Below are 121,896 nucleotides of genomic sequence, written 5' to 3'. Positions count from 1 at the left end.
ATACACCACAAGTTCGTCCCACAAGGGCAGACGGTGAATCAGGAGTTTTATATCCGCGCGCTCCAACGCATGCGTGATGCACTGCGACGCCGTCGCCCTGACCTATGGGCTTCTGGACAATGGAGCCTTCTCCACGATAACGCAAGGCAGCACACTGCTCTCAGCGCGACAAAATTTCTCGCCAAACACAGTATTACTGTACTTCCCCATCCGCCATACTCAAATGATCTCTCCCCATGCGATTTTTTCCTGTTTCCTCAAGTGAAGAGAGCCCTAAAAGGTCGCTGGATGGGGAGCGTGGAGGCCATTCAAGACGCAGTGACAAAGAAGCTGACAGCCCTGCCAAAAGAAGTGTTTTCCAACAGTTTCCAAGACCTCAAGAAGCGTTGGAAGCTGTATATAGACTGCAAGGGAGACTATTTCGAAGGGGTGCTGCACAAATTATTTCAATGTAAAAATGCATTTTTTTTAATGGACTCAAGTCTCTGAACTTTACGGACAATGGTTGTAGTGCACAGGCATCTATTACGCAGTTTTAAGGATATATCTGGCAGGAAGTAGATGTAAAAACACTTTATTCATTTACCGTTCACCTTCACGCAACAAAATATATGTCCCACTGGTCACACAGTGCCGTCTTTGGCCTTCACTTTCTTAAGGAATGCCATGCCGTGACTCCGTGTATGGCTTTTGAGTTCTCGTTCCGTGTCAAATGTCGCCAAACACACAGAGCAGCAAAGGCCGCTGACAGCGGTGCCATTGGGTCCAGGAGCCACGGCACCGCCCTTGACTTCGGGCTCCTCTACCCTGTGCACTCCACGGAGGTGTTTCCTGAGAGATGGCTCCACCACATAACACAGACCACACTCGGGGCACTGGAATGTTTCCTGGTTGGGCGGCCTGTGCTGCTTGATGTGGTCACCAAACAGAGATGAGTCACTGCTCTGGAAGCCACACTTGGCACACACATGGAGGCTGTTGGCTGGCTTCTCCTCCTGCTTGATTGAAGCAGCCTGCCAATTGCAACCAGAAGGCAGGGGGTCACAAGTCAACAAATTTGGCACCAGATCACCGGCATGTTCAGAAGTGAAACGCTCTTGGCGAAATATTTGGCATGAAATGTAAACCAGAACTGATACAGTCTGAAACACAGAAGTTCCAGCCAAACAGCATTCGTAGCAGAGCACACTTGAAGTTTTTCAAGCAGCCGAGCTATGACCTCAGGCGGCGAAATTAACATTCAGTTCAGATACATGTCTCTGCAAAAAAAGTGTATTAACATGATTTACTTTGCAACTGCATATAGTGTATAAATATGTATGCAGGAAAGTGCATTTAAATGAACTATTATGCAACTGCATCACTGTTCAGCATGGATACAGGCATCCATGGGAAAGTGCATTTAGACTGCCTATTATGAAACTGCATCAATACAAATAGCAAGGCAAGGATTAATTATTAATGCGACAGCATTTAGGATGTTGTCTTAAAAAAACCACACGGTTTCTCCATAGCGAAATTCCCGATTGGTCAACTGGGAGACCTCCCACAGTGGCTCAGTGGTTAGGGCGCTCGGCTACTGATCTGGAGTACGAACGCGACCGCGGTGGCAGTGTTTCCATGGAGACGAAACACAAAGGCGCCTGTATGCTGACCAGCCTCTGTGATGTGTGCCGATACCCACGTGGTCGTGTGTGATACCCAGGTGGTCAAAATTATTACGGCACCTCTTTCTTCCTTTCTACTTTCACTCCCTCCTTTATCTATTCTCTTACCACAGGGTTCAGGTGTCCACCGAGATGTGAGACACATACTGCGCTATTTCCTTTCCCCAAAAACCAATTTTCATTTTCAACTGAGGGACGACCTCATCAGGGTGACCTCATGAGGGTTCTCGCGTCACATGAATCCACAGAAATCAGAGAGCACCGTCAAATTTGAAATTCCAAAGGACCTCCAAAATTTGGCAGTTGGCCCACCCATAAAATCTGGCACTTATGGGTGGGTCACCGAAGCCATGAAATGCAGGCGCCGGCATGCATTCTACAAAAACACAACTTCTGTGTGGCTCACAAAACCATTTAAACGACAAGCCACTTTCTACTAATACCCAAAAAAACCACATCCCCAGAGAAAAACAACTGGGCGTCACAAAAATTACATGCTCCATTTCAATGGAGCATGGTGTTAAAATTCCATGGACTACATCATCTGTTAACAAAGGGAAAGCGAACGCCACTCCCTGCTGCTGCTGGCCCGCATTTCAGACACCCCTGAAGAAGGATGTTGAATCGAAAATAAATTATTGGTTGGTGTCAGTATTTCTGAACTTTTGTTTCAAACCCAACCAAGCGGACTTCCATCGAAGATGTTCTCATTCAAATCTGAGAACTACAAAGGTGCACTTACAGAACAGTGGGCCAGGTCTGAAGAATGCAACATGAAGAGCAAGAACACTGCACCATTCAGCCACCATGGCAGCTTCCCCACAAAGCATTATTCCAAAAGCAATGCAAAAGAGATTCCGGCTACTATTGCCACTGTCATCGGCGGGTTGGATGTGTTGCGAAGTTTGCTTCATGCCAAGGGCAGCGCAAATGCAGACTGAATTCTGCAAGCGCCAGTAAAGGAACTGCCAAGATCTTGTGCCAAGAAATTCTAATCAACATTTTTATTAAGTTCATGAAGATTTAGGTGATACGCCTTCCCTGATATGTTTTTCTCCTGAGCTTTTTAAAAATACATGGACGAGGTCAACTGTATTTGGGCTCACAGATGCTACCACTTACCTATTCCCTTGCCATCCATCACGGACACTGGCACTACACTTGATTTCATACATAGCAGGCAATGCAGCCAAAGCTAGCATGCCTGTTCAGGCAGGCTATGTCTGCACCCAAAAAGTAGTTCACCCTACAATGAAAGTGAATGTTTTGCGAAGTTTGCTCCGTGCTAAGGACAGCGCAAACTTAGACTGAATTCTGCCAGCGCTAGAAAACGAACTGCCCAGATATTGTGCGAAGAAATTCTAATCCGCATTTTATTAAGTTTATGAAGGTTCAGTTCAGGTGATATGCTTTCCCTGATAATACATTTTTCTCCTTAATCTTGAGTGCCGTGAATGGTAATCTTTTGGAATTCGTTTTAGCTCTTGCCACATTTTCGTGCTCCAACTCATCGATAAATCGAGAAAAATGACTGGCGGTCTGGCGCATAAAAAGTCGTTCGCACTCAATGAAAATTATAGCCAGATGCTCCGAGCACTGAGCACCTAACATCTTCGACTGTAGTTTTCAATGCTACCACTTCGCTTTATACCGCTCTTTGTTTTCACCCAAACACTCACCGAGGCTTCGAGATGGACGACTGATACGTGGCAAAGTAATATGGTTTCGAGGCTGCACTACTTTCGGAGCGTTGCCTGCTATGTATGAAACAGAGTATACAACTGCGTGGTTATAGGACACCAAGGAAAAATGAAGTAGACCTGTGTTGATAGGTTGCCATGCGCTAATGACAGAGGCTATTTTCACTTATAAGAGAGGTGTTATGAACTAGAAAAGGTAAAAAATTATATATACGGGTACTGCCACAACCAGCCATTTTCACAACCAAACTGCAGGGCATCAAGACAGTCTATCCTTTTTCCAACCAGATGCTTGAGGCTAGGCTACAGCACCATTCACTTCTTGGTGGCAATCCCGGAGATACTTTCTGTCTTGACGTCACGGCTTTAAATTGAAAGGTGGGAAAGTTTTTTAATTAAATTTTCCCGGCAATAAATGCCTTTTTTGTTGCCGGACAAGCATCAACATAGCCAGAAAGAACCACAGAATTGATCTTAACCAACAACCTAAACTGAATGGAGTTGTCCTCAGTGTTCGTTTCAGTCCAACATTTTAGAAACGGACAAGAGGCTACCCATCTTCGTGCCATATCCTTAGTCACTTTACAGTATTTTCACCATCGCCCGGCTCATCAGCTCAGGGGCGTCTTCACCAAAGTTTTGGCGTTTGATGCGCAGTGCTGCTGCCCCATAGCTTTTCTAGGATGTGAAAGGTGTTCCTAAGGTTTAGAAAGGAGACATATAAGCTTGGCATATGCTCTTATTACATTGCGGCTTTGCAGTAAGTAATAATGCAAGAACAGTAAAAATGCTACTTAAATTGTATTGACGCAAAGAAACTCAACCAATCAATTAATCACTTATCAACCGAAAAACTGAGATTAAGATCTTGCTCAATGCCCACTTTACAGGTAGTACCTACCTTGCCATCCCTATGCATTCTTGTGCAGCAGACAAATGGCTTGACAACATTTACAGCCAACCTTTAACCACTTAAGAGATAGTATCTTCAGTATCCCTAATCAACAGGGAAGGCCCGACCAATCTAACCGTAAACCCTACCAGGCGCAAGTGGGTGCCACACCCTACCTGGACTCCTTAAGTGCATGGCCATCAACACCTGCTCCTGCACATTAACCTCCATGCAAAAGGATAAGCACAGTATCGAGCTCGTCATTTGTATGTCTTTGCTGTTTTTATTTGCACTGCCAACATGAATTCCCCACAAGGCTGACCAACTAGCCTCCATTCAGATACTCCAGATGAAGTACTAGGTTTTCCGTAGATCTAATATTGGTTTAGCTGCCGCGGTGGATAAGTGGTTATGGTGCTCGGCTGCTGACCCAAAAGACTCAGATATGGTCCCCAGCCGCGGCAGTCGCATTTCAATGAAAGCGAAATGCTAGAGGCCAGTGTACTGTGCAACGTCAGTGCACGTTAAAGAACCCCAGGTGGTCAAAATTATCAGGAGCTTTACACTACAGGGTCCCTCATAGCCTGCGCCGCTTTGGGATGTTAAACCCAATAAACCAAACAACTAACATTGGTTTAGCATGCATCCCACTGTCCCCCTTTCCAGAAGGAAACCCAAGTAACACTAATGTTTGCTTAAAGAATACTGTTGAACACTGGCACACCACCACTGATTTTCCAGCTGATACTGTACCTTTCCGCTGTTGACAGTGGAGGGCTGATCTGTGGTCTGGTTAGCAGTCCCCTGCTTGCCCTTTTCTTCAGGGCCGCAGGGCATAACTGATGGTTTGGCTGGCTTTTCTTCTTCCTCCTTCTTTACCTTTGCAGCAGAACTGTTGACAGTCTTCGTGCTGGAACCAGGGTCGGGTGTTTCATCGTCATCCAGGTTGATAACTTCTGAAACTTCCGTCTGCAAGGAAAAGGCCGAGTGAGACAGGAATGACAGAGCTCCTGCAGCAGCACTCTCAGCTATACATTCTTAATGTGTAGTGAGAACGCACACTTCTAAAATGCCCAGCGAGGCGAGAGTGCCTGCTGCATTCATTTTGCAACCACAGTAAAAGTGAACGAAGGAGTGCGAAAAGTAAAAGGAAAGGAGGATGTGCACAACAATAGCACTGTGTCCAGAGGGTTGTGTGGGTGGAGCGAAGAAGTGCAAGAGGGTGAAGTGGAGGCATGCTGCAACAGCACACCTAGCAGGAGCACAAGGAGCAAGCGCACACGTCAAAGCCGCTGCCGTCGTAGTGAACGGAGGAATGCGAGAGAGAGAAAGGGAGAGAAGGCAGGCAGCAAGGTACCCCTAGCAGAGCATGAAATCTTTAAGACACAATTAAAAGACAAATATTAAAAGATGAAGATTAAAATCATATTGCTGACACAGAAATGCTATATCAATTTTTTTATTCTTTGTACTCATAGCATGAAACATGGTGATGCCTTTATGCTCAAAAAGACTGCCAAAATCATTGGGTATTTCTATTATTTTACTCCGCTCCAGTGATGCTCATTTTCGACCCATGGCGTCGAAATGCAGTAGCGATTTTTGGCGGCGGATATGAGGTCGCAGTGAGATTCAGCACTGTTCTTCTCCCTGGTTGGGCGTATAGCCTGAATTTGATTCCATTACATTTGGGAAATGGATCCAAAATATGTCTCTAAGTGCTGCAAGCTTTTTGCATGAAAAAAGAAGAGTGAGAAGAAGCAGTAAAATATAGAATAAAAATTGGCAACAGTGACGCTAGGGGCAAGACTTTCCATTCTGCATCAAACAAGCATGGAGGCGAGCTCTACAGTTCAAAGTGATGATACCGAGAAGGTAGGAAAAGAAGAGCTGATAGACACACCGTGACCAAAAATGTAAAGGGAAAAACAGGACGGGACAGGAATAGGGGCTCTGGTCGTAACTTTCAAATCTCATTAATTACAAAGGAATTACAAGGAAGCATCCGGTAGCTATGCCTGCTGTATTAGTTGCTCCTGCCATTTGTGACATGTGTGGAACGATGATACCTTCAAAATGTATGACTGTGGGCTGTGCTGGCAAGAGAACTTTTACATGCAAGCTTCCACTGTGTGCAAGGTGTGGTTCTGATTGGAAGTGCCCCAATCTTCGCATTGGGACAGTTACCGTATTTAAGTGCATAACAGGCGCACTTTCTTCTCAGAAAATCCAGCTCGAAGTTCGGGGTGTGCCTATTACACGGGGTAAAATTTCTGAAAATTTTTTGACTCGTATTCTCGCGCTTTAAATTTGAACATATGTTAAGAACATGGCTACTTTCACATCATTTACTAATAAATGCAGCATAAAAGTAAAACTGACAGCTACCTACTTTCATTGAACAGGCGAGAGACGTTGACTGCAGACACGTAAAATTTATTTACAGACATGTCATTGATGCTCCTCTCCTTCCGCTATTGGAGTCCGAGAGCACACTCTCATCACCGCTGAGTGGCGACTCACTCTCGCTTTCTTTATCCGAATGGCACAGCGTCTCGTCTTCGCTCGCATCCAGTGCATTGGAGATCCCAGTCTTCTTAAAGCTCTTCCTGATGACGTCACCGGAGATCTCTTGCCAGGCTTCCACGATCCATCCGCACAACATTTCCACAGTTGGCCTCTTAATTTTGCCACCTGGAGTTAGTTGATGCTGCTCCCAGCCATCCAGTTAATGTACAGACTTCGAACGTTGTCCTTGAAAGGCTTATTTAAGGCCATGTCCAAAGGCTGCAGTACCGACGTGAGGCCGCCCGGAATCACGGCAATATCCGTGCGTAGCTCCTTCAACTTCTCTCGTACACCTTCCACAAGGTGCCCGCGAAAACTGTCCAAAATGAGCATGGCCGGATACAACAGAGCGCTTGGCCACCGGCCCTAAACTGTCTTAAACCAATCCACCATCAATTCTTCATTCATCCAGCCTTTCTCCTGGACCCTGACATAGATTTTTCCACCGAAATTTCCTTTTGGCAAAGTCTTACGTTTGAAAATAACGTAAGGCGATAGTTTGCGCCTATCCGCAGTCACTGCCAACATTACAGTACATCTTAGCTTTTCTGTGACAGATGTTCTAATAAGCACACTTCGTGCACCTTTCTCCTCCACAGTCGTGTTTCTCGGCATGTCGAAAAAGAGTGGGGCCTGGTCTGCATTCCCAATCTGAGATAAAATGAAGTTCTTTTGCTGCTGGGAGCCGTATAACAATACGGTGAAACTCCACTACCTTGTCCTCGTATGCCGAAGGCAAGCACTGGCACAACGATGTCCGCCTTCTGAGGGCGAGTCCATGGTGCAGCAAGAAGCGCGTTGTCCACCTGGAGTTTGCCTTGAAATCCTTGGCCTCGATGCCCGCGCTCGGGCAATTCTGCGCACCTTGCTCTGCACTATTTCGAGGGACACAGCACAACAGTCCTCTCACAGTTCCCGTATGTGCTGAACGAGTTGCTGCTCCTCTTGAGGATACTTTCCGGATTTTGCAGCGCGGAAGGCCCGTCATGACTTGTTGGTGGCCTGAAGTTTTTCCACTGATCTCGCCAGTAGCGCATGCTGGTTTCCCCCGACACTGAAATGTCTGCTTGCAGCACGGTTTCCATTTTCAAGTGCATACTGCGCAGCGTTCAGTTTGAATGCAGCCATGTAGCTCGCATACTTCTCCATTGTGAAGAACACAACCACACCAACAGCACGCCACTTGCAAAATGGCGGAATGTGGTGTTTATTTATGGTGGCTTCTTTCCGTGATAGTGACAGTGATCAACGGCCTGTTGATGGCGATGGCACTGTCGCTTGTGTCAATTCGCCTCCGACCTTGTACCTATACAGGGCCTCTGAGAGTCTCGCCACTTTCCGAGCTGCCACAGTGAAGGTAGCGAAAAGCGTGCATTTTCAGCGCGGCAGTTCGGGGGGAGGGTATCGGTAGTTGATGGAAGATGTGTTTGTCGCCCGTTGATGCGCTTTTTTTTTTCCAACTGCTGTGTGTTGCACTATAAATACGGTATTGATCACACCGACAAGTTCGAGGTGCGCCTCTTTTGTGCCAAAATAAAAAAAAAATCTGATTTTTTGCGACCGAACTGGGGGTGCGCCTATTACGCAGGTGCACTTATTATGCGAGTAAATACAGCAAATGAAATTTTGCATGATCTTTCTATGTGGAATAACTTTCTTTTGCATGCTCAGACTTCAATAATTCTTACTGTAATGGAACCTCTTTAATGAGAATAATCAGCAGTGAAAAAAAAACGCTGCAGTAACCCTGAATACGAGCAGAGAAACGAGACTACACCACAGCGCACAATATGTGAAACAAAAATTTGGAAGCGTAACTAACAAAAACTGACAGTGAGGTAAAAATGAGGCTTCTTTAGCAAGGCTACCAGAGCGGCTTGTTATTTTCTACTCGAGTCACCAAATTTGTCACCTAGTATCATTACCCAATCTATTTTACACACCATGCAAAACACTGGGCTGAACGAATAAAAAAGTCCAGACTGGCGGAAGGCACATCAACTTCGGATAAGCAAATGGTACGACCTCGAAACCAAAAAGGAGGATTTTGTACAAGTCTCCTAAGCAAGCACAAGCTGACATGAAACTCAACATTACTCATTTCAGGTGCCGTTTATCTTGTTTCAGAGCAATTATTTTTCCGCCAAAATAGTATATCCAGGCCTCAGAAAAGCCAACTGTTTCCAGTGGAACAAAAAAATTATAGATTCCTTAACATGCACAGTGATGCTAATGGTACGATGCAATTTGGAGCAATTTTTGGAACACTAAAATTTCCAATTTGAAATAATCGCTTTAGGAGCAGTTTGGAGCACTAAAATTCCTCTGGAGCACATTGGAGCAAGAAAACCTTGACTTAGAAGCACTCTGTAGCACGTAGCTGTTAGTTCCGAATCTCTTAAAGGCGCACTAAACAGGAATCTGAACTTGTCTTTTTACAGCGGGAGCTCGATCTACACGTTTTGAGCATTCTCAGAAACTTGAAATTATTGTCCTGTGATGAGGCCTTTTATGCTGGAAATCACTCTTTCTAACGCAGTGACTGCTATATATTTAATTTTTTTTTTGTTGTTAACTTGATTTTTAAGGCTCCGAGTGCACTGAAGGTTCCCAGCTGGGTAGCTGTGCATCTCTCTTATCTTGCTCCTTCGCAAGTCATATCCTAAAGCTGAAGTTCCGATACTTTAGCAACATAATTAGAGGGCAGGATGTGTTAGAAAAAGGCTCCGAAGCAGGGGAAGATGGAAGGCAAGAGGAGACGGGGAAGACAGATGATATGGTGGACTGAGCATCATAGAAGCAACAAACATGAGATTGAGCAAGCTTCGAGCATGAGATTGGAAAGTGTTGGACATGTTTGCGTGACTGAACTGGGTAGTAAAAATGTGATAAAAATAATTTCACCTGCATACGCTAGCAGCTCAATGAGCATTTTTCCAGCTTCGTACACCGCATGTACTCATTTAATAAACCCATCTGAATAATTAACCTTTATCTTGTCGCTTTATCCTGCTGCCACTCCCACTTTCGTCATAAAAGAGTTTACATTGATTTTTTTAATTTCGCATTAAAAAATGCACCTTACGTTCAGGGCCAGTGTTCAGAGCGTTCGCTTTAAATCGCTGCAACTGGAATTCACCACCGACTATCACAAAATTGTCGGATGTGCCGTGATACAACTATAACACCTTTTGAAGCAAACAATGCTAAACAGTGGGGACACGAATGCAGGTGACGATGATGAACGGACAGACTGACAAACAGCTAGGCAGACACATGCACTGGCGGACGGATACATGATATGAAATATTGACTAACAAAAAAATTTGACAAATGTGTTTTTTTTTCCCTCGCGTAATAAACCCTTCTCTCAAATTGATGTCAACTTTTCTGGGGAAAAAAAGTGAGTTTATTATGCAAGTAAATGCAGTATTCCCCACTCAGAGTGTCAACCTTCTTTACAGTAATAGCTCTATGAGAGCCATGCTATGGAGCTTACAGCAGTTGTCATTAGGCAAGCTTAGCACAGTAAGCCAAGGCACTAACAGAATGGTGGAGTGGGTACATTCATGAGAGCACTGCCAAAAAGCAGGCAGAATAGAAATAGTGGTCTATTGCTCACATTTCTTTCTATTGACAGCACACATCAAGAAATGACATGGCACCGAAAACGAAACGCTGAAATGTGGAGTCATCAGTACCTGCTTTGCACTCAGGCCGGGCAGAAGCGGCTCCTCTTCCTTGCCCCAAGTTGTCACCTGGTGCTTGTCATGGTGTAGCTTGCACACATGGGCGACCAGGTCAGCGCGCGTGGGCTGTAGAGAGTCGCACGAGGCGCACTTGAATAGGGAGCGTCCGCATTGGTCCAGGTGGACAGTGGCGTGCTGGGCCAACAGCTCAGCCGAGGCAAAAACGGCCTCACACAGCGGGCACTTGAGGATGACCCACCACTGGGTACGCAGGTGCTTGGGGTGGGCCGTCTGGCGATGAGTCTGGAAGCTCTCTAGGCTCACAAAGGCCATTGGGCAGATCTGGCACTTGTGCAGTGGATTGCTGTGCGTGTCCACGATGTGGCCAGCCAGTTCAGCTGCAATGTACAAGAGGAAGCAACACAGTAACCCACCAAACTCATTTACTCTGCAGTCATCCATGGATTGTTATAGAGTAAAAGCTCGCTAATTCACAATGTTAGAATGATCTGAAAATTCAAATTACCGAATGAACCTAAAAAAACTGTCAAGAACTGCTTGTGTCTTGGTAAATTTAGTGGGTGATAAACTGGGCGACAGGTGCCTGATTTTGATATGAGAATAGCAGGGCAATGACTGTTTTTCATGTTTCCATCAATGTTTTATTGCGTGCATACTGTCGGCAGTATAGGAGCAGAACTGTTCCAGAATTAAGTGCTCAGGAGTAGCAGCAAACCTGAAAGACGAGATCTGGACTTCCAGAAAAAGCATGTGTTCCAGGACTTGTTTTCGACATGGCTGCAATAGCTCCAATTTGCTGGTGTGCCTGTGGTGCGTAAATTATAGGCACCAGCATTTCAACATCACAGGGCACCTATATACTGGAGATCCAATTCAGATCCAATTTCAAGCCTTACTGTTTCGTGTACCCACTACTTCACAAGCTCCACAACAAGCCCGCTGCGGTGCGCACGTGGCGTTTTGAGAACATCAACTCCTGCTATGCTTGCTTGTCTGACTTCTGTGAAAACCTTAACAGAGATAATTAACCTTGAGAGGTGACGTTTGCAAGCCAGGGTAAAGCTAAGCCTTAACCTCACCGATTCAATTATGTGCAACTATGCAATGATCACATTATAACCGTAACAAAATATTTGTTTTCATTTCCTAGAGGCCTCAAACTCTCTCCTTGCTTTATATTAGTTGTCATGTTATATATACATATGTAAGTACCGTATATCTTTACAAGCAAACAACTTTTCCTCCCCAATTTTGCCTCAGTCTTCTGAATTGTGCAAAAAGCTAAGAGTGCACACACTTTGGCAGCAAAGGCTAACACATAACTGCACTGAGCAAACATGCAAGAAAGTTTTCATTTTGAAACTTGCTCGAACTTCAAAGCCCAAGCGCACATCAGTCACCAGATAAAGGTATGTGGAACAAAGAGCTCACCTTTATCGAGCAACAGGGCTGGGCATAGCTGACAGTGGTAGCCCACAATCCGCTCGAAGTGGTGGCAATGCTTGGTGACGTGCTGATGAAACACGGACCATTCATCCTGTCACAAAAGAATGAAAACAATCACCAATGTATGTGGCAAGTGTCCCAGCACGGCCAAATGAAGAGTGCATTTGTTTCACAGCTGCTACGAAAAAATGCTGTCACTACAGTAAACACCCAAGAAACATACTATACAGACCTTGTTTAAAGAGTGCATGCACATTACTTCATGCAATGTGCAAGCCATCAACAACCAGTGCTATAGAGGTCTTGTTATGCTGTTCAAGCTCCAAGACTGGGCAATTCTTGTTATTTGTTAGTTTTCTAATGTGAGCAAAGAGCATAGTGCAAGTTCCAGTGAAAAGCACAAAGCACTCTCAAATGCGATGGACGAAGCCCATGCAAATAGCTGGAATACCCAGAAATTTCTAATAGCTGCTGCACTCACAAGAAAAAACACCACAGTGGCTTTCATACTGATGACTTCTCGAAAGACTTTATATCGAACAGTTTGCTAAGCAATTTATCCGAAATCTTCAAAGCACCTGTAGTGCACAGAAAGCATCAATATAGGGAAAGGTAGAGAGATAACTTGGAGGAACACATCCCTGGCCTGCTACTCCATAATGGCAAAGAGAAAAGGGAGGATTGAATTGCACATAATTTAATGTGGCAGTGAGCATCACCCTTTGATTCAAAATAACATGGGGACAGGCAGCTACGCACGGGGGCTATGTCAACATGTCGATAACTCATGTTCCTGATGTAGCCAAAAATTTATGTGGAAAATATTTTCCTTCACAAGTATAGTCAGAAGAGTAAAAAAAAGGTAAAGAAAGGACACATCCTCCTTAATTTGGGAAAGTTTTCTGAGCCACTGACACCAGCCATGGCAGCACACCTGACCCAAGTAAGGACACTCGGTGAATGGACGACAAGCTTAGAATATTAGACCCAAAGTTCCAAAGGTTTCAGAAAGCATATTTAATATATGTCACAGAAAGTTCGCGACAAACTAAAAGATATGCTGGCCTTCATCACCACCCTAATATAGGGCACTGAAGAAGAAGCTCAGTATACCAGAGGGGCCCTGCAGCACTACTTTTGCACCTCAGCTGCACATGAAAGGGTTTCTCAAGCATTCTCAAGCTCAGTGCAGTAACGCCTCTGCTGCATGAGCATTTCGAATGCCTTTTACCCGAACGCCATTCGACTCGACTGCCGAACTTGCACTGCTACACGAAGGTTATTGACAGCATTCGGTTCAGATGACATTCAAATCGATGGAGGTGCATGGAGACATTCAAGATTTTGGAATGCCTTCGAAATGCGAATTCTCCCCGCACCAACCAATAGTAGTTGCCATCGCTTCGCCCCGTCCACAGCTCTGCTGCGCGACTGCTTCAGCTCTCTGGCTACTGATTTTTTTTTCTGTTGCTTGTTTAGCAAATAGATCAAGTACTTGCTTGATAAGCACTTGAAGATCGTAGTACAGCACTGAGCATTTACTGCATGATCACGATTTTCCCAGTAATGCACCAATTAGAACGACTGCACTCCAGTACTCTTGTTTACATCACTAGGTACAAATAGAGAGTACTAGTTTGCATGGCATAAAACACAAGCTGCCAATTACTTATATTAAATAATCTCTTCTCTTTTGTGCTGGTTGTACCGTTGCTTGTTTGTGCAGTGCGAAAACTCTGCAGGAAGCGCTGATGTGATCGCCTGCCTGGGAAACAGCTGATAACCGGGTCACTAACTTCGCGTAGGACCGACGCTTCTTGTTAATTGTCCCTGCTTTCTCTAATGCGACCAATACTTGAATTTAAATAACTTTATCCAGAACCATGTTTGTTGACCATTCAAATTAACTGAAACGGCCTAGTTTGTTGCTCACAAGTGATAGCAATGACTGCTGCTGGCCGCCTAAAGCATTACTCAGTAGTCTGGGTCACACTGGCGCTTACCACTCATTGTATGCACATCCTGCTATGTATGCAATAGCCGATTACAGGTCACTGTTGCCAAAACTATAGTCGATGGCGATTTGCATTCGCTAAAACTTGTGAATCCGCTCGCCACAACAGCCAAAATGGCGCACACAAACCCTGCAGGCTCGCTTGGCCTACTCGTCGTGGAAGGGGGCCATGATCGATGAAAATTTAAGAACGTGGCAAGAGTTTATCGCTGGTGAGCACTGAAGCTTGCACATGTGAAATGTAGCCTCTCATTTCGCTTATTTCTAAATACAGATAAGGTCAAGACCAGACCAGATATATGCACGCAGTCATTTTATCAGCGTGAATTTTTCACTCAGCCACCGACCTGCTGAGGACATGAAAGGCAACCGAATGCCGATCGAATTTGTTGGTGTCATTGGCCTGAAAAACGCATCAACACTACAATGATATGCAGCTGTTGGTTGGGCTGGTGTCATTGTCGGCCTAGTGTGACCATGGCGACCACTAACGTCTTCGTTACATCATTGTACACACTAACAACGAGCGAACAGGCAAAAGCGAAACTCGATGCTAGCTGCATGCAATATGGCGAATGAATGCTGAAGGTTTAGAATGCTTTTGTAAATTGTCGTGTAGCACCGTGGCAGTCCGTCAAGTCTGAATGCCATTTGACTCAGATGCCATTCAAACGTAACCGTGTCGCACGGGTACAAGACCTTTAGAAATCAGTGAACACAAACAAAAGTCATTCCACTCATGGAAACGAGAAACACATGAAGAAGAGCAACGGTGCGCTTGATCGCGGAGGCGACGCATGTGCACAGGAGCTTCCAGGTACAGCCCACGAATGGCACCAGAAGCCACGGCTCATGATCATCATCGTCAACTTTTCCCTCCGCTGCGAGCTCTCGCAAGCTCCTGCTATCCATATCGGCATCAGTATCACCAGCTCCAGCGTTTTGTGGCTGTCAAAGGCACGGGAGTTGTGGTTCACCGTAGTTGTGGCTTTTGCGTGCTGCCACCGAGCGTTGTAGTTATAGCAGTTTTAGCGCGATGGGCAAGCACCTTAATAGCTACACAGTTGGGAGTTTGCTGTCGAACATGGCAAGCGTGCGGCATGCAGGAAATTCGACGTGGCTAAGAAGTGTGTCCGACGATGGTGCAACCGAAAGGATGAATTGAGGAACACAAGCTGCTAAAATCGCACTTTCCGAGGCAAGTCGTGCAAGTTTCCCAAACTGGAAGAGCAGCTCTGCTAAGTGACGGAAGTGCAGAATAACGGCTACGCGTTGACAGCGGACGTGCTGCGCGACTTCTTGTGAGATGAGCGTACACCGGAGCGCATTATCAGCTCGGAGTCGGAATACACTACGAGTGGCGATTGAACGTAGAATAAGTGCCGCTGATTTCCTGATTGGTGTGTCTTTACTTAAAAAAAGTTTTTTTTTTTTTGCAAATCGCTTGTATGGGCCACACCCCAAAAATTGGCCCTCAAATCTGAAAAAAAAAAGTGCGGCCCTTATACGCGTTTATACAGTATATTCCGTATGCCAATTTCTATCGACCACCAAATCAAAAACAATGACTAGAAACCAACAAGAGGAGATGGTGGAGAAGTGCTGAAATGCCGATGCAAGACAACAGTTTGAGCACAACGTAGCCTCTCCTGTTGCGTCTACCAGACAGTACATGCAAATGCTGACTGGCTTGTATGTGGGCGTGGCTGTCATGTAGGTGGCAAGTTCATCAGTCTCAACATTTGCTGGCATTGCAGCTCACAATGCAGCAAAGCTTTAAGAACCAATTCACTGTGCCAGTGAAAACAAACTGCAAAACTACTCACACAGTGATCTGCACCAACTTCAGGAGCAAATTACAACATAATGTGAACAGACGGGGCAGTATTTTTTGGCCAGAGCTGTGGCAATTTGTATATAGAGGTTGGTTCGCATGTTTCTGTCTTACTGTATGCAATTGTGCAAGGGCAGCATTTTTTCCTATGACTTTGAAGCGCTGCGGCCCTTACATGAGACCAGCGTGTTTTTTTTGTTAATTTTTTTTACTACAGCGGAGCCCCGATTAGGTGTCCCCCCGGTTTAGGCAGGGGCACAGATTTTCGTCACGAATTAGCATAGCCTCGGCAAACCTTACAAAGTACAGATGATACGACGCACGATTATACATGCAACTGCCTGACAATCAGCATGAACTGCCTGCTAAAAGCCAGCTGGCAGACCACTTTATTGGCAGACGTCAAGTCACTTTCAGAGTCACGGGACTCAGCTGCTCAACTGCATTCAACAGCACTCAGCTGATCATAATGAGGGTTTTGTTGAAGGTTCAGGACGGCGATCTGCACATATGTGACACGTAGAGTCATGGGAAAAAAAGCGACTCGCAGCTATTGGTGCTATGCGGCTCTCACATGACTTGCTTTCCAGCTCACTTTGCTGCTGAATGCTTTGCGGAAATCAATTGTACCTTCACTTTGTAATAATAACCTGGTAACAAGGTTAGACCTTTTATAGTAAGCAGTGACTACTTCCAAATCACATCTGCTGTGACTGATGTGACGCACACCAGGCCTAGTGACACCGGGCGAGCGGCTCTGCAAATAATCGCAAGGAGCGCGCCTCTAGCGTGGATGCACTCCACTGCAGCTTTTGCATAGCAAGGGATCTTTTCAATAACATTTGATCCTCTGAGATGCGAACAACTTAGACGAGTTAACAGTGCTAAGGTAGTGCTGTGTAGAGGTGAGACACACAGAGGTGAGTAAAGGCACACACAGAAACCCAGTTCTTTAAACTGATTATTATTTTTTAATTTTCGGCAGCCAAGTTGGGAGGTGTGGCCTTTATACGAGCATATACAAAATTTCATAACAGAGTAATATATTAAGAAATATAATACCTGTGCTACACGGGCACGTTCGAATGACATCTGAGTTGAATGGCACTCGAGACTTGAAATGACATTCGGACTCCTCGGACTCCCGCGGTGCTACATGACACTTTCCGAACGCATTTCAAATTTGCTCAGCTCGTTTTCAGTGTACAACGACGATGACGATTGCAGTGGTTACTGCGGTCACACTGGTGCGACAACGACACTGTCACGTTCAACAGCAGCATATGATTGTAGTGGGACAAGTTTTCTAGGCCAACGACACCGACGAATCCGATCGGCAGACGGTCAGCCTTCATGTCCTCGGCAGGCCGTCGGCTGAGCAAGAACACGCTGATGAGCAGAACGGTGTGAATATATTCGCGCTTCTACCTTATCCGCATTGAAAATAAGTGAAACGAGCGGGTATATATCACATGTGCACACTTTAACACTCACCAGCGATAAGCGCTTGCCAAATTGATTTTAATCGACGGCGACTCCCCTCCCTTTCGCGACGACTAGGCCTAGCGAGTCCGCAGGGTTACGTCTGTGAATTCGGCGGTTGTGAACAGCGAATTCACAAGTTTAAGCGAATGCAAATGATCAACGAGTGTGGTTTTGACAACAGTGATCTCAAATCAACTACTATTGCTCACATCAGAGGGCGCGCATACGATGAACAGGAAGCGCCGGTGTTACCCAGACCACCGAGCACTGCTTTACGGCCAGCAGCAGTCGTCGCCGTTGCTATTTTGTGGATAAGAAGTTATGCGTTTCAAATAGCACGAATGGTGCCCAATCATACTTCTGGATAAAGTAGGTTAAAATAAAGTACTGGTCACGCCGGAAGAAGCTGGGACAATTAGCGACAAGCGCTGGTCGTATGCGATGTCAGCAGCCCGGCTGTCAGGTGTTTCTCAGGCGAGCGATCGTATCGGCGCTTCCCACAGATTGTCGCACTGCGTAAACAAGCACGGGCACGACCGGTACAAATGAAAAGAGATTATTTAATAGAACTAAATCGCAGAATGCATTTTATGTCATGCAAATGAGTGCTAGCTGTTTGTACGCAGCGATGTAAACAACAGTATGGGCGCAACCAACCATCCTCGTCGGCGCACTCTTGGGGAAATTTCGTGCTCACGCAGTAAATGTTCATTGGTGTACTATTATCTGCAAGAACTCACTTAGACAGAAGAGGGGCAATTTGCTAAACAAAGAGCAAGAAAAAGCGGGCAGCGGGTATCGAGATGAGCAGCCACAGAGCCAAAAGCAGTTGCGTGGCTGTGGGCGGGGCAAAGCGATGATGGCGGCGACGCCTATTGGTCGGTTCGGGCTGTGTTCGCGGTTCGAAGGCATCCCAAATTCTGGAATGTCTCCACGGAGCTCCTTCGACTCGAATGTCATCTGAACCGAATGCCGTTGAAAAACATCGTGTAGCAGCGGAAGTTCGGCAGTCGAGCCGAATGACATTCGGTTTGAAGGCATTCGGAACGCCCGTGTAGCAGGGGTATAACACTATCAAGGGAAACTTTCATGCTAATTTTCGCAAGACTTTTACTTCTGGTGTTGACTATAAGATGCTAACTGGCCAGGAGCCCGTGAAAATGTATGAAGTGGCATTACAAGCTTGATGTGCTGGGAGCCGCAATTTTGAAAAATTTGTAAACTGTGGGCTTTATACAGAGCACTTCAAAAGGTTGAAACCTTTACTCAAATGACCACAAGGGTGTTCTGTACTGATTCTGCGCATCAGAATATGGCAACTAAATTGTAAGGGCTTTTCCTTTTCTTATTTTTCCTCTGAATAACAAAGAGTATGACCTCGTGCAATAGGTGTAGTCATTGTGTTATTAGCACTGTGGAAAATGCAATGCTCACATCTACAGGAGTGCCAAGGATGAGTGGCTTCTCTGTAATTTTACAGACTACCACAGCATTCGCAGATCTCATTCACTTCGGATGTTGATGAAACAACCAAATGAGGTTTTTTACCTCACAGCGAAGGCCACACTCTGGGCAGACAAAGGGGCGTCGCTGGGAGTGTAGCCGCCTATGTGCCCGCAAGGCACATTCGGAAGTGCACAACATCGGACAGTTGGGACAGCGAATGAGGTTTCCTCGCGATGGGTGGAAGTGGTCCTCTCGGCTGGCCTCATCATCTAGGTTGACATAGCACTCCGAGCAGACCACACTTTGCAGTACCTGCAGTGACACAGGAAGGGAAGAAAAAAATTAGGCAGTGGCTTAGCTCTGGTTAAGCCTGGATATACAAGCGAAAAGCTTCAGTTATGCTTGGTTATGCGCCCGATGCGGACGCATGTGCGCGCTGCTCCCAGCCCATTCGTAGTAGGCAGCAGTTTTTGCCGTGCGCGTCTTGCAGTCAGCGTTTTCACTGCAAATGCATCAACATACAGGCCGAGGAATACAACATCCTCATGGAATCCGGTGCCAGCAAGTACAAATGTGTTCATTGCGTGAAGCGGCGTGATCCTTCGGCGGCAGAGCTTATCGGCGGAGCCGGCGACACGGAAACGCCCCCCGAAGTGCAGCGCTCTTCCCTGGATTTTCAAGACTCAGATTCCATCAGTGCTTCCCCGAGTGTTGTTTTAATGCTACAAGAAATGGCTAGTCGAATGGATGCGTTAACTGATGAGGTGCGACAGCTCCGTGCGGAAAACGCGCTCCTGCGTGAGGCTTTGAATGGCCTGAGTGCGTCTGTTCGTACCGTCACCCAGAGTGAGTGCTCGCATTTTGACTGCTCGGAATCTCCCAGCTACGCTTCAGCCGTGGCGGCAAATCCGCCTGCTGGAATGTCGGCCCCTCCATCGAAGCCTCCTGCTCAGGACCAGAGTACTCATCTGCAACGCCCATCGAAAGCGGTGAGCCAACCACCTCGGCCTCGAGCAACATTTGGCACAGCTAAGCAGTCCATGCTTAAAGTAGCGCCCAGACTACCGGCGAAGAAAAGCTTATTTGTTTCTCGTCTGGACCCGACAACAACGGCGTCGGACATACAGGAACTTTTGGCGGACACAGTAGGTGACAAGGTTGTTACTTGCACAAAACTGAAAACTAAGTACGATACATATTGCTCCTTTCACGTTTCTATGGATGAGCATTTATTTGAACTTGTGAGCAAACCGGAAGTGTGGCCTGATGGTTGCGTATTTCGCCCTTTTTATGGAAAGCTGTGGTCTTCACGGCGCTTTGATGACCCAAATGGTGCTCTAACTACATCCGAAAATGGCTCAGGAAATTAAGCTGTATTACCAAAACACGAGAGGGCTGCGAACTAAAAGGGAAGCTCTCTTCGCGAATGCATACGAATGTGAGTATGACATTATGTGCCTGACGGAAACGTGGCTAAACTCATCATGTTCAAGTGCGTGTTATTTCTCAGATGAATACACTGTTTTCAGGGCCGATAGGGTGTACTCTGACAAGATTAAATACGGGGGCGGAGTTCTGATAGCCTGCCGTTCTGTGCTAAATGCATTTAGGAGACCAGACCTAGAGACATACGAAGAATGTGTGTGGTTGGAAATTCCAACGTGTGACAAATCGCACTATCTAGTCGGCTGTTACTACTTTCCACCAAATTCTGCTCCTAACGTTTTTACCGATCATTTTTTGGATATTGGGGAAAAAATTGATTTTTTGAAGTACAAGGTTCACATCTACGTGGACTTTAATCTTCCTAAGGTCGATTGGTCCACTGGTTTGGTCACTAGTGACTGCACAGCAACTCGAGAAAAAGCCGAATGTTTAATTGATTTTAGTAATTTTCATGGTTTATATCAATTTAATACAATGAAGAACTGTGCTGGAAACATTTTAGACCTAATTTTATCTAATGTGCCTCTTTTTGGCGTGCAAGCGGTGCGCGATCCTCTTGTTCTAGTAGACAAATATCATTGCCCGTTTACCTTGTCGTTCTTCTTGTCGCTTCGTGCAGTGCGTGAGATAGTGCCAGAAAAATTTAGATACGCGTATGGCAATTACCTTAGGCTGTACAATGATCTTCTGGCCTACGACTGGTCAGAATTGCTTGAGACTGAGGATGTAAACACAGGCGTTGAGCTACTTACATCAACTGTACAAGGTATAATGAAAAAATGTATACCTCACCGTAGATCGAAGAAGTGTAGATTTCCATGCTGGTTTTCGCACGATTTGAGACATTACAGTTGAACCTCTATGTAACGAACCTCTATGTAACGAATTCCTGGATTTTACGAAATTTTTCAATTCCCCAGCACATCCCCCATTGAAGCCCATGTATAGGCGACCTCCATGTAACGAACTCGTTGCGGCAGTTGACCTTGATGTAACGAATCCGTGGCTCTGATCATCGAGCTGTATCTTGTAATGTTTTGCCCGAAATTTGACCGGGCAGTGCGCAACTTTAATGAATATTGTTTAAGTAAGTTTTTATATTAAAAGGTAAAGTAGACCGCGAGCAGAACGCTTGCAATCGCAGCAAACAAGCAGACCTCAGTGATGATGATGATGTTGAGCGCCGCTATCGCCGCTCCGTGGCAAGCGTAGCAACTTTTAAGCTTTCATTTTGTAGCTTGACACTAGGTGGCACTACTATGACAAATTTTTCGTGGTGTTGCGGCGCAGTTATGGTAAGCCTTCTTCGTCAGCGTGTTGACGTGTGTGTGTTGGTGTGTGTTTACGGTGTCGGTTCGTTACGATGAGTTCTGCTGTGAGGAAACGCAAAGTTTTGTTGCTTGAAGATAAGCTCTCGATTTTGAATGCGGTTACCGCCGGCGAAAAAAAGAAGGATGTCGCTGCCCGCTTCAATATACCAGCCAGCTCCCTGTCAACCATTCTTGCTGCAGAACAAAGCATCCGCAGTGCGATGGAGTCGGGCACAAGCGCCCAGTAGAAAAGACTGAAGACGTCGACGTATGCTGATGTGGACAACGCCGTGTTTGCATGGTTTTTGGACAGACGAGCACAAAACGTGCCCATAAGTGGCGCGATTTTGCAGCAGAAAGCCATAGATTTTGCTTGTATCCTGGGCCACGACGACTTCAAAGCGAGTAACAGCTGGCTACAAGGATTTAAAAGCCGGCACGGTGTCGTCGGAAAAGTGGTATCTGGCGAGTCTGCCTCCGCAGACAGCGATGCTGCTGCCTCGTGGGTGGCCAAGAAGCTTCCCGGCATTTTCAGCCACTATGAAGCTGCCGACATTTATAATGCTGATGAGACGGCCCTGTTTTTTTAAATGTTACCGAGCCGCACGTTCTCACTGAAAGGAGAAGACTGCCGCGGTGGAAAGCAAATTAAACTCCGCGTGACGGTTTTGCTTTGCGCCAACACTGATGCCAGCGACAAGCGAATCCTGTTTGTTATTTTCCGCAATGCCCGATCCGGATGTTTTAAAGGAACAGGGCGGATGCCAGTAAAATATGTGGCAAACTCCAAAGCTTGGATGTCGCGGGCAATTTTTTACGACTGGCTGAAGGAGCTCAACCAAGATGTCAAGCGACAAGTTCGCAGCATTTGTTTGCTGCTTGACAACTGCTCCGCGCACCATGTGGAAGGCCTACAGCTTTCTAAGGTCGAGCTGCAGCATTTGCCACCTAACTGCACTTCTCTGGTACAGCCCTTAGACAAATGGGTTATTAACAGCTTTAAATGCTGTTACCGGCGTCGATTGATACAGAAGATGCTCCTGGACATCCGCCTTGAATGGCCAACAAAAGTGGATATCTACCAAGCAATCGAAATGCTTGCTGCGTCGTGGCAAGAGGTCGGATCACAAGTGATCACCAATTGCTTCGCCAAGGCTCAGGTAAATAAGGCCATTCAAGCTACAGTCACTGAAGACGAACCTTCAAGCCCACCCGAGGTCGCAGAAGCGTGGGATGAACTACGCATGAACGGTGGGGTGCCCGACGGTGTCGAGCTGTGCAACTTTTTGTTCGTGGACAACGGCGCCGTGGCTACGGAAGAGATGACTGATGCGGCACTTGTCGAAACCGTTAAAGATAGCCTTGAAGGTGACGGTTCGTCAGAGCCTGATACGTTTTGTGCTGTTCCCACCGCGAGGGAACTGATGGACGCGGTGGACGTTCTGCGCCATTTCGTCGGCTCGCAGGACGATGAAGCAGCCATGGATGCCTTAGTTTCCTTGGAGCGCCGAGTAGTGGCTTCGATCGGGCAAAAACAGCAAGCGAAAATTACGCAGTTTTTCTCTATTAAATAAATTCTTTGAATGGCGAGTTCACTTGAATTGATATCTGTCGAATTTTTATTTCGTTTTGGCATAATCCTTACCAGTCTTAACCCAAAACTGCATGTAACGAAAACCTGGATATAACGAAAAATTGCGAACTTTTTTCAATTTCGTTATATCCAGGTTTGACTGTACTTGAAGAAAAAACAGAAGTATCACAAACTCTACGTGAAATCAGAAAGTGAATATTGGTAGCAAAGATATTCATTGTGCAGAAAAATTGTGAAAAAACTGATTGCACGTGATGAAGCCGACTACCACGGACTTCTCGAACAGAACTTTAAAAAGGAATCAAGCAGTTTTTGGGATTTTGTGCGCAAGCAAAGAAATGATAAGGTTAGTGCTGCTGTGATAAAGATGCGCGATGGCATCTGTTTTAAACATCAAGATGTGTGCCAAGCTTTTGCTGATCACTTCAGCTCTTGTTTTGTGCGCCATGATAACACAACTGCTGTTATCACTCTTGAAGACAGCGCTGACTGTTTAGCTCATGATATTGTCACTGAGCATGAGGTTCTTTCGGCGATTCAGAAACTTAAGCCAAAACTTTCAACAGGAATTGATGAAATTCCCAGCTTCATAATCAAAGGATGCGCTGACATTTTCGGCCCTGTTTTGGCACATTTGTTCAACTTATCGTTGCGAACTGGTGTTTTCCCTCGTCATTGGAAGTTGTCAGTAGTTGTTCCTGTATTCAAGTCTGGCGATGCTTGTGATGTAAACAACTTTCGTCCTGTGTCACTAATTTGTTCTTTTGCGGAAGTTTTTGAAATGATTATGTGCGAACGCATGGGCTCATACTTCAAACAGAAGATCTCGATTCTGCAGCACGGTTTTTTGAAAGGTCGCTCTGTGGAAACGAATTTATGCAGCTTTCTTGATTATACTGGGCCACATGTATTTAATCGTGGTCAGGTAGATGCAGTCTACTTTGACATGACTAAAGCTTTCGATATGGTTTCCCATGAGGTACTTCTGATGAAGATGGAAAGATACGGACTTTGCCCCATATACTGCAGGTGGCTCAAAAGCTACCTTGGCAGCCGCCGTAACATGGTACAATTTTCCGGCTGTGTGTCCAACGAATTTCTGTCATCTTCGGGAGTGCCTCAGGGCTCCAACTTAGGACCGCTGTTGTTTTTAGTGTTTATTAATGATTTGCCGTTACATGTCAAGAACTCGAGAATTTTGCTCTTCGCAGATGATTTCAAATTATTCCGTAATATTGGAGATATTGAGGACTGCCGCCAATTGCAAGCTGACATTAACAACGTTGAGAATTGGTGTTTGATGAATCGCTTAAAACTGAATATTAAGAAGAATTCCGTCCTGTCTCTAACTAGGAAACGCGACACAGTTACGTTTGATTACACACTTTTGGTGGGTGAGATTTCTCGCGTGGCCCATGTACGAGACCTTGGTGTTGTTGTTGATTCAAAGCTTGATTTTAGACTGCATGTAAATTCAATTGTGTTACGCGCATTGAGGCATATTGGTCTTATCTCTAGATTAACAAAAAAATTTCGACGGCACGAATGTCTACGCACTCTATACTGTGCCCTTGTGAGACCGCGTCTTGAGTTCGCGTCAGTAGCCTGGAATAGCGTATCTGTCGCCTATTGCACGAAAATTGAAAATGTCCAGCGTAAGTTCATACGCATCTATTATGATAGATATATTAGTCGCCGTCGTTTCTACGACTATGATTCTCTCTTGGCAGACCTCAATATGTCTACCCTTGGCGACAGGCGACGCATACGTGACATGCAGTTTCTGCAAAACGTCGTGCGCGGTTACATTAACTGTGGGACCTTACTGATGTCGCTGAATTTTCGTGTGCCGCATGCAAAAGCTGCAAAATGTTTCGACACATTTTATACCGATTTGCACGCCATCTGTCCAATGACTCGTTTACAAATCTTATATAACAAAACGTTTAATGACATGGACATATTTGCCTAATTGTTGTTTTCGTGCCTGCTTTTAAATCTTTTGAAGTGGTGTTTTTGATGTATCTGACCTAGTGTGCGCTCGTTTAGGCCACTTGGCTGTTGAGGCACACTCAAATAAACATATCTATCTATCTATCTATCTATCTATCTATCTATCTATCTATCTATCTATCTATCTATCTATCTATGGTTATGCTTCGTAGCTTAGCTGGTATTGTATACATAGGAAGACGTCGAGAGTGGAACACCCTAGTCGCACTCGCACTTTCACTAAGTCATACCACGTGGTCGTTGTAACGGCGAGTCTTGAGATCTTCCTCTTCTGACTCTTTTGTTTCCTCTTCCTCACTCGCTTGGCTGCTGCTGGCTGAAGATGCAGCCAAGACACGCTTTTCGGCTTCTTTCCAACGTCGTTTAGCAAGGCGTATTTCCCGTTGTTCAGGTGTTTCGGCTGCACATTTAGCTTTGGCTTTATCATTTTTTAGCTGTTGTGCAGCCAACTCCCAAGCGAGTACTTCTGGATCGGACGAATTTAGTTTCTCAGCTTTTCTGCGTAGTCTAGCAGCAGCCGCACTCTCCTTCCCTTCCATGTCGAGTGCGCACGCCTATTCTCTGGCAAGCGCATTATATAGACTCCTTGCGCATGCGCATGACGCACATGTGCAATAGCGCGTGGCTGCGCCGAAAGGTCAGGGGCGAGGAGCGACCACCTGCGTGGCGCGTGACATCACTTGTTTTTGCGCATAACTCACCAGTTCGGCTCACGCGAAGCTCGGCTCTGACCCGCGTAGTGAAGCTTTTTGCTTCAAAAAAGGAAGGAATAACCCTCTGTGGCCATAGTGGTGCGCGAACCAGCCAGCCATTGTGGTTAAGAACTATTTTGCAAAGTTGAGACATTCTGAAAATACAGCACAGAAAATGCAGCATAGACAAGGTCCCTCTCTCATACCACTCTTCACAAGAGAAGTCATCTAGGCATACTTGGCTTGGTTTCATCATGCTGGCTTAACTCTTTTGCAATCCAACCATTCCACACGGTAAAGAAGATGGCATAAGGACTAACAAAAAAAACAAATTTTGTGTGTTTTAAAATAAAAATTACTTCTTGAAGAGGTGCTAAATGCACTGCACATTGTAATACATCAAGCTATAGCTTACTGGTTATACTTCTGGGCGAAAAAAAAAAAATGCCAGAATTTTGTGTGCAAAACTTTTCAAACATTTATTGGTTAAATATACTGGTACCACAAAAAAAGACTACAATGAAAACAAGAATAAGCTGCTGCACTGAGTCAGAAGTTGATTACAAAAGAAAAATTGAAATATCAAAATGTTGCACATGTTCTTAGCTACCATTCTTGTGATATCCAGCTGCATGCACAATATGTTGCACTTTATGTGGCTTTTCAAGTTATGGAATACGACTGCTGCGCCAATAGAGAAAGCAGTCGCGCGAGGACATGAAGTGGATGTAGCTATGAGATGTGCTGCACACTGCATGTTCCGAGTTCTGGTCTTGTTCTTTTATACAAAAGCTTGCAATTCCTCCTTTTCTCCATTTCTTTTTTCAATGGGTAGCGAAAGGGTTCTATGGGTGAAAAGAGGGCGTAGCCTTCCCCGACATCATCATAATAAAAATCTGCTGGCACATTTGGCAGTCTCTGCAGTATATTGTGAACACTCTAAAGCAGCAAATAAAAACACTCTCATTGTTTATAAATCAAGCACACTACATAAAATACAACATGAACGGTAAAACGAAACATGCGCGAACACGTGTCCATGTCTAAGGCCTCTGAGGCAAAGTCTCGCAATCGGAACTGAAATCTGACTATTCCACATGGTTGTCTAACTCACCACTGCTGCTCTAAAGAGAAAGAACAGACACTATAAGAACTGACAAAAGTGCTTAGTGTAGCCTCTTGCCTTCAAGGAGCGCGCGGCACAACAGGCGCCATGATCGCTAACAGGCGGACTATGTCCGGTTTTATTTTTATTTATTTAGTTTTATTTTTCACGTCACCTCCTCACATTAGGAAATGAAAAGAAAAAATGAACTGAAACCAAGAAGATGGTGTTATAGAAGCAAACTAGATGGCACAGCTTGTTCAGCAGAGCCAATCTGAATTTTTGGCAGCAGGTTCAAAATGTTAGTCTTATACAGTAGTGCGTCATTAATGCTACCCCCGTTAATATGGACGATTCGAATTATGGACAGTTTTTTCTCGGGACCAAGCTTTCTCAGTGTATTTCCTGTATTTTTGTCGGTGTAATATCGACAGAGATGAGAACAAAATCTCTACTGCCCCGACAAGGTGTTTCGATTTCTGCATTTTTGAGCATAGGATATGAGAGGAGTGCAATGTAAAAGTGCGAATTGCTGAGGGATGGCCCTTTTCTTTGGTGGTTTCATACTTTACAGTACATAGTTGCCCAATTGACGCGCCTGACTATTTTCCCTATTGCAAGAATGACTGCGATGAAAACCGTCTCTCTCCAGCCTGTGCCATGTAGAAAGCTGCATTCAGCAGTCGTCGGCCGAATGTGTACTGATATATAGTAGCGGTTCGTGGGATGTGAGCAGTCATAGTAGTAGTCAGCCACGAGACAACTTCAAGCGTATCGTAGACCACTAGGCACGTACGTAAAGCTGCATGTCATTATTTCAAGCACAATGGCGACTAGGATAATGGGTCTGCAGCTTCGAAAATCATAGTCTAGGTTCAATTTTGCTGGACACCAGTATGCACAGAAGCAGGCCTTAATCATAACATGTTTTTTTTTTCTTCATGATTCATTATTACGGATGACTCACTTTATGGATAGTTTTGCTCATGAACCAAACAGTCCATATTAACGAGGCACGACTATGACCAATAGCCTAAGGCGCGGCAGCGAAAGAGTTAAAGGGACAATGCAATAAACTAATTGAGATGACATAAAGCATACGAGAGACAGGCATTAGCTCTGGGACTGGGCCCCACCCATGGATACGTCATCCGCTGACGTTTCTTTTGCAACTTCCGGTTGTCGCTCCTAGCACCCCAGCAGCAGCATTGGCAGTGTGGCGGCATCTCTCCGGTCTCTCTTCGCCTTCCTGGATTGCAGCGTGCATTTGGTTTCTTTGCTTGTTGTCTGTCGTAGTTAGCAGTAATGGACCCGGACCTCAAGGCGCGACTGCTTGCTCTTATGGCCGCGATGGGCAACGAGCCCTATGCGTGCGCATGAAGAGCTGTGCGAGTGGCTCCGGAATTCCCGACAGAAGGAGGCGGCAGAGGAAAATTGAAAGCATATGTGCGAAGGCAATGCCCTCGCTCGCGCTTGCCCGAGAGGGTCGCGCGGCGGCATGAGCAGACGATTTTCACGGCTGCCGGAAGTGTGCCCGTGATGTCGTGGCTGCCGTGGCTCCCGCGAATGGCAGGGTGTGGTGGCCTGCTGACGTCAAGGGTATAGTGACGTCTATTTTCACGATTTTAGTATCAAAATCGGTCACTACAAGCACACCAATTGGCCTGCGAAATTTAAAAAACACGGTTATTAAGAATTCATAATAAATTGCCGGCTCAGTTCCGAAGACTCATACTTGGTGTGAATACTTCTTAGCATAATTTCTAAGCATTGAAAACATTTACAAGCGACATTTTATTCGTTGCATAGTCCCTTTAAGGGGGACGCAGCTTTCAAATGGCAAGAAATGGCAAAAAAAAAAATCAGTTCTCTAAAATTATTTTAACCGCTCATATGCCTCATTTTCTATGCTGTCCCTAAGTTTTACTGCTGCATCCCACAGGGAAGTACTCTAAAATATTTATGTGAGCCATAGTGGCACTGCATATCGGGGCAGCAGAACTGCACAGTGGGGAAACGCTCGAAAAATCATTTTTCTATGTTTCGGTTTTCTGACTAGTACAGTATGCCCACCTCCCGGAGCAGATTTCTTCACAACTGTTTTGTGCATTTTGACACCATCTGTTTTGTTGCACTCACAGAACTGCACTATAAGCAATCAGAATCTTGGCTTTCATTTTAATGAATTGTTGTTTGGTGTGGCATCTTGTTTATAGTTTATACATGTCTATGCCAACTGCTTTGTAAAGAATGAAAAACAAAATTGAGTTGTCAAAAAAAAAAACAGATTGTCATTATGCATAGCATACATCAAAAATGCAGTGAACGTTGAATCAGTTTTCTATCGCATTTTGTCGAGTCTGCAGGCTTTTCTCAAGGTGTAGAAGAGAAAAATCATATATACTGTGGAGAACCTGTTTCCCCCCTCCATTTAGATGCGGCCCATCTTCATCGTCGGCCGTCGGGACGGACAGCCCCCGGCTGGGCGAGGAGGGAAGTCTCCCTCATGGGGGAGAGGGAACGGCTACGGGAGCACCACCTCGTAGGTTACGCGGAATTCTGCGGAACCAAAGAGAGGCTCTTCGGAATCCGGCCAGCGTTGTGAGTGGTTGCAGCCGCACGCTCTCGTCACCTTCCATGGCAGGCGCACGGGGATCCGTTGTGCCTTGCCGCTGGACTTCTGGTTCCAGGCAGCGAAGCGAACGCAGCAAACGCGCGCTCTGGTCGCCTTCCCCAGCAAATGCTAGGGAATGGCTTTGCCCCAAGAATGCGGCGCGCACGGGAAAACCCGGCCGCCATTATCGGCGCATACAAATGTTCGCCGCCTACCTCCGAAGTCGCGCCCCTGCCCCAGCCGGTAAGCCGGAAGCCCTTCTTACGTAGCCTTCAATTTCCGAGGAATGCCTCGTTGATGTTTTGTAGCTAGCTGGCCCGCTCTGTGTATTGATTGCAACTGTAATAAATAGAATACGAGTGTTAACGCTACTGTCGTCCCTTCCCTTTGTCCCTCGAGCACGAACCCCATCTGCGGTTAGTGAGCGGGAACGCTGCATCCGCGGAGTGGGAGTGCGGGCGGGCGGGGCGGAAGGCTTTGTCTCCCCCAATATCCCAATTTCACTGAAATGAATCAAGAAATGAAGTTGGTGTTCAAAGCGGCATCCCCCTTTTAACTACTAATTGGAATGGGCACATTCATGTGCAATGTATTTATGACAATGGTATGCTTTATTATTGAATCAAACATAGCAGTTCAAACTAGCACCAACAAAGTCCACAAGGTATTTTTCTGCTGATTTCTGGTTTTTATATGCAAATAAATAAGAAATGAAACATCTATAATTATCTCATACAATACAAACAAATGTGCACTAATCAGTTGGATGCCTGTGGGTGAAACAAATCAGCTCTGGCTACACAAGCATGACTGCTTTTGAGATAACTGTACCCAGCCAACTGAGAAATCTGCTTAGAACCATTGTTTGAGGTGCTAAAACTTTGGTTCCAAACTCAGTGGTTCCAAACTCAGTGGGTGTCGAAAAGATGCAACAGTAACCATTTTTAAGATGAAAACCATTAGGATGACTCATACTATATGGCAATGATGCTGCATATCATGTAATGCTCCGACACCCTGTCATGTACCTGCAGCTGTAAGCCTCATGTGGTGCAATTTGGGGCTCATGCAAAATATGATCTACAACCCAGAGCTACGACTCATCCAGATTTTCCATTACACAAACTGCATCTCTGCAGATAATTTGTTACATATCACGGTTTCCAAATGCTATGATGTGCTTGAATGTGCCAAGAAATTTCTGCTGTCAACAGAAAAGAAGGAAAAGAAGCAACAATGAATGTGCCTCGAAAAATCCAACTAGGCTTTCCAAGAATAGTCAGTCGTGGCATGCAACTTGCCTTTTCGAGAACGGTCATGGGCACATCAGTCTGTGATTCTCCACCCTCGACTTCCTCGGACAGTTCAACAGGAACCAGCGTTTCACCAGCCGGCAGGGCAGACACAGTGGCATTACTGGCAGCAATGTGGCAGCCCTGCGGAAAGAGATCCTTGGGTCATTAAATGTGACAACAGCCGTGTTTAAAGGAGTATAGACACCTAACTTTTGGGTGCGTTTCATCTTGCTTGTAACAGTGCATAGGGCATTATTATACATGGATTACCACGTGGCATCCTCCTATGACCGCTAAATAATTTATAACCGAATTCCTTTCTCGCTCTGTTTCGTTTTCAACAGCTGAACGATGACTGTGACGTCAAAGTGTGATTATAGGGCACATGAGGCTGCTTCTACATTCGTTGTCATTCCGGCTCTTGAGGAAGGCTAGCTTTAGCACTGTAGTGAGTTAAAACAATGAAGCAGTGATTATATCACCGTTTTTCTATGCCTAATGTGACATATGACCCCACTTTGATATCTCAGCCCTTTTTGAGTTGTTGATACCAAAAACGAAACAGCCCGACAGAAAAATTTGGTTATAAATTATTTAGCAGTCGTAGGCGAATACCACATGGTGATTCATGCATAGTGTCTTCAACATCATTGTAGAGAAGAAAGCATGCCACCAAAATTAGATGTCTATACTCCTTTAATGCACAATATGTTATTGTGGAAACGAAAACATTACATTTTACTGGCGATTTTTACGAACTATAGGCGGTGCTGCAGTCAGGCCAAGATGGCAACCATAAAGAGGACTCTATGATCAGCCTCGGCGCATTAACAAGTTTCCTTGATTACAACGACTAAGTCGCGCTTTTTCATGGAAAGCGAGAGCCTAGTTTTAGTCAAACACTTTGTATTAGTTGGTGTACAGCAAAGAAGCGATCACAGACTGAATATCATCAACCTGTACATGCAAACATTTGCTGTGCAAACGGAATCACACACGATCGTTGTCCACTTTGAGGACGTTCACAGCAAGGTCAAGTGTGCCAGCGCAGGGTTCCTAAACAGCGGGAAGGTCAGAAAAATGCACGCACGTTTCGGTTTTACTGCTATACTGTTCTAGGTAAGTAAGGGTTTGCGAAATTTCTGCACAGTGCTGAAAGCTAAAACTGTTTGCGATAATTTCATTTTCGATTGTGGTGTGCTTGGATTTTTTTTTTTTGATGGGGTTGAACGTCCCAAAGCAACTCTGGCGATAAGGCACACCACAGTGGAGGGCTCCAGATATTTTCGACCAGCTGGGGTTTTTTAATGTGCACTGACATCACACAGTACATGGTCCTCTAGTATTTCGCCTCCATCGAAATGCGACCGCCACAGCCGGGTTCGAAACAGCGTCTTTTGGGTCAGCAGCCGAGCACCACAACCACTGAGCCATTGCAGCATTTTATATCAATACTCAGATAAACAATTTCATGACGAAAAGTCTGAAGTGGAATCCTGTCACTGAATATGCACTTGTACCAACACATTGGTCCACATGACTTAGCTATTATCAAATGCCATGCTTTTTCTTTAAATTAATGATTATTTGACATATTTATACACGTTTTTGGGCACTACAGAGTTTTTTATGAAAGGGAAGTTTGTGCTAAGGTGCAGCACTAGTAAAAAGCAGACCGATGGAATGGTGGAGGTCAGATGCAGGATGCAATAATGGTTTTGTTAGCATGCAAGTCCGCATATAATGCATTACTGACAAAGGGCTATGAAGCAGGGTCATATTATCAAAACTGGTGCAGCAGGGAAGTGTACATAAAAGCACATTTGTCAGTGTGACAATCACACTGCTCAGGTTAAAAAAAAAAAGTTGATCTTGCAGTTCACACATATTCCCCATTAGCTGCCCACTTTACGAGCACACAACTGTCACAACTTTTAATAATCAGTGCTAATAGCATTGTTGCTGATAAACGACAGAAAATATAAGTATTGAAAAGTTATTGTTTAAAATTTTTTTCTACAAATCGATTGCCTATTAAAAAATTAAAGGACATGATAATTAAAGAGGTCTGCCAGTGTATTTAGCCTGGTACAGCGCAGATGGTGAAAACAAAAATTTCTTGCTATAATCTTAATAAGTACTGTGCCTTTTAGTGGTACAGACATTACCAGTGCAGCCTCAATGAACAAGCTCCAGCCCACCTGCAAACAAGCCATTAACATTAAAAATGTGCGACTTAGCAGAAGCAGCAGCATTCTTTTCAATAATGCCTGGCATTTTAAATAACTTGCAAAGACGAATAGCCTGTTAATCAAGAGCCTCGCAGCTAAAGCCGGGTTTTGTAAGCAGTAACGATGAACCAGGCTGATGCCTCACATGTAGCATTTTTCATATTATCTTGCTCCAAGGCAGCTATGGTAAGCATTCAAAGCATCATGGAAATTGTAAATCACTACCTAGACAATGTTCTTAGAAAATGGTTCTTTATATCTAAGATTATGAGCCTGAACAAGACCACGTGCCAGCTTAATAATTAAGCCCAAATGATACCATCATTGTTTCCGACTGTTCTGTGGGAAACTTGGCCACAGCTACGTCACCGGCCCCACAAGATAATCATGATATTGACATTATTAAGATCAATCTAGTTGCCTTACACTTCATGGACTCCACTTCAGAAAACCAGAAATGCCTTTGTGGCAAAAGAATGTTTTTGTTTTTGCCTGTACCACACTGTTCAAAGAGTCACCAACTGATTGTTTTCTTTTCATGCCACAGGAGCCTGCATAGCTCAAATCTGAGGAAAGAGTGCTAAAAATATATAAATGTTGCAGAGGCTTTCCACCTATCTTAGCTGGTCCGTGATAACGAGGCATGTGCATTCAAGAAAATCATTGCAAATTGCCCAACATGAGTTACTGCATATATTGAATTTCATAAATTTGTCTTCTGCTTTAAAATTGCATATGCTTGAGATATCTCCAATGAAAATCCATGGCAATGAGCAGATTGCATTAACTTAGGCCGCCTATGTTCTCCTGTACACTGCAACTATTGAGGCTACACTGATGCTGGAACTCTAGGCCTGAAATGTGGCACCTGAATGTGTGAAATGAGTGCTACAAAAAGGGCAGTTGGTCAAGCTTTGCCAGCCTTTTTCTTCCACCTAGGTTTGACAACATACTGAAATCCTCTGCCTCTTATCTTCAAGCAAACATTGTGACGCACCTGTGCTCGCAGGATGAGGGTGCAACGGTTGAACGCCAAGTGACAGGAACCACACTTTCGGCATGGTAACCGTGCCAGGAATGAACGACGAGACAGGTGGCGCCGAAGGCTCCGTGAGGAAGAATAGCAGTCAGCACAGATGGGACATTCGAAGCTGGGCCCTTCAAACCCTTGTGATGGATCCTTGCACACCCTCTTCGCAGCAGGCTCTGCCAGCTCAGCATCTTCAGATTTTGGAGCAACATACCTCGGATATGGGTCGGCAGACCACTCGCGCAGGAAATCATCCAATGTGATATGAATTCCATTTTCCAGGGAACAGTCTCCATCAACCACAGAAGCCAGGTGCACTCCTCTCTGGGGAAAAACCATCACCATCATCATCATCATCATTTCTTACACCCTTAAAGACCCAAAGGACATTACATAAGGGGAACACAAAACACAGGAGGTCGGCACAAAACGTCACACAAAGTAGTTTTTCGCAAAACAGCAAGTTATGATTTAACAAGGAAGCTCGACAGAGCACGCAAAGACTAAATGCAAGTGATCCTTAGAACAAGGCAATTTACACAAATAAAAAAAATTACACACAAGGTTGGCAGTCATGTTTTATATGCCAAAAGACTGCAACTAAGAAGGCCACCAAATGAAAAGACACAAAAAGATGCAAAAGAAAGTAAGCAAACAAGGAGCCAAGAATAACAAAATGAAATGACCCAGTAGTTACTCTACACAATACAAGGCAATTGTTTCGTGAACACCCTACTTCATTTCTAAGATACCACACTAAGACACCAAGGTTAAGAGAGGTACTGACCACTATCCATATGCAGTGATTTTTAATGTTTTAACTACAAGTTTACCTCAGCACATTTAGATGTCTAGATATGTAACACATCATGATTCCATTATGTTGTCACAGGATGCTGCATATCATGTATGCCAGCGCTATTTTGATGTTCACCTTACCAACACGCCTATCCACTATTGTCAAAAAATCATAAATATGGCCACTGAAAATATTTTTCTTTACTGCGCTCGTGAGAACACATGCCTTCTTTTCCTTGGTGGCCTGGGACTTGGCGCAAACACTAAGCTGCTGTGCATCTAACAAAATGTGTCATCACCATTGTCATTTTCTCAGAATCTACACTATTACCCTAAAGGGTCACCATTACCTCCTTTAATCACAGAATCACCATAAGCGCAAATAACTTCAGTCAGTCTTGGCTCTGCTAGAGTACAGTGTACTGAAAATGGCTGCAGCTTATGTTCAAAACCCTTTGAGGCAAGCCAGGTTGAACCACCTCATTTTACAGCATGTGAAATGAATGCAGAGAAACGTTACGTCACATGTCTCCCAGCATTGTAGGTGATCTTGTATGGACACAATGAGTATGCGTTTCGATCTGCTCATTTTGCAAGTATGGGCACTTTATATATCTTAAAATATGCTTACATAATGACTTTTTATGGCAGGAATGAGTCTAAAGCAATGCAACTGAGATACTCAAACCAGTGTTGGGTCATGATGTGGACATATGAGGTCCTGACAAAAATTGCATAATTAATCACCTGGGAAGCTAAAATTTTTTTTGTACAATCATTGCATGTTCCTAACAAAAATCTGCAGTTCTGACTGTTTTCCACCCAAAGGTTATACTCGCTATACAGACCTCTCCTTGTCTGCAAGAGAGGCGATGTCAGTAAGGTGTGGCCTAGTGACCAAAAATGCCTTCTTTGACCTCATTAGCCTCGGAGGTGCCCTCACACGTTTCTCCATTGTCTCACCTTTTTGTGACCCTGGCTGTCTCGGCACCTGTGTCCCATGTTACAGGTGGCCAGATGTTTTACCCACCAGACCAGCCACATGTGCACCAGTGAGAGCCCAGAAGAGGCGGCCAATTACATCTCCTGTCCCATTGCATTTCCTCTTCTTGATTTCAGTTATGATACAGCTAGCACGAGTTAGTTCCCTAATCCTCTCTGACCTCTTTCTGTCACATAGCTTTACCTATATTAGTTTCCTCACCAAAGCTCGCTGCACTATCAACTTATTAATGCAAAAACATTAGAAGGCTATGTTAATGCCCAAGTGTCTGCAAAATTTGTCCCCATATCATGGGTCATATGGGTCATAAGACATTAGAATAAAAAAAAATTCTGAGGGAACTTAAGTCTGCTTAGTGGAGTAATGCAAAAGCATGTGTTTTGAAGAAAGGAAAGGATGCAGTAGCTCTTAGATCACCTCAGCCTTAAAGCATGCAATTGAAGGTGTATGTGTCATTGGTTCGAACCCCTGTCCCAAGCTAGTTTCTAACTTGACTAAAACATGTAAGCTATATATGCAAAAAGAAATGCTATTACACCACCCAGAATGCTGTAAGATGAATGGTTGCTCAAAATTTTGGTTAATGCATTTGGGAATACTGCCACCATATTGAGGTCAACCAGTAATGACATCATGGGATTTTAGCTTCCTCTCTCCTGTCTGCTCATGATAGCACATACACCATTGCATTAATTTATTCAACAACACTAAACTCTTACACATTCATCCATATAAATGTGACGTTATATGTGAACATGTTTTGCAGGCACAACTGAACCATATAATGCTTTTTCATTAATAAGAAAACAAAAGTTCGGGTCTAGGTGGGAATCAGCCCAGGCTGTCACGTCCAAGCAGTTACAATCGCTGCCACGTGCAGACAAGAGGAATGATGGAAAGAGATGCGCAGCGAGCAAAACCGCGTCCGCCGAAGCGACAATGCCGGAGTGAAACAGGTACTGCAGCTCCCGCAGTGCAGACGGAATCCCAGCGATGTTATTCACTGGGTGACCCCAATGTGGTGGCAGTACTCCCAAATGCATTCACCAAAATTGTGAGCAACCGTTCGTTGTAAAGCATTCCGGACGGTGTCATAGCATTTCCCTTTGCATATAGCGCAGTACATGTTTTAGTCAAGTAGAAGGCTAGCTTGCGACAGGGGTTCGGGCCAATGACATGTGCACCTTCAATTGCATGCCTTCTGAAGCTACATTTTCTCTAAGGGTGTGGCTGGGGTGTCCACCGAGATGTTGTGATGTGAAACCAGAGGCTAGCTTGTGACAGGGGTTTGGATCGATGACATATGCACCTTCAGTTGCATGCTTTAAGGCAAGGTTGAGGTGTCCAACGAGATGTCGAGATTTGAGAGATACTGCGCCCTTTCCTTTCCTCAAAACACATGCTTTCGCATTCCTCCAGCGCCCTAAGAATTTTTTAATGTTGCTTCATCAGCCTTCACGTTCCAGCACTACTAGCGAGTACTGGCAGTATGCAACTGCTACGTATTTCTTCATTGAATAGTGATATGTTCCTGTTGATAATCTGGTAATGCCTGCGAAATGCACAATGCCCCATTCTTATGTTCTGGCTGTTTTCGTTTTTTTCGCGTGCTGTACATTACTTTCTTCACATTAATTTTTACGCCTAGCGTTGTACTTTGCAGGTTTAGGTACTCATTCGAGCGTTACAACTCCTCATTTGAAATGCTTACCATGTCAATGTCATCGGAAAATCATCAATTGCTAAAGCTCTGTCCGTTAATTTACCTTGTCCGACAGCCTTTTTGATTAGTATTAATATGCAGCTGCCAAATGACAGCGTGACATGGTACGATACTGAAGGGGGGCAAAAGGAGCAACAGGTAAAGTTTTTCATTCGTGACTAACCTTGCGCCCGAAGGTACTCAATCGGAGACTCGGCCTTGAGGCACTTGCAACTTTCGCAGTGCTGTTGCCCGCCTTGGCTGCAGCCGAACCACTCATGCTTCTTCCACAGTAACGGGTTACGCACGCAGTCACATGCGTTAAGACGAGTGCTTGCTCGACTACAGATTATGTACAGAACGCAGCAGTCAGATGCGGGGCACAGCAGAGTACCAGCCGCGTCAGCAACAGGTCGTGCAGCGAGCGTGGCAAAAATTAACGAGCCGAGAGATATCGAGAAGACGCCAACATGGTACCGATGGTACTACGTTTGCAGCAGGGTAGCTGCTGCCAGACGTAATGTAAGCTTGAAGCGATCATCCGCACTGAGTAAATTGAGAAATTGCCACGCCGCATTGCACTCTAGCGGTTCCGAACCTGACGACTAAAATGTGCGTCACCGCAAACTTTGAACGCGCTTCAAAACACGACCACAACACTTTAACGCGCGAGCCACTGAACGCGCACCGCCACTGAAAGGCTGAGCCTGACTGTGTGGTTGTTCACTTGCCTACAAGCTAGATGACGCCACTAGCCAATCGCCTGCGCACGTGGGCGTATGTTTGTACAAGAAAAGAAAGATTAAGCTGAATAATTACAGAAAAGCAAGACTTCTCTTTTTTTAGAATAGCATGTGCATGTATTCGCACTTTCCCTTTGCAATAAAGAACTGGGAACCTTTTTTTTCTCTTTTTTACTTTCACAGTGCGAAGCAAACCAAGCAAACGCGAATGCGAAAGCAGTGAAAGTGGCCACTCCTCCAACACCGACAGCACATGCGCACTGAGCGCATCTTTTCACGATCCGTCGTCGCAACTGTGCAAACTGTGCGTTATTATGTGCTACTCTGCCTAGCTAGTCGAGCATTCTACCGGTGCTGACTGCTGATCCTGCTGCTCCCACCGTCCTACCTCGAGGGCAGATTTTGCCAAGGGCTAGCGCTAGGCCGGCGAAATTCTATTCAAAGGAGACCAGCCTTTTCGCCACCCTTGTTGTGATTTGCATCGCAAAAGATGCCAAAAATTTTCGCCGTTTAGAGCACTTATACGTCGTCGTTAAAAAGGTTAGAAATAAACACGTCACCAAAAACGAGCGAACCTGTCCTTCCATTGTAGCTCCACCGGCGAGTTCCGCAGTGGCTGCGTTGGAGGACGGTAAGGGATGCTTCGCTACCCCACCAAGTGAAGGTGTTTCACTTGCCTCTGTGAGCTAAATGACAAAATTTAATTAATTTAGTTATTTAATGGACAGCTGGAGCCAGTGTTTTTGTTCCATTGGCTTGACGCTCACCTTTTGCTGGGATTGTTTCGCTCGCTGCCTCGCCGCGAGATGCCTGCATTACCGTGAAAGGAAAGGTGCAGTCAATGAATTAGCGAAACAAAACAGTCAACAAGCTAGCAGAACATGACATTACATGTTATACTTTTGTGCCGTCTCTTTTTTCACGAAAGGGAAGATCGTGGGTGCGTAGTTTTCCGTCCTCGGATCTTCTCCTTTGGTATTTCCAACGAAGTGTCTAGAGCATACCTTGGAGTATTTTGTAGGCGACCAAACCCCGTCGGTATCTCCCCTGCAGAAAGAGATGCCATTATCTGAGTGCTGCGTCCGCGCACTGCATTCAGCGCACGACGTTCGTGATCCATATTCCCGCCCGTGTCTCGGGAACAGCGTTTAGGTCGCTCAAAACCCAAAGCTCTCTTACCTAGCTTTCCGGATATTGTCAATCCACATATATTTGCGTTGAACTTCGTGAGGTCGTGACGGAAAGTTGAAGAAGCGCACTCTTTCGCCATGTTGATCAGTGCTGTCGTAAGTTGCCGAGCATCCAAGAACGGAGCATCTCACGCCGCACGCTGGTTGCATCGGTACTGCAACCGTGGCCAGAAAAAAATTACGAAGGCTCAGCAAACGTTCTATGCGCTCACGCGCCCGGTCACATCACAGCACCGTGATGCCCTAGGAAAGTATTCAGCTTTGCCGCTAGCCGGCGTGACCGTCGCTCCGCGCCCGTGATCTCGAGAGCCTGCTTGAGCAAGGAAATGTTAAAGCAAGCGGCTTTCGTTTTCCGTTAGCTCCCTTGAGCGTGAAAGCACGTTGCGAGCGATCCCTGTGTTACCCTTTGTTCGTAGGCTGGCGCGCATAAGCAGTTGTTTCGTTTTTATCTCATTGCTCGCGAAAAATAAACTAAGTCCCCACTCCCACGCATGTTTGCTGATTTAATGCAGGTAATGTCGACAGCCACCAAGGATGCAGACATGCCCGAGCTCACAGAGGAACAAAAAAAGAAAATTGCTGAAAAACGCGAGCGCGCCATCCAAATAAGGAAGGCCAAGTTGGCATTGAGAAGTATTACTGAAAGGTAAGGACTCGACTTATCAACTCGTTAGTTCAATTCTTGTTTCCTCCAGATACGCGTAAAACTGCTTTGGCTGCAATTTTTCAAGCCAACCCTACGTGCATGCTTGATGAACAATTTAATTTTCCCTTTTGGCATAGTCTGCTTTGCTGTGTGCAAACATTGCAAAGAAACCACTTGCATGCGTGTTATGAAAGCAGAGTTCTGGACTTGTGAACTGGTTCCTTGTTTCACACCTCATTGTTGGCCTACGTCCGTGCAGTGGTGGACTGTTGTACTGTTAGTCTAGTGAAGTTGCTGGAATAATCATCTAACAGTGCTGCAATCTATTTATCTATTGATTATAAGCTGATTATCTGTTCTTGGTGCATATTCATTAAATTTACAGCGCTGCAAGTTCTCATGCAGCCTTTGTTCCTGTGCACAACTTTTTGAAGGTTTTTCTTTGCTTTTTCATCACTAACTGTATTACTTTATTCTCCACATTTTCTTCACAGATCTCCACTGATGCCTGCTTGTTGTCATTTTTTTGGTGTTTTGTTCCCCCGCTTTTTTTTCTACAATGTTCACTTAGTGCACTGCTTAGACGACATGGTTAATTACCAATCACTTTGAGTCACCCGATCATTGTGCTTACCTTCCAGACACTCAGCCTCATCAAGAGTCAGTGCTTTATAAATTATGGTCATTGTGAATTTTTTTCTGTGAACTATGTTGAGTAGTCTGCACCTTACCTTGCGTAATAAGGGCACCACCCAAATCAGTTTCCATTTTTTTTACACAAGTATGTTAATGTGTAAGTAAATACGGTATTTATGACTTTACCATTTGATCTTTTTTGTTTATATAACCCTAATGCACATGATGGTGGTGATAGTTATATACACAAGAAATGCTGCCACTGTCATCCTCTCAGTCCACAACATCTATGTTGTACCTCTTCTGTGAGCAATATTCTCCCAGAACTGATCTTTCTAGCCATCTTGTGTTGAAGATTGCTCAGTTTTTCTCCCTGTCACACATGCACACTGTTGCTGACACTACTTGTATCTTCCTACTTGCAGCAGTGGTGGCTCTCCGACCAAGCAGCAGCGGGTCATCGACACGGGTGGCGGCTTTCTACTCGATGATGATGCCACACCTAGTTCACAGACGGCAACGCCCACAACAGTGGAGATGCCATCTGAGCATTCCACATGCACCACCTGTGGCAAGCAATTCCTGCTCTCCTTCCTGCTGGAGAAATTTGCCTTGGAAATTTGTGACAAATGCAGGTAACCCCTGCTGGGTTGGGCTTGGTGCTTCTTTTTGTGAACAGTTGAGGTTGCTGCTGGCTAGTAGCTGGACTGACCTTGCAAGTTACAGCTGGCAACTGCTCTACAGTAGCGGCCGTTTAGATTAGAACAAAAGATCAAAAAAGCAACATCGTATGTGGCACAGTTCTGTGCCCATCATGTGTCGTGTGTAAGTGCAGAGGAATATAAATGTTCTCAGCTGTAATTTTCATCATTTGTTGCTCAGTTTCGTGTCAGTGCATTGTACTGTGGGTTTGCCTATGGCAGTTAATTTCTCTGGAAGTTGCATTCCGATTGGTCGTGGACGTGGTGCCACAGTGTGAAGTTTATGCATACAGTGGTGAGAAAGGTTCTTTCAGTGTACTGACGCCATCCCGGCAGCCTATTTTAGCCTTAAAACATCTATTTACAATTGTGCTTTGTCATTAAAAAGTGGACAGTTTTGCTTACCGGAGTAGTAGGTAGTAACAGTAGGAGTAACGAAGTGAGAATGCAGTTCTGAAGTTGTTCAGGCTGCTTTCTGCAACTGCATAAAAAAAATTTCCGCAATATCGTAGTTTCCAATTTATGTAGTGCGGAATGCACCAGAGTGCAGCATCAGGCATCTTTGGAAACTTGATAACTTGCGCTGTTTTAGGTTCTATACACTAAATTTGCTTGTTGAGTTTTATTTTAGAACTCAAAGACAGTTATGTGTATTACGTTGTTCAAATGCCAACTTTCAAGCCCGCTTTTATATTGAAGTGCTTTAAAGCTTTGCATTGATGACATATATACACAACAACAATTCGGCCAGAAGTTCTGAGTTTCTTTTGCTTCAGGATGCTCAAAGGTTGAGGCAAACCCACTGATGGAGTTTGTAATTCTGGTAGTTATCTTAATTATTTATATGTTACGCTTGCTATATAGCACTGGGTCAGAAGTGTAGCATTGCAGTATTTTTGCTCTGCTCTTTTTTTTGAGGTCTAGTTTCTATGGCATATACTTCATATCAACTGATGCCTACTAAACCTTCATTCTGCCTTTCAAAATGTGAGCTCAGTAATGCTGAGAGCCAGGTTAGTTAGTACCGATGAATTATGGTTCAGACAGCACCAAGCAAGCAAAGAAACGGAGAATACGCAGACGACAGACACATTGACTTCAGCTTGCTTATTTACTTCTTTATTTAATTTTACTAATTTTCTTGTATTTTAACTTTGCTGTAATGTCTGGTATATATATCTGATACTACAGCAAAAAGGTGATAGCTTCACTTATTATAAAGAAAAACTGTTTGCTAGATTGCTTATAGGGGACCACAGCTTCACGAAGGGGCGCTGCAGGCGCCAGTGAAAAGCGCCCTCTCTGTCCAGCTCCTTATTATTGACGGGCCAGGCTAGTCACCCCTCCCATTGAGTAGCTTTGCGAGTAGCTCTCGCTACCTCTTCGAAGGGGCCAATTCTGCAGATGCTTTGCACGTGTTGGCCTGCCTGCAAATCTATTTGCACTGTTGCGTGTTTTTTTCTCTAGTGCTTGAACGCTGACGAGCTTCAGAGAATTAGGAAAACGTACACTCTGAGATATGGGTTCAAAGAAATAGTGGACAGTGAAATTTTTTTCTTAGCGCAAACTTGAAAGAGGGATAACTGCTAGTGGATTATGTTCACTTTGTGGAGCAGATCGCTGATGAAAACGCTGTTACCGTAACGGTGAAATATGTGTTGCAAGTAAATGATAAGGTCATTTACGACATGGAATTCGAGGAAAGTACTTTTTTTTTTTTTTTGCATGATCATTTTTGCAAAATACTTAATTTTGTTGGATGGCTGAGCAGATCGGTGCACACAATTTTGTTGGTCAAAAAGTTTGGATTTCGTTACGTTTTTCGCTGAATAATAAAGAAAATAATGTTTATTTAAACAAAAATAAAGTGCCCTTAAAGCGATATGCGAGGCTGGAGAGAAAAACAAAACATGCACGAAATGTGCCTACCAGCTGCTAGCTTATGGTTAATAGAAAAAAATGCTCTAGTTTGGTTAATCACTACCATGAGATAAGCGGATGCTGATTACAGCGCATGCTTCATCTCCAAAACAATTTATTTGCAGAGCTATCGCTCACACGCTAATTCATGTGCAAACGAACATTTTAACTACTTTTAAAGACATGTTTCACATGCAGTAAAGTAACTTCGGAAAATGAGCCAGGCGTCACACGTCAGAACACTGAGGCAATCACTGACCTTGCCTCACACACGTCTGCATTACACAGCCGTTGATGTCAGTCTCCTAATCAATGATTTGCATTACCTGATTGGCGGAGGGCTTTACTGGCAAAGAAAAAATTAGACTCTTTAGAGCAAACTCTACTACTAAACATTGCATGCTCAGTGAATTAGAACGAAGACTGGTCAGAAACAATATTGGACGTGCAACATACCCAACATATTTAGCAAGAGAAAAAAGCTTACTTGACCCTGTGCACAGCAATTATCCAGTCTTGCAGTGTCTTGTTCTCAACCATTTCATACCATTTTTGAACGGGAAAAAGTATGAACGCAAATTTTTCATATATTATAAGATTTCATTATAACAACCAATATATTCGCAAATCTCCTGTCGACAAGCTTGCATTTTTTTGCTATTAACATTTTCCTGTGTTCCCTGTTGTTTTCTATAGCAGTCTTAACTGCTCGATGCGAGAATGGAAAAATTTTTAAAGATTTTGCTACACGTCGAAAGGATGTGTAGCAATACTTCAATATTTCCATAATACAGCCAGTATACCTGCACGAGTGTGTCTGTACAAGTAATACTACTAGTGCTGTGTGTTTGTGAAGTGCAGTAACGTTTGATATTTCTGAAGTGCACTGTTTTCTACCCTCTCTTGGGTTGTAAGAGTCCAACTTTTCATGAAGTGACCTCCTTTTGCAGTTCTCTACGATGTGGCAAAGTAGTGACACGCAGCTGAGATGGGTGCAACTTTTTTCAATGTTTTGTGCGCTGATGCTTCTTGATACTATTTTTCACCATCTAGCCCATTTATCTTTCTTTATTCAGTGCTTGCAGTGAACTTGTAAGTTGCACAAAATGTATTTGCGGTTGCTGTTGGCAATGCATGCTATTTGCGTCACATTTTTGTTGTTGTTGAAAATTGACCTTCGGACTTGGCCAATTCGACTGCAGTAGATCCCAGGAGCTATGAGGAACTATGAAAGGAGCGATGCACCTCACACCTTTGTCCTTGCAACCTTGTGCAGGGACAAGGAAGACAAGCACAAGCTCATTACCCGAACAGACTGCAAGAACGAATACTTACTCAAGGACTGTGACCTTGACCTGAGAGAGCCACCACTGCCATTCATTCTGAAGCCAAATCCACACCATGCTCACGGCAACATGAAGCTTTACCTCAAGTGCCAGGTAATAGACGCTGTTTATACTGTGCATTACAAACAAATGTAAACATGCACCATTATATTTCTGTCCTTTGACAGGTCAGAGACATGGCATTCTTGCTCATAAAATATGCACAGGCTATAACTTTTAGGCAGTTTTGCAGGAACTGTGCGAAGGATCTTAGCAAAACACTAAGGCACCTTAAATGCAAAGCAGTAGTCTTACAAGGGTGATCTTTCACCTCTAATCACAAGTCGTGGTGTAAACATGCGTTTTTGTTTTCTTTAAGTAGTTAAATTTTTCTACACAAAGCTGATAGCTTGCTTTCAACTTGGATAACAGACTGGTTTTGGCTGGTTCGTGTCTAAAAGTGTACACATATGAAGCAGTGAAGGATGCTACTCTTTGGGGAACACATGTAGAGCAAAATGGTTTCCAGTTCTCATGCTGCTTAGTGTTGTATGTTGTTATCATTCCTAATGCTTAGAAAGTTCGAGACTCTGCTTTTGAGAAAAAAAATTAATATAAATGTTGTTCCTAGCTATGGCATATAATGTCGCATTCTTAGACTCGGCCAAGGGATTTTTTTTTAAAACTTACTCGTGTATTTACTGAGTGTCAGTTACTGGGCCATTTTAGGATTGTGTTGAAATACACACGAGCCTGGAAATACATGTCAACAAGTGTGCATCGCTACAGACACAAGCAGTATTCAGAAAGTTTTTCATATAATACGGACGCTTACATGGCGCAGGTGCAAAACGCTGTGCTAGTGCAGCCGGAAAGCCTAGTGAATTAGTACGAATGCTGTTGCAGTCACATATAGTGCAAACCGAGACAAAATCTAAGTAGCAGGATGAGAAATAATGAGAGGAAAAAGGTCTCTCAGCGAATTGATTTATGATTGATATATGATTTAGGAACCACTCAACTTGAGATCACTCTCGTGCTCAGAAATGAAGGTCCTGAAAAACAGAAAATAGGGAGGCATTTAGACTAAAGAAATGTGCTTAATAAGTGCTTTGAAAAAAAAATGAATTAAAATAATACCTTTTATTGTTCAGCAGCAAATGAAATAGCATTTGTAACCCAAATTTCACTAAAGTCGACGTGTTCATACTGCTAAAACGAAAGAGCAGTGCAGTATACCTGCACTGTATGCAGGTATACTGCACTGCAGCGGGCACATTAGTCAGGCATGGAGAGCGCAGTCTCCTGGATGCCCGCTGATGTAAATGAGACTTTTAGGTTCTAAAACTTGGCACTTCTTTTGCTCTCCACAACAGTAGCCTTGCATGCTGAAAAACTTCCTTGCATGTCACACTAAATCAATGTTGCCAACTTGAAACAAGATAGTTGAGGGAGGTAGGGCTTGTCATTTGACACAACCATATTCTCTTCCCCTAGCACATCCGATGTGTGAAACAGTTGCAAGTTCTCTCTCTCTCTCTTTTTTTCGACTAACTCCTCTACTCCCGGACTGTCGTGCCATTCTCCTCACTGCAGTGCCTGCATAGTTTGCACTTTGATATGCAAAGGTGCCTTTATGGCATGCTGCCTACGTGCAATGCAGTACTGACTTGCTGTTCTAAGTCTGCTGCTCACTCGCCACCTGTTGGTGTTGCAGTCACTTGGTCATACCTGCTCGTCCTCTTTACCGCTTTTTTCAAAGCATGGGGAGGAGGGAAGACATGTGCACAAAATGGTAGTATTCTACGTAGAACCAGCAAAAAGGCGGGTATGTTCTGGAATGACGCTTTAGGCAGTTCCGGGTCCTAATCGTGACGTATGATATAGAATGTGTATGAGCGCGGTGGCAGCCGGGCTGTTATAAATGCGCCTGTAAAACTGATATATGGCCCAACGCACCACTATGGCTATGGCATTATGTTACCTAGCACAGGATTGTGGGTTTGATCCAGGCCACAGGGGTAGAAGAAAACAAAATGCAAAGTTCTTGTATTGTGATTTCAATGCATGTTAAAAAAACGAGTGTAATTGATATTAATCTGGAGCATGCAGCCTTATAGGTGTGATTTCTTGCACTGCACAGTCGACCTTTCCTCAAAATAATTTTGTTCAAGTGTTTTCACTCAATTTTAAGGCTACGGGGAAAGTTTGCTGATTGCTTGAGGAGGTGCACGGACAGTTATGAATTGTAGGAAATGCCGAAAACAAATTTTATTGAGTTCAGTTTTGTTAAAGTACCTATATATGCCAGTGAGTTAGATGGACTTTCAAAATCTATTGTGAGCAGCATCAGCATGGTGCATAAAGGGAGGTTTGTGAACAAACCATTCTTGGCCTATGTCACCAATGCATGTGTCACTGTCTTGGTGATGCTGACAGCTTGGTGCAGCAAATATGGCATGTGTGGAGGCTGTTGATAGGAAAGGCGGCAGAGCAATGGGTAAAGATGTGTGTGAGACACGTTTGTGGACCCACTTGACCAACTGCATTGTTTTGTTTCTGTAGTTGCGATGTGTTAGTCCTCGACTTAAAGTTGAACTTAAAACTACTATGTAGCAATTACTTTTTATTGCATCATATTTATGCCACATTAGTGAGTAATACTGCATGCTTCAGTTGTACTGCGGTACTTAGTATTTACAGCCAAAAAAAGAAAAAAAGTGACCTATAAATTTTGATGTCTCTGCTTCTTTAGAGGGGTACTGAGGACAAATTGAAGGTGGCCTGTATCGATAAGTAATGCATTCTAATGACAAAAGACACCACTTTCACTGAAAAGCCAGGAAAGGCAGAAAAAAATGAAATGCGGGCATTGCTGTCACCGGCCAATTTTGCGAGTACCTGAAATGTGATGGCCCTGTTTTATTAGGTGCAAACCCCAGAAGCTGGGCCACACCGCCATTCAGGTCTAAGCAGTGATCACAGGTCTTTTCAGTGTAAATGTCATAAGTTTGAATCAAGTGGCAGGAAAATTTTGTAATGCAGTTATCACAGCAATACACACATTTTTTGTTGCCAGACAAACATCAACAAGCCCAGAATGGGGTGCAGACTTGATTTTTACTAAGAATGAAAATTGGATGGCATTATCCTTGGTGCCCTTTAGGAGGGGTAGGTATGTGGGGATGTTGCCTTCCCCGCAAGCTGCAACTGTCATGTTTTTCCTCTGTATGTCTACAGCCATGGGCCTCTCAATAGATAGTGCATCGTCTGACAAGAGGATCAAACTCTCTGGAAAAGAGTGTTCATATGTCTACCAAAATATGGGAGAGGATTATAGATTATTCCAAAAGCCAAGGCAGGTGGAGAATAGAATCATGGGCATTTCTTGGAGGGGATGATTGTGTGGAGGACTGTTGGTCCAGAGCATTGTCCTCTGGGAGAGCCAAGCTGGAAAGTGTGGCCTCCTGAAAGACTGCACGCCGGGTGGAAAGGCGCTGTTTGCGCAGCTCTTTGAAGCTTTGGCAGTAGCCGATGACACCGGAGACAGTCTGGGGATCTTTGGCGACGAGCATCTGGAAGGCATCATCCTCAATGCCTTTCATAATATGTCTGATCTTGTCGGCCTTGCTCATAGAAGGGTTGACACGCTCACAGAGATTGACGACATCTTCTATATAACTGGTGAACTTTTCACCGGTTTGCTGGGCCCAACTTCGCAAGCGTTGCTCAGCACGAAGCTTTCGCACTGCGGGACGGCTGAAGATTTCTGTGAGACTGGTATTTAGAGCTGCCCAGCTTGAGATGTCAGCCTCGTGGTTTCGAAACCAGAGATTGGCTACGTCGCTTAAATAAAAGATAACGTTGGTGAGCTTGACCCTATCGTCCCATTTATTGTATGCGCTTACGCGTTCATAGGAGGCCAACCAATCCTCCACATCCGTGTCATCTGTGCCGTTGAGGATGGCCGGGTCACGCTGCCGCGCTGCACCGTAACAGAAGACAGCCGACGGAAGCGGTGGAGCAGTTTGGGTGACGGTCTCAGGCATTGCAGAGGGGGTAGGCAATGCGCGGGTGCGAAGCTCCAGGTGAAGGGGATCGTTGGCACCTCCACCACTTGTAATAAGGAACCTCTTGCAAAGCACAGCATCACGAACAACCAGCGGTACAGTCCAGGCACAGACCAGAGGCAGCAGTCAGTCCAGAGCACGCACGAGGGACGGAGCGTTCGGTGCTCTTCAGAGTGTTCGGCGCTTCTCGTCATCTTCTTCGTCAAAAGGACACTGAGGAGAACCCTATCAAAATTTTTTTGTTAGCAATATCTGATAGTTCGGCATTTCATGGCTTTGTTGACGCTTGTCCGGGAGCGAAAGATACATTTATTTCAAAGAAATTTGGATTCGAAGTTGAAAAATTTTTTCCCGCCGCTCCGATTCAAACTTGGGAACTCTTATGATGACACGGAGAACTCTTATGACGACACAGAACGGAGTGACGTGAAACGTGACATAAACGGAGACTCCGTGATTTCTGTGCCTAGCGGTGCGGTCTAGCAGCTGCCGAAATGAAAGCTACCGCCGCCGCACGTTGAAGGCATCTATTGGGGGTCGCCACCGTCGCTTCGTTTACGTTTGCACCGGCGTCTTGCCAGCGTTACGATGGATCCCGTTCCCGAACCCGACGACGTAGTTCTCGCAAAAACTCTGGTCTGCATTTCAGCGACCTCAGCCCCACAGAGCGTGTGATGCTTTTGAGGGAGCACGGTTAGGTTAGGCGCCGGCGGGTGGTTTCCCCCTTCCTCAGAGAGTAGCCGTTGCAAACTAAATGTCATAACCCCAGTGCGGAGAGTCGCGAGGGGTGCGTTGCACCCATCGGAGGCTGGCCGGGGCTTTGGGGCCAACGGATTGTGATTCCTTGAACGGAGCGGTTGCACGGCGCAGCGGGCAGCGTCGAGGTCTCCCACGGTTGCATGGGCCAAGTTGTTCATTTATTTTTTGCCACAAAAAACAAATGGGTGCTCGAGGGCGGTCGCGTTTAAAGTCAGCGGCTTGAAACCAAAGCCAGTGCACGACGCTTCAACAACTTCCGCTAGATCCAACGGGTCCACTGGATCTGGCTCTCTCGCCAACTTGCATGTACCTTCAGATATGTACTGTGAATGGATTAAAATAGCCGAGCTTGGAAATAATAGCTCCGCCGAACTGCCGCAGCTATTGAATATAACGCGCACCTCGCCGCGGAGCCAAATCAGTCTGGCCGGGCCGGCGGCGGCTGGCGCACTCGGCGCGAAATAGATACATGCTCCAATCTCCCCGCCAATGCGGTCAGAGTGCGCCGAAGCCACCGAACGCGTCGGCGGTCAAGCGCAGTTGGAGTATAGAGGGTCTCGCTTTGACCGACGTGACTTCGCCGTGCAGGGCGCGCGTGCGCGCGCCTCGCCGCAGCATAAATGCGCCTTAAAAGAGCTTGCGCTTAACCGCTAACCAACGTATTCAGCGGCGACATCCATGGGAGCCGCAGAAACCCCCTGCCCACTCACTAAATAAAAGAAAAGAAGTCCGGTGCCGAGGTTCGGAATCGAACCAGGGCCTTCGGCGTTTGAGACGGAAACGCTACCGCTCCGCCACGACGGCTCAAGTTACAGCCGTCAATAAAGGCGCATCTAGTGAATGCACTCTTCTGATGCAGAACTCTCCGCGCTTTCGCTACGTATATCCTGGCCTAAGAGAGCTAGGCCATCAGCAATTTTTCTGAACTGCCTTGTACCTTGTCTCCCGTCCCTAATAAACGATTTCCGTTAAGTAGTTTGATGTTGACTGGCACAGCCAGGAATGTTTCGCCGGGCAAGCGTGCGAATACACAAGTGCTGCCTTGTACGATCACCGACCATCGTGCCATCATAGCTTTTCATCGACCGTGGCGATCATCTGACAAGCCTTAACAGGCTCCTTCTAAGGTTAACTAGCACTTGAAGTGGCACTTGGAGTTCCTCTGCTGTTCGGCGCTTGTAAATCGAAGCGCGTCAAAAACAAAACCACGGGGCACGCAATGCTCATAGACGTGAAGCGCCATAACAAATCGAAACTCTCCTGGCCCCCTGTGGTGCCGCCAAGCATCCGTTTTCTTTGCTTCCAACATTCAGGTTGTCTTTTGCCTGCCTTCCTTGTGTGATAAAAGTGCACTATTGGTTTTAAAACAAAACTTACTTCAATATTGATCTGCGGAACCTACCTTTGTCGGCCTCAGAGATTCGCGAAACCAAGTAGGATGGAAAATTCCTCCAAGGTGGCATCTCTTGTCCTATGGCGTCACCACGCTTGTACTTGCGAGATTGGCCTGTGGTAGCGATACCTGTATTTTGGTTCTTGCTATTTTCTACCTTACAAGAGCTTTGTTTTCAGTGAGAGCGGCGCTTTTGTGATCAGGAGCTGGTATTCTATCGATACAAGCCAACTTCAATTTCTCCTCAGTGTCCCTTTAAGCGCCAGCCTCTGAAGATTCCAAAGCCGAAGGCCAGTCTTACAAGACATTTTTCCTCTCAAAAATGAGGGCGAATGCAGTTTTTTTTATATGAAAAAAATTCTTGGAGGGTGCTCCTCGTTATAAAATTCACACATGCCTGCAGGTTAGTTAGGGAAGAACCTTGCCTGCCGTGTCACATCTGTCAGTTTTTGTCAGCTGAGTGCTTTGCCTCGGGGCATAGTACACATTTGTTGTGCAGACACTTTTCCCCAGAGAGAGATGTTTTTCTGAGGTAAACCAGTCACTGAGAGAGAAGTGTTCCGAGCCATAACCGAAAATTCCCTCAATTAGACCCAAAGTTCTGATGTTTATGTATTTTTGTGGCGCAAGAGCATCTGTGGCCAAAGAGTGCCATGGCACAAGGTGTTTTCGACTACTCAAGGTGGGGTCAAAGACCAATTTTTCAAGCATTTTACCCTAAAGAAGCCGAGCACCAGGCCAGGGGAAAGCTTGTACCCATTTTATCACTGGTGGGTACCCGACGGCACTGGGGATCAAACACCGCACCTCCCGCATACGAGGTGGATGCTCAGCCACTTGGCCACCGCTGCGGTAGACCCAAAGTTCGCTTTTTCAGTACTTTTTTCCCTCCAGCAGCTTTAAGACTGTCAGTTTGGAAACAGTGAGACAATTTTGGTTCTTAAAATTTCCCGAGACCATACAGATTACTTCTTGGACAAATTTTATCCCTCAAATTTTCTGAATAATGGAAAACTGTGTGTATTGAACACCACCGTCGCAGTGGCCAGGCCTTCAGTCACAGTAGACATAGCCAATTCCACTTGAAGTAAGGAAAGTAAAACTATAAAATGTTCAAAATATTTTCTGCCATGTTCCCAAATGCTGGATCAAAGTGCTGCTGGAATTCATATGCCTTTCCTCTTGTCATAATCTCCTACTCTCAACGCCAAGGACAACTGATTTTGAGAGCTCAAGTGCTGCCCACCACTCTCGACCTCTCGTTATAATGTTCTAAAAACTGGCCGTCAAAAGGCATTTCTGCAATTATAAGAACATATATGAGTATTAGAGCAGAAGCTCCTGTTGAAGCTTATGTGTCGTATTATATGGCCCATGCAACTAGTCCTTCCTCTTCATCTCCGTCTTCTTCCAAACCATAACATTTCATTCTTTCTTCTTCTACGTCATTAGCACTTGGCTGTGGTGTGGTTATTGTTCTAATGAATTAAGCGAGTGCTTTTTATTGTTTTCTCCCCACTTCTCAAGGTTGAGGAAAGGGCAATAGTAGTCTGGGGATCCCTGGAAGCATTAGATGAGCAACTTGAGAAGAGGGACGAAGAGAGATCCAAGAGGAAACGAAAGGCATTCAACAAACGCGTCAAAGGTGAGAAGTGTGCTGCAGCACTCTTGAAACCCTTTTTGAAACCCTTTTAAGCTTCTTGTTTGATGGTTCTGTGCTGTACAGTTTTTGTGGTGAGTCTAGAAGTCCTGTTCGTAGACTGGCTCACACCCAGATTTTGTTCTGTGTGTTCCTTTCTGCGTCCCATTCTTTTGATTCTGCTGCATCCAAACCTGAAGTATGCACAAACTAGCTCAGTTATCCATCCTTTTAATGTTCACTTACTGTGTTATGTCTTCTTCAGTTCTGTGGAAGGTCTTCAAATTGACAATGTTGCATCTTATGTTTTGTGCTCTTCTGTGTGCACTTGAGAAAAACTCATTTCAAAAGTTAACGAGTATGCAAGTCACCTTCGAAATGTTGAGCTTTGTGCAGGCATTCTTAAATTAGTAAAAAGTGCTAGAAGTGAGGTGCAGCACTAGTCTGTTTGTCATGCTGCTGCTTCAGAGAGCCATATAAACTGTCTTTTTGCATGAGCATAAACTGGTGACAAAATTGATAATTAAAAACTTCTGCAGCATCTCATGTGAAGCAGCATTTGACTGTTGAGCATATTGTTCAATGGAAACATGCTGATAGTAACCAATCTAAGAGTGTTACTGATAGGATTGTGCTGAATGAAATTGTAGCTAGTTTTTTTCAGCCTCACATTTGAATAGGTTTATTGTACTTCAAAAGAAACAAAATATTAGTAAAAAGTAAATGTTACATATTAGAGTCATGTTTCTCATCGATGAGCAGCAGGCAGCTTTTTTTTTTTTCGGCATGAATTGAATCTCAACCATTGGTTATATAGAGTTCTTTGGTGCCACTGGCATGTTATTTGCTAGCTTGTGAAATGTGACTGTTTATTTTTTCGCTGCCTTAGATATAAGCCCAATTTCAGCATGCTTAGATACAGCAGTCAACCATGTATTACTTTCTGTGCAGTATGTACAAGAGAGGTTTAATCCTTTTTCTGTACTCTCCTACGCCCCAGCGAAAGTCTACATTTCAGAGGCTTACTAGTTTAGCTCACTGTGAAAGGTTTATTTACTATGAAATGCGAGGTCAGCCTGAATTTCACTACTTTTAACTTGGGGAGAAGGAGATGTGAAGAAAGAGAGGTATGACAGGTGGCAATAATGGGCAGAAGGGAGGTACGTATATAAAGGTACAAGCACATCACCAATGGTTCGAATCACTGCCACGAGTTGAGACCCATACTATGTATGCAGCAATAACGATGCAAGAACCTCTGAAGACTGCATGGCAGTTGCATAAGCTAGGAAGGGTCAGATGACGTGATTCAATCTGCTCATGCCAGCTCAAGAAGTAAATGTCGCAAAAAATTTGAAGCCAAGCAATAGAGATTGTAAACAAGGAAGGCAAAATTCTTGCAAGGCAAGCTCTCCTTAGAGTCAGTAGCACTGGTAGCTGGTTCTGGGTGACAGGATTTTCCTTCTTTTTTTTCTCAACAATGCATGACACCTTTGTGGACAGTAATAGCGTTTATCAGGAACTGTACTAGTTTTGAATGCAGCTTGTCTGTATGGCTACCACTCATGCTTCTTTCATATTGCGTGTTTTGTCAGTGGTTGTTATGTGAATAAGGGAGATGTCATCTTAGAGGAGTTCTCTGCTTTAGATACTTTGCTTTGCAGGACACCTAAACCACCTCTCTTGTCCTGTGAGGAGTCATCCCTCCTCAGTGCATTATTTTGTGCTGAAGGCTACAGTGCAAACTAGAAAAAGGCTGGAAGAGTCTTATTTATTCCCATCCTGTTACAGAGCTACGAATGACTGTGAGGAGTAGTCTGTACCGGCCAATTGGACAAAACCACGTCCACAGCTACGGTCCGGAGTCCTATGATGAAGAGAGTGATGAATACTTCAAAATTTGCACCAGCTGTGGTCACCGAATGAGCTATGAGAAGATGTAATGTTATGCAATAAATTTCAAATTTTAATTTCGCATATTTGTGTACAGTTTTCTGTGGCACTAATAAAAGTTTACCTAGACCACTTGTACATCGTCATGCTGATAAATAAGGCAATACAGTAGAGTTTTGATTCAAACTTCCAATTTATTTGAGCCACCGCTTTAGTCTCAACACTCTGCATCAAAAAGGTTACCCTTAATTAGAACTTGACGTAATGCAAACTAGTCTTTGGACTCGAAGTTTGAATTATTGAAAGGCAACTGTACGTCCGAGTTCAGTACAGTAGGGTCTGACTAAAACGTTACCTGCATGCCTTCCAAAGATTTTGATTGGGTGCAAACTGCTTTGCAGCATTCTGTGTTACATTTTGCAGTAATATGCCACAGTAATGACAAAAGCCAATGCCAATAGTGAACTCTTGTGTGGCTCTATTCACAATGCACAGACTGCATGCAAAATGCGTGGAACTGTTGGACAGAATTGCAGCATTAACTGGAACAAAATTGATGGGTGGATGCTCTAGGTTCAGCCAGGTAACAGACAGCTGTGAAACTGCCAATTTCATGAGCACAGATTATGAGACCACATTCAAAGTACTTAGTGAAACTAGATTCGCTTCAGAGGCACCTTTTGAGGACTATTACTTTGCTGAATGTCAAAGTCCACATTATCATGGGCTCATTCATGAAGTGCTTTCAACTTTTTTCATAATTGGGCATGCAGCTGAAACAATGGTTGCCAAAGCTTTGAGTGCAGAAACGCTTTATACAGAATTACTAGGAATGAAACAGGTAGCACACTTAAAGACTTCGTTACATTTAAAGACTTCGTTACTTTACATGTTGTTAGTCGTATTTAAATTCCCTTTTATTGGTGGTTGTCCGATATCCACCTATGTCTTAATGTAAATAAGTGTGTGTTGTTAATTATCCCAATTTCTTATCAGGTAAACATCTTCTTTCTCATCAGCATCGCATGATTCTACAAGCATGCTCTGTAATCTCGAGGTTACATATGACACCTTTTTCTCTTGGTGGACACATATAGATAGGTTGCTGCGAAAGGGGTTCAGGCAGTAGGACTGCTGCGCAAGCTGAGCAGCCCCCGTTGCGCTATGCGCAGACACGCTCTTCTGATGATTTATAAAGTGTAAATCTGCCCCTTCTTGGAATTGGGCTGCGTTCTGTTCTCTGGAGTGGCTGCTTACATACTGTGCCCTTTTCTGCTCTTAGAGCGAGAAGCACTGCACCTGTTTGGGACTTCCTAAATTTGTGGCCAACAATGTTTCGCATCTTGAAGTGCGGGTGTGATCTCTAACTGCAGGGTTCTGCCTTCCGCCGGTCCAAACATTCTTAGTTATGCAATGCATTGCAGCATGTGTCCCACTTCATTTTCCTTGGTCATCCAGGGGAATTCTTTGGCGTTGGATAGTCTTGCTTCCAAACTCCCCAAGTCTGTTTGGTTTTGCTTGGGCCACTAAATGTGCAAATACCTGAAATTGTTTCGGTGGGGTCCTTCACCTCATTTGTGGACATCTTAGATGATATTCATCCACGCAATGCCAAATTAATGCCCTTCACTTCGTGTAAATGCTATGTTTGCACGACTACTAGATGACCTTTCCACTCACCTTACAATTGCACCTGATGCCTTGCGTGAAGAAAACTCCCCTGTGAGCATTTCCTCCCAGGTCTGACTGGCCTTTTTCTCTGCCTCCCAGATTTCACACCTATTTGGCCGAGTTTCTAGTGGCGATTTTTGCTGTGCAAGCTACTGAACTCTTTTGCTGCTGTAATAATTACACTCATACTTAACCACTTCCCTATCCATGTCTACCAAATTGCAGTAATTTCGAATTTTCAAGTCTCCGATCCCTCATGTCCTATCAATTTGGCTTGTTTGGATTCCTGGACACGGGCCTTTTGAGTGAATTGGCAGATGCTTCAGCAAAGGCAACCTAGAGTTGTCCCATCATTGACCTCCTGTCTGCATGTTCATTATGGTGGCACAATTTCATACTTTAATGTGAGAATTTGAAACACCAGTACTTACTTCCGTAAATAACTTTCAGCACCTTCTGTTCCCTTGGAGTGACAAAACATGTCTATCTCAGCGACACACACCATATTGTTTGGCCTCCACAGGCCTGGCTTTTAACAAATTAGGCCCCGTTACCACTTTCACTGCAATGAAGTTTCTCAAGAATTGACCTCATTTCTGCCCATGCTGTCTAAAAACCTTCTCACCACCTGGACATGGTTCATCTCCCATGCAGGCACAAGTCATTTTAATGAGGATAACGCTAAGCGCAGCTGTACAAAATTTGAGACTGGCCAGTACACTTGGCACTTCACAAGATGCAGTGCTGTCAGAACAGAGCATGAAACTAAGCATTTACACAATTTGCTCAGCCTGGGCACAATTGCACACTTGGATATAGCACTTAAACGCCTTCAATACGCTGGAACAGCAACCAGTTTGACAGCCTAAACTAAGCTACTTGCCCCAAGCTCGAGCTGCCCTACACAGCGAGCATCAAAATGTAAACACATACACTTGTAATGCTGGACGTGTGAATTTTATTATGGGCGCGCTGTGCAGAAAAAAAAATTTTTCTCGAAGTCACAGCACGGAACCACCGGAGGAAAAAAAAAAATTTCACTCGCCAATTGAAGCCAAGAGCGTCCACGCGTGGAAGAAAAAAAAGTTACTGGCCACCACGGAGCCGCAGGACGAGATGAAGGGTCGACTCCTTCTGAATGTTGTAGTCGGAGAGGGTGCGACCGTCCTCCAACTGCTTGCCAGCGAAAATAAGACGCTGCTGGTCGGGCGGGATGCCCTCCTTGTCCTGAATTTTGGCCTTCACATTTTCAATGGTATCACTCGGCTCGACTTCCAGCGTTATGGTCTTGCCGGTGAGGGTTTTGACGAAGATTTGCATCCCGCCACGCAGCCGAAGGACAAGATGAAGGGTCGACTCCTTCTGAATGTTGTAGTCGGACAAGGTACGGCCATCCTCGAGCTGTTTGCCGGCAAAAATCAATCGCTGCTGGTCCGGTGGGATGCCCTCTTTATCCTGGATTTTCGCCTTGACATTTTCGATGGTGTCACTAGGCTCAACTTCGAGCGTGATTGTCTTGCCTGTGAGAGTTTTGACGAAAATCTGCATGCCACCGCGCAGCCGAAGAACGAGGTGCAGGGTCGACTCCTTTTGAATGTTGTAGTCGGAAAGCGTGCGGCCGTCCTCGAGCTGCTTGCCGGCAAAGATGAGACGCTGCTGGTCGGGGGGAATGCCTTCCTTGTCCTGGATCTTGGCCTTGACGTTTTCGATAGTGTCGCTGGGCTCGACCTCAAGCGTAATGGTCTTCCCCGTGAGGGTCTTGACAAAGATCTGCATGCCACCGCGCAGCCTAAGGACAAGATGGAGGGTCGACTCCTTTTGAATGTTGTAGTCTGACAACGTGCGGCCGTCCTCGAGCTGCTTGCCGGCGAAGATGAGACGCTGCTGGTCGGGGGGAATGCCTTCCTTGTCCTGGATCTTGGCCTTGACGTTTTCAATCGTGTCGCTGGGCTCTACCTCAAGCGTGATGGTTTTCCCCGTAAGGGTCTTGACAAAGATCTGCATTCCTCCGCGCAGTCGCAGGACAAGATGGAGGGTCGACTCCTTTTGAATGTTGTAGTCGGACAGCGTGCGGCCGTCCTCGAGCTGCTTTCCGGCGAAGATGAGACGCTGCTGGTCGGGAGGAATGCCTTCCTTGTCCTGGATCTTTGCCTTGACGTTTTCGATGGTGTCGCTCGGCTCGACCTCAAGAGTAATGGTCTTGCCAGTGAGCGTCTTCACAAAGATTTGCATTCCTCCGCGCAGACGCAGCACGAGGTGAAGGGTTGACTCCTTTTGAATATTGTAGTCGGACAGCGTCCGGCCGTCCTCAAGCTGCTTTCCGGCGAAGATCAGACGCTGTTGGTCAGGCGGGATGCCTTCCTTGTCCTGAATCTTTGCCTTCACGTTCTCGATCGTGTCGCTGGGCTCGACTTCGAGCGTGATGGTTTTGCCAGTGAGGGTCTTCACAAAAATCTGCATCTTGGCTGCTCTGTTGAGAGAACAAAAGACACTGATAAGTCCCCCGACCAAAGGAAAGGGTGGCACACCCATGAAAAGATGGCGGCTAGGCCTAACATGTCGCGCTCAAACCGTTCGAACACCACACTTCTAAGCAGAATATTACCGCAGAAGGCTAAGGCGTAACGAAGCGAATCTTGGCAAAGGAAAGAGAACGCAATCTTTGTAAATTGATGCTACTTAGTCAACAGGCAGCGTGACCGAACCCTCAACTTTACGCAGTGCAAACGCAAAACATCGCAGTAGTAGGCTTACCGATTATTTATCAAGAGCACGACACAACGCTGCCAGCGCGATACGCTCGTGGTATGCAAAAAAGCTAGCGCTAGTAAAAGGAATACAAACTGAACTAACGCAGGATTTCGAAGCAACCGAATGAGATTTCGTTGAATTTGCCTACCACCAGAACGGCAGCCAGGCTACCCCGAGACTGCTGGGTGCGAGCTAGCAGCCGTTAATTTCGAACTACCACAGCACGATCTGCGCGAGGCTAGAAACAGTTCCGCGCTTCAACTTCGTCGTCGCAGTCCACACAACGGTCCGCAGGGAAAAACTGATCAAACGAGGCTTACCTCTTTGGCAGAAGTTCAGTATAACACAGCAACGGGTGCAGGCGCAATGCAATCTGCCGGTTAACTGAGGCCACAAAGGTTAAATAGGCCGAGGGGGAATACGTCGCAGCTTACGATTGGCCGAGGCAGGCCAGCAACACGGCTCCGCCGATATCCACCAATCAGAGAGCGCGTCTGACGAAAAATTTTTCTGTGTAACGTCATCGTTTTCGAGAAACCTCCAGCAACTTCCGTGACGTCAGATGTTGCTTTTAGCACCATCTCCCGCGAGGTTAACGAAACGATGGAAAGCAAAATTTTGGGTAGACGCCCGAATTTTGGGTGGGCTTTCCTGGCGAATGAAATTGACTGACTACTGACATTGGGTTTTAATACGTTTGTTTTTTGATACAATGGTTTAAGAGCGCTGTTCCCAATTGTCTGACGCCGAGGCTCCGATGGTACGCTGTAGCGATGGCCCCGAACGGCTGCATTGGTGTTGTCATAGCCTGCTCAGTTTGTTTCTGTGGTGCTGTTATTGCGTGTGAACCGTGGATTGTTATTTCCGTGTGCTTACGACGCATTAGAAGGGCGTGGCGCATCAGGCCATCGATGCGCACAGCGCCAGTGAAGGCAAGGTGCAGTAGGGGGCTTTCTCTCATGCTCATTGAGCTTGCAAATGCGAAAAAGCAGCTATTTAGAGCGCACGAAAAGGAGCTGGGGATTGCCTACAGATGAAGTAAGCCGGCTGCAAGTAAAATGCTGCCGCTTTGTATGCCTTAAGTAAATGTGTTTCTCGTGTCCAACCAATTCAGCTATGAAAAATCTTTGACGACGGATCCTTTTTTCAGTTCCGTAACACGCATTCGCTGTTCATAGCTAAGCCATGCTGGGGTCGGAGAAACTGCCGAGGACCCATCAGCAGCTTTCGCACCCCGCATACAATAACAATCAACAGGTTCTGGGGTGGCCGAGACGTCACCCACCTGCCTGATCATACTCGGTGTAAATGTTTTCTGCCGCAGCAGACCCGTTCTTCGTTGTTGGTGTCGCAGAGGTTTGGCATCGGTGCCTGATTGCGCTGTCGTTCTTCGAAGCGCTGTGGCCGGAGCGTTTGTTATTTTGAAACACTGCGACACGATCCTGTATCCGCAGAATGCTTGCAAAAGTTGGCACACACCAACGTGTGCCTGCGTAGCTGTGAAACGCAAAAAGCGCAGAGCATTGACTAGTAAGAAATGCCTTCAGTGTGATACGCAACCAGCGGCGCGGCTTTGCCGAACACAACACTCCCTTTCTTTGTGTATTTCTTTTTCTGACAGCTTTAGACCATATATGCTGATCAGCCACAATGACCGCGCATTCATAACTGCAAGATGAGACGCGAGCGCTTGCCGACTGAACAAGTGAAAAACATGCACATAAGTGGTTGCATCATAACCGCGCAATACATTTCGTGCGCTTTGTTATGCTGGGAATAATGACATCTTTCGTGTACCTAATTTTAGTAATACGGCTCAAATTTTATATCAATATGATTTGATATAAGAACACACGCACTGATAATTTGAGCCGTATATTTCTTGTTGCCGCTCCAAGCAACTTTTGTTTGCAGGTTTGCAGGAAATGAAATGAACTGAAATTAAGTACATCCTGTGTACGTTACCGAAGCAAGTGACTGAGGTACGCTCGTATCACACAGAACCTGCACTTCCTCGCAGCACGGGAGTATGATTCATTCTCGCGTGATTTCTTTCGCTGCAGCGTCACTGATGTCACGAACCGCCGCAAGTCTGCTCGCTTTGAGGTACTACTCTGGCTGTTGGAGCTTGTTCGAACTCTGGATCACGAGAATCGAAAGGGGTGTTTTGAAGTAAGAACATTAGTGCTGAGAACGTGCCTGAAGAATTCTCGAAACCGAAACCAGACTAAAAGCAGCGCTTGTGGCGCTTTGGGTGGCGCGAAACGTCGTCCACTGCAATTACGCATGCATTTTTCCGCCCCTTTCTTTGATATCGTCTGCTATGCCTTTGAATGAGTAAGTCCTTCAGGGCCGAAGGGGCCGCGAAGCACTGATATCGCCCGATGAAGTGCGTCACAACTATAGCAACAAAATGTGCAGTGGCCATCTCGGTGTTAGCTTGTCATTCAAGGAAGGTAGCATCTCTGTGATGACCCTTCATCTTGACACCTTGAAGCCTAAAGCGCACTGGTTGCAGTACCTTGCTCGGCGTGGCACGGAGGCTGGCAAGCACACGTGTACGTCCTTGTGCGCGTTTTTAACCATTTTATTAACTGTGTGTGTTTGTTTTAACTTGCACACGAACGTAGCTGCATGCATCTGTGTTTGTGCAGTTTATGACACAAATCGCCTTCCAATGTGACGCAACGATGTAAGCCAGCGATGTGCGATGACGTGAATGTGAGCTGATTGCTTATTGTTCATGTGTGCTTGCGGCTTCAGTGCAGGCGGCGAACGCACATTCAGTTCTCTTCCACCCGTTACACTTGATGCATTTTCTTAGCTTGTGTGTGCTGTTATTGTACGTAGATTCACTCGGTTGGAGATCTAGAGCCGCGTTTTGATCGAAGCTCTCGGCACATTGCCGTTCTTGCAGTCCATCCGTCGTTTCGTGCGTTGACTGCAGTCTAGATGGAAAACAGGCAGGGCTCGCAGCATGGCCGAAGGTCACTCTCCCGGGTGATGCAAGATGCCTTGCTGTCCCAAGCGCTGGATGTCGCCTCCGCCTGCGCACTCATTGTTTTATCGTAATCACTTCGTTTGCAGCCGCGAGAAAATTCGCGTCTGCTGGCTTTATCGCGTGATGGCAAACGAATCTTAGTGTGCGGCTTGATATCGCATAGTTTTGTTAGCTTGCTGCGCGCCGATCCTTCAAGAAAGCATGTGCGCTGCCGTGTCACGCGCGCGAGTCCTGGCGCGGCGCGAGATAAGACATCTGTGCCCACCCACGCCTGCTGCGCCTTTGTCTTTCCACCGAGATACAATTTTCATCGGCAGCCTTGTCAATCTCGCTGCAGGATGCCTGCGTCCGAGATAACATTTGGAGATTAGGAGAGCTGCCACCAGTCATCTGCTCACTAGAGCTGGCCAGGGCACATGGGCCATTCATCGGAGCTGTGCGGTGCCAATACTAACGCCGCCCACTTCTGGTTGCAAGCAGAGTCACGTGGTGTTGGTGAGCGCTTTCAGTTCTGGTACAGCACAGCCTGAATGCATGATAGGTTTGCACTTGGTAGAAATGAGGAATGTGTGCTTGGTGCAGTGTTTTATGTGTGAACCTTTAGAACTGCCTATCTAAATTAAGTGATACAACCAGATCGAGTCCCTGCTTACTGATTTGATGACTGCCCATATATTACTGGAGCTCCTTATTAGGCGCCAGACTATTTGCCTTCGAAAAGTAGAGCTCAAGGCCTCCATAATCTATTTCACAATTTGCTGGCAGTGGAGTGGAAACTACAAGTGTGACGCAGCGGCTTCTGCAAGTGTGCTGTTATCATGTGCACGTGAGTGAACCTCGAAGTTATGGAATCTGTCACCTTATGTTTGTAGCTTCCTCTTTACTGTGTACCAAGTTTAGTGTGAGATGGAAGGCAGTACAGTGTTCGCTGTATTTTATGTGCACATTTAAATGCAGTTCCACATGAGGACATTGCCGTCAGTGGGCCGTTTTGCGTTCCCATCACTCTGGATGCGCCTTATGTCATCTGTAACGTCATTATCGGAGCCACGATGGGGCGACGTGGTTGTTACTGTAACTGAAACTGTCCTGTTTGACTGGACTTGGTTGTGCTTACTTAGCTGATGGCTTGGGCAGGTGAAGGCAGAATTTCAATGCAAAACATGATCAAGGTCGATCACGTGTCATGTATTATATTACATGACATGAATAGTTCACGAAAGTGCTGCTGGTGTTGCTATGGTTTCTAAGTTTTAATGTTTCATAAATAAATCGGCCCTGCATCTGGCCCAAATGGTCAGCACTGCAGCATATGGAGGCGGTGTGGGGCGAAGAAGGCTTGAAGCATACATCTTCAAGCCAGATAGATGCTTCATTCTTCAGGCTTATGATGACCGGGCAAACATTCCAAGTACACATACAGCTCGCAGTCCTGAACGATGCAGTTGAGAATCTAGCTTAGGTGTACTGAAAGTGCGTCTTTCTCAGAGGAACAGGCTTTCTGTGTGGGTGGTAGGTGCAGGAGTGTGTCAGTGGCTTTGTGTACTATTTTCACAGCATAAACAGGATGCAAGCTGCAGTGCATGCAATCATATCAATATTGTCATGAGTGTCACATTTAACAAATGCATGTCATCTGCTGAGCCCCGAAAATTCAGAGACAGTCTGTTTTGAAAAGGATGCATTGATACATGCAGGCAGGGAATTTAACACACATGTTCAGCGACTTCCTGGGAGGGAACTGGTCATTTATTTTAGCAGGTGTTTATGGGAGGCTATGTGTCACTGACACACGTACAATCTACGACAGGTTTGTGGCACACCTGACCGCTGAGTGAAATAAGAGTTCGTGCTGCACTCGAGGGATAGCGCTAGTGCTGCATATGGTGGAGTTGGTGTACAGGTTACACAGAGTTCTTCCACATGCACCATTGTGTGGGCAAGGAGGTATCTGTGGCGGCTGCTATGCGAGAGAGGGTATGCCGTTATGGAAGCTGCTGCAAGAGGTTAGTTCACAGCATTTAAATTGCAATGTGCAGCTTAAGAATGAATTTCTGCATTAAAATAGACGGCGTTTGCACCATGGTGTGTAGCTCAAGGAATAAGCGTCCTCTCTATGCTGAAGCCATAGATGATGCACCCCTGGGTAGGCATTAAAAGTAGTAGTAGGGAAAGGTGTAGCAATCTCGCAGTGGGTGCGCACTTGGGCCATACTGTGACGAAGGGATTAAGGAAAGAATGACAAATGCAGAGGTTCAAAAAGGTTTAGAATGTTTATGCTATCTCTTGCTGAATTTTGCGACTTATGCAACAAATGTAAACGTAAAATTTTGTTTGGTAGTTAGTCAGTCTAATATTTTGACACTTTCGTGCTTGCAGTTAGCTCGATCGATAAAGGACTGCAGGCGAGATTTACTTGCTTTCAAAATTTTAGATCACGTTTTTCTTCTGGGGCAGCATAACTTTCATTGAAAGTGTCTGAAATGAAATTGCAGTGGCCAGTTCTTCCTCTCCTGAGCAGCATATGGTCAAACTCATGCAGGAGAACATTCTGCATTTTAGTGAAAGTGCTCTTCTTTTTTGGTTTGAATGTTAGATCAGACTGCGCCAGGTAGAATTTCTTCACTTCGAATTTGAGTGAATAATTTATGTGCACCCAACATTGGGCATTCACATCTCTTAATTACCAGTTTATTTTATGCTCTGTTTTTGTTACTAAGATGCTCGTGAGAGCCATGTATATATTAAAATTTTGTTCAGTACAGCACGGATGAATAGATGCATTTTTACCAAACAGAAAGCTTGCTTGGCGGTTTGGCTTGACGTGAAACAACCTTGCTCCATGCTTGAAACATAAGGCTGAATTACTGCTTTCAGTAGTGTGTAGGCCATGCCTTTATTTATTTATTGATACTGCGATAGTTTCCATGACCTTAGCAGGGTGGATACAAAAAATTAAAAGTGCAAAAGACAGGGTACATAACTGATGTCACTTGTTATACACTTAGTCACTTGTGGCTCAAATGCAACACGACATACAAAAATGCAGAGATGGGAATATAGTGATATCACTTGCTACATAGGGACAGATATGACTCAGATAAGGACACTGAACTTTGTGTAACAATATTGTTAGCAAGATTATTCCATTCAACAAAGCTTTTGGGAAAAAGAGAATATTTGAAACAATTTCTTCTAGAAAGTAATGATGTTATGGTTAGAGTTAGAATGAGTAATGTATGAATGTTATAATGTTGATTTATAAGCTGAAAGAGAAGTTTGAAATTTAGAAACCTTGCTCAGGTATTTCAGCACAAATGTTTCCGAGATGTTTGTTGCTAACTTTCTATCAAATGTAGCTGCCATGCTTAAAGAGCATTTACAGTACGATAGAAATACACACTATACTGGCATAAACCATCAAGCAAGTTTTTCTGGTGAATCTTGTAGGATGCCCTTCTTATGTTTGTTTAAACATCTGTGACTGCTTAGTAGATGGTAGCTCTTTTAAGTAATTGTCATCATCATCAGCCTATCTATGCCCACTGCTGGGCAAAGGCCTGTCCCATATCTCTCCAATTAGCCCTATCCTGTGCCAGCTGCGGCCACTGTATCCCCGCAGGCTTCTTAATCTCATTTGCCCACCTAACTTTCTGCTGCCTCCGCTACACTCAACTTCTCTTGGAATCCACTCTGTTACTCTCCACCCATAACTAATCCACCTTATTTTCTTGACAAATCATAGGCCTTTTTGCAACTGGTGTTTCTGTGCACAATTATTATACATTCAGTAAATAGATGCATCAATGGTGTAGAGGCAGAGCATCTGCTTCTCATGCAAGAGGACCAGGGTTTGAATCCCGGCGCCACGCAATTCTCCATCAGATTAAAAAAAAAAAAAACTCCGCGTGTTGATGGAATTGCATAACCAGGCCCGGGGAGCGGCCTGATCTCAGTGACCAGAACCGGCAACTTACTCCCTTACTAGAACAGGATTTGGCCACCCTGGTGTCGTACTTGGCTGCAACCATCTTTATTAACAAACCAATTTTGAAGTGGTGGACATTAAATATGAGGGTTCTTCTAATGGAGATGCAAAGAGGGTAGCTGAAATGCACCAACTTTGAATTCAGGGCAGATGTTGACGTTGGCAGGCAAAAGTTATTTTCCAGTCATGCTGTTTTGTGCGACAGCTGTGTAAGCACATGCTTCTATGTATTCACTTTTGAATGTCCTGTTAAATCATTATTTTTTTTTAAATGCATGCCAAACAGAAAGAAATAGCCGGTCTGAGAGAACATGGCGAGTTTTCTGTTCGTACAGTAGTCAAGCACATCATGAACAAATTGAAAAGCTGCCTCAAATGCCTTTTTTTGTTTGGAGCTAAGCTGCAGCCCACCAATGTGGTGTAAACTGGCACTACACAGGCAAACACCAGCAGGCAGACTCTGCAAGTAAACCTCATGCTAAATGACATAGCAAGTTTCTGAGTTGGGGTTGTGGATATATTGGTTAGCCAACTGTGTCAGCCATGCATGTGTCAGAAGCATCTTGTGTATGTGCAAGATAAAAGCCTTCTCTATGTGCACGTGTCTTTTAACAATGCTATCGCACAGGGTTGTATCTAGAGCTTTTATCTAAGGAAAACTGGCGGAAACTGAGATGGAGCGCCTAGTGACCAGTCAACAGCTGCGTACTTATGTGGCAGTTGTCGCCTAGGGGTACACTTCTGTGCAAGGTGATTTGGCGTAGTTATATCTGTTATAAACCTGTAAGCCCTGTTGTTCATGCATTACCCCTTTATAAGGCGCAACCTGTATCTCACATGCATACGAATGGTAAAATTGCACTTAATATGATTCTAGCAATCAAATGACAATCACTTTCAAGCAGTTTCGACCACTGGTTTTGTAGAGAAAATGGGTACACGTTTGTAACAATGCCTTTGTGAAAAGACCTCAAATATGGTGCATGTCTGTACCTCAGTCTTTATTCACGCATAAGAAAACTTGCACTGGAACTGAAAATTGCTTTGAGAAGTTTTCTGAGGCAGTTCACTGATGGAAACAGTCCAGCAGCTCAACAATTTTTCTACGTTTATTTTTCCTGCCAATGTGGGCCATGTAAGACAGTGCACCTTTCCTTGTAAAAATCAGCGAAAGATTAAAATGCGCTGAGTGGTTTGTTTGACTGTTCGAATTATTCAGCACGCAAAAATATGGTACGTACGTGCATAGTTTTCCATTTGCCAGCACTTGAATGTTGGCCCACATGAGTCCCACTGTGCTACAATGCACCTTCGGTTGTCATAGTGCAGGCCATCTGCATAGTTGAAACATGCCACATTGGCTCACATAGCAAAAGCACTGATCCTTTCAAACAGCTTTTCGAGTTAGGCTTTTTCACATATTTTATCTGTCTCGCCAAAAATGCACGCTATCACATAAATTAGTGCTTCCCTAGGCATCAGCCAAAATTTGCTAAAACATGCACGCAGTAAGAGGTGCAGAGGACAAGCCTTGATTTACAATGCTGGCATTAGAGGCTCACAGTAAGACTGCACTCGTGGTGTTATCTATCCTAATGAGTGTCATACAATGGTGGCCTGCTTCAGCAGTGTAGTCGTTGTGGACTCTTGGCTCTACATGCACCTTGCATTTGCAGTGAACAGAATAAGCATAGCAAATTTCTCAGTAGAGAGCTTGTAACACTCAAAAGCAGTAATCTAGCTTCCTTTAGAAAGTCATGCAGTAGCCACTGTGGCTTAATCTGACATTACAGAAAAGTTATCAACCTCAGAAAAAGCCTCACATGGCACCAATATTCACGTTGTTGCCCCTTTATTCTTCCCACACTCCCTCCCCCGTGCTTTTGAATTAATTGCCCCATATATGGTTCTCAGATCACAGATGAGAGGCAGTGGGGAGGAGTTGTAGTCTAGGCTGCCAAAAATGCAGACGCATTGCTTTCACTCAGTTTAGCACGTTATGCAGCAGAGTGTGAATGAACACTTGGCAGCGTATTGACATTTATTAAAAGGTCTTCAGATTGCCTGCTGAGGAAACCACAACCACAGATAGGCTTTAGATGAGTAGCTTTATTCACACATTATTCAGCACTGACAGCAGGATGGCAGCTTTTGACAGCCAGGGCCAGGCACGCACGCAGCAGTGAAGTCCGTGGTGCGCGGCAGCGTCCGTTGCGTGCAAAGCGAATGTGAGAATATGCGCAGGCGGGAGTTGCACCACAGCCACTTGCAAATAAACGCTAATCGGTGGTGACCCTGGGCCGTTTCTCCTCTTGTCTCTTGCTTTTCTTTTTGCTTTCTTTTTTAGTCTTTAAAGATTAAAAACAAAATTTTAGGCTGTGGTAGATGAGACTACCATTGCCTTTGTACTTCCTTTTTTTTGCTTTTTTTTCTTTGATGGCAGCAGGCACCTGTGTAAAAAGAACACACAGCATTTGTACATGGCACTGGCATAGAAGCTGTGAAACAGCTGAGGCCTGGGAAATGCAATGCAGAAAGTGCATTGAAAAGGCCCATTCAATGCAAGGATTGCATTCACAGGCAAGGATGGTTGCAAAGGTTACCCGACTTTCCTTAAAGCTTTTACTAATGTCCATTTTTAAAATATCTTGTCTTTGGCATCACTAGGTAGTAAAACTTGCATTTTAGGCCATCTACACCACTGATCACTTTTCTTAATTTTTTTATAAAATTCTGCAGAAAACGTTTTTATACCTCGTGCTTGGCGCATGATGGCCTTAGCTGCCTATGTGCCATTAAACTCAACACAACAACAACATTCAATGAATTCACTTTGATACAGTTGGGGACTTAGTGCTCCAAAAGAAGGCATCAGATTGTGAGCTCGCTGTGTAGAAAGCTAGTTCCAAGCAGTGTTTCTTGGTGACACCATTATCACAAGTTTAGATTATGAAGGGGCAGTTCTAGCAACTGTCAAGATAGAACAGCATAGTTTCATGTCTTGAATGACATGTGTTTTGCTTGATGCTAGACATGCACAATGAACAAGTGGACACTTGGCCTAATATGAAGTACTGATCAACACTGCGGCTGTGATGCTTATCAGTGTTCAACTGAGACTACCCCATTTCATGCACTGCTATAATTTACTCCCCTGATGATGAAACTAGCAGATTTTCTGAGATTTAGCTTATTTTTGTTCGTAAAATATGAGCAGGTAACTTCAGAAAGTTACTCCATTTGTGGGACTTCCCACACAAGCTGAAAAGTGAAGAGGCACTGTGAATGCAGCATTATGTTCTATCGTGCCTTACATTAGGCTGTGATGAAACTTGCTACTCCTTCAATGACTGCACCAAGAAAAGGCGAGGGGTGGCAATATTTGCCAGGCCACAGAAAAATGTGCTGAGCACTTCGTTTGCACCCTGATGATGACAGTTCATACGACACTGGACTGCAGCTCACATTGGCCTCATCGCTAGTATGCGAAGAGCTCTGCTGCATTTTGGGTTTTGTCCACTTGACCCAACGTTGTATGTCCCTCCCACCCTCTGGCACTGTCCCTGCAACTCTGTGTGCAGAAGACAGGACTGTTTCTTGCAACTTTTTATACTTGATTACTGCCTCAAGGCATGTAAGTAATTATACACATATGGGAACAGGATTGCAGAACAATGAATGAACACAGACTTTGAAGGAGAATTTCTACACACCAAGTGTAGATGTTGCAGCTGTAATCTATTGTGTGTGTGCCCGAACGCTGTCCCAAAAAAACATAAAAGCCCCATATTATTTGTCTTCCTATGATAGCATTTGTTTTTACCTGCCACTTTTTGCATCAATGATACCCAAGAGAAGCAACATGTAGCACCAGATCCATGTGCATAAGCATAAGTTGTTCTGCACAGGCGATCATCAAGCCAGAGATTGTTAAAAATTTGCTAGGCGGCAACATTCCCACTCCTCCTTAAAGGGTGGAAACACTATTACTAATGTGTTTTTGCTTTGGGATGATGCTTATGCCATTAGTAGTTTGTTTTGGTTCGTTTTGCCGAACAATGATTGCGATGTCACAAGTGAGTATGAGATCGCGTGAGGCATACAAAAGCTGCGATATAACCATTGCTTTGTCATTCTAATTTGCAGCAGCTTTTGTGCAAAGGTGCTCCAGAAGCCGAAATGGCAGCAGGTGAACAAAGAGCTATTGCAGTTTTTGTGTGTCTTACATGATCTCATACTCGAGATGTCGCAAACCACTGTTCAGCTGCTGAAACAGAAATCATAACTGCATGGGAGAAGAAATTCAATTATAAATTATTTACTGAGCATAGCTGAATTTCAAATGGTTATAATTCTATAGTGGAATACACTTAAGAAAAATTTGGTGTCTCCTGCCCTTCAAAGGGCACTCCTAGTAATCTGTGCTCACCTGATGATGGGGATGAGGAACACGAGCAAGATGATGGGGGAGGAGGGTCAGGCTGCATCATCGCACGGGTGAGGGGGGCCAGTCCTGGATGAGGCGTGACACTTCCTCGCGGATCTCGCTGATGCGGAGCCCAGTGAGACCACCGTTCTGTGAGCGCAGCGTCTCCAGGCAAGCCACCAGCCGCTCCTCGGACACTTCGGGCATGCGCTTGTGCAGTGTGCGTGCCAGACGCAGGTAGCCAGACTTGCGCACTGTACCGAAGCAGCTGGTGGCAGTTGCAGGGCCACCTCCAGCACCGCCGCTCCCACAAAGAGTGCTAGCAGGAGACAGGTTGCTGGTACAGCGCAGGTACTCAAAGTCGGCCACATTGTCCGACCGTGAGACGGGGGACGAGAGGCGCAACCGCACCAGGTCCAGGATGCGGTCAAAGCCGTAGTCGGGCTCCTGCTAGCAACGGTCAAGTGCAATTATAAAAAAATTAAGCTGAACATGAGGCATATAATGGAAGCCTGCATGGACGGTGGTAAAAATGAAAACCTAGCAGCCTCGAGAAAAGAGTCTAATTCACTTAAAAGCCACGACATTGTTAGCAGCAATGCCTCTAGCAAGCAGTTATTTATTATGCCATTCACCTCTATTGCTGATCTGAAGAGGATCAAGGAGCAACACTTGACACAATGCATGAAGAACACTGTCAAGACAATGCTGTCATGCCTTTGCTAGCTCTAAACAGACTACTTTTACCAGGCTGTATTGAGGTATGGCATGGCATTGAGCAGTATAAGGCAGTGTGTAAGGATGGTCATTGGTCACAGGCTGCACTTAATCTGTACTGCACAAAGCAAAATAGACATACCCATATGTGCTGAAGGCCCGCAGAGGCTGGCAGTTCATCAGTTTCTATCCTCTTGTGGCGACTTGCCCTCTCAAGGCAGTGCGTGAAAACACAGTCTGCACGGTCCCGCTGTGTTGCCAGCAGTTCAGCCCATCGCCTCCAGGGGTCGGTGAGTTCGCTCAGCAGCTGAACATTGCCATTCGTCTCTCCAAATACCTCAAAGTACAGCTTTGACACTGCAGCATTGCGCCTCTCAGCAAGTTCGATGGCACCAGAAAGGTTTTCAAGCACTGTGGTGCGACAAAAGTGCAGCAGCTTCACCGCCTCATCGTAATTGTGTGCGCATACTTCCTGCTCATGGGATGAGTCTTCGAGCTCAGAACGGTTTTGCTTGTCAAGATCTACGTACATCTGGAAAGGAACAAGAACACACTGCCTAAGTACGCCTCCAATGAACTTGAGTGGGACTGAAATGCTGACTTGTGTATGCAGGGCCAAAAGCAAGGGGAGAATGGTGCTTGTTACACTGCTGCATTCAATTCGCGCCAAGCATTTAAAGCGGGAAGAGTTCCCCGTGGTTCGAAGCATAATAGTCCCATTAATCAAAAACGTGCAGTGCTGAAAGGAATGAAGCGTTAAGACAGTGCTCTGCCTTCTAAAAGAAGCAATAATGCGGCGTCATGAAAAGTGTGCGTAAGCTATAGAAAACTGCGAAATCAAGTGATACAATAGGCCATGCTTTTGCGGGCGGCGGCTGACTCGTGCTCGCGCCGCCTTATGCATCAGCCCCTGGCAATGGTTCTGCCATTCAGCTAGTCGCTCATGCGCGTGTTAAGCAGTGTGCGAAGGCCCTCGCGGAAGATAGAGAAGCAGCGTCAGCCTCGATGCTCGTACTGTGGTGCGTGCTGCCAACCTTTCTCTCAGAGGACGCGGCCTCCACGGCGGCGTCTGGCATTCGTTGTCCGCCGGATGCACGACTTGTTCGACGCCGGCCTGTGGAAGCGCTAGGAGTTGCGGGGCAGCGCTTTCGTGATCAATGCGGGCCTCACCTGCGCCTGGCCCTCGCGCGTCGCCGACGTGTCTTCGAGCAGCCTGGCCTCGCTCTTGCTTGCCCGTGCCTTGAAGTCGGCTAGCTGCCGCTTGAGCTTGCGTTTCTGGTTCTCGAGGCTGTTGAGCTTGCGCTCCAGCTGCTCGACCACGCTGAGCTCGGCCACCGGAACGGCCCGCCGCAGCACCATGCCGACCAGGAGCGACAGCAGGAACAGGACAATCTCGTAGCTGGCCATTATCGCAATCTCGCCAAAGGGGGGGTTTGGGGTACGGTACTAGCGCGGTCTGTATTACTACTACGTACTATCGGGGTTGACGAGCTCTCGGGCGGCGGCGTACGACCCTAGTGCCGGCGACCCGTCCAGGTACGCGCGCTTCCAACTTCTACGAGGCGCTGCTTCATTCGCCTGGCAGGGCAGAGCTCGACACGCGGGCGTCCGAACGTCGCGCGGGTCAGATTGGAACCGAAGCTCGAGCCACGCGCTGCTGGCCCACGATATATTTTCCTTCTACTTCTTTTCCGAATCGCTGTCGTCTACGCTTCACCGCGCCCGGCACACCGGCCTGACGGGTGCCCTCGACGCCGACGCCAGGTGATCCTGACGTTCTGACTGCCGAACAACGAAAAATACTTCGCTGCGATTGACACGCAGATGTTCCTCCGAGTGTTAAGAAATTTGATGCTGTATAAGGTTGGGACCTATAGAAATAGGCTCATATTGAGAAGTCTTTAGAGCGGTTAGCATTTTGAGGAAGCAATTTTGTCTCCAAAGATAGCCTAGACCTGTTCATGATGGAACTACTTTGCCAGATTTAGTGAAGTGAACGGTTATATTCACTGATCTCCACTAGGGGGCTAGGGGGCCATCTAGTGGAGATCAGTGGTTATATTTGCATGCAAATTGGAAGTACTTTTCCGCGCAGTTTTAATACAAACTTTCGAAATTCATTCTCGCTTGCAAAATGTTCATCACGTACGTTGATTTGCGACTGTCGTGACTTGCGAGCTTGCTTTCTAGAAATCGAAACGTCTTGTCAATGTGTGTTCTGCGGTCGAATGTCGTCTGCTCTTGTCGTGCCGCGTCTGGTTTCGCGAACAGTTAAATCTCATCACCAATGCGTGTGAACGCGTTCGCGCCAGCTGTTCGCAATCTGTTGCGCAGCGTTCGAGCCACTCAAATGCAGAGACCGTCTCCGCATCTGGGCGCTGCAAAAACATCCAGAGATATTCCGCCCAGATGTTCGCGCATGTCACGCGGCTGCCAAACGTGCGCGTGTCGTACGTTTCCGACCATTGCAAGCACTTCCTTAACCGCTGAATTGGTGGCGAGATATCTGATTAGTCGCAAAACACATGCAAGTTTGCAAGTACCACCGAGATTTTGTGCTGTTTTGAGGTACAGGCCGCCTCTCAAAAATCGCGGGCGAATTCGAGCGCCGTGCTTCAAGCCCGAGCTGATCGTTTTTCATGTGTGCTTCTTTTTGTTTTTCATTTGACACGCAGGAAGAAGTCGTGCCGCTTGAAGTTGGCCTGCAGCCATGCTGACACTGCTGAGTCAGCTTTCCTACACAGCATGGTCGCCGCAGTCGCAAGATGCTGAACCTAGCGACCGGTGACAACAGCAGTTGTGCTTGACGAGCGGCGCCACTTTCGTTCTCGAGGTACGAATTAGACTTTTGAACTTAGGCCGCGACCACCGCTGAGGACGCAAGGAATATTTAAGCTAGAATATGTAAACTCTGCGCTTGTATTAAAATTGATTGAAGAAAGCAAATGGGAATGTGTTCACACTGGCTGTGTGTGAGTTGAGTGCAAGGAAACTGAGGCCGCATAACTAACTTAAACAATTTTTTTTTTTAAAGTGGCAATAGCAGATGTTTTGCATGTTTCGTGAGGAAGAAAAGGCATAGCAAATGTAACAGGTGTTGCATCAATTACAGCAGCTGGGGTTGCTAGAACCCCACCTTCAGTTAAGGGATGAAGGGTCCTCGGTGGAAAAGTGTTTTTTTTTTTAACTGCATAATTATGTTTAGCTGACCTTCGAGTTCTGTAAGAAGTAAAGAAAATCTAAACTGATTATTTTGCTGAACAAATCTTTCTACATTCTTAGAATGAGGAGTTGCAGCATTTAAAGGGGCAGATGCACCACATTTTTCATTGCGTGTTTTTCCTTTCTTTCGAATGATGCGCTGGATAAACATGGATCACCACATTAAATTTTCCCAAGCATGGATTTGTGGATCGCTCTTTGAGGGGGTGGTTGGATTGGGGTGGTCCCATCTTGAACATTGTATCTTCTGGGAATTTTTTCTCGCCAAAATGGAGCTCAACATGGTTCTTCGAAGTAAAACTTCTCGCTAGGAAAGAATGATGGTGTAGGCTGTTCTGGTGTCCTGGATAGTCTTCTGTCATTCTGGTTTGTTAAGCTATCGGATGACCAGTCGGATGAAGTTCTTCGTGTAGCTTTTGCGACAGAGATCAGCTATAAAGCCTTGATCAGCTATGTAGTCTGCAAGTACCTTTACTTTTTGCTGTGCACTGCACTGTTTGCATTATTCTTGGGGGAGTCGCACACCACCTAGGTGCTAATAACATATAGGCCACCACGGAAGACACCAGCCTTGGAATTTATTGTTGCTGTTGTCGCTATTATACAAAAATTGCCATTCAGTAATAGCGTGGCAAGTATGTTTTAATTGGGTAGAATGGGAAAGCTTGGTTTTAGATGGTCACTGAGCATGTTTCAGAACCTTGCATATGCTTTTACTTCTGGTTATTCCAGGCCGTGTTTACCAGTGCTTGTTGCTGAAGCAACGGAACAAGAAAAAGGAAAGCAAGAGCTCATCCTCCAGCCGTGAAATATGGCGGACCAAGCGGTTACAAGCTCCGAGGGCCCCACCCCAAGAACGCACCTCCTGCCTCTTCGGTAAAGCTATAACCTGATGGTGCATCTTGGCGCAGTATACCAGCAGGGAAGATTTAAGAATAAAATTTTTGAAGGCAGTAGTTCTCAGGTTTTTGTAGTATGGATGAAGGTAAGGGAATAGTGTGAACATCATGGTGAAATCCAAATCTGTCTGCTCCTTTCACCCTCGGCATTGAGCTGTAATGCCGGAGAAAAATTGACTTTCTTTTTTGCAGGAAGCTGATTCAATCTTACCGCCTCGAAATACTAGACAGCTGAGCCACAAAGTGAGCGCAGCTGCATGGGGAGTATAGTTGTGATGCCAGGCACAGTGTGCTTAAGTACTATTATGACATAATTTGTATGAGAGACTTTTGGCAGTGTTTTTGGCATATGTTCTTTTTATTTTTCTTTATTTCCATAGTTACCCATGTTTTTTTTTTTTATATCTGCACTGAAAACTCACTCACCTTTGAGGTTGTGCCAGCTGTGGTCACATTAATCCAGGTTTGCTGACTCCTTGTCATTAGAAAAGGGGGGGTTTGGCAGTAATAGTGTGATAGAGGTAGCACAGACATTTCTTGCTTATAATTTCTGATGCTGACGAGGTAGACAAACATTAATTTTTGCATACTAGTGACTTGTAGTGGCGAGTTGTGGTTTCCAGTGCAACAAAAGTTTCAATCTTCCCAATGAATGGTCCAGCTCCACACACCATTTTGACTGCTGGGCGCTTGACACTGTCATGAGGGCACTGTAGGGGCTGCTTCAAGGGGCTCCTTTTTGCCCCCTGGAAAGTGCCGTATATATGACCTGTTTATTGAAACCAGATTTTCTGTACAGTCAGAAAAGTCCTGTGGTGGCTTGTGGCTGGAGCATGGCTCCTCTATGCTAAGGAGCGTGCATGTAGTGCGTCGCCAGCAAAAACCAGTTACCTGACCCCTGTCTGCACCTTTCGTTTGCAGGGTTCGGCTGGCTTACAGCGTCGGCCATGTGCTCAATGACCTGTGTGCCTCCATGTGGTTCACGTACCTGCTGGTGTACCTGACATTCGTGCGACAGCTGCGTCCCACTCTGGCTGGTGCCCTTCTGCTGATTGGCCAGGTGGCGGATGCAGTGGCTACCCCATTTGTTGGCATTGAGTCCGACCGGGATGATGACTTCTGGCTCTGTCACTATGGCCGCCGAAAAACGTGGCATCTCATTGGTGCGTTGTCTCTTCCCAGCCGTTCTTTTTCTAATTCCAGTTCAGTATCAGGCATATTTCAGATATTATTTATACCTACAGCTTACACTATAAAATTCTTTAGGTTTACAGTACCCGGAGCACCACTAGGGCTTCATAGCGGGAGGCACAAAACTTCATAAAACAACTTCACAGTATTGTGGAAAACGACATCTTCTAGTAACATGTGACAGCTGCTAATGGTACACGGAAAAAATGAGTATTTAAAAAAACCTGTGTGGCAGTATTATGGATGAATCTTTAATTTGTGATCATTTCAAGAAGAAACTTAATGCGCTTGCTGTAAATAATTTGAGGCATAAATTCCTGTTTGATTATGATAAATGCTAAAGAACAATTTAAGTCTTAGGTTCTTCTGGTGTTCATTTAAAGGACACCAGCGAAGCTCTTTTCATATCGGTAGAGCTGAGAAAGGCCGCTGCGGTGGCTCAGTGGTTATGGCGCTCGGCTGCTGACATGAAAGACGTGGTTTCAGTCCTGGCTGCAGCAGTAGTATTGCAACGGATATTCTTGGTGAAGACGAGGCGAACGAAGTGCCTTGGAGATGTGCGTGCTCCGGGCTTGTGTGCTCTGTGCGGGCCCTGTGCTCTTGACCTGTGTGCTGTGCCCGGGGCGTTCTTGCGTCGTTCCCGCCTTGGACCGCGTAACATCTTTGGTGGAGGTGCCGATTTTACGCTGAGCACACCACACAGCTTCGTAGTGGTTGTTAGGCCGGGTCTACCACCATGGCTCCACCCAGCGAGTCAAGGAGCCCCACTAACCCCACTACCGCTCCTTTCGTGATCATGGCTCCTCCTCTCGACCCCGGCACCTTTTCTGGCACTGATGGCATGGATGTGGAAGACAGGCTCAACCTTTACGGATGCGTCAGCACCTATAACAAGTGGGACCCTACGTTAATGCTCGCCAATGTCATCTTTTACCTCAATGGCACGGCAGGAGTGTGGTACGAGACCCACGAGGAAGACCTAACAAGCTGGGACACCTTTAAGGAGAAGTTGAGGACACTATTCGGTAGGCCTGATGATCGTCAGCTCGCCGCCAAGAAACAGCTTGCGTCTCGAGCTCAATCTTCGACAGAAAGCTACGTGGCCTACATTCAGGACATCTTGGCTCTTTGCCACAAGGTCGACGTTGCCATGAGTGAGACCGATAAGGTGAGCCACGTGCTCAAAGGCATTGCAGACGATGCTTTCAACTTGCTTGTTTGTAAAGACAGTGCTACAATTGACTCCATCATTAAAGAGTGCTGTAGATTTGAGCAAGTGAAAGGCCGCCGCATTTGGCAATCGTTTTCTCGCCTTCCTAACACGGCCGCGACATCTTCCTGTGAGAACCAGCGATCGCTATCCCGCGCGCCCTCAGACGCCCCTGTTGTCCCCGATTCAGTCACCCGGGTCATCCAACGTGAACTGGAGGTCCTCACACCTGTCATATCCCCGCCACCCGTACCTGATACTACCCTGCCCGTCGTGTCGCTTATTCAGGCTGCCGTCAAGCAGGAACTCGCAAACCTGGTTCTTTCCCCCCAGGTGTGTCCCATTGGCCGCCCACCCGTCCGCCAGCCTCCTTCCCCTGCTTTTCGCCCCACCTACTATTCCAAGTCCCGTTAAGGTGTATCCAGACGGCGGGCCACGGACTGGCCTGCGGACCGGTCACGTGGGGTCGACCGCCGGGTCTGGCCGGCGACAGCATCCACACGACGGACCAAAAGAGCAGACGACAAGGCAGGCCAAGCCTCTGTGATCAGCCTGCAGCAACACTCGTCTCACGCTTCGACATTCGGCGGCGACAACAAGCGGAATCCGCAGCAGAGATCCGCCTAAATACCCAGCGGAAAGCTCGATTGGTACGGGACAGATTTCTGCCGCGGTGAGGAGAAAGTTGCATTCCCACTGCGGCAAACATGACGGTGCGCTTCCAAGCAGGACCGCTCGCTTCGGACTGGATTCATCGTTGTTACTGCCTTTTTTGTTGCTTTCACTGGCAACAAAAGGCACTCCCATTTCTCGCTTGGTCTCACCTCGCCTATAAGAAGACGTATGAGTGAAATATTTGCTTTATTTTTTATTTAGAATGACGATTGTGCCCCTTCTAGGCTTAAGCGGAGCGTACGTTTGTTGACAGAAATAGTTACCCGGCCTATCAACTAGATGGTGCCACAAGGCTGAGCGTATCCTTCCGTCTGTGTTTGCATACGCTGAACTAAAGGTTGGAAATGTGAGAAGTGCTGTAACGTGCCGAAAAATACCTGCGTTTAGCCTACATGATAGTGCATACGCTTATGGCTCGTAGACAGCGTCAATTGTTCTTTTCTAACCATATCTGTGTACGTCGCAAGCGCCGATGTTGCTACTAATTTCGCTCGCTCTCGCCGCTGAATGCTCAATTATGAACGAGCCATCAAGCTGCACTAAGGCTAAAAAGTAGAACGTAGCGTCGTCCGACCACGTTGACATGTTAACAGTGGAAACAAAACTACTTTCGCTGGTGTCGCCTCGACTGCCGGGAGCACCGAGCCGGGAAATACTAGTGTGGTGTAGTTGCCAGACTCGATGTGTGCGAGTAGGCTAAGAAGTCCGTGGTCCGCCGCCAGAAAAAATGCTCTCGCATTTCTCGCGCGATCCGGCCCGCGGACCATGCGCGGACCTCGCAGACTGGAAGCGAAACCCCACGTGACCGCTAGTCCGCGGGCCAAAACAGGTCCGTGGTCCGTCGTCTGGATACACCTTTACCGCAATCTGGCGGAAGGGCGCACGGCTGACGACCGACTCATGTGCTTTCTCTGCTCCCGCGTTGGACATATCCCTCGACATTGCCGCAGCCCTTGGTCGTCGCCTCCCCGCGGTGGCTTCTCCCACTACCGACCTGACCCTCAGCGCCAATTCTCGCCCTGCTCCCAGCCTGATCAGTCTGCTCCCTCCTTCCGGAATTCCCGCTCTCCGCTGCCACAAGGCCGTCGCTCATGCTCACTGCAGTTGCCCCGTCTTTTGGCCACTGCCCCCTACGTCCGCTTCACTCTAGAAAACTTACTGATGCAGCTCCCGCAGGTGATGCTGCATCAATGACCCCGACCAGAAATCCTCTACTGACCACCTGACCGAACTTACTGGACGTCAAAGTCGACGGTTTTCCTGTGCGTGCCCTCATTGACACCGGTGCACACGTCTATGTGATAAGTTGCATGCCCTTCGCCGTCGCCTCCGCAAAGTGCTCACGCCTGCAACGTCCCTCGTGCGTGTGGAGGATGGAGGCACCCCTGCTGTGGACGAACTATGTACTGCTCGCATCACTGCTGCCGGCCACAGTACCCTGGTTCAGTTCACCGTTTTGTCCAACTGCGCCCACGACCTCATTCTCGGCATGGATTTCCTCTCTGACCATTCAGCTCTGATTGACTGCTCGCAGGGTGTCCTGCAACTCGAGCTCCCACAACTCCATTCCGAGCACGTGAATCCCTCTCTCCGCCTGTTCAATGCAGACTATGCTCGCCTGCCATCTCATGCCGCCTCCTTCGTTGCACTGACACCCTCTCCCCCAGTTCCCGATGGCGACTACCTCGTTGCACCTAGTACCGATCTCCTGCTGGCCCGCAACGTTGCTCTGCCCTATACCATCGCCTCGGTCAAGGCGAACACACTGTCTCTGCTGTTCCTCAACTTCGGCTTCTCTCCTCAAGTTCTTGCATCCGGCATTTGCGTTGCTACGATCTCCCCCCTAGCACTGTGCCGAGTCGCTGCATTCGATGCCGCCCCTTCTCAAGATCACGCAAGCCATCCCCAAAGTACCTTTCTTCCTACAGACGCCTTCGCGACCATGATGCCCTCCGACCTGCGTCCCGCCCAAACTGCACAGCTTCGAGCCCTTCTCGAATCTTTTTCGGACATTTTCGATCTGAATAACATCCCGCTGGGCCTAGCTCTCTCTGAAAAGCACCGCATCGACACTGGGGATGCCTCTCCTATCCGTCGTCGACCATACTGAGTCTCCCACGCTGAGCGTCAGGCCACTAACGCGAGGTTACGAAGATACTTGATAAGAACATTATCGAACCCTCCTACAGCCTCTGGGCCTCGCCAGTCGTCCCTGTGAAGATCATGGCGTTTTTGTGTTGATTATCGCCACCTGAGCAAGATAACCAGAAAGGATGTGTACCCCCTCCCGCGCATCGACGAAGCCCTTGATTGCCTATACGGTGCCAAATTCTTCTCCTCCATAGACCTTCGCTCCGCAATTGGCAGATAGCAGTGGATGACCAGAACCGTGAGAGGATGGCGTTTAATTGTGACACCTGATGGACTGTATCAGTTCAAAGTTATGCCTTTTGGCTTATGCAACGCGCCGGCCACGTTCGAGAGTATGGTGGACGCCCCTCTGCATGGATTCAAATGGTCCACGTGCCTCTGCTATCTCGACGACGTCATTGTCTTCTTCCCCAGCTTTTCCTCTCACCTCGATGACCTTTCTAAGATTCTTTTACTTTTCCGTCGTGCCGGCCTGCAGCTCAACTCCTCCAAATGCCGTTTCGCGCGTCGCCAGATCACAATCTTGGGCCACGTCGTCGATGCCACGGGTGTTCACCCTGACCCAGCTAAGATCCGAGCCGTGAAAGACTTCCCGGTGCCGCGTTCCTGCAACGACGTACGGAGCTTCTTGGGGCTGTGCTCCTACTTCCGCCGATTCGTACCCGGCTTTGCTGACATCGCCCGCCCCTCAGTGATCTGCTAAAAAAGGATATGACTTTCACCTGGGCACCCCAACAAGAAGACGCCTTTGCCGCTCTAATCTCGAAGCTCACCACCTCGCCCGTCTTGGCACACTTCGATGTGGCCGCTCCCACTGAAGTCCGCACTGACGCCAGCGGTCACGGAATCGGCGCTGTCCTTTCTCAGTGGCAATCTGGGTCTGACCGTGTCATTGCCTATGCCAGCTGCCTCCTCTCTACATCAGAGCGCAATTACTCCATCACAGAACGCGAGTGCTCGGCCCTTGTGTAGGCCGTTGGAAAATTTCGCCCGTATTTGTACGGCCGCCCTTTTACAGTTGTCACGGACCACCATGCGCTCTGCTGGCTGTCCTCACTGAAAGATCCTATTGGCTGGCTAGGTCGCTGGGCTATTACGCCTACAAGACTACGACTACATTGTGGTCTGTAAGTCCAGTCGGCTACACATCGATGCTGATTGCCTCTCCCGATGTCCCGTTGACTCTTCTGACCATTCTGTCAGTGACTGCACTGCTGACCTGTTCTCGCTCTCTGCTATTACTCACTTTGGCGATGAGCAGCGACTGGATATCGAGCTCCACTCTGTTATTGACCGCCTCAACTCCTCCCCATCTGACCCTGCTCTGCGCCGGTTTGTGCTGCATCATGACACTTTATACCGCAGAAGCCTAAACCCCGCCGGCCCTGACCTCCTGCTCGTTGTGCCAAAGCACCTGCACACTGATGTCCTCCACGAGCTCTATGACTTCCCCACTGCTGGACATCTGGGTGTCTCACTTACTTACACCCGCGTGCGTCGTCGCTTCTTTTGGCCCCGCCTCTACCAGTCTGTACGCCGCTGTGTTCGTGTATGCTCCAACCTGTTGATGTGCCTCCTGAACCTTTCTATCTTGTTGGCTTGGATCTTTTGGGTCCGTTTCCTGAGTCCACATTCTGAAGCAAATGGATTGCCATTGCCACCGATTATGCCACACACTATGCCATCACGCGGGCCCTCCCCACCAGTACTACTACTGTTGTTGCAGACTTTCTTCTGTACGACCTCATCCTCCATCATGGTGCACCCCGCCAACTTCTCACCGACCGTGGCCGTTGCTTTCTCTCTAAAGTTGTCGACGACATTCTCCGTTCCTGCTCGACTAAACATAAGCTGACCACCGCCTATCATCCCGAAACCAACGGCCTCACAGAGCGCCTCAACCGCACTCTGCCGGTTACTCACCGTTCTATCTTTTGTACGGCCGTGAGCCCCAATTACCATTGGACACACTGCTTCCGACATCTCCTTCACCGCCTTCTGAATATGCCCACGACGCAATTGTCCGGGCTGACTACGCCCGCCAGCTGGCTAGATCCTGACTACAAGCATCGCAGGCCTCACAGCAGGACTACTACAACCGCTGCCATCGCATGGTAACTTTCTCTCCTGGAGCCCTCGTCTTGCTTTGGTCGCCATCACGCCGCGTCGGGCTTTGCGAAAAACTTCTGTCCCGGTACGTTGGCCCATACCGTGTGCTCCGCCAGGTCACCACTGTCACCTGCAAGATCGCCCCGGCCTTCCCGGAGGCCACCTCCCGTGCACCTCAGCGTGACATTGTCCACGTCTCTCGCCTCAAGCCCTACCTCTCGCCATCCTTTGCCACCCCCTAATCTACACTGAGATGGTGTTTTTGCGACCGGGGACCGTGCAACGGATGTTCTTGGTGAAGACAAGGTGAACGAAGTGTCTCGGAGGTGCGTGTGCTCCGGGCTTGTGTGCTCTGTGCTGCGCTCTGTGCGGACCCTGTGCTCTTGACCTGTGTGCTGTGCCCGTGGCGTTCTTGCGTTGTTCCCACCTTGGGCCATGTAACAGTATTTCGATCGAGGTGGAATGCAAAAGGCCTGTGTACTGTGAGACGTCAGTGCATGTTAAATAATCCCAGGTGGTCGAAATTATCCGGAGCCCTCCACTACGGCGTCCCTCATACCCTGAGTCGCTTTGGAATGCCTGCCGCACGAGTTTACCACAGTGTGAACAAATGCCTACAAAGTGGAGCCTTTTTGTTTCATGTCATCTGCTTTTTTCTTTCTGCCGCCAATGAGAGTTAGTGTTGCTGTTGTGGCTGTTGCATATAGTGTGCTTTCTGTCTGGGATCGCCGCAGGCGGTGCAGACTTCTAATTCATTCTGCTTGTGTCAGGCAAGGACGCCAGTGTGATAAAATAAGGAGGCTGTACATATGTCGCACATCCTTCACAGGTTGCTGTACTTCAGAAACTGCTTGGAGGCTGACTTCAATCTCAGCATGAGTGTTTGTGTACCCGACAACCGCATAGCATTTTGGCATGCTACTTGCGCCGCAAATTTTGAAGAAGTACGCCACAGCACTAAACCAAGGACTAAGCTGCACTGCATCCTTAAGCACCGTGCAGTCTATAATTGGTTCACGACTGATGAATTCAGCTTCAGGCAATATCTCCTTTATTTTTTGCGTTTGTCATATCTTACGAGTCACATAAATGCATACAATGCCACCATGTGCATGTTTCATCGGCTACAGGACTTCTCGATTGCTTGTAACTATAAAACTAGTTTGCTAGCAAGTGAGAAGCTTTGTCACGATTAGTTTTGTGACATATGTAACACGTTACGAGCTACTCTTGCAATAATGAAATTTTCTTTCAGTTGGCCTTTAATGCAAACCATTCTTGCGTTGCATTAATGTTGTCTTATATTTTTTTCTACTTGGTGCCTGGGCTGATAGGGCGTCCCATACACTGCACAAAGGGCTGGTCACTTCCTTTTGTTGTCTTCATCACACTCTGGAGTGCTTATTCCTTACATGTCCACACAATCAATAGCCATCCGTTATCAGAGCTTTGCTCGGTGGCCATTGAGAGTGCGCGGTCTGTCCACAATGCAGGCACTGTGTGCGTGGTTGGAAGCTTCCCATTCCTGTTCACCAAGCCCATGGGCAACCATCCGAGCAGCCAGGAGGCGCAGTTTGTCTACTACGCGGCCTTCATCATCATTTTCCAGTTTGGATGGGCATCTACCCAAATCTCTCACCTCTCTCTCATCCCAGACATCACACCCATCCCCCATGAGAGAGTTGAACTCAATGCCATGCGGTGAGAAGAAAAGCATCTCCTACATCTTAAGATTCCTTTGATACTGTCAGTGGGCAAGTTGTACTTGAAAATGTGACTGTTGGTGGGGCCAGCTTTTAGACGCTGGCAGACGTCAGTGCCACGTGTCGTCTCTTGCATTGGCTATTAGCCATGTGCTTTTAGTTTTTCGTCAGCTCTGAAGTTCTTATTTGGCTGGCACAAATGATGCAGTGGTTTGTAGTAGTTAAGGGGGGACGCGGCTTTCAAATGGCGAAAAAAACTGATTCTTTTAAAATCAATGTATCCACTCATGCGCCTCATTTTTTATGCTGTGCCGAAGTTTAATTGCTGGAAACTGCAAGGAAGAACTGTAAAAAATTGTTTCATGAACTGCGGTGGCATTGCGTATTGTGGAAATGTTCGAAAAATCTACTTTTCTTCATTCTGGTGTGTTGACTAGATGCTCATTTTGTTTAACCGATTTCTTCAGAACTTTTCTATATTGACCCCGTTTGTTTCGTGGTACTCTGAAAACATTGCTCTATGTGATGACGCTCTCGCTTTGTAATATTGATGGATTATAAAGCTTTGGTGTGACATCTTGTTTATAATTAAGACCTGTCTGTGGCAACTGCTTTGTAAGAAATGAAACCAAAAAATTTGTGTCGTGGAAAAGAAAAATCTACAAATGTCTTCACGTATAGCATACATTCAGAAATGCAATGAATGTTTAACCGCTCCTCACCACATTTAGTCTAGTCTGCAGGAGTTTCACAAGGTGTAGAAGAGAAAAAAATTAAGTTAACAAAAGTTCTTCAGATATAATGCTGAAATTTTGTGCACTTAACTTTAAAAGCATTACGAACAAGCAGAAAAAGTTTTATCCAAACTACTCGCTGTGGTGGCTCAATGGTTAGGGCACTCTGCTACTGAGCCGAAGTACCCAGGTTCGATCCAGACCGCGGCGGCCGCGTTTCGATGGAGACAAAATGCAAAGGCTCCAGTGTGTTGTGCGATGTCAGTGCATGTTAAAGATCCGCAAGTGGTCGAAATTATTCCAGAGCCCTTCACTATGGCACCTCTTTCTCTCTTTCTTCTTTCATTCCCACCTTCCTCCCTTTCTTTCTGGTTAGTGGTTCGGGTGTCCAACCAAGATATGTGAGGCAATTACTGCGCCATTTCCTTTCCTGAAAAACCAGATTTTGTTTAAATTTAAAAAAAAATAGGTTCGTGTTGAAAGCAGGGTCCCCCCTAGAATTTTCTGGGCATTTTCAGTGCCGAATTTGTAAATGTGGGGCTTGTAAGAAGTCCTTCTGCATTTCATACACTGGCATTGCATATTTTCTTCTGTTTTATGTTGTATTTGTAAGAGTTCAGAAAAGAATATCTCTGTATGCTGGTAGCCACTGGTTTTTGCAGCATTCCGAAATTGAACACCTTTCCCTTGTTTTCAGCAGTTTCATATGCACTGGGGCTCTTACTAGTCCCGGTGCCTTTTGTGTGTTATGGCTGTGGGTTTTTTCTTTTTCTTTAAGGTCTTTGTGTTGTTTTTTAGTCATAATTGGCCAGCTTGCATATCTGCAGCACCTGCAGCTCATACCAGCTATGTTTAAGCTAGCTGTGTTGCATAGTTCTGAAGAAAGTTGATGTTGAAAGCCGCGTCCCCTCTTAAATTTTCAGAGCATTTTCAGCAGTACTTGTCGCAAGTGTTTTGTCCCCAAGTTACTGCTGCAATGAAAAATGCACTTTTTCAAATTTTTTCCATCAGCTAAGCCGGGAAATTTTGTTGGTATGAAAGGGCACTAACTATTTAAATAAGCATGGAAAACGAGTGCAGAAGATCAGGTCACATTAGTTTGTCAACCTAATCTTCACACTGCTGAAATCAGATAACATGAGTGGAGCCCCAAAAATCAGAGCCAAACTCTGCCCACCCTGCCAAATGGCAGCATGTATACATTTCTGTGTGAGAGAAAGAGAGCAAGAAAGCTTTTAATCGAAAAGCAGTATTTTTGTGTACGACTACATTGTATGTGTGCTGTGCAAATTGAAATCTCGGATTTAACATGGCTTGTGCCTGCAGACTTTTGAGTGTTAGGCTTTGTGCATTAAATTAGTCATTCATTGTACTGTTGCTGGTTTATTTTGTCTAATATCATTTCCTTCACATATCCTTTTGAGAAGATATTATTGACAACTTGCGATCTAAGGAACTGTTTCACCATTTTTGTGACTCACTAGGTCACTCTTGAAGATTACACTCGGCCTCTGCTAGATATATTAACCTACTTGTTTTGGTTTGTCTTTAATTTGTACTAACCGTTACTGTTTCTCTCTTGCAGCTATGCTTGCACTGTGGCAAGTAATGTGCTTGTGTACACTGTTACTTGGGCTGCCCTTGGAATATCGGGCACAGACCACGAAGCACAAGTGGGGCCTCCAGACGGTGACGTCTTTCGGGACATTGTCCTCATTGTGGTTAGTGCTCAACAGTTACCTCTTTGCAGCTGTGCATGCATGACTCATTGGGCTCTAACATTGCTGTTGACAACTGAAACAGTTTTATGGCATTCTGTTCTCGCTATACCAACTAGTATTTTAACAGTGCTCAAAGATTGGGCACACAATAATGTATTTATTATATGTCACTGATTAAAAAAAGTTGACCTTTAAGAAAGAATGCTGCTTATCATAACAGCATTAAGTTTAAAGCTTTCAGAAGTTGGCTGTCGTATGATGATTTCATTTTCTCTTTTCGTTTTTTTTTTGTTTTTCTGAAATGCTGTGGTAGTGCTGAAAGTCTTATTGTGATGTATCTTTGAAGTGAACACTGCTATACTTATAAGATGTATGGGATGGTGGTATCATCAGCACATTTCATTACTAACACAGTGGTGTTGTTTTATGCTTGCAGTTAATTCCTGTGTTTGCTTTGCACTCTTTAATTTTGGCTGAGAAAAAGATTTTTCAATGTTTTGCCTGCCAGATTGCTCCGAGGGGATCAATGCTGGCTTGATAAGTATGTCAACATTGACTAATTTAGTATAGAAATTAGAAGTCGCCGAGCAATTTTTCGGTCCTGGCGGGACCCAAAAAAAGGGTCTGAATAATCGAATAGTTAAATAAATTTGTCAACTTTAAAAGGACACTTTTCCGTAAAAAATGACTTTTGAAATCACGAACTTTGCTGTTTCCTTTATTCTGTTTGCAAGCAATAATATTAGATGTATTCAGGCCAGAGTCAAGCTTTCATCATGTCCGTAGCACCTCACGTTACGAATACCAGAATATACGACGTGGCAGTGGGTCGTGCGGAACGTGCCCTACGATGCGAGAACAGTGTTTCCCTGGCCACATTGGTCGCAAAGACTGACAAGGGGAACCCACTGAAAGAAGCGAGATGAAGCGAGCACCTCTGGCTCCGTTCCCCCCCCCCCCCCACCTGCCCCACAACATGCGTGGAGTCATCTAAGCCGCTGCGTTTGTAGGCCACTTCAAAGCCAGTAAATTGGCAGTGGCTTAGCTCAGCTATGCCAGGATATACGTAACGAAAGCTAAGGCATAGCTTGGTTAGCCTTGGTTAATCTTGATTGCAAGTCCAGGTTAGTCTGGTTGTCTGGCTAGTTGTTATCACGTGGTTCGTCACGCGGTTGGTCACGTGGTGCGGTGCGACCACGGTGGAAATGCGAGCATGGTGAAACTGCGAGTTCGTGGCCAATGTAGCTTTCGCTACTAAAGAATGTGCCATTAACTTGAGCAGCAACAATGAGATATAAATAACCAGGCCTATTCAAGCCAGTCTGTCCAATTGCCTTTGTTTAAATCCAGGATGGTGCCTTTCATGGTAGTGAAGGGCCGGTTGCTTGTGACGGCAGTGTCCGCTCGTGTCTACGTTAGGTTGAAAAACTAACTTTCGCTTGGAAAAATGATCTCCACAGCATTTCTGGCATCTATTTTAGTCCGAAAAATTGAACTTTTGTACTCCACAGGGTCCGGAATATTGGTTGTGAATATGTACACATTCCTCTAAGATGCCTGACAGTGCCCCAGTAAAGCCTGAAATATTGTTCAAGTATAAATGTTTGGGATCTGCAAAATTGATTGGCTGCTGCATATTTTTCCAGCCAGTTGGAGGAGTACAAGCACTAGTGCATGATGGTCTTTACTCCAAGTTTTCATGTTATTGTTATGTTTCATAAATATTGTTCAAGTATAAATGTTTGGGATCTGCAAAATTGATTGGCTGCTGCATATTTTTCCAGCCAGTTGGAGGAGTACAAGCACTAGTGCATGATGGTCTTTACTCCAAGTTTTCATGTTATTGTTATGTTTCATGCATTGGATTGATTGACTTGTACCGAGCTGTAGATGGCCAGTTTTATTGTGTGTGATGCTAATGGCATGTTTCTTAATTCAGAGCACATGTGTGCCCTGTGTTTTCTGTTCTAACTTATGAGTTCATTACATTGATGGCACAAATAATATCGGTTTACTCCTGTGCTCCTACAGTTGCAATGGTGCTGTGTACATGGTCATAGAGCTACTATGCACTGCTTTGCTTGAAAAACTAGTAGCCATTGTTTTTCTTTGGGCAGTTTCACTTGTAATTGCAGTGTTCATCTGTGCACGCATTCTTACTGGCTCGCAGTTGTGACGCTGACCGTACCTGACAGGCGGCATCATATTGTTTGAGATGCAAGGATGGTATTTTCTCAAATGTAACTGAAGTTTTTTTTTTTGCTACTGGTAATACTAGTTAAAGGTCACCCCTCAGATTATAATTAAGTTAGGGGTGTGCGAGCACCATTTTTCCCAAACTGAATCGAAAATGAATAGTTTAGCTGAAAACTGAATCGAATGCGAAGCGAATGTGAATCGAAATAGTTCAAGAACCAAATCAAACACAGATAGAATATTTTGGCCAATATTCGCTACTTGTGCAAATGTTCAGAGGGCAATTGTGAGGAACAGCAATGCGCTGCTTTCATAGTTGTAGCTTTATCTGTTAAAAGACGCAGCACTGATCTTCATTTGGGGGTTGCAACATGAAGTCAGTGTGTTAAATTTATCATTGTCATGTTATGCTCATAGGAAAAATACCTTTTGATGTTTATAATGGAGGATTATAAACTAGCACCACATCTCAGTGCATGAGACGGGCGAGAGTTTACGTATGAGGCATGGCCTGTGAGGTCAGGGGTTAAGGCTGGATTTGCTGAACCTGCCCGGGCTCTGCCGCCATGTTGTCCAGTCTCTGAGGCCATGTATGAGGATTACAAACATTGCCACACGAATGGATCGCACCATGGCGCTGAACCCACCATCCCTCACATGCCGATCGCAACAGCATGGTAACACAGCGTCTGTGGTCCCTGTTTTCGGAATAGTCACGGAAGAAAAATACGGCAAGCCTTTTTTGAACTTCGCGCCAATTATTCAAAAAGTACTTGAAAAACCTGACGGCATATTCGATTTGTTTCAAATAATTTGGAATATACACTATTTGATTCATTTGGATAATCCAATACGAGGATATTCGGTGCGGTATTCAAAATTTCCGAATATTTGCACACCCTTAAGTCAATATATTAAATTATTGAATAATTTTTTTTACAATTCCACGCCTTGCATTATAATAATTTTATTGCTACTTTTTTGAATACAGTGTGTATGTATTGTGCTGTGTGCTGCTTTCTGTGACTGCAGGTTGCCATTGGCGCCTTCTTTTCCCTCATCTTCCATTTGGTTGTCCGCGACCCATCGCGAGGCGGGCGCCGGGAAAGCCGGTCGCGCCACACAGACGAGTACATCCGGTCACTGGTGCTTGACCGCTCTTGTCATTTTGTGTGGAAGGACTGGTTCAAGGAGAAAGCTTTCTACCTGGTGCGTGTGCATGCTTGAAGAGTGCAATCATTCTTTTCTTGTTTCTTTCTATGAATGCCATATATATGTTTTGTTGAAATGCGCCTAGTGGTTTGAGCATTCCCCTCATATGTGGGAGGTTTGGGGTTCAATCTCCAGTTCTCTACAAGGTACTCATTGTTTTTCCAATAAGTACAAGCTTTTTTATAACCTTGTTCCTTGCTCCCCTGGGGTGAAATGCTTGGAAAAATGGGTCTGTGACTTCATCTCATGCAGAACAAGTGTGTTAGCCAAGTTGTGCTTTGCCCAAGCTCCCCTTACAGCATTAAAATCAAATATAATAATCGTTATCGTTATTTCACTTTCTGAGGAAACTGAAGCCAACCTTGATAAGAATGGAGCACAAAGACACAGAAAAGGAGGCAAATAAATGGACAGTACAAGCGCAAACTTTCAACAAATCTTTAATGAAGCACGCAGGCACTGTTAGCAATTCCTCATATGTACTATTACCCTTGCACCCCACCCTGCCCCACGTTATGAAGTTCCCCACTGGAAGGCATGACGGCACATGCTCAGCTCAGATATAAATGCACAATGATAAAATTGCAAAGCCAGCCAGAGGCAAGTGGAGATAAAGAGCGATATAACACGGTCCTCACATGCAGTCTGCATGACTAGCAACAAACTGAAGATCAAACAGTTTGGTAGTTTTAAATTTTAGCATGTGCCGGAGGTGTTCGTCTGGGAAAGCCACCGCCAGCGCAAGTGAGCCGGGTAAACAGCGCACAATTTGAATTTTCTTTACCTGAACTGATCTATCTAAATTCAAACTGCGCTATAATAAGCTTTACATGAACGGTAGATGTTACTGTTACGACCAGCTTAACGACAGCGTTTCTGAAGTTCGCGGTATTGGATGCCTTTCATCCGAATCGTCCGCAGATTAACGATGCATGATGGGTAGCGGGCACCCGTCACTGTCCAATCGCTCATTATCATTTCTGTATACTAATATTAGAAGTGTTCGGCCTAAACATGATGAGCTTTGTGCGACTATCAACGCATGTGATGCCGAAATCGTTTGCCTTACTGAAACGTGGCTTTCAGCTAAAGTTGATAGCTCGGAAATCTTTCATTGCCACAAGCATTTTACCGCTTATCGGTATGACAGGGGTGACAGAAACGGTGGTGGTGCTTTGATAGCTGTTGCCGACACACTTTTTCTTCTCCTGTTCATGTTGTTGCCAGATTAGAACTTCTTTGGGTTGAACTGCGCACGCGCATGAAAAAATTGATTTTTGGCATTTGCTATCGCCCTCCCTCGTACAGTGCCACTTTCGTTGAAGAACTTCATGATGCTGTTTGCGCGATTACCGTTCGCTTTCCAAATGTTCCTATTCTTTTGGTTGGAGACTTCAACTTTCCAACTATTATTTGGTCCAATGTACGTTCTTATGCCGACCCTTTTTCTGCGGAGTGCGATGGTTTTTTGCCCTTATGTGCCGACTTTAATCTCTCCCAACTATTTACTAAGCCTACCCGCGTTACATCTTCATCGTCCAACTTGTTAGACCTTGTTCTTACCACGTCGTCTGATCTTGTTGCTTCAATTTCTTGTTTGCCGGGCTTAAGTGGTCATTGTATGCTTCATTTTTCATTGAATGTCTTGTCACCACGCCAAAATAACGATTCTAAATACATCCATGACTACAAAAATGCCAACTTTGAGGCCATAAATCGTGAACTCGCTGCTTTTATCGATGTATACTTGCCGTCTTTTCACGAGCGTCCAATCAAAATTAGCTTGAACCTTTTAAAGCAGAAAATTGCGTCCCTGACAGATTCTTATTTGCCCTGAGAAAAGTATTAACTAACAAATGTTCGCCCTGGTTTAGTTCTTCACTAAAAAGGCTATCAAACAAAAAGAAACGTCTGTTTTGTTCCGCCAAACTGTCCAATTCTATGCCCCGGTGGGATGCTCACCACTCCGCTGCGTCTGAATATAACTCAGCACTAAAACAAGCTAAGGAGTCATTTTGTAGTCATACTCTTCCGTCAATGCTATTAAATAATCCCAAACAATTTTGGAACATGGTTAAGAAAGCTGATCCATCTACAATTAATCTTAAAACTTTGGACGATCAAGTAATTCCCAATGAAATGTGTGCTGATGTCCTTAATGATGCGTTTACAGCTTCTTTTACTAACGATTTAATTACCGCAATTCGTCTTTACCCACCCCACGACTTCTTGACGATGAACCCCATTATAATGGATTCTGTTGGCATCGAAAAAATAATTCATCAGCTGAAGACGTCATCATCACGCTGAGTGGATAGCATAAACTCGAAAATTTTGAAAAATACCAAAGTGTATAGTGCTGTTATTCTTGCTGAACTCTTTCAACAATCTCTTGTGTCTGGCTGTGTTCCTAGCGACTGGAAGGTGGGCAAGGTGGTTCCTCTGCACATGGCTGGCGTCAAACATTCTCCTAATAATTATCGGCCCGTTTCACTTCTTAGCATCCCTTGTAAGATCATGGAACATGTCATCTGCTCTCACCTTGCCAATTTTCTTGAGTCAAATTCTTTTCTCAGTCATTGTCAACACGGGTTTCATAAATTATTCTCATGCGAGACGCAACTTCTATTTTACACGGGATCTTCATTTCATTCTTGACCGGGGTTCCATAGCTGACTGTATATTCCTCGATTTCTCCAAAGCCTTTGACAAAGTTTCTTGCCAATTACTACTTTTCAAATTAAATAATCTCAATCTTGACCCTAAGATCATCTCGTGGCTTCAGTCTTTCCTCACTAATCGTTCTCAATACGTGACTGCTAATAAATCCAACTCTCGTTCCTCTCCAGTGGGGTCAGGCGTTCCCCAGGGTTCTGTCCTAGGGTCCCTACTTTTTCTCATTTATATTAATGACTTGCCTAACAACATTACTTCTTCCGTAAGTCTTTTTGTCGACGATTGCATTATTTACCGTGAAATTAACTGTGACTCTGACACTTCTGTCCTTCGATCTGATATTAACCAAGTTTCAGAATGGTGTAAATTATGGCACATGGAACTTAACATTAATAAGTGTAAACATTTGCGTGTTTCTCGACGTAACACTGGAATAGTCACTTACGACCTTATTAATATTCCTCTTGAAACTGTGTCTTCGTATAAGTACCGTGGTGTGCACATAACTTCTAATCTTTCTTGGAATCTGCACGTGGAATTTATTACTAACAATGCTAACCGCATGTTGGGGTACCTGCGTAGAAACTTCTCCCTTTCTTCTACTTCAATTAAATTGCTCCTTTATAAAACACTTGTTCAGCCTAAATTGGAATATGCAGCATCTATCTGGGACCCTGACCTGTCATCATTAGCTACTGAAATCAAATCTGTTCAAAACCGTGTGTCACGTTTCACACTTTCCAATTATCACCGTATCTCCAGTGTTACTGCTATGAAAACTACCTTATCATTGCCACCTCTTTCACTCCGCAGAAAAATTTCGCGCTTATGCCTATTTCATAAGATCTATTACTGCAATCCTGTCCTTAAGAGCCGGCTACTAACTACCCTTGCATATGTTTCAGGCCGCATTGATCATCTTCGCAAAGTAGGTGTTCCGTCATGCCATACTAAACACGCTTTTTCTTCTTTTGTCCCCGACACTTCTGACAGTTGGAACCACCTTCCCAAGCACATTGTCGATATTTCTAACCCAAGTTCTTTTAAGACTGCCCTATGTAATCTTTATTTGATGATTTTAGTCGGTTTTATTTCGCGTTCGTTTTCGTTGTCTTATTGCTGTCTGCCGGAAATGTTCTCTCTTTTGGGAATTGTTGTTTTTTCCCCTTTGCCTTCTCTTGCCTTATTTTGTGTTATGTTTTGTTCATTTTTCGCCGCGTTTTCATTTCTTCTATTTTGTATTTCTGCTGCACTGTATCTGATCCAATGTATGTCCTTCCCACTCCACTCTTTAATGCCTTCGGGCCCTAAGGGTATTTGAATTGTAGTATAAGACGTCAACTGGCCTTCAACCAAGAGGTCCTTCAGAAACCAGGAACACGGTACGGCATGACACAGGAGCGTTTTTAGCGTTCGGCACGTCGTCGGCTTCTTCTTCAACAACACCCACACTGTGTCGTCGTCTTCTTTTGTCACCGGCCGCTGGCGCTTCCCAAGCCTCAGTTCTGTCCAACTACCCCCCGGGCGAAAAGGTTGCCATCCTGGTGACTGGGAGGATACGGACGGGCGACTTATGAAGAGGCGAGGATGAGGGGATCGTAGTACAATTTAAGGCGATCGACGTGGACAATTTCGCGGCCACGGTGACGGTGATCCGGGTACGGTTGGAGGGGCTCGATGAGGTAATCTACAGGAGAGGTTGGCTGGATGATGCGATAAGGCCCTTGATACTGGCTTAGGAGCTTCGAGGAGAGGCCAGGACTGGAAGACGGGACCCGCAGCCAGACCAAGGAGCCAGTAGGGTAAGGCAGAACAATAGCAGATGGGTCACGGATGCTTTTCTGGCGCTGCTGGGCTTCAGACGTGAAGGAACGGGCAAGTTGGCGACATTCTTCGGCGTATTTGGCTGCTTGAGAAAGGGTTGTAAACTCGGAAGGATCAGGACTGTACGGGAGAATGGTGTCCAGTGTGCAAGAAGGCTCACAGTCGTAAAGGAGAAAGTAGGCAGAAAATCCGATGGTCGATTGCGTAGCGGTGTTATAAGCAAAAGTCACGCAGGGTAGAATGCGGTCCCAGTTGCCATGGTCCGAAGCAACATACATGGCCAGCATGTTGCCCAAGGTGCGGCTAAAGCGTTCAACCATATAGTTTGTTTTTGTGGATGGTACGCGGAGGTGGTGTGGTGAACGATGTTACTTTCCTGAAGAAGAGCACGCACAACTTCAGAGAGGACGACACGGCCTCGATCACTCAGCAACTCGTTTGGAGCACCATGTCGGAGAATGATATGACGAAGGATAACGGAGGCAACGTCTGGGGCTGCAGCGGAAGGTAAAGGTGATGTTTCGGCGTAGCGGGTAAGGTGATCAACGGCAACAATTATTCAGCGATTGCCGGTTGATGTGGTGGGAAGAGGACCGTACAGATCGATACTAACACGCTCGAAGGGTCGGACAGGGCAAGGCAGCGGCTGCAAAGGAGCTGCGGGGCGGCAAGGTGGTTGTTTTCGGCGCTGACACTCGCGGCATGACTGGACGTATCGGCGAACGTAACGATACATCCTGCGCCAGTAGTACCGACTGCGAAGGCGGGTGAAGGTCTTCAACACACCGGCGTGGGCGCACTGGGGGTCATCGTGGAAGTGGGAGCAAATGGCGGAACGCATATTGGTCGGGATGACGAGCAGCCATTTGCGTCCATCCAGCAGGTAATTGCGGCGGTAAAGAAGGTAATCTCTGATGGCAAAATGGTGCGATTGACGGTGGAGGGCACGAGCAGGAGAAGGGCGTGAGGATGGGTTCGATAATAGATCTAAAAGGGCAGCGATCCATGGGTCCCGACGCTGTTCAGCAGCCATATCGGTGATCATGATCAACGAAGGTTCCAGGGCGGAGACAGTAGAAGTGGCATCCAGCGGCAAAGGGGAGCGGGAGAGAGCATCAGCATCTGCATGTTTACGTACGGATCGGTAGACAACGCGAATGTCGTGCTCTTGGAGACGCAAAGCCCAATGCGCCAGCCGGCCAGAGGGATCTTTCAAAGACGACAGCCAGCAGAGTGCGTGGTGATCGGTGACAACGTCGAAAGGACGCCCGTACAAGTAAGGGCGAAATTTTGCAATTGCCCAAAGGATCGCTAAGCACTCTTTCTCTGTGACGGAATAATTCGCTTCAGCTTTTGTGATCGTTCGGCTGGCTTAAGCGACGACGTGTTCGGTAAAGCCAGGCCTGCGCTGAGCGAGAACGGCTCCGAGGCCGACACCACTAGCATCGGTGTAGATTTCGGTTGGCAACTCAGGGTCGAAGTGACGCAGGATCGGCGGAGAGGTCAGAAGGCGGCGTAGCGTGCTAAAGGCATCATCACAGACTTGTGACCAGGCCGACAGGTCGTGGTGGGAAAGAAGCTTGCTGAGAGGGGCGACGACTGTTGCGAAATTGTGCACGAAGCGGCAGAAGTAGGAGCAAAGGCCGATGAAACTGCAAAGTTCTTTCATTGAAGTTGGTGTCGGAAATTCCGCAACAGCACGCAGTTTCGCCGGGCCCAGGGGAACGCCATCCTTATAAACGACGTGTCCAAGGATGGTTAGCTGTCGAGCTCCGAAGCGGCACTTCTTCAGGTTGAGTTGGAGACCAGTGTCGGCCAGGCAGCGGAGGACAGTCTCAAAGCATTGAAGATGGGATGGGAAATCTGAAGAAAAGATGACAATGTCGTCCAGATAACAAAGGCAGGTGTGCCACTTGAGCCCACGAAGGAGGTTGTCCATCATATGCTCGAAAGTGGCAGGAGCTTTGCAGAAGCCAAATGGCATGACGTTAAATTCATGGAGCCCATCGGGTGTAACGAAGGCGGTTTTCGGGCGATCGGCCTCTGCTATCGGCACCTGCAAGTAACCAGAGCGGAGGTCCAAAGAAGAAAAGAACTCAGCTCCCTACAGACAGTCGAGAGCGTCGTCAATACGATACGTGGGAGAGGGTAAACGTCCTTGTGAGTTATCTTGTTCAGGTGGCGGTAGCCCACGCCACCTGAAAATAAGCGTCGATGGAGCGTTGAAAAACGTCAAGAGATGACGGGTCATTGGCGTAAGGAGTAGGTGTAATGGCGCTGATTGGAAGAGCAGCAGAGGTATCGGTATCGTCGAGGGGGCAGGCATCGGTGGGATCGAGCAACCCGACCCTGCCAAGCGACTGTCCACGGAGTAAAGTTGTAGGGCAGGAAAACAGGTTGCGAATGTAAATAGCACTTGAGCCATCACAAATCGTGAGCAGGGCGTGGGTCAGTAAAACGGAGTTTACGGTGGCACTGTGTGACAAGGGAGTGTAAACAACGGTTGCATCGGAGAGGGTGCCACAAGAAAGCTGCACAAGGGTGGAGGAGAAAGGTGGAACGTCGGTGTCTTCAGTGACAATCACTGTAGTGTCAGCGGGAGGCGGCACGGAAAAGGGAGCGTCAGTCAATGGCGATAACTCAAGTTCGGCACGAGTGCAATCGATGACAGCTTGATGAGTGGATAGAAAGTCCCAACCAATTATAACGTCGTGCGAAGCGCGGGCGAGGACGATGAATTCAATGATATACGAAACGTCGTTGGTAAGGAGACGGGCGGTGCAAGCTTCTATGGGCAGATATCTTGAGCGGAGGCGATGCGTAGGGAAACGGAAGGAAGTGGCGGCATCACTTTTTTCAGTCTACGGCAAAGATCGTAACTTATGACAGAAAGTGCGGCACCAGTGTCAATAAGCGCGTTGGCGGCTATGCCCTCCACGAACACCACAATGACGTTGGCAGGTACAGAAAAAGGGCTTTGACGATTCACTGGTGTCGCAGTTCTTGCCTCCGGACCTGCGGCCTTCAGTTTTTCGGTTGGCCGGCCGGTGGGCGGCGGGTCATTGGTGAACGAGAACGATGGCGAGGAGATGGCGAGCGGCTAGAACGGATGTCATAGCGGGACGAGTCGCGAGGAGGCTCGTCATGGAACGCAGGCAGCAGAGATGTCGCAATCTCATAGGCTGGCTCACGTCGATAGGCGTAGGGATGGGGATCGCGACTGCGGCACAATTGGGCCACGTGACCAGCCACACCACAGGCGTAGCATATGGGCCGATTGTCTGCCGTGTGCAACGGGTTTGCAGGCATTGGCTGGCGCCATGAAACAGGCCGAGGAGCTGGAGGGGAAGGCTGCTGCTGCGCGTAGAGATTGTGGGGCGGCCTGTAGGTAGGGGCAACAGGCTGGGGCCTTGGCCGGGTCACGGCATCAGCGTATGTGAGAAGCGCCGCGAGGAGAGGCTGCTGATGTTCAGCAGGCAGCACCTCAGTGACCTGCTCCTGGATGACGCGTTGAAGGCAGGGCGCCAGCAATGGGGTAGGTGGAGGCGGGCACGTGGAGACCGAGAGCTGGCGTGCGACTTCCTCACGAACAAAGGTTTGGATGTGTTGAAGTAGGGACTGGTACTCCATGGCATCATTCCCGGTTAATGCCAAGCTTGAGAGAGTGGCGTCCTGCAGGCCGGAACACCGTGTGGAAAGGCGCTGTTTGCGCAGCTCATCAAAGCTTTGGCAGAAGCTGACGATGTCGGAGACACGCTGGGGATCCTTGGCGACGAGCATTTGAAAGGTATCGTCGTCAGTTCCTTTCATAATGCGCCTGATCTTGTCAGCCTCGCTCATGGAGAAATTGACACGTTTGCACAGGTCCACGACGTCTTCTATGTAACTGGTGAAGTTTTCAGCAGTGAGTTGGGCCCGATTTCATAGGCGTTGCTCTGCGCGGAGCTTACGGACAGCGGAACGCCCAAAGACTTCGGTTAGGCTGGATTTGAGAGCCGCTCAGGTGGAGATGTCGGCCTTGTAGTTACGAAACCACAGATTTGCCACGTCGGTCAAATAGAAAATGACGTTCGTAAGCTTAACAGTATCGTCCTAACGGTTGTAAGCGCTTACGCATTCGTAGGACGCCAACCAATCTTCTACGTTTGTGTCATCCGTGCCACTGAAAATGCGGGATCTCGCTGCCGTGCGGCGCCAGAACAGATGACGGCGGGTGACGGGGGCGCAGCTTGGGGCAAGGTCTCGGTCATGATGGAAGTTGGAGGCAGGACACTGCTGCGGAGCTCCAGGGTGAAGAGATCGTCGCACCTCCACCACTTGTAGTATAAGACATCAACTGGCCTTCAACCAAGAGGTCCTTCAGAAACCAGGAACCCGGTATGGCACGACACAGGAGCGTTTTTAGCGTTCGGCACATTGTCAGCTTCTTCTTCAACAACACCCACACTGTGTCATCGTCTTCTTTTGTCACTGGCCGCTGGCGCTTCCCAAGTCTCAGTTCTGTCCAACGGAATAAATAAATAAATAAATAGGACCCTTTGTTTTTGGGTAAAACCCAATTTTATCTGGTTCTTGCACCCCGTAGAGGTTTGTGTTAAGCATGATTTCTTCTCGAGAATACGTCGTCTAGTGAATATATGTCTTGTTCTGCACAAAGTTGAATATACCAAACGAAAATAAGTCGATATCCTGTGCTTACTTGCAGAGGGGCGTTTTCTCTCAATGGTAGATCTTAGATCAAGTTTAACGTTTCTTATTCAATGCATTGGCTTAATCGGAAGGTAAGTTCGAAAAGTATGTTTTTGTAGCGACAAGCCAAAACATGAGTATTGACCTGACATTTTATTGCCATCTTTATATCGGGTGCTATCCCATCTAACGATGTCCCGCTCGAAGGCTCTTCCGTGTTTAAAATGGCCGTTGTGATCTCGAATGAATGTTTTTTCACTGTACAAGTAAGCCAGGCATGTCTATCATAGATGCGATAGTACTTTGTGGGACATTAGTAATGTATGGGATGAACTGCTTGCTGTAGATGACGAAAAATAGTGTAATATGGTAAATACTTTTCTTTAGTGCAACATTCCATTGTGGTGCATTTGTAATAATCTGAGAAAAATACATATGGTTTTTTTATGCCGGACACAAAAAAATATGCTTGTAGTAAATCTGCTCCAAAAAAGGACCCAGAAAAACCAGAACACTCGATTTGTACCTGAGTTTGGCCTAAATAAACATTGCCTGATTTTTACCCTCTCAGTTTCGGGGAAAATTAAACCCAAAAATGAAGGGCCCTATTTATAAACTAATTAAACCATTGAAGCCGCCGCGGTGGCTGAGTGGTTACGGCGCTCGGCTGCTGGCCCGAAAGACGCGGGTTCGATCCCGGCCGCGGCGGTCGAATTTCGATGGAGGCGAAATTCTAGAGACCCGTGTGCTGTGCGATGTCAGTGCACGTTAAAGAACCCCAGGTGGTCGAAATTTCCGGAGCCCTTCACTACGGCGTCCCTCATAGCCTGAGTCGCTTTGGGACGTTAAATCCCCATAAACCTAAACCTAATTAAACCATTGCTGATGTAATTTTTTTCATTATATCGTTATCTCCTTCGTAGCTATATTTAGCTGGTGCTGACCGTTTCCACTGGTAGGTGGGTCTCTGGAAGGGGGGTGGGGGGTTATTGTATCGAGGCAATAGAAGCACGCTGGTTCTGGTGCCTTAGGCACTAGTCTCGCACTGATCTCACCCAGAAATGCTGGTGTGGCTCGCCCCTCTCATGCATCAGGAATGACCTTGGTTTGGCTTGGCTTTGGCAGTGACATCTTCATTAGAGCAGTGTGGCTGCTTTGCACACACCCACATGCATGCTAGTGGTCTGGTGCAGCAGGGAGCATAAAATATGCGAGCAAAAGTTTTTTTTCTAAACCCGGGTAATAAATTACGGGTTCTTAAATTACGTGAGGGTGCAAATTACCCAGGTAAACATGGTATTTAATGCCATTAGCTGAAAACTTTATAAACACTAACACAGAGGACTTTGATTAATCTGAACTCTCTTAATTTGAACTGACATTTTATTTAAACTGACACTTTAGACCTGTGAACATCAAGTCTATTAAAAAAAGCTGCCGTTAATTAGAACTGTGCATAATTTCAAGAAATTTTTGGCCTCCTTCATTCGAATTATCGAGGCTCAACTGTAGTCACTAAGCTCTCTTGCCCTGTCTTGTTTGTGTCTACAGCTTACGCTCAGCAAGCATTTCATTTTGCATTTTGACATCCACAGCAAGAACGTGTCTTTGCGCTGTGTGTTTTGAGTACTGTGTTTGGAAACTAGGCTTTGTTCAATGCATGACTTTGTTCCAGGTGGCCCTTCTGTACATGTTCACTCGGCTCTACGTTAATCTGAATCAAGTGTACATATCCCTCTACTTACAGGACACTCTTCTACTGCGAAGGGTGAGTGCGGTGCAAAATCTAGTACTAGTAGTGAGTTTTTACAACCAGTGTGTCAGTTTAGTTAACACATGCTGTTTCATTAGTTTGTGCTCCTAATTCAGCTGTGCACACCACGAAAAGCAATCTACGTACTAGTGGAATAATGCCTGGGAATTGAGACAAATTGCCCTGCATTGTCTAGCCTTTGCCATATTCTTGATGGTAACAATTTTGCAGGTATGGTTGCTATTAGGGGTCTGCTGTGAAAGAGCTTCACTACTAGAGAGCAAAATATGTTAGCTTTTGTTTTGCACTGCTGTTAATGGGGCATTCACCACATTCGGTGACAGATACACTTTTTCTTATAACGACACGGAAGACAAACTGAATCTGGCCAGTATTGATAATTAATACATTCTGATAACAAAAGTCCTATTTTCACTGAAAACGGGAGTTCTTATGAGCTAGAAAAGTTCACAAGACGAAATACATACTAATATTGCTGCCAATGACTGTTTTCACAGCCAAATTGTGATGCTGTCATCTCTTTATTTTTTCTATTGAGGATCCTTTAGTCTAGACCACACCACTGTTGATTGCCAGGCTGTTATCACAAAGTCCTTTTCATCATTAATGTCAAGAGTTTGAATCAAGTCACAAGCAGGAAAAGTTGTTCCATTCTTGAATCGAATTTTCTGGGCAATAAATGCATCTTTTGCTTCCAAACAAACATCAGCACATCCCCAAAAAGCCAAGCAGTCAATTTTTGCTAAGGACAAGAATTGGATGGCATTGTCTCCAGTGTCTTTTTAATGCTTAAATGCAGGTGAAGGAGAGCTTTATGTTCTTTAATTGTTTTTTTTTCTTTCTCTCAAGGCTGTGTGCGAACGTAAGTGGTGCCAAAATCTCCAGGGATTGCCTTTGCAAGGCCGCCTAGCGTGGTGACAGTTGCGTTCCTCTTAAATTTCAGGAAAGCATAGCAATCATTCCCCTCGTCATGTATGTCAGTGGCCTCGTGTCCTCACTGCCCATCAAGCTTGCTGCACGGCACATAGGAACTAAGGTGAGCGGTTGTACAGTTCAGTGTAGGCTGGCGTCATTGCATGATTTTCTGTCTGAATAGTTGTCCGGCCATATCTGATGATTGTGGTTGACTGTTTTATGGTGAATAATTCTGGCCGTATGTCTGGCTACTTCCAAGCAGTTTCGTGTGTTCTTTTTTTCCTTTTATTTTTTCTTGGAATACAGGAGCAAAACAGGCAGTGTTGGCAACTGGGGAAAGTAAATACATATACCATAGTCAATACTTTAAGACCATAGAGAAAAGCACTGAGGAATCGGTACAGTTGTGTCGACTGCCCCCCCCTTGTCTTGTGCCATATTTGCCTTGCTGGTATACATTTCTGTGCCACAAGATAGATTATTACTGTTCAATATGTGGCACGTGCTTATTTATGCTTTTTTAAGGAACATTTATTATCTCTTGCACACATGGAATTACCATATTTGCTTGCATGTAACGTGACTGTGAATGTAACGCAAGGGGTGATTTTACATGCTGCCCAGTGGGAAAAATAAAACCACGAATGTAACGCAAGGCTTAAGAATTCAAAACAAAGTACCTTTAATAGACATGTTTATTCATCTTCCTCGCGTGCGCGAAAGCTTGTGCAGACTCATTGCACTCCCACCCTCACTGCATACGTCCTGCTAATTACACTTAATTCACAATTTGCTTTTCTCTTTCACACCAATCATAACTGTGGCTGGATCGATCACGGCCGATCCATTCCTAGCGGTACCGTTCATATGCCCATAATGTTGCTTTAACGGTCGTTGAGCAAGACCGCAATCGTAGGATTGAATATTTGAGGATAAAAACAGGTGCAAACACACCAGACACATTTATTGTGGCTTCACAGTGGTGCCTAGGCGAGTCTAGCCCACAAAAATTGAGTCCAGAGTAGTCTACTGTGTTGTCAAAGTACAACAAGCCAGCGTTCGTCGACCAGCCTGTGCTAATGTCCTTTTGTCTTTTTGTCGGTACATGCGTCGCCATCTAATTTTCACTTGAATAAAAGTTGATTCCAAGGTATAATTTTTTGCTTAAAAACATAAATAGCTCAAACACAAAGCTGTCGCTGCTGTTCGTCTGAAAGAAATTGATGCAGCTGAAAATGCCTGCAATCACAGTGCCGGAGTGGCTAGCCATAGCGTCGCATGTTTCTATTTCCAATTTTTTATTCCGCTTTCGATAGTTGTTGCATCCGAAGACGACGCAGTGGTTCCCAGTGGATATCAAGTTTGTTGTCATAGCGCTAAATCCATGAAAGAGCAAAAACGTGACAAAAATGTGTCAAGCGCCAAGCAGGCACACTGACAGCATGGCACGGGCGCTGCCGATCGCACAGACCAGAGAGGAGGAAGGCAGCCTGCGCACTGCCGGCGAACTGGGTGCGAGGCTAAGGCGGAAAATGGTGTATAACGTGAGGGTAGACTTTAGGGGGGAAAAATCTGGGAAAGAACTCGTGTTACATTCAAGTAAATACAGTATTCATGTTGACATATATCTTATCTTTCCTTGCCCAGAATGTGTACCTCGTGGGTGGCGTAGTGGGTGTGGGTGCTTCCGCATGGATCCTCTTTGCCCAGCCGATGCCAACCTTCAGCCACTACCAGATATATGGCGTGGCCACTGTTGTGGGTGCGGCCAGCACGACCATGCTACTTGCCAGTCTTGCAATCACAAACGAGCTCATTGGTGGCCACACAGTAAGCCTTGCTCCGCCGTCTGTTCTGTAGGGAGCTGTAACAAGGATGCATTATGCTGCTCGTGTTGCGCGAGTTCCTTTTTGCATTCAGCAGAGAAAAACAGTGCTTGCATTCTACTTTTAATTGTAATACTAGTGCGGTTTGTAGAAAATTGACCATTGCTTGTTTGGAAGAATGAAAAGTAAATAGTCGACTACCTGTTCGGTGAAGTGAATGTGTTAGCATGTGAAACAACAGTGATTCACTGTAAGCACTGAAGGAAACTCTGGGTAGTGCCTTTGCTCGTACATTACTCCAAACAAAGAATGTGAGCAGTCTGTAGAGTTTTGTTGTTTTTAAGTTAAAAGCCTGTTGTAACTACAAAGCATATGTTTTTTTGACTCAGTATTTTAGCTCAGTGGCTATGGTGGCCAACTTCTGTTCATGAGGTTGTGGCTATGGTGCCCGACTGCAGTGGCCGCATTTTACTGTGAGCAGAAAAAAGGGCTTAGCAAAAAGGTTTTCACGGCAAAGGGGTTTCAGATCTTTTCCTTGTGCTGACGCTCATAGCCAAGCAATAACTCTGATATGTAAATACTATAGTCATCATTGTATTACTTTTCAGACAAGTGGGGCATTTGTTTTCGGTGCAATGAGCTTTATGGATAAGATGGCCAATGGAATTGCAGTCATCATTATCCAGGACATGCACAAGTACAAGTGAGTGGCACTGATGTGCTTTATGTTGCCTCCCAGTGTGCTAGCTCTCAAGGCGAAGGTTCTTGGCTCTTCATGGTGGTAGTGACTGTCAACACGAAGTGTCCTCAACCACATGACCACCCACACGTGCCTGTGCCTCGCGACTCGCACTAATTTCTTAGTCACCGAGTAGGGTGTGCGATCGCAGCAATATGCTTCCAAAAGCCTTGAAACACTGTTCAAGATAACATTCTGAAATGACTGCATGGTGTGTGGCATCCTGCGTGACTGCTCAATAGCAGCTGCAGCAGTTGTGATAAAGCTGCCAGCATCGACATGGCTCATCAGTCGTGTTGTGGAAGGGCTGTGGATACTGATGAGGGGGAGTGTCATAATCTGAACGCTGCACTTATGTGGAAAGCAAGAGTCCCAGTCATGCGGTGCGTCAAGCAGGATGAGTGCCTTCAGGGACGTCGACAGCAAATGTGCTGCATAAGATGATCAAGTCAGTGACAACGCATTTTTCATGGCATTAAGTATCATTGTAACCATGCTAAAACAAAACCACAACTATCGACCACTCATTCGAGGCAACAACATCCAAAGCAAATGCAATAATTTTAAAACCACAACATGGACCAGCTAGCACTGATCATTCACTTTACCAAAGGTGTACAGTATTGTGCATTTTTATCGTGAAGACTTTCAAAAAACTTCCCTGCCTCAACCACTGGCTCATTAGCAGTGCAACTGCACACAGAGCTTCATATTATCATAACTTTTTTATCGTAGCAAATTTTGCAACGGTACTTACTTAGTTGAGCTGTACATGATGCGAAAACATAGAAAACATATTTGTCTGCGTCGAGATTGGCGTACGGAAACCCACAAGCGCTGTTTTTTCGCTGAAGGGCAGCAGTGGCGCCATCTGTTTTCTGCACTGGAAGGCGTCTCGACAAGGTGCCGAGGCAAAGGCTGCAAGAAGCATGGGCCCTTTCATTACACAGTTCCGGCCATTTCGTCTGCTTCAACTGAAGCGCTTCCGACATTTTCGGATAACTGAGCAGAAAAAAAATATCAGAATTGATTTAACGAGGCTTTACCTTTGAAAGAATATTTTGATCTCGTTTTCTGCCGAGTGACTTTATCCAATTCAGCTCATATCGTCTGCTTTCGTGACTCTCCGAAATCATCGGAGGGTGACAGCAGAAATTTGTCTGAGAAAAGCTGAGCACCTATTGGCCAGAACCTCTCGTTAGTATGGAGTAAAAGATTGAAATTTCTAATAACTTAAGCATAGTCATTCATGACTCTTAAGTGTTAAAGATTAGAATGCTACACCTTAAGTGCACCAAGATGAACTTTTAGCGATAAAACCGTATAAAAATAACAGCAGCATACAATGCATTTCACTTGAGAAGGAGCACTAACAGTAGTCACTGGCCAGATCAATGTCTCGCCCTCGAGTAAGTAACAGATAAAAAAGGATTGTTGTGCACCTACCGCGCGCCAACCGGCCTCCAGACACGCCGCTGCTAGTCCCACTTCGTGGAGAAAGTCGATTCATCTGAGAATATGACTAGCCCCCAATCTTCTGCAGTCCAAGTGAGGTGGCTTGTGGCAAAGTCGAGACTGAGTCGTTGGTGATGTGCAGTGAGAAGTGGCCTCCGACAAGCGACACGACTATACAGTCTGGCTGACCGAAGGCGTCTCCTAATCGTCCGCAAAGAGACTCCCTGGAGGCCCAGTTCCTGCTGTATCTCGGCAGCGGTAATATGAGGGCTGCGGAAGGCGGCATCAATGATCAGTCGATCTTGCTCCTCAGTTAGGGCTCTCGTACGTCCGCTACGCTCCGCGTCGCCAGTCCTCTCTTCTTTTAGGAAGGCATGCACAATGCGGGTCACAGTCCCTACTGCGCACCCTACTTCGGCAGCAATGCTTCTCCGGGATCTGCCTTCCTGAACTAATGTCAGGATTTCAGCTCTTGTACCGAGGTTGACGCGTGGCATGTCTTTTTTCCTTCTGGCGAGATTCTTATGGCGTGGGTCTAATTTATAACTCCTGTTATCGCCCATCGCGAACATGCTGAGCGATATCACTGTTTTTCTTCGCTTGGCATATTGCTTAGGCAACATCCAATAAACCATCCTATTTCAGGCAATTGTTTCCTCTTCTTTCATAGTCATCCTTCCGCAGCGCGGCTGAGGCTGCTCGCAAAAATAACTGCCAAACAAGCAAAAAAACAAACAACTATCCTATTCTTCACCATTCGCCTGCGGGAGCAAGGCTGTATCAAAAAAAAAAGAGGGCGTGGCAGAAAAATATATCTTGCTGGGCCGTCACACTCCGCTGAACCCCCCCCTAATACTGTAGAATGGGAACGGCCCAGCACTCTCGTTATCAGCCTCTTCGTAACCCGGCGCTCCGTTGTTCCGTCCTGTGTGCTAATCTTTTTTACCCGCGACTGTAACTTTCCATCTTGCAGGATACCACCCCCCCAAGTTGCTGCTGTTACATGTAGCCATATGATTAGTTCAAGGCATGGAAAACTACAAAGTTTGCTGCAAATTATGCACGCAGTTTATTATAGTGTGGGGTGAAAATTTCTTTTTTGTTCTTTCCCAGATCACTGTTAGGGGTACGAGACAACTACTACCAGAATGTGATGGTGTTCGTCTGTGGTGGTGCTGCTGTGGGTGGAATCCTCTTCGCACTCTCGCTCTTTGCCATCAACCATGACACCTCGATAAACTCGAGAAATGGTGGCAGTGCAGGTGGTAAGTGCTGCACACTATTTGCTTCCCTGGAAGTACAATGCCGTGGGAGGATTTGCTATATTGATGTCTTCAAGCGAATTCTTGGTTGAAAGTGGTTAAAATTGATCACCTGGCCTCCTTATGCACTTTACCGCATAATTGACTGCTTGATAACCCTCCATAAACAGCAGGAGCTGCTGTATGTATCCACTTGTAATGCGAATTTAGCACATCTGCAGGTATAGCCAGTCTTCAGACGACCGCAACAAGGCTAAGGTTAAGGCAAAGTTTTTGTTATTGGTTCTATTGGAGAACTACACTGCTGAGAACTTGTCTTTTTAAAATTTTGAGTTAGTCTACAAACCTTGAGAAGGGATGTTTACTGGTGGCATTTCGATATGAAAACATTGGAACATAAAATACCCTCACTAGTCAACTTCCGAGGCGATTGGGTGGAACTTACAGAACTTCTTGCAGAGCAACTAAATGCCAGAAGCTATCGTTACCGTTTTAAATCGATAACATTTAGGTTGTCGTCTCGCAAAAAATTTCCGGCTTCTTTGTCAGGAAATACCCTGATTAGTAGTCGAGAGAGGTCACGTGGCCTTGTGATATTATCACAACCTGCCCACCATTGCAGGTGGCAGCCTGCCCACTGGATTGTGAGCAAACTGCCATCGTTGCCAAATTCAGTGCAGTTGTCACCTGCTCACCATGGCGCTGCGCATGAGCCTTATGGGAGCCCGCGAAGAGAAACCTGGGTCTCACAAGCCCCACCAGAAGTTGTGTTTGAAACAGCCATCTACCAGGGCAGTGGCGCATCGCTTAACCACTGCACCATTAATGAATGGTATGAGGATTGCCAGCGATCTATGGATGTGATTGAGAAGATCATGACTATCAAAACCATGTGACCACCAATGGACCAATCGTAGGGTGCTGCCAGATTTGAAACTCTGAGGACCCTCAGAATTTGGATGGTGGCTCACCGAAAGGACCCCAAAAATTTTGGAACTAGGCCTACCCCAGAAAATGGATTAAGGTGGACCATTGGGTCGCTTAACATAATCCCATACAATAATCCAATAGAAGGTACTGCAACATTTTAGAAGGTGATAACTCATGCATACACCGCAACCTAGGTGCTTGGATGCTATCATATTGTTCTTCTTTAGGAATTTGGTTAAGAAGGCCCCCATAATTTTTGATAAAGGCCATCAAACGTTTTAAGCAACATTTCCAAAAATTGAAAAGTTAGTGCAAAAGGGGCATGTTTGATGTACTACTCTTCTTAAGTATTTGGAGTTCCTATGTGAATTTAGTACTGTTGCTTAAAGATTCAAGATATCAGAATAGCGTTTTCAGTGACCTGCCAAGTGTGTTTATCGTACTGTAATTTAGACCTCTCACAGCTGTGGAGTTTGTGTTGTATGAACATTATCTTTTCCAAATTTGTAGTTTCTGTGGCTGTCAACAATTTTGTGGCAGTTTTGTGATAACCTCACCTTCAGAACTCAGTAGTACAACAGTTATCGCCATTAAATACTCCAGATAATAAAAGCGTCGTAACTAACCAACAAAGAACACTAATGCTTGCCCCATCTATTATAGAAAGGTAAGAGCCTCTCTTTAAAAATAAACTATTGAGAGCTGAGTGCAGGCTTTAAAGGGACCCTGAAGACAAATGGAAGTTAATATGTATTGATAGATTACCACATTCTAAAGACAGAGAATGTTTTCACTGATAACACAGCTGTTAAAAGCTAGAAAAGGTAAAGGAATGAAATACTGGTGCCATTTTGGCAAGCGAACTGCGGCAACATCAAGACTGTTTTTACAGCACATGTCCCTGAGGCTAGGTTACACCACCATCCACTTCCAAACGGTGATCACAAATGGCTAACGATGATCACGAGCGGCCAACGGTGATCACAAATGATGATCACAAGGTCCTTTTCGGTCTTGACGTCACAATTTCGAGTCGAGAGGCAGGAACATTTTTAAATTCAGTTTCTTTGGCAATAAGTGTGCCATTTTTCTGCCAACCATACATCAACATGGCCAAAAAGAGCTTTGTAATCAAATTTTACTAAGAATGAAAATTGGGCGGAGTTTTCCTCAGTGTCCTTTTAATGCTGGCTCCCGGATGGCACTCAGTGTGTGTTGGAGTTTGCATATTTTTCTGCACATTGTGGCATTTAATGAATGTTGCTGAGCTTGCATGTTCCTGCACACGTCTTGCTTTGCAGTTTCCACGAACACCAGGCCAGGAGACATTGTGGACGTTCGGTCTTCTAGTCCAGCAGAGTATGAGGAGAGCATTGGCAACTACTTGCCGACGTCACCACTTCTAGGGTCGACGTCGAGTGCATAGTAGAAGGTGCATTGCTTTTGTTGTGCCGGGTACTTGGTCGTGGGCACGCTTCTTCATGAAACATTTCTTCAAATGCAATCCTACGGACTCTTTCAGTGGTCGTCTTCCAGCATTACATTTTGAGAAGATCTGCTGCGCAGGATGTGTGTTGTGAACTCAAGACAGTGTTTGACAGGGTGATCTACGAATCTGCTCTTTCAGTCGACGTGGCACACTTGCCTGCTATTCTTCCCTGACCAGGTTGAAACTCGCAAAGCAGAATGCTCAATCGTTGTCTGTGGGGTTTCCAATGGCTCCACAGGCACCTGTACATGAAATTATACAGTGCACATCATGCACAGAGACTTATTTACTTGTAAAGTTTTAGATTTTTACTACACATTACTGAAAGGAGATTATTTCACATTGCTTCTCTCTTTTTTTTTCTGAAGTTTGTTGTTTCGATACCATTGTCTAGCTTTTTCTTTTTCGACCCCATTTCTGGGCATCTCCTATCATTGAAGGCTACTCTGTGCCAATCGTTCACTTTCATAATCGGGTTTTTATGTCTTTAAGACTATATGTGTACTTTATTAAGCAGGGTTGCGTCCTAATATAAGTATTTTACAGACCTGTTTTTAGTTTTGGGAACATAATGGCATCACAGCTTGTTCGTAGGCACCTTTTTTTTTATGTACTCCACTGTTATCGAACACTAAGTGTTCTTTTTCTTTGTCAGTTATAGTATGATCTTCATTGGTGGTCAAAGAAACAAGGATTGTTAGCCACCATTTAACTCATTGAACCTGAAATATTTGTCGGAATGAATCGTAACAGCAATGCAATTTTTTGCATTATTAAATCCTTAACTGAGGAAAACTGCCAAAAGCAAAATGTTTATGAAAATTTAGAATGATGCAATGGACCTTTAAAAAAAAAATAATATATCTATTTGACGAGGCCTGTAAGCTGTTAAATTGAAGTGCACTCAGATATGTTGCAATGGCTGTGTAGCAGTTGCAACAAACTGATTTTTGTCTGCGCTGAAGACTGGTTACTGTTCACCAGCATATTTATTGACACGTATGAGTATATATATTGTGATACGAACACAAATTAGAAATAAGCATCAAAGGAGCCACACTTGTTTGTTAACCAGCTCTCATTTATATCCCATTAACTGCTGACATAATGCAGATGGGGTTTAGTGATAACTCTTTCTCCAGTTTTCCTATTCTCATGGTAGTTTCTTTGCTGTCTAGGGTTCAACCCTGCACGCAGTCAGAGCATACTTGCCGTCTTTGCACACATTCCTTTTGTACATATTTTTGTGCTCAGACTTCTTGCGTGCAATTTGAAGGGCAAGTCTGTTTAATTGTCTTGCCGTTCTGTTTCTACAATCAAAATGAAGAAGCTGTCATTGTTATTTTTTTATTTTTTAGCACTCTAGCCCTCTGTTACATATGTGAGATATATCTGTTTCACTTGGGGAATTGCATTGTGCTGTCCAGGAGAGCAGAGCATAAAAAGGGACTAAACTGACCACAAGCTAGGCTCCATGGTAGGCTCCTGGTAGTCATGGGTCTTGCTGATGGGCCTTTTTTCTGGTGATACACTGCTGTTCTTCAGAGGGCATTTATGTTGTCCTCCTAGCTTCAGTCCATCAACCTATTGTTGTTTTGGGTACAGCAGCATGAATTTTAGTGCTCCTTATTGAGTATGTAGCAGCATGTGTTTATTTATATAAAGAGCCCAGATATGTATAATAATATATATACTTGGACGTATATTTAATCAAAAATGAGATTAATAAATGTGTGTGCCTGAAGCTGTGGCTTGTTTTTGACTGCTGTTTGGAATGCTGTGGAGCCTTGGGTCCATGTCATAAGTGGCATGCTTTTAAAATGATGCTTTCATTACGTGTGACGCACAGTGTGCATAAAGCTGTGTGAGAATACGCCTTTAGTCCAGCACCAAGTCTGATGTTAAGAATCCACGATAGCTCGAATGTGGTTAATCGACTTGCTGGCAACTGGGGAGAGGTGGGAGTAGAGAAGTAAGCCAGTTCATCCTTGAGATAATTCTTTCATCACTTGCTGTTGCTATCCTGTGGTGTTCCTGGTGTTCCTGCGCATCATGTGCTGAACAGTCAGAAGGCATGTAATGGCGACGTGATCACGTGATCAAAGACGGCAGGCGCCATGATACGGCGCTGTAAATCGTCTATAGCTCACATAGCAAATATTAGTCGGACAGTAGCGTTCATTGATGGAGAAGACCATTTGCAATGCACAGCACGATAATGCGTGGCAGTTTAACACTGTGCATGATCGGTTGCGGCGATAGCCTAGTACTCTCGCGCAGTGGCCAGCGAAGCTGATGTGTTCGTTCTGGTTCGAATCCCAGTTGCGGCAATATTTATTTATGGTTTGCCCAAGTTCACCCACAAGGTCAAGCTTCACACAAACCGGTGAGCCGGTTTGACCTCTTAAAGTAGTGCTTTCACACTCAAAATCCTGCCTCTAGGATAAATGAAAAAACAAAATAAAAGTAAATAAAATGAAAAAGTAAAAATAAAAAACCTGCAAACATTAATAAAAATCGCCCTGTATATTGCAACAATGCAAGTTCAGAATTTCAGCTGACATTCGCTGTGGCTGTACATTTGCTCCTGGAAAGACTCTGAGCAGCCGCCACTATGGCTTAGTGGTAATGGCACTTGGCTGCTCATCATCATTTATTTACCCTTAAAGGCCCTTGGTTTAGGGCATTACATAAGGGGGGGGAGTAGTCGTTACATATACAATGGTACAACAAAAATCAATACAAAGTGCAGGGTTCTTGTTAAACATTAACATCATTACAAGCATCAACACTAATAAAGACACAGCGGCTCAGGAACAACTTGGAAAAAACAAAAAACAGACGCATACACATTCAAAAACATGGCAAAATATCTCAGCCCATAAAATGTGCTGTTAATAAGTGCCTGAATTTATTAGGTTCTACTTCAGTAACTATGGAATCGGGTAAGTCATTCCACAATGTAATGGAGCTAGGTAAAAAGGATTTATTAAATGAGTTTGTGGAGCCATGTATGCACTGCAAACTTAAAGAATTGAAAAGTCGGCGTGAGGTGCGAAGCGGCGGGTGTAATACAGAATTTCTTAGCTGTGGGAAGGTATGGTACAATTTGTGAAATAGGCAAAGCTGTGAAATTTTACGCCGAAGTGCCAGGGGTTGAAGATCAAGGGATGCCTTGATAAGAGTTATTTGGATGGCTTCAAGCTGATCGATTAGATATTTCTGATGGGGATTCCAGATCGCCGAGGCATATTCGAGTTTCGAACGGGGTGAAAAAGCGAGGGATTGTCTGATAAACCCAAGCAACTTGGAAGCATCTGTACAAAGTTTTGCAATGTGCTCAGACCATGTTAGTTAGTTGTTCACGATGATTCCAAGATACCTGTATGATTCTGTTTCAGAGAGTAGTGTAGAATTTAATGAATACGGATAGCTGAGGTTATTTCGCTTTCTTGATACATGCATGAACTTACATTTGGAAATGTTCAGTTGTATAAGCCATGACGTACACCAGGTTTCTATGAGATTTAGGTCGCGTTGAAGCAGAGTGTGATCATCGGGAGTAGATATGCGGCGGTAAAGGACGCATTCGTCTGCGAAGAGGTGGAGACAAGATGATATGGCATTAGGAAGATCATTTATAAATATCAGAAAAAGGAGTGGTCCCAGCACCGATCCCTGGGGGACACCAGAGCTGACTGTAGTATTTTGCGATCTGTGGTTCTCTATTACTGTATATTGTGAGCGTTCGCGGAGAAAGCAGTCAATCCATGACAAGATTAAAGGGTTAATGTGGAGGCAGGACAGTTTTGCCATTAAACGCTGATGTGGAACGCGGTCGAAGGCTTTGGAGAAGTCTAGGTAAATAGTAAAGTCTAGGTAGAAAGATGTGGGTTCAATCCCGGTTGCGGTGGTCAAACTTTCCGGAGGCCTTCAATACGGCGTCCCTCATAGCCCGAGTCCTGTCAGCTAGTAAGCTGAATCCTGTCAACTACATGAATCCTGTCAACTAGTAAGCTGTCAACTAATTTGTAAGCATTCACTTTTATCTATTATGATTAGATGCATGGTTGCAATTATAGATTTGCAGCCCCGTTCGAGATAGTTCAACTACTTTTTAGAATTTCGAAAATGCGACTGCACAGTAAACATAAATAAGCCCGAATAGGAGTATAAATGGCTATTGTCCGCTTTTAAACTGTTTATTGAAAGTAGTGCGACCGGCTGTAAGTGGTGAAAATGAGGAAATCCCCCTTTTTTACTGCAGTCACGAAATTGAGTAAAATAAAGCATTCACATGATTTTACTACTTTTCCAAACAGGAGTAGTACGTCGGCTTGAATACTCCTTCAGGCCCTTTAAACACTCCTTAGCGTGTGCCCGCCGCCTAGTGCCAGCTGCCGGTTTGCCGCGCTTACAGGTGACGCCGCCGGCTTGTTCGCTTCTCGCCTCTGCTCTTGCTACTTCACACAAGCTTGCCCTGATACAAGACACCGGATCGCCGCCGCCTTGTGCAGCAATTTTCTCTACAGCCTCTGAAGCCTCCAGCGTGTTCAAGGAACGCTTGGTGCTGCTTCGCCTGCGACAGCAGTCCACGAGAGGCTTAGCTAGCCTAGCTCAGTCAAGCCAACATAGCGGTGTGTGACGCATCAACCTCCCCATAGCGGCCACCTTAGGGGCCGCTCCTTTGCGCGCTCTTGCCGTGTTATAAGAGACAGGACATCATCGACCTTGGCAGCAGCATGCTGTATTGAACATCTCACTCAAGCCAGCAACACGTGCAGAAGCAACAACTGGACATTCATTGTCTACGCAGCATACAAATGTTGGCGGCTGCCGTTTCGCCGCGCCGACAGGCGTGTAAGTGGGACGCATCAGTTTCCTTGACACCAACGGCCCCTCGTTCGTTCGCTGTATCTTCACGTGAACTTACAGAGATATAAAAGACCGTATTATCATCATCGTGTATAAGGGTAAGCAGCATTAAACTATCCCTTGATGCCACAGACGCGCATGCACTTAATGCCACTCCCTCTTCAGTGTGCAAAGACTTGCTGTGAACTTCATGTGCGCTGAGATGAAAGGCTGCATCGTCGCCCCGAGATGCCAACTCGCACAGCGGTCACTAAGTATCTGAGAAATTTGTTCTTGCATGCGGATGAAAAAAGTGTGGCAGTACAGTCCTGGCTCTTTGCGTTGATATGTACTACTGGAAGTATGGTCAGTTTTCCTAGGGACCAAATTTTCTCCATGGATTTGCACCCCATGAATATGGAAAGGCTGTACAGGCAGTGAGCAGGGTGAAAATGCAGGGCCGTTGCGGTCTGTGAATTTTTTCACAACATTACGAACAGCGATGAGAACAAGACACGCTAATCGGTTGCTTCCTTTCCTGTGTTTTAAGATGGCCTGTGTTTTAAACAAAGCAAGCGATTTTATTTGTAATCATAGCACTAGTTGCGATTATCGGCAACTATACTGAGCGCTGCCTTTCTGGTTCGTTAGACGTATTGTTCCAAAATGTATCTTGTGAGCTCTTCGCATTTGAAAAATGAAAAGTTTCCTCTTCGCTTCCGGTTTCCGAACACCTTCCTTTATGTGAAGCCCCTGGACGCAAGTGTTCCGGTTCAAACTGCTGATTCTGGGAACGGGAAGGCAACGAAAGAAAAGGAAAAACGTGCCTGTTTCCTCGACAGGCTCGAGCAACGCTAACAAGCGCAGCTGCCTAATCGAAATGGCGTTCGTTTACGACGCAGTTACGTGCGGCGATCGCGGCCAACGACTGCCGGCCGAATCTCCGATGCAAGCGTATTCCAAAAGGCAGTCTGAGTGCGACACGCAACGAAAACATGCCTTGTGGAGCAAGAGATGGAGGCGAAACCCAAAGACGCCTGTCTGCTTTGCGATGTCAGTGCGAGTTAAAGATCCCCCGGTGGTCGAAATTATTTCGGAGCCCTCCACTGCGGCACCTCTTTTTTCCTTCTCTCAGTCCTTCCTTTATCCCTTTCCTTAAGGTGTCCCCCGAGATGTGAGACAGATACTGCGCCATTTCCTTTCCCCAAAAACCAATTATTATTATTATTAGTCGGAGTTCGTCTGCTACGTGCACCTCAATCATGGCGGCGCGGCTGTGCGCCACTGCATACCTATAGTAAGGGAAATTACTCCAAAAATTTCCTGTGAACACTTTGAGAGAGCGGTGATACATACTTTACTCCTGGCACTCCGAAAATACCCCTTCAAACAGAGGAGTAGACTAGACACCCCTGTTCTGAGGAGTATCTAACCAGCTTTTCGGGGGTGCTCTACGCGACGAGCCATTTACGCTTATCCGGGTGTTTTTCTGTTTACAGTGTACCTGCAGCGCTGCGACTCAGCAAATTTTGTCTTTCTCGCGTGCGTATAATGCATCACGCGTCTTTGGGTGCGCTGTGCGGCACCCACCACTTCATGGCGCACGTACCATGTGACCTTCTTTCCTCGCGTGCACTACGGCGCTCACCACTGCTCGCAGTTCCAGAGCAGACGGGGAGTGCAAGTCACCTGACACGTGCGCCTCGGGATGGTGTCAACACGTGGGCGTTGCTGCACAACGACACTTGCAACGGGTGCGCAAAGGCCAAAATTTGTCGAGCCACAGCGCCGACAGTATAATCGGGTTATCGTAAATCTTTTTTAACGCTTAATTTGCCACACGGCATAAAAGGGGCTGTCAACAAGTAACGCGCTATGAAGCGTTACAAAAAAAGCATGCAGTCCGGTTACATGTAAAAAGTCACAAATTTCGAGCATAATTGTTTTTCATTAACAAGTGGAAATGTGAATTCTTAGTGGAAGACAGGTCTGCCTTTCGAAGAACACGAGCGCGCACCAGCCAAGTTCTTGGGCTTGTCCGCAGTAGGTGATGCACAGTGGTGGAGACGGGTGCTTCGCAGAGAGAGCATTTGGGCGGTGATGAGATCTCACTCCGCCACCGGTGGCGAACTGCAGGTGCAAGAGCCACTCCGACCCGCAGCCGCCTAAGACCTCCTCCACCCGTGATAGATTGGGCAGAAGGGGATAAGCACACGGGGGAATGAGAGCACGTGTACGCTTCCCGAAGGAGGATATGCTAAGTGCGTCAGAATTGGATCTGATGGCAAAGTGGCAGGGGGAGTCTGGCACGTCTATTGCACGAGAAAAACACGTCAACTGCGATCTGTGCTATAGCTTGAACCCAGTGAATGAGTACAGGCACTGGGTAGGACGGACAAGCAGCGTGTATGGTTCGGGCAACCCGAAAAGTATCACGGTCTTTACATGCTTCAGAGCTTCTTGAGAATCTGTAAATATGTGTATCTGGTTGCAAGGAGGGCAGGCAGGTAAAGCTGGTATGGCATTTAAAATCGCTTGCAGTCTGACGCCAAAATAAAGATGAAGTGTCAGTGCAGTAGGTTCGGCGGCTGTTGGTGTGAGAACGTGTTGGGCTTATAAAAGCAGTTGATCCTTCCGATAGGGTTATGGCGGCGTCTGTATGAAGGGTACAGCCATCAAATCCATCAATCCAAATTCAACCATCAAGGAACTCCGACTTCTTATGGCGAGAATGCTTGTTTGAGGTAGAACGTGGGACGAAGGGCTTCGTCCCTTCGAGATTTGAAAGTGTATGGATATCACTAACGGCCCGCTACATATCTTCAAAAGAACACTGACGACCAGACATGGGCACCCTCACCAGACCAGAGGGCGAGCCCTCTCATGAGGGCATCCTCACGCTTGCCTCATGAGGGCTTCACTACGTGAGGGAGGGAAAGACTCACGGGATGAAGGTGAGTGCATGTCTCAAAGTTCGTTCATGCCCCGTCCGGGGTGCAGCCTATTCCAGAACACATGTGGCCGCGAGGACGGCGACTTAAGGGAAACAAGAACTGTAAAGGCGGGCTGCTCGACACGCGCGGCTTAGTCACTCCGAGCTGCGTAGTAACTGAACACAAGCGATATAAGGCGATCGAAAAGTCGATGGAACTAAGAGATGCAGCGAAAAAGCATCAACAACCGACGAAGGAAATCGCCTGGTTACCAAGCACGCTACACTATTTATCGACAGGAAGCCGCCTGCAACAAAGAAGTCTCGAATTACGCCGAATATACTGATGCCCATATCTCATCGTAGAATAGCTTCACAACCACAGGCACAAAGTGCAGGATTCTCCCGGGCTTCGTCAATGGCGGGGGTGGAGGAGGAGGACGAAAAACGTGTATTATAGCACTGTACTGATTTGGAAAAGGGAGGTGCGGATGGTCGTTGCGCTCGGTGGCAGACGTCCCTATTCCGGGACGCCATTGGCCGCCGCTGCCCGTGCTCTCTGGACCAGGGCCCGCTGAATATCTTTATTGTTAAGGTAGAGGAGGACTTCGGTCTGGGAGTGTAGCCCTTTGTCCAGGGCCTCAACACCTCTCGTGGCCGCAGCAACCCGGGCGACCAGCTGATCAACTAGGTTGGGCAACCGGAGGGTGTGCTCCGAGCCGGCTACATTCGGGACCTAGCAGGCCCAGACGGTGTTAAATAAAGTCGCATGCTCCCCGCATAGCGGGCAATTGGCGCGGTAGCGGGTAGGGTGAAGACAATGGTAGCGTGCGAGGTTGGGTTAGATGCCGGTGTGGAGTCAGAAGAGGAAAACGGACTCCTCGCTGCGGAGGCGAGGGTGATCAAGGGGATACTGGCGGTGTTGGGAGCGAAAATGCTCAAGAATCTCGCAGAAAACCAGGGGTATAGGCTCGAAACGGAGTTCCAGGTCAGAGGAGGCGGCCGAAAAGGAGTCAGCCCGGCAAGAACGAGTGCGAGCCCAGGCATGCGCCTGTTAATTTCCCCCCAGAGTGTATTTCTCCAGAGAGTATTTCTTGCGGACGTTCTGGCTACTGAGAACTTCGGAGTGCTAAGAAAGTTTCATACGGTTCGGCACAGCCGAAAGCGGATGCAGTAAACAATAGCTAGTGCCTAGTGCGATTCAGTAACACCGGCACATATCTGCACCAAGCAAAAATAACTCGAATTTTAAAATTCCTGATTGTGAGGGCGAGGGTAAGAGAGGGCCGGTGAAGTGAAGGTGAGGACGAGGGACGGACGAAGAATTTCACAAAATGGGGGTGAGGGATGACGATGAATTTAGTGGTGAGAGGGAGAGAGGAATACCAAAAATGAGGGCATTTGCTCGTATCTGCTGAGGGCCACTTCGTGTAATTATTGTTTTAATTAAAAGTTCACTCCAGCTCTTTCTGGCTGTATTAAGGCGAAAGCCTCTGTAGGCTCATGACTCGCCAGCGGAGATGTTCGCAGAAAAGTGTCACACTATAGCTGTTAAACTGATGACGTCATCAAATAAAACAATAAAAAGCAAAGAAATAAAAGTGAACGGAAATAAAAGTGAAAATAATATATAAATGAAGATTCAAACAAAAGAGAAAATAAACATTAAAGTGAAAAATAGAAAATAAAAATAACAGAAAATATTCAAAATACAACGCGTATTGCCGTCGTGGAAAACATCCGCGTTATATAAAGTTCCATGCTTTCGCTTTCCTGCACGTAAGCAGACTTAAGTGCCGTCGAAAATTTTTGGTGTTTCTCCGGCAGCAAACGAAGCAGCTACCGCAGAAAAAAATGGATTTAAATATCTTCGCGTCAGTCGATTCAAACTAGTTGCCGCCGTTTTGAAGTGAATGGCGCTGTAGCATAGCCTCAGGGATCCGCTGTAAAAAATTGGTGTAGACGCACGCATTTTACTTGTGAAATTGGCTGCTGATGGTGACACTTGTATTTCGTTTTGTGGTCTTGTATAGCTTATGAAAGCTTTGTTTTCGGCCTCTTTGTGATCAAAACGCGGTACCCAGGGGCGTAGCCGAGGGGATGGCTTGTGGGGCTGCAGCCCTCCCCCCCCCCTCGAAATTTTTTTCGTACTGTTATGCACCGCTGACCAAAACAACCACCGGCGCTGTAAATCGTGCTGGATTTTGTCTACAATGTCTTTTTCACGCTCGAAAAGACATTTCGGCTTGAACATTGCGAACTCGATCGGGCTGAGTTTCGTGGCAATTAACGCCCATGCACCTGGAGTCACATACTGCAAGGAGCCCCATCCGAGCACAAAGTTTAATAATAATAATAATTGACGAGCAGGCTCGTCGCGCCATCTCGCGGCGGCCGCGGAATCTTCGGAGCGCATGGATTTCAATTCCGAAACTTTATGGATATAAATTTCTCATAAACTTTGTTCTTTACATAGAGAAGCAACAAAACCAATGGAAGTAAAAAGCTCTGTCCCTTCAGGTCCCTAAACGCGTAATTAGGAAAACGTATGACTGTTCATTAGCCTTTAACATCGCAGATATCTCTGCCGTTTATTGTAACATTTAGCGTCATGTTCAAATTTATCACGCGAATACGAAAATTACGAGGACATAAATAACCAATTTGACCGACCTTGCTCATTGAAAGCCCTGCACACGCGGAGTTTTCCAACAAACTCTCTCGGATATTGGGTAGTTCAACTTGTCGCTTCATCTCTGGCTTTCGTTCGTCCTTTTATTTCCTTTTTTAGCTACCTGTTTTTACTTCCTTTTTGAACCACACCAATACCTTTCTTCAATTTTCTGTGCAGAATGTTTGTTGCCGTTTTGCAGGCAGCTAAAACACACATTTTCTTATTGATTTCTGCATTCTTCCTGTATTATTCTATCCATATGATGCTGTCGCGACCACACATGATCCAAATACATGTCACGATTTCTGCGATCATAGTTTTATTCTTGCAGCATCGCCTGTCTTTCTGTGCGTGCAGGTTACTATCTGTGATCGCACAACATGTTTATTTGGCTTGTTTGACATATTATATACAGCAAATTTAACTTGGGTATGTAAATTTATGAGAGAATATACGTATATTTAAATATCTTCTTCCCATGGTTTGTGTATACATGCAGTGAACTTTGTTTGCAGCGATGCTTTTTTGCCTTTTATCAAGCTGTATCTTCGCATTTCTAATACGTATTTTGCGGAACTCCTGCCTTCTATATGTGCTGTCGGTTGCGACTATAATTTCGTTGCAATCACTTACAATGCTCGACCGGTGAGAGCTGCGCCCGCGCAATACAATGGAACGAAGGACAGCGCCACTGAGATTTTTTTCTGCCCATTGCATTAGTGCAAAATCGTAAACAAGGTTCTTGGATGACAAAGATTCGTTAAATTATTTGACCTCATCTTGATTATTCATATCAGGGACATGCACTCCTTTGCTGGTTTCCAACTGATATAGATATAAAATTCATGAGACATTTTCTTTACTTACTAAATAGACAAAAAGATGGAAGCATTGAAATTTTAAAAGGAAAATACAGCCCGAACGTAACGTAATGAACGTAACACAACAAGCCCAACTTTCCATCCTACTACAGCATTGATATCAGTTATTTCTACCACGGTTTTTGTGGCATACGAATGTATTCTTTCATAAAAAATACATATTTTACTTGTGTTGACAGTGCGTAGCGTTCAAGAATTCGTTCGCTGCATCTAAAACGCAATAGCATTGGCAATGGCAATGCAATCATGATTAATGTATTTGATCATTCTACAAATTCTATAAGCAGGAGGCCGCGCTGCAACATGAGCCCCTTCGAACAAAATTTCTGGCTACGCCACTGGCGGTACCCCATCAATACAGGCCAGCCTTATTTTGTTCTCAGGGTTCATTTAATTGCAATCATGCACCTAACTGTAACAGTTAGAAGTTGGCTATTAAAAGTTAGTTAACTTACTCACTATCTCACAAGTCGCTTGCAGTGGCGTGAAAGCTACGAGCGTGAGGCGACGGCCTTCAGACCTGTGTTGTTTGTTGTCTTGCGAGCTTATACGTGAACCACGCCTCTGGAAGCCGTTGCCTCGCACTCGTTCCACTGTAAACGACCTATGAAATGGAATTATAGTAAAGAGCGTTCGACTTTTATCTTATGTCCGCCGACACGTATTACAATGCTGCAGACGCCATCTGTATACCTCAAAAAAGCCTAATTTAAAAAATTCTGGTTCACCTTAGCCGAACTAGCTTGCATACTTCCAGCGATTTTTTTTTGCATATTATTTTATCTGCGCAATTGTAGCTGAAAACAAAGCTTGGTCCAGTGCATTGCGTTCGTCGTTGCGATTGTAACCATGTGCCGCTGTGACCGCGGCGGTCGCATTTTGATGAAAG

The 121,896-nt window shown here is 45.8% G+C and overlaps 5 protein-coding genes across 21 annotated transcripts; 2 read left to right on the top strand and 3 right to left on the bottom strand.

The window, feature by feature from the left end:
* Positions 1 to 557: 557 nt before the first annotated feature.
* On the bottom strand, positions 558 to 39,782 carry LOC144125987 (zinc finger protein 532-like). Of its 3 annotated transcripts, none has more exons than XM_077659835.1 (11): positions 39,518 to 39,782; positions 39,230 to 39,385; positions 39,106 to 39,148; positions 38,914 to 39,024; positions 34,060 to 34,416; positions 30,838 to 30,972; positions 18,865 to 19,074; positions 11,969 to 12,074; positions 10,529 to 10,914; positions 5,013 to 5,228; positions 558 to 1,013 (listed from the first exon to the last, which is right to left on the bottom strand). In XM_077659835.1, the coding sequence occupies exons 1-11, from the start codon at positions 39,676 to 39,678 to the stop codon at positions 624 to 626; spliced, it is 2,271 nt and encodes a 756-aa protein (XP_077515961.1). In that variant the 5' UTR covers positions 39,679 to 39,782; the 3' UTR covers positions 558 to 623. The 3 variants fall into 3 exon arrangements, with proteins under 3 accessions (XP_077515961.1, XP_077515962.1, XP_077515963.1); XM_077659836.1 differs by having other exon boundaries at positions 39,343 to 39,385; positions 39,518 to 39,751; XM_077659837.1 differs by lacking the exons at positions 38,914 to 39,024; positions 39,106 to 39,148; positions 39,230 to 39,385; positions 39,518 to 39,782 and adding an exon at positions 37,780 to 38,462.
* On the top strand, positions 38,526 to 54,594 carry Xpac (DNA repair protein complementing XP-A cells homolog Xpac). Of its 5 annotated transcripts, none has more exons than XM_077659851.1 (6): positions 38,526 to 38,642; positions 40,041 to 40,174; positions 41,236 to 41,445; positions 44,708 to 44,870; positions 52,506 to 52,623; positions 54,409 to 54,594. In XM_077659851.1, the coding sequence occupies exons 1-6, from the start codon at positions 38,592 to 38,594 to the stop codon at positions 54,558 to 54,560; spliced, it is 828 nt and encodes a 275-aa protein (XP_077515977.1). In that variant the 5' UTR covers positions 38,526 to 38,591; the 3' UTR covers positions 54,561 to 54,594. The 5 variants fall into 5 exon arrangements, with proteins under 5 accessions (XP_077515977.1, XP_077515978.1, XP_077515979.1 ...); XM_077659852.1 differs by having other exon boundaries at positions 38,528 to 38,633; XM_077659853.1 differs by lacking the exon at positions 38,526 to 38,642 and adding an exon at positions 38,833 to 38,969.
* Positions 54,595 to 57,122: 2,528 nt separating this feature from the next.
* On the bottom strand, positions 57,123 to 59,390 carry LOC144125990 (polyubiquitin-C). Its single transcript, XM_077659847.1, has 2 exons — positions 59,253 to 59,390; positions 57,123 to 58,651 (listed from the first exon to the last, which is right to left on the bottom strand). Exon 2 carries the CDS (start codon positions 58,639 to 58,641, stop codon positions 57,268 to 57,270), a length of 1,374 nt encoding a protein of 457 aa, XP_077515973.1. The 5' UTR covers positions 58,642 to 58,651; positions 59,253 to 59,390; the 3' UTR covers positions 57,123 to 57,267.
* Positions 59,391 to 59,680: 290 nt separating this feature from the next.
* LOC144125989 (major facilitator superfamily domain-containing protein 12-like) lies at positions 59,681 to 111,410 on the top strand. Of its 9 annotated transcripts, none has more exons than XM_077659845.1 (15): positions 59,681 to 59,869; positions 62,271 to 62,428; positions 73,740 to 73,897; positions 75,019 to 75,162; positions 76,107 to 76,348; positions 84,015 to 84,222; positions 86,544 to 86,679; positions 89,908 to 90,084; positions 100,952 to 101,044; positions 101,994 to 102,086; positions 103,613 to 103,795; positions 104,400 to 104,494; positions 107,099 to 107,250; positions 109,479 to 109,609; positions 109,700 to 111,410. In XM_077659845.1, the coding sequence occupies exons 4-14, from the start codon at positions 75,098 to 75,100 to the stop codon at positions 109,601 to 109,603; spliced, it is 1,569 nt and encodes a 522-aa protein (XP_077515971.1). In that variant the 5' UTR covers positions 59,681 to 59,869; positions 62,271 to 62,428; positions 73,740 to 73,897; positions 75,019 to 75,097; the 3' UTR covers positions 109,604 to 109,609; positions 109,700 to 111,410. The 9 variants fall into 9 exon arrangements, with proteins under 9 accessions (XP_077515971.1, XP_077515965.1, XP_077515964.1 ...); XM_077659846.1 differs by lacking the exon at positions 59,681 to 59,869 and adding an exon at positions 60,995 to 61,038; XM_077659844.1 differs by lacking the exon at positions 59,681 to 59,869 and adding an exon at positions 61,194 to 61,490.
* LOC144125991 (uncharacterized) lies at positions 68,013 to 73,062 on the bottom strand. 3 transcript variants are annotated; one of them, XM_077659848.1, is made up of 4 exons: positions 72,235 to 73,062; positions 71,207 to 71,596; positions 70,351 to 70,797; positions 68,013 to 68,371 (listed from the first exon to the last, which is right to left on the bottom strand). In XM_077659848.1, the coding sequence occupies exons 1-3, from the start codon at positions 72,469 to 72,471 to the stop codon at positions 70,408 to 70,410; spliced, it is 1,017 nt and encodes a 338-aa protein (XP_077515974.1). In that variant the 5' UTR covers positions 72,472 to 73,062; the 3' UTR covers positions 68,013 to 68,371; positions 70,351 to 70,407. The 3 variants fall into 3 exon arrangements, with proteins under 3 accessions (XP_077515974.1, XP_077515975.1, XP_077515976.1); XM_077659849.1 differs by having other exon boundaries at positions 70,351 to 70,794; positions 72,235 to 73,058; XM_077659850.1 differs by having other exon boundaries at positions 68,019 to 68,371; positions 72,099 to 72,844.
* Positions 111,411 to 121,896: the final 10,486 nt, after the last annotated feature.

This window comes from Amblyomma americanum, chromosome 3, assembly GCF_052857255.1.
Source record: "Amblyomma americanum isolate KBUSLIRL-KWMA chromosome 3, ASM5285725v1, whole genome shotgun sequence".
In the NCBI taxonomy this organism is placed as follows: domain Eukaryota; kingdom Metazoa; phylum Arthropoda; class Arachnida; order Ixodida; family Ixodidae; genus Amblyomma; species Amblyomma americanum.
The sequence above is the reverse complement of the archived record's forward strand: the minus strand, read 5'-3'. Positions and strand labels throughout refer to the sequence as shown.

Excerpts from the sequence above, each read along its gene's own strand:
- Xpac (XM_077659851.1), top strand. The coding sequence starts at position 38,592 with ATGCGCACTGAGCGCATCTTTTCACGATCCGTCGTCGCAACTGTGCAA. Across the intron at positions 40,175-41,235 it reads TTGAGAAGTATTACTGAAAG|CAGTGGTGGCTCTCCGACCA; the intron begins GTAAGGACTCGA and ends TCCTACTTGCAG. Across the intron at positions 41,446-44,707 it reads GAAATTTGTGACAAATGCAG|GGACAAGGAAGACAAGCACA; the intron begins GTAACCCCTGCT and ends AACCTTGTGCAG.
- LOC144125987 (XM_077659835.1), bottom strand. The coding sequence starts at position 39,678 with ATGCAACCAGCGTGCGGCGTGAGATGCTCCGTTCTTGGATGCTCGGCA. Across the intron at positions 39,386-39,517 it reads GACAATATCCGGAAAGCTAG|GGGAGATACCGACGGGGTTT; the intron begins GTAAGAGAGCTT and ends CTCTTTCTGCAG. Across the intron at positions 12,075-18,864 it reads AGTGTGGCCTTCGCTGTGAG|GATGAATGGTCCGTGTTTCA; the intron begins GTAAAAAACCTC and ends CTTTTGTGACAG.
- LOC144125990 (XM_077659847.1), bottom strand. The coding sequence starts at position 58,641 with ATGCAGATTTTTGTGAAGACCCTCACTGGCAAAACCATCACGCTCGAA.
- LOC144125991 (XM_077659848.1), bottom strand. The coding sequence starts at position 72,471 with ATGGCCAGCTACGAGATTGTCCTGTTCCTGCTGTCGCTCCTGGTCGGC. Across the intron at positions 71,597-72,234 it reads CGCGCGAGGGCCAGGCGCAG|ATGTACGTAGATCTTGACAA; the intron begins GTGAGGCCCGCA and ends GTTCCTTTCCAG. Across the intron at positions 70,798-71,206 it reads CGGGCCTTCAGCACATATGG|CAGGAGCCCGACTACGGCTT; the intron begins GTATGTCTATTT and ends GACCGTTGCTAG.
- LOC144125989 (XM_077659845.1), top strand. The coding sequence starts at position 75,098 with ATGGCGGACCAAGCGGTTACAAGCTCCGAGGGCCCCACCCCAAGAACG. Across the intron at positions 90,085-100,951 it reads AGGAGAAAGCTTTCTACCTG|GTGGCCCTTCTGTACATGTT; the intron begins GTGCGTGTGCAT and ends ACTTTGTTCCAG. Across the intron at positions 101,045-101,993 it reads ACACTCTTCTACTGCGAAGG|GAAAGCATAGCAATCATTCC; the intron begins GTGAGTGCGGTG and ends CTTAAATTTCAG.